The 127,404-nt window shown below is 34.2% G+C and overlaps 6 protein-coding genes, 1 long non-coding RNA gene and 1 pseudogene across 20 annotated transcripts; 3 read left to right on the top strand and 5 right to left on the bottom strand.

The window, feature by feature from the left end:
• The first annotated feature begins 30,253 nt into the window (after positions 1-30,253).
• Positions 30,254-33,106, top strand: LOC110655643 (uncharacterized). Its single transcript, XM_021812044.2, has 4 exons — positions 30,254-30,727; positions 30,821-30,976; positions 31,442-31,846; positions 31,950-33,106. Exons 1-4 carry the CDS (start codon positions 30,383-30,385, stop codon positions 32,874-32,876), a joined length of 1,833 nt encoding a protein of 610 aa, XP_021667736.2. The 5' UTR covers positions 30,254-30,382; the 3' UTR covers positions 32,877-33,106.
• Positions 33,107-34,233: 1,127 nt separating this feature from the next.
• On the bottom strand, positions 34,234-37,450 carry LOC110655644 (uncharacterized). Its single transcript, XM_021812046.2, has 4 exons — positions 36,888-37,450; positions 36,649-36,763; positions 35,714-35,828; positions 34,234-35,442 (listed from the first exon to the last, which is right to left on the bottom strand). Exons 1-4 carry the CDS (start codon positions 36,986-36,988, stop codon positions 34,544-34,546), a joined length of 1,230 nt encoding a protein of 409 aa, XP_021667738.2. The 5' UTR covers positions 36,989-37,450; the 3' UTR covers positions 34,234-34,543.
• Positions 37,451-51,009: 13,559 nt separating this feature from the next.
• Positions 51,010-53,754, bottom strand: LOC110648325 (probable clathrin assembly protein At4g32285). The gene is made up of 2 exons (XM_021802514.2): positions 53,395-53,754; positions 51,010-53,292 (listed from the first exon to the last, which is right to left on the bottom strand). The coding sequence occupies exon 2, from the start codon at positions 53,233-53,235 to the stop codon at positions 51,259-51,261; it is 1,977 nt and encodes a 658-aa protein (XP_021658206.2). The 5' UTR covers positions 53,236-53,292; positions 53,395-53,754; the 3' UTR covers positions 51,010-51,258.
• A 1,516-nt stretch (positions 53,755-55,270) lies between these two features.
• On the bottom strand, positions 55,271-68,963 carry LOC110648323 (probable LRR receptor-like serine/threonine-protein kinase At1g56140; annotated as a pseudogene).
• A 4,378-nt stretch (positions 68,964-73,341) lies between these two features.
• On the bottom strand, positions 73,342-76,036 carry LOC110648324 (uncharacterized). Of its 10 annotated transcripts, none has more exons than XR_009141246.1 (6): positions 75,761-76,036; positions 74,988-75,097; positions 74,563-74,647; positions 74,363-74,396; positions 73,883-73,982; positions 73,342-73,682 (listed from the first exon to the last, which is right to left on the bottom strand). It is a non-coding gene; the product is annotated as an uncharacterized LOC110648324 (long non-coding RNA). The 10 variants fall into 10 exon arrangements; XR_009141247.1 differs by having other exon boundaries at positions 73,883-73,977; XR_002493570.2 differs by having other exon boundaries at positions 74,363-74,647.
• Positions 76,037-77,304: 1,268 nt separating this feature from the next.
• Positions 77,305-108,152, top strand: LOC110648327 (UDP-N-acetylglucosamine transporter UGNT1). Of its 5 annotated transcripts, XR_009141242.1 has the most exons (11): positions 77,305-77,577; positions 78,437-78,513; positions 79,175-79,336; positions 79,437-79,570; positions 80,464-80,594; positions 80,733-80,777; positions 80,867-80,964; positions 81,465-81,572; positions 81,900-81,956; positions 105,804-106,147; positions 107,731-108,152. XR_009141242.1 is itself a non-coding variant. In XM_058129625.1 (10 exons), the coding sequence occupies exons 1-10, from the start codon at positions 77,409-77,411 to the stop codon at positions 82,125-82,127; spliced, it is 1,032 nt and encodes a 343-aa protein (XP_057985608.1). In that variant the 5' UTR covers positions 77,305-77,408; the 3' UTR covers positions 82,128-82,533. The 5 variants fall into 5 exon arrangements, 4 of the variants coding, with proteins under 4 accessions (XP_057985608.1, XP_057985607.1, XP_057985606.1 ...); XM_058129625.1 differs by lacking the exons at positions 105,804-106,147; positions 107,731-108,152 and adding an exon at positions 82,053-82,533 and having other exon boundaries at positions 79,437-79,546; XM_058129624.1 differs by lacking the exons at positions 105,804-106,147; positions 107,731-108,152 and adding an exon at positions 82,053-82,533 and having other exon boundaries at positions 80,885-80,964.
• A 1,829-nt stretch (positions 108,153-109,981) lies between these two features.
• LOC110648326 (uncharacterized) lies at positions 109,982-114,070 on the top strand. The gene is made up of 5 exons (XM_021802515.2): positions 109,982-110,299; positions 111,285-111,655; positions 111,744-111,835; positions 111,918-112,391; positions 112,898-114,070. The coding sequence occupies exons 2-5, from the start codon at positions 111,290-111,292 to the stop codon at positions 113,850-113,852; spliced, it is 1,887 nt and encodes a 628-aa protein (XP_021658207.2). The 5' UTR covers positions 109,982-110,299; positions 111,285-111,289; the 3' UTR covers positions 113,853-114,070.
• A 1,055-nt stretch (positions 114,071-115,125) lies between these two features.
• On the bottom strand, positions 115,126-123,620 carry LOC110648321 (nodulin homeobox-like). Its single transcript, XM_058129622.1, has 16 exons — positions 123,362-123,620; positions 123,004-123,129; positions 122,765-122,923; positions 122,096-122,179; positions 121,891-122,019; positions 121,450-121,668; positions 120,236-120,367; positions 120,025-120,120; positions 119,490-119,645; positions 118,845-119,136; positions 118,627-118,752; positions 118,478-118,547; positions 117,687-117,750; positions 116,480-117,016; positions 116,337-116,371; positions 115,126-115,809 (listed from the first exon to the last, which is right to left on the bottom strand). Exons 1-16 carry the CDS (start codon positions 123,401-123,403, stop codon positions 115,617-115,619), a joined length of 2,460 nt encoding a protein of 819 aa, XP_057985605.1. The 5' UTR covers positions 123,404-123,620; the 3' UTR covers positions 115,126-115,616.
• Positions 123,621-127,404: the final 3,784 nt, after the last annotated feature.

The raw sequence follows: 127,404 nt of genomic DNA, 5'->3' as shown, positions 1-127,404 counted from the left end.
AAAAGGATGAAAGAGATTCATCGTTCAGCAAGTGAATAGAGAGAAACCGAAGCTGAGAGTAGTTGCCTTCTGCCCATAAGACAGGAGATGGCTACATAACGTGAAAATTTCTAACCGAAAAACTTGAGAATTCTAGAAGAGAGAAGAACCTCTCACTATCAGGGAGACGAGCTCCCACTTCATTCAATTTCTTCATCAAATCTTTGTAATAAAAAAAAAAAAAAAACAATAAAGGTTCAATCTTTTTTAGGGAAATCAAAGAGAAATTTACGAGAATGCATGCAAGCGAATGTGGCAGAGAGTAGTACTCAGACGAATGGACGACAAAGAGATGGTTCTAGTGTAGCCACCAGTGGCAGAAACCTTGAAAAGCTGTAAGAATTCGTTAATTAATTAATTAACATCTAAGTAAGAACCTTAAAGCTAATGATGATAGTATTGGGCGTAATAACGTAACAATATCAAACATGAGACATAGATAGGTGGAGTAAGTTGGACAAGATCCTCATCTTATGTTATATATTTCAAATTCCAATAAATCCTAAGGACCCATTTGGTTCATAATATCAAGGGTTGATTTCAGTCAGTGATCCTCTCTTCAAAACAAATATTATTTATCTCATCAAAATATTAATTCTCAAGTGTTTCTCAACAAAATTAAATAATAATTAATAAAAACATTTTTATTTGTTAATAAAGAAATTTTGTTTAAACACAATTAATCATAGAACAAGTGAGTTTCACCATACATCATAAAATAAGTTCATAATAGACTGAATTTATAAAAAAAAATTAATTTCATTGAATCAATTACTATATTTTAAATGATCACAATACTATTATAATAAAAAACTTGATTTTGTATAAAAATAAAGTTATATTAAATATTTATATTAAAAGTTATGAATTTATTATTTTAATTATATATATTTTAAATAATTATGTATAAAATTTAATATAAACATTTAATTTAGAAATTATTTAATTCATTTTTATATAAAATCAAATCAAGTTGAGTTTATATATAAATAAAGTCGAATATATTATTTCCCACGATCCCACCTCAATTTAAAAAAAAAAAATCTCTTAACATATTAAATTTTAAAATATCTTATAAAATACTTAAACTCTTATAAAATCATTAAGATAATTTAAGATTTTTAAATCAAAAAATATGAATTCTAATTACATTAACATAATAATTTATTGATAAAAATTTAAATAACATTTTAATTTCACTATGAGATGTATGAGATGTTCATCCCGCCTACAAATAATTGGCGTCACCCTGGCATGAATATTCTGCCAGCCAACCAAAATACAATAAAGCTATTAGCTTAATCGAATTTCGTATCATTTTCAAATATCGATTATATTTTTAATCCACGTGGCAATGGTGGACATCACATCATGGGTTGCTCACAATTCACATGCATTGCCCTGCTCATATTGATATTCTCCATGTTACCTGTCTTTTTCCATTTCCTTTTATAATTATTTTTAATTCAATTTCTTATTTATTTCAATTTAAAATCAAATCAATGCAACAATTATAAATAGGGAATTAATTAATTAATTAATTATAAGATTATATATTAGTGGTTGAAAGTAGAGTAGAAGGTTATTGGATTTAGTATTAATTTACGAGTGTTGCTGCTCTTGCTTTTGACTTGAATAAGGCAGAAATTAAATGATTTAATTTTGCTGTATTTTTTAAATCACAAATGGAATGGATGCATGCATGCGTCATGATTCTGTCAAAACCACCTTAAGCCCATCCTTTACTTACCTTTAAGGGTTTGTCAGTCACGGTAACGATTATTTGTCAACAATTTAAAATGGTAAAACTTTTGAAACTTTATTAATTACTAGTCCCTTTTCAATTTGAAATTTGAGTTTATTTTGCAATTGCATATCTTATTAATTAAGAGTCAAAATTTAAAATTAAATTAAATCATGTAAAAAGTGACAGTGCGTATGAGTTATATGAAAATAATGATTTTATTAAAATTATTATAATTTTAATAATAATTTATTATTATCATTAATTTATACGTGTGTTTTATCTATAAAAAAAAATGATCTATCTCTAATTAAGAATATAAATTTATTTATAATGCATAAAAAAGAGTACATGATTTTTGTTTTACTAAAGTAATTTTTTTAAAAAAATTATTATTTAGTTCATATATTTTAATTAAGTTAATATTTTGATATTATATTTTAAAAAATATATTGTTTAATTCATTTATTTTTTACCATTAAACTATTTAGTTTATTTAATAATTTTTTTATTAATCAATACCAATTAAATTATAATTCAGTCAATTTATTTTAATGAAACTTATTAGTTAGTCTATAAATTTTAAAAAACACATTAGTTAATTATGTAATTCGATTCTGTTAACTCTTTAATTCCTCTAAATATTCTTTATATTGAAACATTTCTAACATTCTTCTCTTATTTCTTTCTCACTCTCTATTATTTTCTCTATCCCTATATTTTTCCTCATTTGCACCATACACTATCCCCTTATTCTCTCTCTATTTTTCATTGTTTGATAAAATATTATACAAGCTGTTTGCACAAAAATGTTATAAATTATTTTTCCTAAATATCTAAATAATCAAGGTGTTAGTCTAGGAAAATTGTTTTTTAGAGTTAAATAAAAGTACTTGAATAATTTTTTAAACAATTTTTTAATCAAAAAATGTATGTTTTAAAATAATTTTTTTTTAAATATAGAGACTAACCAATTCATTTTATTAAAACAGAAGAACTATATAACTAATTAATTTCACTATAATAAATGACTGAAATAGTGAAATTAAATAGTAATTTAACAGCATTAAAATTCATTGGCTAAGAAAATTTTGATGAGGGAATTAAAGAGTTTAATAGAAATAAAATGTGTAGAGTAAGACTATGTTTATTTCACGGGAAAAAATTTTCCTGGAAAACATTTTTCTCATTTTTTGGTATTTAAGACACTTAAAAAAAATTAGTCAATGAAAAATATTTTATTAATCAAAAGAAAAACTTAAAAATGACTTCCATTTTCACTACAAGAAATTAAAAAAATATCTACGAAAATTACCGACCAAATATACTGAAATTTCGTAGGTAATTAGTGATTATCGACGAATTACCGATGAAATTTTTTCGTCCATAAATAATAGCATAGGTAATTTTTACCGACGAAAAAAATGTTGTCGCTAAATTTATCGACAAATTATTTCGTAGGTAAATTTAAATTTTTTTGCAGGTAATTTTATAGGAGATTTTACTCTTATAAATTACCGACTATTTACCGATAAAATTTTTCGTTGGTAATTACTGACGAAAATAAATTTTCGTAGCTAATTTTTATTTAATATTTTTTAATTTAGTCATTACTTTTTAATTTAATTTAATTTTTAATTTTTTTTAATTTAAATTAACTTTTAAATTTAATTTAAAATGTAATTTTTTAAATTTTTAAATTTTAAATTTTTAATTTTTAAATTAAATATTAATTATTTTAATTTATAATGTTTTAATATTTAATTGACTTAAAAAAAATTACTAGTGGGGCCTAACGTAGGCCCCATATATATGACTATGCCACAATTGCTCTATGTTAGAGAGTAGTTCTCCTTTTATAGACAAACTCACTACCCTTCAATCTATTCTCAAACGATGTGGGAATTTCACATTTTTTGTGATTTACCGACGAATTACCGATTAAATATATTTCGTAGGTATTTTTTTAAAATTTTATTTTCAATTTCTCCTTAACATTACCTACGAAAATCGTTTCGTTGGTAATTACCGACGAAAACAATTCGTAGATAAAATTTTTTAAGTTTTTTAAAATTTATTTTCCTATTTTCTTTTTAATATTACCTACGAAAAATATTTCGTTGGTAATTTCCGATGAAATACTTTTCATAGGTAACTTTTTTAAATTTTTTAGAATTTTTTCTCTATTTTCTCCAAAATATTACCTACGAAAAGCTTTCCGTTGGTAATTACCGACGACAAATTTTTCGTAGGTATTTTTTTTTAATTTTATTTTATATTTTCTCCTTAATATTACCTACAAAAATTATTTGTTGGTAATTACCGACGAAAATAATTCGTAACTAAAATTTTTTGAGCTTTTTAAAAATTTTTTTTTCCTATTTTCTTCTTAATATTACCTACGAAAAGTATTTCGTCGATAATCTATGAAAAGTATTTCGTTGGTAATTATCGACGAAATACTTTTCGTAGGTAAAATTTTTTTGGTTTTTTAAAATTTTTTTCTCTATTTTCTCCTAAATATTACTTACGAAAAGCTTTTCGTTGGTAATTACCGACGAAAATTTTTTTGTAGGTAAAATTTTTTTAGTTTTTTAGAATTTTTTTTTCCTATTTTCTCCTTAATATTACCTATGAAAAATTTTTCGTCGGTAATTACCAACGAAAAATATTTCGTAAGTATTTTTTTTAGTTTTTAAAAAATTTTTTTCTCTATTTTGTCTTAATATTACCTACGAAAAATTTTTCATAGGTATTTTTTTAAAAAATTTATTTTCTATTTTCTCCTTAATATTACATACAAAATGCGTTTCGTTGGTAATTACCGACGAAAAAAATTCGTAGCTAAAATTTTTTCAAGTTTTTTAGATTTTTTCTTCTCTATTTTCTCCTTAATATTACCTACGAAAAGTATTTCGTTGGTAATTACCGACGAAAAAAGTACCAACGAAAAAAATTCGTAGGTAAAATTTTTTAGCTTTTTAGAAATTTTCTTCTCTATTTTTTTCTTAATATTACCTACGAAAAACTTTTCGTTAGTAATTACCGAAGAAAAATTTTTCGTAGGTATTTTTTTAAAAATTTTATTTTCTATTTTTTTCTTACTATTACTTATAAAAAGTGTTTCGTTGGCAATTACTGAGAAACATTTGGTCGTTATTTTTATTATTTAGTCGCTAATTTGCTGCTAATGTTAGGCACCACTTTTACCTACGAAATTACATCGTTGATAAAGTTTTGGTCGGTAATTAGTTGGTAATTTCGTCGGTAAAAATTAGTTTAAATTTTATTTATCTTTTCCGTCGGTAAAGCGTCAGTAATTCGCCGGTAAATTACCAATGAAATTGTAACACCCAAAATTTTAAATTTATGAGCATTTTTGGTATTTTAATTTTATTTAAATTTTAGGAATTTTTTTGAGATTTTTCGGATTTTAAAAATCGGGTTCGATTTTCCGAAAATATAAACTTTGATGATTTTTAAAAATTAATTTAAAGACCACGTGGTAAAACTAAAAATATATTTGGAGTCTACGTATTTTTCTGAGTTTTATGGAATTTTTTCGAAATTTTTAGACCTCGTTTTCAGTCACGAGGCAGAGTAAAAATTCAAAATTTTGTATTTCGAATCGAACCGGACCGGATCGGACCGATCGAATCGGACCGGTCTTCTTCTCTTTTTCTTCCTCCCGCGCGCATTCCTTCCTCCTTCTCTCTTCCTCGCGTTTTTTCCTGCTGTTTTCAAAAGATGAAGTTATTTTTTATTTTTTTAATTTTGATAATTTTATTAAAATGTGAATATATTTATATATACATGAAATAAATACATATCATTAATTTAATATTACAATTAAATAACGAAAAATATTTTCATGAAAAATATTTTTCATATACAAATTATTTTGTGTGAAATAAATGGTGCATAAATAATAATTATTTTTATTTATTTAGATTGAAAAAAGGGTGTTGGCAAGTTTCTTATTGAAATTGATTAAAATTAGCTATATATTAGATAAAAACTGGTCTAATTGATTGGACTGAAAATATTTTTTTTATTTAAAAGCTCAAAAAAAAAAGATAGTTGAATTTGATCAAATTGACATCAAACCTAAATTAAATTAAAATTAAAATTGAGAAAGATTTTGATTTTCAAATTTCAATATTCTAAATCTCAAATCAAAACCACCGATTTCATTCCAAGTTGGCCAATCATAGGTGGAGATGACTTTTTCAAAAGGTGGAAAAATAAAAATAAAATATAAGTTAGGTAATCCTAAAAGCTTCCAAGTTTCAACTAAAAGGTGGAAAATTGATTTTGATTTGTTTTACGAAAGGGTCATATTACATACATTATCATAAGAATTAAACTTTAATAAATTATTTAATTTCTAATTTTTCTTTCATACTATTATTATTTGACTTCACATTTAAATTCGAATTTAATTAATTAAAAGATAACATTTTTTCTTTTATGAAATGATCCGTGTTGGGATGTGATTTGTTTCCCATGGTTTACTCGTTTAATAAATTGCAGAAGAAGATCATAATAATTAATAAAGCAATATGGGCCTTGTTATTAATGAGTACTATGAAGTATGAACCACATGATCTACACGATATGGAGATATTGACATGTTTACTTTTTTTCCAAAGTAGAATTTCAATGAAATGATAGAAAGTTACACGATATATAACAAATAAATATTAACCATAATTTAAATTTAAAATTATAAAGAAAATAAGAAAAAAAAATTCACCAAATCACAATACAACCAAACTTAGAAAGTGGGTATATTTAATCAATAATAATGTGAAAATAACACTTAATGTAAACATATAATTCTATTATGAACACACATGTGTGAGGGAGAGTACCATCAAATATTAATTAGCGTCTCGAAATACTTATAAGCTGTTACTCGAATCCTCAATCAGAAGGATATATCTAATATAAATTCGAACTTATATGAGAGTAAACTTAGTAACCGTTAGATTAAATATTTATATTGAGATCTGTACAGAATCAATAAAAATATATATAAAGAGTGCACAAATCTAAATATAAAATTTTAATCTAACGACTGATAAAAACATTCTTACATGAGCTCGAGCTCTCTATAGATACACTCATGTTAGAAATGTTTTTTCCTACTTCGTAAGCTCTATATCTACTACTTGAATAAAAGACAAATGTGATATATATATATATATATATATATATATATATATATATATATATATATATATATATATATATATAATTTAAATTGTAATGTATATACTGATGTTTCGATTAGACAAGTAGAGCACATTAGGTTAGAGGATAGAAAGAAAAAAAGAGGTAGACCTAAACTGACTTCGATGAGAGTAGTACAATATAACTTATAAGTATTATATTTTTCCAAAGATTTAATCCAAAATCGTTTATAGTGGAAAAAGAGAATTCATATAGTCCATCTCAAATTTTTGAGATAAAAATTTAATTAAATTGAGTCGAGTCTAGTCGAGTATATATCATGTATTTAAAATTTTAAACTAATACTATTATATAAATTAATTGGTGAAGCTTTAAAATTATACTTTTAAAAGAAATAATAATGATCTGCATAATTGTAAAAGAAAGGAAAATAATTTGTCTTAATTGCAGGGGCGAAGGGAAGCAGCGGTTAGTGGGGCCATTCGCCCCTCCAATAATTTTTACCATTTTAACATGACATAAATAATGTGAAATATTTACTTATTTATTTTTATTTTTTATCATACGTCAAATAAATTTTTATAATATTGATATTTTTAAAATTTTTTTAATTTAATTAATATTTTATTTTAAATTATAACATTGATTTCTTTTAAATATATAAATAATAAGTATACTTAATTATTTTCAAATTAATTTTATATTCAACATTATCTTAATGTAAGCTAAAATTTTTATTCAATATAGTTATTAATTTATTTAATTTGTCAATTTTAAACATAAGTAAATAATGGTTTGTCATAAAAGTACTTGAATAAATTTTTTTAAAACAATTTTTTTAATCCAAAAATGTATGTTTTAAAATAATTTATTTTTCAAAATATAGAGACTAACTAATTTATTTTATTAAAACAGAAGAACTATATAACTAATTAGTTTCATTAAAATAGATGACTGAAATAATGAAATTAAACAGCATTAAAATTCATTGGCTAAGAAAATTTTGATAAGGGAATTAAAGAGTTTAATAGAAATAAAATGTGTAGATTAAGATTATGTTTATTTCACGGAAAAAAATTTTCCTGGAAAATATTTTTCTCATTTTTTGGTATGTAAGGCACTTGAAAAATTAGTCAATAAAAAATATTTTCTTAATCAAAGGAAAACCTTCAAAATGACTTCCATTTTTTAAAAGATGAAGTTATTTTTTATTTTTTTAACTTTAATAATTTTATTAAAATGTGAACATACTTCTATGTACATGAAATAAATACATATCATTAATTTAATATTACAACTAAATAACGAAAAATATTCTCATAAAAAATATTTTCTATATACAAGTTATTTTCTATGAAATAAATGTGTAACACCCCTAATTTTTAAATTTATTATTTTATGGGTAATTATTTATATTTTGTTTTATTTAAATTTTGAGAAATTATTTAAAATTTTTCGGATTTGAGAAATCGGGTTCGATTCTCCGAAAATATAAAACTTTGATGATTTTTAAAAATTAATTTAAAGACTATGTGGCAAAATTAAAAATATATTTGGATTTTAAGAATTTTTCTGAGTTTTCTAGAATTTTTTCGGAATTTTTGGGCCTTGTTTTAGGTCCCAATGCAGAGTAAAAATTCAAATTTTTGTATCCTGAATCGGATCGGCCAAATCGAATCGGATCGACCCTCTTCCTCTTTTTCTTTCCTCTTCTCTCTCTCTCTCTCTCTCTCGTTTTCTCTCTCCTCCCTTTGCCCCTCTCTGGCCAGCATCCACCCAGCCCTCCCCCTAACTCTGGCGCACCTCCACGCTTCCTCCAGGCTGCCGGACGTCGTGAGAAACCCACCCAACAAGCCTACGCCGTTTGGCCTATCGGGCCAAAATCTGGCCGATCCAGCCACCGATTGGACCAGGTCTTATGTCAAAACACATCTATACCTCGAGAGCTTTCCATAGACATCAAGAACACCAAAATCCATCGAACGGTTTGTCCAATTTTTATTCGGAAAGTTTTAGCCCATTTTGACTTTCGGGTTAGAATTCTCGAAAATCGTAAACCTCACCAAAAATCCGAGAGTACTGGAGTGCTCCACTCGTCGAGAGCTTTGCGGCAATACCCATTTCAAATTTTTCCGACACCTTTTTCAGTAGATCCCACGAGATTTCACAGTGTTTTTCCGAGCATTAAATGAGCTTAGAAAATTCCGTAAAAATTATATACTAACCCCCGTGTTGTGGGCTTCGCGTATGTACCTTCAATTCGTAGAAATTCAACAGTTGCTCAGGTCTGTCATTTTAGGCTAGGCAGACAAGTTAACAAAAAAGTCTTGAAATTGAGTCGAGATTTTGGCTACCCCACCATTGTCAGACGTTCGAACGCATTCCAGGGGTCGGAATCGGCATAGGTAAACCTGAACTTTACTTTTCTTAATTATCTAGTGCTTGAATTTGATTAAAAATCTATAAGATATTCATGGTAGCTTAGAAAATTATAATTCCTTTTTCATTAGCTTAGTAATATTACTAAAGACCGCGGGGCAAAGTTTTAGAATTTTTAGAGCTCATATGGGTAGTTTTTGCAAAAGGGATTAATTATAAGGACTAAACTGTAATTTTTTACATTGTGATTGTTGATTGTTTGGATAGGCCCAGGAGGGGCCATGTGATGTGATAGAGATATGGATGTATGATTTGTGAATATAGAAGTGTATTTTGAACCCTTTTACAGGTTGGGTAAGTCCTAGATATAGGAGAGACTCTGCCGGATTTTCGACACGATCTAGGGTGTTTTTGGTCTTTTTCAAGCTTTTATCGAGTCAAATATATTAAATAATTGCTATGAAATTATCAGGTGAGTCGGGACAGCATTCCTCCTTTGCTCAGCACCGCAGTGACTTCGGTTAAGTCTGTGAGTAAAATATTAATTTTAATTATAATTTCAATATTATTATATGTTTAAGCATGCCTATGCATCACTTATAATTATATATCTATGTAGCTAAATATTAGGCATGATTTTTGTTGCATTTTAAACTGATGAAGTATTATGGATGTTGTTTGTGGTAATTTGGAGCAGTGTGTGCGTTGGCGTGCGTGTGATATGGTATTGGATATGGACAGGACGGGTAGACACGGCTTGAGAGACACTCGCTGGGACCTGGTCCTTTATGGATAAGTCGAGATAGACACGGCTTAAGAGACACTCGCTGGGACCCCGCACTTGGTTTATTAAGCGAAAGTCCGGCTTGAGGGACACTCGCTAGCAAAGGTTGGATTAAGAGGACTGTATAGGGGATCAGCTCCAATATATGTATTGCTTGATAGTGTTGGGTGTGTGAGTGCTCCAAATTGCCTTTTTACTGTTATGATATAAATTGTATGAAAATTATGAGGATGTTGCATATCACTCCACATGGTGCATTAGCTTTAGATAGCTATAAAAATTATGATTAAAATTGGTATTTTGCTCTTTGAGTCGAACGCTTAATCCTGTTCATCTATTTTTCCAGGCTACAAGAGGATTATTTGTTGTGGCTAACCTGCTCTTCTTCTTCGTAGGTCCATTAATAGTATTTAATGTATTTTGTACAATTGAGTTAAATTTTAGACACCGCATGTGTTAGAAGCACTTATTTTTATTTTGGGTCTGTATTATAAAAGTTCTATTGGACATGTAAAATTATTAACTGTATGTATGGCTGGATTGGATGAGGGAGCTGAACTCCCATTGGACTTTATGATATTATCAGTATGTGGAGGGTGAGCTGAGCTCCCAATTTATTTTACATTGTGTTTACAGGTCGACGAGTAAAAAACTCCCCATTGAATAGTTCATTTTATGGCCGGACTCTGTCCGGTTGAATTCTTGAAATTGGGCCCAAATGGGCCTTAGGATTGGGTTGAGGAATAGTTAGGCTTACTACGGGCCTCGGGGGCTTTAGGCTGGCCCAGGTCCTAGTGCTGGTCCGGCCTATAGGTTGGGTTGTGACAAATGTGGTATCAGAGCTTAGGCTCCAGATTCATAGAGAATATATGTCTAAAGTTTTGGGATGAGTCTAATAGGAGTCACATGTTGAAAATAGGGTCCACATTCGTCTTGCATTGTCATCTTTGCTTCTAGTTTCTGCTTTGTATAATTGTGTGTAACTATGAGTCTATAGAGCTGTGTAACATGCTGCTTTAAATTTTTGTGGGCTAATGCTGTGAATTTTAGGAAAATGCATAGAAGCAGAAGAGCTGCCACTGCACCAGAACCGGATGTGCCTGACGAGGTGTCGGCACAGGATGAGGCGCCTGCCCCTAAGAGATGGGGTAGGAGACCTAGAGCTGCTCAAGTAGAAGAGCAGCTGCCACCAGTTCCGAAATAGTCTTTTATGGCCCAGGGTCCCATGGACCCAATGGCAGCTACCTTAGCCGGATTGCAGAGAATCATCGATATGATAGCACAGTATATGGTCCACCCTCCCCAACAACAGAAGCCCACCGCACCAAGAAGGGAACCTTACAAATAAATAATTAATTTTAAGAAGTTGGTGCCTAGTACTTATGATATGTCAGACGATGCCTATCGGTTTTTGGATTCCGACAAACAGGCAGGGATAGAGTTGCAGTTGACTGATAGGAGGCTTATAGATTGTGTGCAGTATGTATTGGGGCCAGTGCCAAGGTAGAGGATGACAGATTACGTACTACCTTGTATTGAGAGATTATCTTGGACACAGTTTTTGAAACTGTTCATCAATAGGTTTGTGCCAGAAAGCTTCAGATATCAAAAGCACTGGGCCTTTGAGGCATTAAGGCAGAATGGCAGATCCATAGATGAATATGCTACAGAATTTCTAAAACTGAGCAGGTATGCCCCTACAGCAGTGGCTACAGAAAATATGAAGGTAAAGAGGTTCCTAAAGGGGCTGGACAGGAGGTATGCAAACCTGACCATAATGTCTAATTAGTCTTTTGATATGGTAGTTGATCGAGCCCAACAGATTGAGATTAGCTATACAGGAGATGACAGTGGAAGGGTAAAGAAGAATAAAGCTTCTTTAGGTGTTCCCTACACGGGTACAACGGATAGTGGCGGCCAAAGTCATTACAGAAGAAGAGGTAAAAGCAACAAGAAGGGTGGTTTTAAACACAAATCTCAAGGATTCAGACCAGGGTACGGATCCAGCAGTGGTCACAGTTCGAGTTACAGCAGTTCTAGGTCTGAATCAAGATCCTCCTTGGCACCTTGCACGCAGTGTGGAAGAGGACATTCAGGACCTTGTATGATGGGTTCAAGAGTATGTTTCTAGTGTGGCCAGCAGGGTCACTTTGCTAGAGAATGTCTAGTGTTTAGTGAGCCACAGATGGGATCACAGGGTTCTGTTGCAAATGTTCTTCGTCAATTGTATCCTGGTGCTTCCAGCATGGCAGGCAATCAGTTCAGTGGCCAATAGGGCCAAGGACAAGGAGGACGTGGATTTGAAGGCAGGTCAGGAGGTAGAAGTCAATTTCAGGGTTCTGCAATGCAGGGTAGGGGTCAAGCTTGGGTTTTCATTTTGACCCACTAGGATGCTCAGGCTTCCAATGCAGTTGTGGCAGGTATTCTTCTAGTCTGTTCCTATGAGGCTCGTGTTTTGATAGATCCGGGTGCTATGCACTCATTTGTCTCCCCTGTTTTTGCCATGAGATTGGGTAGGAACACTACAACTTTAGAATGCCCTTTGTCTGTAGCTACCCCGCTCAGTGACAACATATATGTGGATATGATTTTTCCCGGTAGCTCAGTAGTAGTGGATGGAAGGATCCTCCCAGCAAACTTGGTTACTCTACCAGTAATGGATTTCGATGTAATTTTGGGAATGAATTGGTTGGCAACTCATTATGCCACTTTAGATTGCAGGAACAAAAATGTGTATTTTCACATACCTGGTGTGGAAAAGTTTAGCTTTGATGGTGATAGGAGCATGGCTCCATATAATTTGGTGTCAGTAATTAGTGCTAGAAAAATATTGAGGCATGGATGTCAAGGGTATTTGACATTGGTGAGAAATACATCTGTAGAAGGTGTTAACATGGAAAATATTCCTGTTGTCAGAGAATTCATTGATGTCTTCCCTAAGGAGCTTCTAGGGTTGCCACCAGGAAGAGAAATAGAGTTCTACATTGATGTTGTATCAGGTACAAACCCCATATCAATGCCGCCTTATAGGATGGCACCAGCCGAATTGAAAGAACTAAAAGAGCAACTACAGGAGCTTTTGGACAAGGGTTTTATACGTCCGAGCACTTCACCATAGGGCTCTCCTGTTTTATTTGTGAGAAAGAAAGATGGGTCCTTAAGATTGTGTATTGATTATAAACAGCTGAACAAGGTGACTGTGAAGAACAAGTATCCACTCCCTCGGATCGATGATCTGTTTGATCAACTTCAAGGGGCTAGATTCTTTTCCAAGATAGACCTACGATCAGGCTACTATCAGTTGAGAATCAGAAATGAGGATGTGTCCAAGACAGCATTCAGGATAAGATATGGTCATTATGAATTCTTGGTCATGTTTTTTGGACTCACTAATGCACCAGCGGCCTTCATGGACTTGATGAACAAGGTGTTTAGGCCATTCCTAGACCGTTTTGTCATCATATTCATAGATGACATTTTGGTATACTCTTAGACCGAGGAAGAACATGTGTGGCATTTGAAGATGGTGTTGCAGACTTTGAGGGAGCACTAGCTATATGCCAAATTTTCAAAATGTGAATTTTGGCTAGAACGCATCTCATTCTTGGGACACTTGATTTCTAAAGAAGGCATTCAAGTGGATCCCAAGAAAATCGAGGCTGTAATTGACTGGCTTAGGCCTACAACAGTCAATGAGGTGCAAAGTTTTCTTGGCCTAGCTGGCTACTATAGACGCTTTGTACAGGATTTCTCTAGGATAGCAGCTCCCCTAACTAAGTTAACTCAGAAGAATGTTCCGTTCATTTGAATAGATAATTGTGAGAAGAGCTTCCAGAAGCTTAAGGAATGTCTAACTACCACCCCTGTGTTGACATTACCAATGAGTGGTGAAGGATATACCGTGTACTGTGATGCCTCCAGAGTTGGCTTAGGGTGTGTTTTGATGCAGAATGGACAAGTAGTGACTTATGCTTCAAGGTAGCTAAAGAGGCATGAGCAGAACTACCCCACCCATGATTTAGAAATGGCAGCTGTAGTCTTTGCACTAAAGATCTGGAGACACTACCTGTATGGTGAAGTGTGAGAGATATACACCGACCATAAAAGTTTGAAGTACATCTTTCAACAGAGGAATTTAAATTTGAGACAGAGAAGATGGATGAAGCTTCTAAAGGACTATGATTGTACCATCCAGTACCACCCTAGGAAGGCCAATGTAGTAGCAAATGCTTTGAGCAAAAAATCTTCTGGCAGCTTGGCGCACATATCAGCGGATAAGAGACCGTTGATTCAGAAAGTACATGAATTGACGGATCAAGGTCTGATCTTAGATCTTTCAGATGAGGGGGTGTTGTTGGCTCATTTTTCAGTGAGACCAGACCTGCGAGACAGAGTCAGAGTTTCCCAGCACAGAGACCAGCAATTGATGAAGATCATAGAAAGAGTACAGCAGGGTGAAGGTGGTGAGTTTGGATTTGCCAATGATGGCGCCTTATGCAAGGTTCCAGTATATGTGTGCCGGACGTGGACAATCTCAGAAATGAAATCATGCGAGAAGCACACTATACACTATACAATGTCCACCCAGGCTCCACCAAGATGTACCATGGTGTGAAAGATAGCTACTAGTGGAATGACATGAAGAGAGACATAGCAGACTTTATGTCCAAGTGCTTGACTTGTCACAAGGTGAAGTTTGAACACCAGAGGCCGTCAGGGAAGCTGCAAGAGCTCCCTATCCCAAAATAAAAGTGGAAAATGATCACTATAGATTTTGTAACTGGGTTGCCTCGTATCACGCAAGGATATGATTCGATATGGGTAATTGTAGATCGTCTGACTAAATCAGCTCATTTCTTGCATGTGAAAACCACATATTCTGTTGCACAGTACGTCTGGCTCTATATTCGAGAAATAGTCAAATTGCACGAAGTTCCTACTTCCATAATTTCTAACAGAGGGCCCCGGTTCACTTCTAGGTTTTGGAGAAAACTGCAAGAGGCACTTGGCATGCAATTAAACTTTAGGACTGCCTTCCACCCTCAGACAGACAGGCAGTCTGAAAGGACAATCCAAACACTGGAAGACATGCTTCACATGTGTGTTTTGGATTTTAGAGGTCAATGGGATGACCAGCTACCATTGGTGGAGTTTGCCTACAATAACAGTTATCATTCCAGCATAGAGATGACACCCTATGAGGCGTTATATGGCAGAAAGTGTAGGTCTCCTCTGTGTTGGACGGAAATGGGAGAAGCAAAGGTGCATGATGTAGACTTAGTGCAATACACTTCAGAGATGGTTCCTTTAATCAGGGAACGATTGAAAACAACTTTCAGTAGGTAGAAAAGTTATGCAGATCCCAGACAAAGGGATGTAGAGTTTGCAGTAGGCGATTACGTATTCCTAAAGGTTTCTTCGATGAAGAGAGTCATGAGATTTGGAAAGAAGGGCAAGTTGGCACCTCGGTATATTGGACCTTTTGAGGTTACTGATAGAGTTGGAGCAATTGCCTATTGGTTGGAGTTACTACCCAACCTTCTCATGTTCATCTTGTATTTCACATCTCCATGCTCAGGAAATACATACCTGATCCTTCTCATGTGCTATAGCCGAATATAATAGAGCTGAAGGAAGACTTGACGTTTGAGGAGCAACCTGTAGCCATAGTGGACTACCAAGTGAGGCAGCTAAGATCAAAACAGATCCCTATGGTTAAGGTTTTGTGGAGGAGCCAGTCAGTGGAAGAGTGCACCTGGGAGTCAGAGCAGGACATGTGTAGCAAGTACCCTTATTTATTTAATGTGTAATTCTGATCTTTTATTCTGCCTTGTGTAAAATTCGAGAATGAATTTTCTGTAAGGGGAGAATAATGTAATACCCCTAATTTTTAAATTTATTATTTTATGGGTAATTATTTATATTTTGTTTTATTTAAATTTTGAAAAATTATTTGAAAATTTTCGAATTTTAGAAATCGGGTTTGATTCTCTGAAAATATAAAACTTTGATGATTTTTAAAAATTAATTTAAAGACCATGTGACAATATTAAAAATATATTTGGACTTTACGAATTTTTGTGAGTTTTTTAAAATTCTTTCAGAATTTTTAGGCCTCGTTTTAGGTCTCAAAGTAGAGTAAAAATTCAAATTTTTGTATCCTGAATCGAACTGACCGAATCGAACCGGACCACATCAGACCGGTCGAATCGGACCTGCCCTCTTCCTCTTTTTCTTTCCTCTTAGCGCGTCCCCGACGCCTTCTCTCTCTCTCTCTCTCCCATTTTCTCTCTCTCCTCCCTCCGCCCCTCGCCGGCCAGCCGCCACCCAGCTCTCCCCCACACTCCGGCGCACCTCCCTCGCCCCTCCCCTGCCGCCAGCAAGCCTCCAAGCTGACGGAAACGTCACTTGAAACCCACCCAGTGTGCGTGCGCCGTTTCGCCTTCCCAGTCAAAATCCGGCCGATCCGGCCACCGATTAGACCGGGTCTTGTGTCAAAACCCATCTACACCTCGAGAGCTTTCCACAAACACCAAGAACACCAAAATCTATGTAACGGTTTGTCCAATTTTTATCCGGGAAGTTTTTGCCCTTTTATTTCTCGAAAATTGTAAACCCCACCAAAAATCCGAGAGTACCAGAGTTCTCCACTCGTCGAGAGCTTCGCGGTAATACCCATTTCAAATTTTTCTGACACCGTTTTTCGGTGGATCCCATGAGACTTCACAGTATTTTCCCGAGCATTAAATGAGCTTAGAAAATTCCATAAAAATTATATACTAACCTCGTGCTGTGAGCTTTGCGTAGATACCTTCAATTCGCGGAAATTCAACAGTTGCTCAGTTCTGCAATTTCGGGCCAGGCAGACAGGCTACTGAAAAGTCTCAGAATTGGGTCGAGATTTTGGCTACCCCACCATTGTCAAACTTCTCATACGCGTTCCAGGGGTCAGAATCGGCATAGGTAAACTCGAACTTTACTTTTCTTAATTATCTAGTGCTTGAATTCGATTAAAAATCTATAAAATATTCGTGGTAGTTTAGAAAATTATAATTCATTTTCCATTAGCTTAGTAATATTGTTAAGGACTGTGGGGCAAAGTTTTAGAATTTGTAGACCTCATATTGGTAGTTTTTGCAAAAAGGGTTAATTATAAGGACTAAATTATAATTTTTTACATTGTGATTGTTGATTGTTTGGATGGGTCCAGGAGGGGCCATGTGATGTGATTGAGTTGTAGATGTGTGATTTGTGGATATAGAAGTATATTTTGAATCCTTTTGCAAATTGGGTAGGTTCTAAATATAGGGGAGACTCTGCCGGATTTTCAGCACGATCTAGGGTGTCTTTGGTATTTTGCAAGCTTGTATCGAGTCAAATATATTAAATAATTGCTATAAAATTGTCAGGTGAGCCGGGACAACTTTCTTCCTCAGCTCAATCGCCGCAGTGACTTCGGTTAAGTCTGTGAGTAAAATATTAATTTTAATTGTAATTTCAATATTATTATATGTTTAAGCATTCCTATGCATCACTTATAAATATATATCTATGTAGTTAAATATTAGGCATGATTTCTATTGCATTTTAAACTGATGAAGTGTTATGGATGTTTTTTGTGGTAATTTAGTGCAGTGTGTGCGTTGGCGTGCGTGTGGTATGGTATTGGATATGGACAGAACGGGTAGACACGGCTTGAGAGACATTCGCTGGCAGAGGTTGGATTAAGAGGGCTGTATAGGGGATAAGCTCCCATATATGTATTGCTTGACAGTGTTGGGTATGTGAGTACTCCAAATTGCCTTTTTGTTGTTATGATATGAATTGTATGAAAATTATAAGGATGTTGCATATCACTCCACAAGGTGCATTAGCTTTAGATAGCTATGGAGATTATGATTAAAATTGATATTTTACTCTCTGAGTCGAACGCTCACTTCTGTTCATCTATTTTTCTAGGCTACAAGAGGATTATTTGTTGTGGCTAACCTGCTCTTCTTCTTCGCAAGTTCATTAATAGTATTTAATGTATTTTGTACAATTGAGTTAAATTTTAGATTCCGCAAATGTTAGAAGCACTTATTTTTATTTTGGGCCTATATTATAAAAGTTATGTTGGTCCTGTAAAATTATTAACTGTATGTGTGGCTGGATTGGATGAGGGAGCTGAGCTCCCATTGGATTTTATGATATTATCAGTATGTGGAGGGTGAGCTGAGCTCCCCAATTTATTTTACATTGTGTTTACAGGTCCGGCGAGTCAAAAACTCTTCGTTGAATGATCCATTTTATGGCTGGACTCTATCCGGTTGAATTCTTGAAATTGGGTCCAAATGGGCCTTAGGATTGGGTTGAGAAATAGTTAAGCTTACTACGGGCCTCGGGGGCTTTAGGCTGACCCAAGTCCTAGTGCCGGTCCGGCCCATAGGTTGAGTCGTGACAAATGTGGTATCAGAGTTTAGGCTCCAGATTCATAGGGAATATATATTTAAAGTTTTGGGAAGAGTCTAATAGGAGTCACATGCGGAGAATAGGGTCCACATTCGTCTTGCATTGTCATCTTTACTTCTAGTTTCTGCTTTGTATAATTGCGTGTAACTATGAGTCTATAGAGTTGTATAACATGCCGTTTTAATAATTGTGTGTAACAAAATGATGCATAAATAATAATTATTCTTATTTATTTAGATTGAAAAAAGGGTGTTGGCAAGTGTCTTATTGAAATTGATTAAAATTAGTTGTATATTAGATATAAACAGGTCTAATTGAATTGGACTGAATTATATTTTTTTATTTAAAGAATAAAAAAAAATTAAGATAGTTGATTTTGATCAAATTTAAATCAAACCTAAATTAAATTAAAATTAAATTCGACAAAGATTTTGATTTTCAAATTTTAATATTCTAAATCTCAAATCAAAGCCACCGATTTCATTACATGTTGGCCAATCATAGGTGGAGATGACTTTTTCAAAAGGTGGAAAAATAAAAATAAAATATGAGTTAGGTAATTCTAAAAGCTTCCAAGTTTCAACTAAAAGGTGGAAATTTGATTTTGATTTGTTTTACGAAAGGGTCATATTACATACATTATCATAAGAATTAAACTTTAATAAATTATTTAATTTCTAATTTTTCTTTCATACTATTATTATTTGACTTCACATTTAAATACGAATTTAATTAATTAAAAGATAACATTTTTTCTTTTATGAATTGATCCGTGTTGGGATGTGATTTGGTTCCCATAGTTTACTTGTTTAATAAATTGCAGAAGAAGATCATAATAATTAACAAAGCAATACGGGCCGTGATATTAATGAGTACCATGAAGTATGAACCACAAGATCTACGGGATATGGAGATATTGACATGTTTATTTTTTTTTTTCCAGAGTAGAATTTCAATGAAATGATAGAAAGTTACACGAGGTATAACAGATAAATATTAAACATAATTTAAATTTAAAATTACAAAGAAAATAAGAAAAAAAAAATTCACCAAATCACAATACAACCAAAGTTAGAAAGTGTGAAAATCTAATATTTTATCTATTTATTTTAAGTAGCTAACAATAATTTAATATATTTATCTAAAAAAATATTTTATTGGATGGCCTACTTATATATATATATTATTTTTGAAATTAAATATATATCTGTAATCTGAACAACCCAATTCAATAATAACTCTTATCCCACTCTATACCTAATAGAACTCTTGAAATATATATACTCTAATCATCTCTTTCTGTTAAATATTCAGTCCAGTTTTTGGAGAGGGACAATCTTTAATTTGTTCTCATGGTATGCCCGAATTCATATTTCCTCGAGCTAATAATTAGTTTAGTTTATTGAACAGTTTAAATTTTTATTTGAAATCCGTAAAGACTTCGCAGTTTACTTAAAGGATATTTATGATGTTTATTCAGTATTTTATTTATTTAGATTTTATTTATTTATTTATATTTTGGATTAGTAAGTGACAATATATTTATTTAAGATATTCTGATAAGACTTGCATGATTTAATAATACTTCAATTATGCGCCGATCGTGACACAGAATTTTGGGTCGTGACAAAGTTGGTATCAGATCCCGATTTAGGTCTAATAAACTTACAGAGCATGGGATCTCTAATGTCTTTTCAGTTTATCATTGCTTTAGATATCTACGTCCTTCGTACTTTTTCACCTATCTTAATTTAGCTCACATTTTTAGATTTAATGATTGTTTATTAAAATGAATAGGTGCCTGAGTCTGTTAAACGTAAGAGGAGAGCTAAGGCCAAGGGTCTTAATGGTGCAAACCTGGATCCAACAGGGGAGGTACCACCTCAAACTATTAATCAGACATCTGAACAGATGCCTATGGCTAAGACTAGGGTACAACCATTCCAATTAGCTACTGCAGCTCAAGCACCTAGAGCTGATAAGGTTACTGTGGCAGATCTGGCAGCGGGATTGCATGCAGTGAATCATGTTGTTAATAGTATAACTGAGTATCTTACAACTCAACAACAGCAACCTGTGGTTTGCCCTATTTCAGCACCTGCTTTAGATATTATCGTCCTTCGTACTTTTTCACCTATCTTAATTTAGCTCACATTTTTAGATTTAATGCTTGTTTATTAAAATGAATAGGTGCCTAGGTCTGTTAAACGTAAGAGGAGAGCTAAGGCCAAGGGTCTTAATGGTGCAAACCTGGATCCAACAGGGGAGGTACCATCTCAAACTATTAATCAGATATCTGAACAGATGCCTATGGCTATGACTGGGGCACAACCATTCCAATTAGCTACTGTAGCTCAAGCACCTAGAGCTGATCAGGTTACTGTGGCAAATCTGGCAGCGGGATTGCATGCAGTGAATCGTGCTGTTAATACTATAACTGAGTACCTTACAACTCAACAACAGCAACTTGCGGTTGGCTCTATTTCAGCACTAGCTCAGGATAGGGCTCAATTTCTTGACTTTACAGACTTTCTCAAGCTAAAACCAAAGGAGTTCACTAGAGAGGATGCATTAGCTGATCCCTTAGATTTTATAGATGACATGGAGAGGTGTTATGACACTATGGGTTGCAGTAGTGCTAGTATGGTGATGTTGGCAGGAAATCAGCTTAAGGGAGTTACTCGTGAGTGGTATATCTCTAAGAAGAATAGGAGACTCGAAGGGTCTATCCTCTGGCCTGAGTTTCACTCTCTCTTCTTAAAGCAATTTCTCCCTCCTAGTGTTCAAGAGGCTAAGGCTTTAGAGTTTGAAACCTTGAAGCAAGGCAACATGACAGTTACAGAGTATGAGATGAAGTTTGCCAAATTATCTCGCTTTGGTAAACACTTGATTACAAATGAGGAGAATAAGGCTTGCAGGTTTGAAAGGGGCTTACGAGACAAGCTAATTGATCGTGTAGCTCTTTTATGACTACTTAAATATAAGGAGGTGGTTGATCGGGCTAGACAGATGGAGATGTATAATGATGAACATTGGGCTCTTGAGTAGCATAAGCGGTTTAAGAAAGATGGTCAGGGTAATCAGTTTAACAGAGGACAGAGTCATTAGGGCTCTTATCAGGGCAATAAACAGGATTCTCAGTCTACAGTTGGTAATAGGGCACATCAATCTGGAGTTGGTCAGGGACGTGAACAGAGGACTCATGCAGGGAATGCTCGGTATAGTCAGATTAGCACTAGGCTTGTTTCCACTCCTTATCAGCATTGTGGTAAGCCACATAAGGGCACTTATCATTGGGTCACTGGAGCATGCTTTGGTTGTGGACAGCTGGGACACCATAGACAGGACTGTCCTACTAGTGGGACAACTCAGGGTGCTGATCAGGCATCACATTCTACTCCCTCTCAGGTTCAGCCAATTTCACAGTATAGTGGTAGAAGTTAGGGTTCTAGTGGTCATGGTCAGGGTGGTAGAGGTTATAGTGGTAGAGGATCTGCTCAAACTCAGGGACTAATGCAGAATGCTCAGGCATCTAATGCAGTAGTGATAGGTACACTTCCTATTTGCTCATTTGATGCTAGAGTACTGTTTGATCCTGGTTCTAGTAATTCTTTTATTTCTTCATACTTTTCCATGAGATTTAGTACACCACCTACTTTGTTAGAGTATCCTTTATCTATATCAACACCTATGGGGAATGCAATAGACACTGATATGGTGTATAGGGGATGTATAATTCACATTGGAGATAGGGAATTAGCTGCAGATCTTGTTTCTTTGGATATGTTTGAGTTTGATGTGATTTTAGGCATGGATTTGTTAGCCACTTATCACATTTCATTGGATTATCATAATAAAGTTGTACTCTTTAAAATTCCTGGAGAGGCAGAATTTCAATTTCAGGGAGATCGCAGTATAGCCTCTAGTAATCTTATCTCAGTAGTGAGTGCTAGCCGATTATTGCGAAAGAGGTGTAAGGGGTATCTAGCTTATATTAGAGACGTTCAGGTAGAACGTGCAAGTTTGGAGAATGTTGCAGTGGTTAAGGAGTTTCCTGATGTGTTTCCAGAAGATTTATCAGGTTTACCCCAGAAGCGAGAGGTAGAGCTTGGTATAGACTTAGTTCCTGGAACTGAGCCCATATCTATGCCACCTTGTCGTATGGCACCCGCATAACTTAAGGAGTTGAAGAAGCAGCTACAGGACCTACTAGATAAGGGGTTTATTCACCCTAGTGTTTCTCCATGGGATGCTCCTGTGTTATTTGTGCGAAAGAATGATGGGTCTTTGAGAATGTGCATTGATTATAGGCAATTGAATAAGGTGACTATGCATAATAAGTATCCTCTTCCATGCATGATGACCTGTTTGACCAACTTCAAGGTGCAAAGTATTTTTCCAATATTGATATTCGATCTGGGTATCATCAATTGAGGGTCAAGAAAGAAGACATACTCAAGATGGCTTTTAGGACTAGGTATGGACATTATGAATTTCTTGTAATGTCTTTTGGTCTTACCAATGCTCCAGCCGCTTTTATGGATCTCATGAATAGAGTTTTCAAGCCTTTCTTAGATCAATTTGTTATAGTGTTCATCGATGACATACTAGTGCACTCAAAGAGTAAAGAGGAGCATGAGCAGCATTTGAGAATTATCCTTCAGACCTTACGGGAACACAAGCTATATGCCAAGTCCTCAAAATGTGAGTTCTGGTTAGATAATGTGGCTTTCCTAGGCCATACAGTGTCTAAGGATGGGGTGTGTGTTGATAAGAAAAAAGTTAAGGTAGTGCTTCATTGGCCTAGACCCACAACTATGTCAGAGATTCATAGTTTCTTGGGTTTAACAAGGTATTATAGACGGTTTGTTTAAGACTTCTCTCGTATTGCAGCACCTTTAACTAAGTTGACACAGAAGAATGTGAAATTTCAGTAGTTTGAGGCTTGTGAAAAAAGTTTTCAGAAGCTTAAGACTCGTTTAACTACAGCACTAGTATTAGCCCTTCCGTCTGGATCAGGGGATTATGCAGTGTATTGTGATGCTTTTAGGATTGGTTTAGGATGTGTTTTGATGCAACATGGATGGGTTATTGCATATGCTTCTCGTCAGTTGAAAAGGCACGAGCAGAATTATCCAACTCATGATTTGGAAATGGCTGCAATAATTTTTGCTTTGATAATCTGGAGGCACTATCTGTATGTTGAGACTTATAAAATCTTCACTAATCACAAAAGTCTCATACATCTTTGACCAACGTGATCTTAATCTTAGGCAAAGGAGATGGGTAGAATTGCTGAAGGATTATGATTTCACCATACAGTATCACCCAGAAAAAAGCTAATGTGGTAGATGATGCTCTAAGTAGGAAGTCTTCTGATAGTTTAGCCAATATATCTACCAAGAGGAGGCCTCTGATTGGTGAATTACATGAGTTGTTAGATCAGGAAGTAGAATTTGAAATCATATTTGAATCATTCTTAGCATATTTTCGAGTTAGGCCTATCTTGATTGATCGAATTAAGGCTGCTCAGAAGAGGGATTCTCAGTTGTGTGAGATTATAGATAGTATTCATCAAGGTCAAGCTCAGGGGTTCATGTTAAATGATGATGGAGTTCTTTGTTATGGCACTAGACTTTGTGTCCCTAGCGTTGATGAGTTGAGAAGAGAAATCATAGAGGAGGCACACCATTCTGCTTACACAGTACACGCAAGTTCAACTAAGATGTACCGTAATTTAAGGGAGCATTATTGGTGGGATGGCATGAAGAGGGATGTTGCAGACTTTGTTGCTAAATATTTGACTTGTCAGCAGGTTAAGGCAGAACATCAGAGACCATCTTAGTTACTTCACCCATTACCTATTCCCGAGTGGAAGTGGAAGTACATTGCCATGGACTTTGTTGTAGGTTTACCTGGCACACGAGGTGGTTACAATGCAATTTGGATCATAGTAGAGAGATTGACAAAATCTACTCATTTTCTTCCTATGAAGACTACATATGACTTTGCTAAACTTGCACAGTTGTATATAAACAAGATTGTTAGTCTTCATGATGTTCCAGTTTCCATTGTCTCTGATCGTGGTACTCAGTTTACTTCTCGATTTTGGAAGAAATTCCAAGAAGCTTTGGAAACATGAGTAGACTTTGGTACGGCTTTTCACCATCAGACAGATGAATAGTCAGAAAGGACCATACAAACGTTGGAGGACATGCTTCGTGCATGTGTTATGGATTTTGGTGGCTGTTGGGATCATCATTTTCCTTTAGTGGAGTTTGCTTATAATAACAGTTATCAGGCAAGTATAGAGATGGCTCCATACGAAGCATTATATGGTCGAACGTGTAGGTCACCAATTTGTTGGGATGAAGTTAGAGAAAGAAGGCTTACTAGACCAGAGTTGATACAGTTAACTTCAGAGAAGGTACGGTTGATTCGTAATAGACTTTTGACTGCTCAGAGTTGACAGAGAAGTTATGCTAACCCTAAGCGTAAAGATGTAGAGTTTATGATTGATGATCATGTATTTCTGAGAGTTTCTCCTATGAAAGGAATCATGAGGTTTGGGAAGAAAGGGAAGCTTAGCCCTCATTTTGTTGGTCCATTTGAAATTTTGGAGAGAATTGGAGCAGTTGCTTACCGTTTAGCCCTTCCACCTAGTTTTGCACATGTACATCCAGTTTTTCATATTTCTATGCTTAGGAAGTATGTACCAGATCTATCTCATGTTTTACAACCTCAGACCATATAATTTAAGGATGATATGTCATATGAGAAGCAACCAGTAAAGATTTTAGATCGACAAATTAGAAAACTCCGGTCTAAGGAAGTGGCTTTGGTCAAAGTCTTGTAGCATAATCACTCAAGTAGTGAGGCCACATGGGAGGCAGAATCTGAAATGCGAGCCAAATATCCTCATTTATTTGATTCTTCAGGTTAGAATTTTATCTGTTTAAGTTCGGGGATCGAATTTCTTTTAAGGGGGGAAGTATGTGGAAATCCAATATTTTATCTATTTATTTTAAGTAGTTAACAATAATTTAATATATTTATCTAAAAAAAAATATATTTTATTAGATAGCCTGCTTATTTATTTATTTATATATATATTATTTTTGAAATTAAATATATATTTGTATTATTAACAACCCAGTTCAATAATAACTTTTATCACATTCTATACCTAATAGAACTCTTGAAATATATATACCATAATCATCTGTTTCTGTTAAACTTTGCTCTCAAAGTCTATTTATCACTTCCTTTTTCTACCAAATACTCTCAACAGGTATTTTCATCATCTTTCATTATTGTTATATGTGTGTGTGTGTGTGTGTATATATATATACGATTTATAATCTGAGGTGTACAGAGAATCCATAAATTCTTACTTCTCTATTCATCACGTTGGATTCTATTTTCAAGGAGATTCGAATATTCAATCTGTCAGCTGAAATTGTCTCTCTTTCATTTAATATAACTATTGTCTTGGAGGTTTTAGGTGAGTGATAATTATAGTACATGATACTGTTTTAATCACTTTTAAAATTTCTTAACATTAAATTTGTTATTAAATGAAATTTTAAATCAGTATTTTAACAATTATTTTATATGTAAGTCTCTAGAGCTTTATTTATTATTGAATTTTATTTCGATTTTGATTAAATAATTGATTTTATCAATTATCTCTGCATTAGAGCCATTAGGATTCCGGGAATAGGTCTTTAATGTCTTTATATTAATTGATATCTGACAATAAAATTTACCGATATGTTACACTAAATTGATTTAAGATTGATTTGATCTTATTGACTCTCTGAAATTATTGAAATAAACTGTTAGAATTGCACTATCAGTTATTATTTGCTATCTGAAATTTTTTTATTGATTTTGATTGATTTGTACAAATTGAATTTCTGTTTTGAGTTGGTACCTGTGCCCAGTATCTGTATCTGTTATCTGGCCCCAACGTGTGGACTATCACGGTATTAGGTTGCATTGTTGAGTCATGCATCATTGCAATTTATGGTTTGCATTAGTATCATATGCATTGATATCTGTGAATGAGGATGAAGATATCTAATATCTGGTAGCGCGCTTACTATCTGGTCTTTGGTGATGTGAGGTATTATCACCCTAGTGTACTGTACCATAAAATTTTATTGAATGAATTCCTTTTATATATATGTTTTATGAAATTATTTTATTAATGATTTTGATAGCATGAGTATGATTTTATTGAATATAAAATTTATTATGAAATTAATCAAGCATCTGCCTGTTCCCATTCCGTTATGTGCTATAATTATTATTCACTGAGCATTAGCTCAAACCACATTTTCTCTGTCTATTATCTGTTTCAGATTAGTAGAATTCTGTAGCTGATCCAAATATTCAGTTCAATTTTTGGAGAGGGACAATCTTTAATTTGTTCTCATGTTATGCCCGAATTCATATTTTCTCGGGCTAATAATTAGTTTTTGGGCTAATAATTAGTTTAGTTTATTGAATAGTTTAAGTTTTTATTTGAAATCCATAAATACTCCGCAGTTTACTTATGGGACATTTATGATGTTTATTCAGTATTTTGTTTATTTGGATTTTATTTTATTTTTTATTAGTAAGTGACGATATATTTATTTAAGATACTTTGATAAGGCTTGCATGATTTAAAAATACTTAAATTATGTGCTAGTCATGACACAGAATTTTGGGTCATGACAAAAAGTGGGTATATCTAATCAACAATAATGTGAAAACAACACTTAGTATAAACATATAATTCTATTATGAACACAGATATGAGGGAGAGTACCATCAAATATTAATTAGCATCTCGAAATACTAATAAGTTGTGACTCGAATCCTCAATCAGAAGGATATATCTAATATAAATTTGCTTACTCGGGCTAATAATTAGTTTAGTTTATTGAACAGTTTAAGTTTTTATTTGAAATCTGTAGAGACTCCGCAGTTTACTTATGGGATATTTATGATGTTTATTCAGTATTTTGTCTATTTGGATTTTTTTTATTAATAAGTGACAATATATTTATTTAAAATATTTTGATAAGACTTGTATGATTTAAAAATACTTAAATTATGTGCCAGTCACGATACGAAATTTTGAATCGTGACAGAAAGTAGGTATATTTAATCAACGTGAAAACAACACTTAGTGTAAACATATAATTCTATTATGAACACACATATGAGGGAGAGTACCATCAAATATTAATTAACATCTCGAAATACTAATAAGTTATCACTTGAATCCTCAATCAGAAGGATATATCTAATATAAATTTGAACTTATATGAGAACGAACTTAATAATCGTTAGATTAAATATTTATATTGAGATATGTACAGAACTAATAAAACTATATATAGAGTGTACAAATCTAAATATAAAATTTTAATTTAACAATTGATAAAAACATTCTCACATGAGTTCGAGCTCTCTAAAGATACACTCATGTCAGAAATGTTTTTTCCTACTTTGTAAGCTCTATATCTACTACTTGAATAAAAGACAAAGCTAACCTATAAAGAAAATAAGAGTATTCAGTAAAAATCTCATAAAAGAGAGAGAAAAAAAAAAGCTCTGTAAAAATTTGATTTGTGTAAAAAAAATGCTTATTTAGGAAGATTGAAAAGAAGGAAGATGATGTGGTTATTGGCTAAAAATGGCAAAAAAAAAAAAAAAAAAAAAAGAAAAACCACCCCTCAAGCTAAGGAAACAGTGAAAAGAAGCTGCTGGTGAGGAGAAAAAAGAAAGGGAGAGAAAAAAAAATGTAAAGAGGTTTTTTTTTAATGTGATATATATATATATTATAGTTTAAATTGTAATATATATATAGAGGCTCCAGTTAGGCAAATAGAGCACATTAAATTAGATGATAGAAAGAAAAGAAGGGGTAGACCTAAACTGACCTGGATGAGAGTAGCACAACATGACTTAGAAACATTATACATTTTCGAGGATTTAACCCAAAATCGTTTAGAGAGAAAAAGAGAATACATATAGTCAATCTCAAATTTTTAAGATAAAAATTTACTTGAGTTGAGTCGAGTATATATCATATATTTAAAAGTTTAAACTAAGTCTATTATATAAATTAATTGGTGAAGCTTTAAAATTATACTTTTAAAAGAAGTAATAATGATCTATATAATTGTAAAATAAAGGAAAATAATTTGTCTTAATTGCAGGGGCGAAGGGAAGGAGCGGTCAGTGGGGCCATTCGCCCCTCCAATAATTTTTATTACTTTAATATGACATAAATAATGTGAAATATTTACTTATTTATTTATTTATTTTTACTTTTCATCATACATCAAATAAATTTTTATAATATTGATATTTTTATTTTTTTTAATTTAATTAATATTTTATTTTAAATTATGACATTGATTTCTTTTAAATATATAAATAATAAATATACTTAATTATTTTTAAATTAATTTTAGATTCAATATTATCTTAATGTAAGCTAAAATTTTTATTCCATATAGTTATTAATTTATTTAGTTTGTCAATTTTAAACATAAGTAAATAATTATATACATATATATGTAAAATTTTAGTAATTAAAATATAAAAAAATTATAAATAAAAAATAAATTTTAATAATCAAGATATTTTACAATTATTTTAATATATTAAAATGATGATTATAAATTAAGAGTATTTTTTTTATTATTTATACTACCTAATAGAATTTAAACATTATATATATATATATATATATATATATATATATATATATATATATCAAACTTTAATATATCATTTAAAATATTAAAAAATTATAAATAAATTTTATAATTTTTTTAGAAAAATAAATTATATAGCTTATATAAATTTGAGTAACTTAATTGACCACATAACTCCGTTATTATATTCGCACCTCAAGAAAAATTTTCTATCTTAATTGTGTTTTAATCATATCGTTACCATACTCTAATTATTTTATATTTAAATTTAATCATATTGGAAATAAAAAAAATATTAAATAATATTAAAAAAATTAAATTCATAAATTATAAGAAAATAAGTACTTTCATTTAATTGATAATTTTTTTTCTTTTTAATTTTATTGGATTTCTGATTATCTTTAATTAGGGTTAATTAACTAAATTTAAAACCATTGTGTAGGTAGTTAAAAGAAAATTTTCCTAAAACTAAAATGACGTAAAAGGACACACCAAGGCCGTATAAGCACAGTAATGGCATTGGTTGGCTAAAGTAGTTTCCGCACGTGCGGAAAAAGACCGTTGGAGACACGTGGCAACGCAAACACCAGGTGGTTTCTTTTCTTCGAAGTGAGGACGAAAGCCAGTTAAATTCACGCTGTCTGCAAAGAAAAACCCATTACCCCTCCCGCCAATTCCTGAACCTGTCAAATCGTTATCTGTTACACTTGACGTGTCACATCCCCACTAGGCGCTGCTGTCTCAACATCCCACGGAGGACGAATCTGGTGTAGAGCGTTTCTCAGGTAAATCACTAATTCCACCAGTAACAAACTGCCACATAAGCATATAAATCACGTGAAATTCACGTGAGTGAAGACTCTCACACGGAAATGAAAACACGGAGCTGACGAATTCCTTGTTTGGGCGCGGAATGTTCAGGGAAAAAACTAATAAGCAAAACCACCAAACGAAGATAGAGTCTGCTGTTTTTTTCTCTGTTAAGCAAACCTCTTTATATATCCAATCCCAAATCTCTGTTAACCAATCATTTGGAAAAGGAAAGAAAGAAAGAAAGCAATAGAGAAGATGAAGAAGTTGTCGTCATGGCTTCCTGGACCAACAAAGAAGCTCCATGTGAAGATGAAACCATTGAAGCTTGAAGGAGTCTGCGTGGGAGATGTAGAAGATGGAAAGGAAAGAATAGTTGTTGTCGTGATGAAATGGAAAGGACCCAGAGCTAGATTTGTTCCATTTTACCATAGAGTTATTAAATGCCCAAAAAATTACAGCAGCCATAAATTCTTGAAGAAAGGAGAGGCGATTGAATGGGACGAGGAGTTTGAGAATATATGTAGTTTCTCGATGGCTTCCAGAGACAGTAATAATAATAATTCTTTTAGTTCATGGGATGTATCCTTCAAGGTTTTATACGTAAGTTGCTTAATTTTGTTATAATTTTGATGATGTTTATTAATGTTGTTGTAATGAAATTAATGTTTTGTTTCTTTTGGTTCATGCGTGCAGGGTAAGGATGCGAAATCCAAGACTAAATTAGAAGTGCTGGGAAAGGTTTCGTTGAATATAGCAGAATTGGCTTCCAAGATGGATTCTCAGATGGAGGAAAAGCTGCCTGTTTCTGTACGTATTGATGGCGGAGTAGAAAATCAAGCTACCCTTTCTGTAAGTTTTCTTTTTCTTCAATCCACAAGAATTTTATTTCTATCTCGGCTGTTCTTGAAACAAGTTTTAGTTTTTATTATCCCACAAAACTCTTAATTTGCTTTAAATTTTCTTCTTAATCTGCACTGAATTAATGCAATATTCAATAAAAAAAAACCATATAGTTATTTTCTTGATACCCTTTTAATTCCTCTCCTTAATCATTAACAAAAAATTTCACTGGCTTTTCCTTATTTAGTACTACGAAGTACAAACCAGTCAAGGATAATTGATCCATTTTTGGCACTGAAATTTCAATAGGCATTAGCTATGGTGCTCTTCTTTCAAACAAAAATGATGTCAACTTCAATGACCAATTCATATCAAGTAATCCATATCTTAAAAAAGTATAATTATAATTATAATAAAATAAATTCTTTAAAAATTTTCAGTTTTTACTTTGTTTTAATTGTCGGTTCCTTACAGATATGCGTGAGCTTTGCTGAGGTAAGGAATTCTATTGACCACCCAGAAATCATTCAAAACTCGGCAGAGTCAGATGATAAAGAAGGATTGCCTAAAATAGCTTCTAGCCTAACACCGTCTAAGAACAAAATCGATGAAGAAGGCCCACTGAGTTTTTCTTACTCGAATGACTTATTCGGAAATGAGTCGATTGGCAATACAGGGAAAGAGTTGGGATCATCCTCCCCGGATTCACAGACTCGGCGCAACTCTCGCCTGAGAGTGAACTTGTGTTTAGGGGAGAAGAAAAGGTGGAGCTTTCCATTGTTTAGGAGGAAAAGAGAACCATTGATTGAGAAGATTAATGCAGAAAATGATGTAGTCGAAAATAAAGTTGCCAACTTCGATAATTCCAATGCCCGACAGGTATGTTCTTGTAATCCTATGATATTTTCTTAGAAGCAGACGTGAATCTTGACAATGTACGAGGCCTGAATGCCTAATGCGTTTCTGGGAAATCCATTTGCAGGAAGACGAGAGCAGCATCTCAGGAGACTTCTGGGAGGTGAAAGAATTAGTCAGCAGAGATGGGCAAGCAAAACTCAATGCCAATGTGTTCTTCGCTTCCTTTGATCAAAGAAGTGAGAAGGCTGATGGACAAAGCGCCTGTGCAACATTAGCCACAGTCATTGTCCACTGGCTTCAATCAAACCAAGACTTTGTCCTGATGCCATCGGCATCACAATTTGATAGCCTTATAGCAGAAGGATCCTCCAAGTGGCGCAAACTCTGCAACGATCAGTCCTATATGAACTCCTTCCCAGATAACCACTTTGATCTTGAGACAGTTTTGAAGGCTGATCTCAGGCCTTTAACCATCTTGGGCAATAAATCTTTTACTGGGATTTTTAGCCCGGAAAAGTTTGAAAACTTAAAGGGAGCCAAGTCTTTTGATGATATATGGAAAGAAATAAGTAGCAGTACTGAAGATTATGATCAGAGGATCTATATTGTGAGTTGGAATGATCATTTCTTTGTGTTGAAAGCAAATGCTGATGCTTTCTACATCATTGATTCCTTAGGAGAGAGGCTCTTTGAGGGCTGCAACCAGGCATACATCTTAAAGTTTGATGAGTCGTCTGTGATGCACGGGAAGGTGGTGAAAGAAGAGGACGATTCCAATGAAATGACAGCAACAGAGAAGCCCAAAGATGATGAGGAAGAAAGGGCAGAGATAATTTGCAAAGGGAAAGAGTGCTGTAGAGAGTTCATTAAAAGATTCCTGGCTGCCATACCACTAAAGGAACTTGAGGAGGAAGAGAAAAAGGGAAAAGTTTCTACATTCTCTCTCCTCCAAAGACTGCAGATTGATTTCCACTACTGCTCTTCTTCGACCTCCTCTTCACTTGCATCACCTACTTCCTCTCACTTCTCCAGTGATGGGTGCATTACCTAGTGTAGCTCAATTGTGTACAGCATCTGATTTTGTTTTACTTAAGAGACTACAGATATAAATGTTCTATTGCTCTCAAGAAAAAGCTCAACTCTCAAAAAATGAGCCTAAAAGTACTTTAGTATGCTAAAATCAGTGTTCTTCATAACACGATTAATTGTTTATGGGAAAATTAGCTCAAGCCTAGTTTTTCCAAGAATAAATTATCGTAAATCAATTGCTGATTTTACTCATGTACAGCAGTATGCCTTTTATTCAAATATCTTTAACTAGCTTTTTCCCACTTCTCAGATAAACTCAGTTCTGCAAACAATAGAAATGGCCTTTCGCAGAAGCTTCTGATTATATCAAACAACTTGAATGACGTTTTAATCAGAGGGAATTATGGCCTCTCTACAATCAAAATGATGAAATACATGGAAGTTCTTCCATTTTCTACGACATTCTTCAAGCAAATTTGATGATCTCTCTCCCATCCAGTAACTTTTCCTGTTTGTTTTAGGAATTTTAAGAATTCCATTAGCTTTTCATCCCAACTTGAAGATGCTGATGGTTCCCCAAGCAACATCATGTAGTTGAAGCAATTATAGTTGCTAAAAATACTGGAGAACAAGCCTCCTCCATCCATTTTCCTTGGCCTACCTAATTATTAAAAGAAAAACTTGCAAAGACCAAATAGCCCACATACAGACCTATGACCTAGGTTAAAGGTAAGAATGACTCCGAATCTGACCCTACAAATGGCTGATAAGCATCTAACGCCCACAAATATTAGTCACCACCCGCACAAACAAAGTTTCACCCCATTCTTAATTAGACCAAATAGCAAGGGGTCCACAACACAGCCCCAAAGCACATATCCAAGATTAATTACAAGATTTGGTATGAAACACTTTCTTGTCCCCCACTAACACAAACCAAAAACCTTATCCAGTTATTCATTAATCATTTCTTGTCCATTTCTTAACCAGACCATTCAGAATGGGGGCCAATAACCCCAAATCTAATGACACAGAATTATTTCTCATAATGGTTAAGTTTAAGGTTTACTGAAGTGACACTACTTTGCCCCGTACTTTCTACATAGATATATCTTACTCTAGCAATACATCCCAAGCGCAACAAGGAGCTGGATTCTGGCTGTGTACATGAAAAAGTTAAGCTAATTGAATATACAGTGCATAGCCTGTCCAACTAGCTTCTTTATGTGAAGATAATATAGAATAAACCATGATAAGAACCTAGGTTTAATTTGCTTCCATACTCTTATCTTCCTCTCCTATTGTTCTTCATTTTCCATCAAACAGAAATAACCCAATAAGGGAAGATGATAAATATGTTTATGATTTGCTGTTCTAAGTTCCAAAATAGAATTGTGTTGCATAAAACATTTCTCTGCATGTTAAAACCACAAGCTTCTTCTGTTAGTTCCTCCAGGATCATTCCTTCTAATTTACATTTGGTTATTTACTTCTCACATTCTTATAACATTGTAGCAAGCAACTTAGCACTACCCAGGCAAACTACCAAGTACAGCTGGATTACCCAAAATGCTTTAGCAAGACATATCCTAGCTAAGGCATGCCAAGAATTGAAGAAGCAAACAGAAGCAAGAGCCTATCAGTCTACAAACCTACATTTTTCATTCTGCTAGTCAAGACTCCGTCAGTCTATGAACCTGCAGTATTCATTCTACCAGTAAAATCATTGCATGAAAGCCTTGGTTGCCAACAATATGCCTGATCATCCACAGGGTGAACATAAACTGCCTTGCGTTTTTTCATTATCACATCTACATTTACATGTTCACTCATTTTGCTTGGACATGAATCTAATGAGTTATCCATATTAACCATAGTGAACAAAGCGAAATCCTTATCAGTTTGTGGCATCTGACTGTTGAATTCACTTCCCTCTCGTGAATGACCAGAACCAACAACTTCAATGTCCTGGAGCTGCCTCTTTTGAACATTTGGCAAAGGAGCTGAAAGAGAGCCCAATCGTAATGACAAATCACATTCAATTTCAAGCTGCTCCATTGGACTATCCTTGGGATCTGATTGGTTGATTGTAACTGCAGGATCCTCATTACAGGCAAGGATGTTTTGCTCAATACCCACCCTGACAGGTTCCAAGGTGCTAGGAACAGATTTAGAAAGAATTCCTAAACCTTGCTGGGGTTGTAGGCAACTTCCATAGTACAAAGGGTAGACTGAGCACAAGCTTGACACAGGTTGATTCTCCACAGGTAAACACTGGTCATAGTTGGGTAGACAACCATTGTCAGTTGCAAAGAGAAATTTGTTAGAAGTGACAGTAACATTCTGGCAAACAAGTTTTCGTAATTTAGAGCCCAAGTGGGTTGAATTCATGGTTGTGGGTTTTATGAAGCTTGAATAATTAGGTATGCATTGTGGGTTGACAGTGTGATTTACTTGAATCGTGTTATTTACTATGCCAGGAGAGAAATTGTTGGGATCTTGAGGGCCAGGAGTAAGGTAACATCTTGGATTACAATTTCGTTGGCTCCTGGAGGCTCTTCTTGGAATGCATCCCAAATTAAGAGCAGCTGAGCAGAATTGAAATAAAAAGAGGAGGATTACACACAAAGTGAGTTACTTTAGAGTGTCATTCTTAGAGAAATAACTGCTATGATTTAATCAAATATATAAAATAAAATCTCTCCCCTATCTTTCTTTAGGCAAAGACAGTTGCATACGTCTAATCTTCATTTTAAAGCACTATATGTTGAAATGAATATCAAGCACTGAAAATCTGAGCCAAGATTATTTCAAAGCAGCAAAAGTATACATTCCAGAGAGTAAAAATGGGGTGAGTACCTTCAATGCAAGGTTGAAGAAGCTCTCCAGTTTCAGTACTCTCATCTCGTCGAATGATTGTATTAATGGCATCATTTGTTCGGTCCCAAAGTGTTTTAAGGTCCATATATTCAGCCTATGCAAGAATCAGAAGCTAATGCATAAGATTCATACAAAAACATTAACTAAATTCACTAAACTATCAAAAGCTTATTTTGGAACAAAAAGATGACTAGTGATCCTTGTCCCTTTTATAACTAAAAGGATTATCCATGTAGATATCAATATATCACTCCTGTTTCTATTACAATGCGACAATTCCAATTTCAAATCTAAATAGTAAAGGGTGGGCCTTGCAGTCCTTTGAACTCGAGGGCTAATCTCTGTCCGGCCCAAGGAAAACTTTTGCACGCCTCCATTACCTTTTGAGATCTGAGACTGGTCTCAGTAAAAGGAATGAGGGAAGCTCCAATAGAAAAATATTGGAAGGGAAAAATACTTCGAAGATGCACCTGTTCCATGCAATAGTCAAGAATTCTTGATGACATCAAGCCAGAGCAACCTGTTCTTCCTGATACGGATCTTCTGCTCAGAAATGAAATGTTCTAAATGTTCCTAAAAATTCTTACCCCCATTGGACCATTCATGTCCATATGCATTAGGATCACAGTTCATGGATCTCTCCGGTTCGAGAATGCATGAAGTTTGATATTTAACCTTAATTCATAAATTGTTCGAACCCATAGCATAGAACTCCAAACTAAGCCTCAAAGACAAACAATTGACTTGATTGGTTTTTAAAATTTTATTTCTTTTATCATAAGCAATAGACAATAACAAGATAGGAGGCAAACAAATTTCAATTTAGAGAAACTGACTGACTAACTGAGAGGATCATATATATATATATATGTATGTAGAGAGAGAGAGAGAGAGAGAGAGAGAAAGAGATTTACCTCAGAATTGGCTTTGGAATACATAATTTCTTCTGCTCTCAAGACAACAACAGGTAGCTTCTCTTGCCATTCTTTGTTCTTCTTGGTTGCAGAGCCATGAACCTCATTGACAACTCTAATCAAAATACAGTGCAAAAAAATTGGTGACAGGAGAGATACTAACACACATGTATACACTTACAAACGTCGCGCACTCACATACACATGCGCGCGGAGACAAAGATAGAGATGGGGGGAACCTGAAAATTTCTTGAATGAGAGAACCTCTAATGGGCTGGTGTCTATCACTGTGCCAAGCTCTTCTAACACATTCAAAAGGTCTGGGTCCTGATCTAGGCATCTTCACCAACTCTTGGGGAGAAAGATGAAAACAGAGACCCCTGCTTCTTCAAAAAAGAGAAACCAGGTCCAAGCACTGTGGAAGTGGAGGTAACTTCTGCTTTTGGCTTTGTTTTACCCTTTGCTTGGCTTGTGACTCTCACCCAAGTCCCACACTACTTAGCAGAAGCCAATAGCACCAAAAATATAATAAGTGGGAAGTGGAGAGAGAGAGAGAGAGAGAGATGGGGTTTTTTGGTTTTGATTTCTTTTTTCTTTCTTTTCTGTAACGAACTCAATTATTCCGAAGGGTTTTAATTGATGAGTTTGGTGTGTCCCCCACTCATCCACATGCCTGCTTCCCCTAGCCCCAAGAGTCCCTCTCTCTCTCTTTTCATTTTTATTATTATGGTTTTGGCCTTTTTGCCTTTCGTTTCCTTTTTACTCTCTCTCTTTCCCCTTCAACATAATTTTTTTTGCTGCCATTTCCATGTGAACGTTACAGTGAGTAGAGGCCGGGGTTTGCTTAGATACCACCAACAGCGACAATATTTTCAGCTCTCTTCCTCTGCCACGCCAACACATTTACATGAATTGTCAATGTTAGATAACAGGGGATGCAGTGATTGTGGTGGGCTCATCTATGTAACCACATGGAAATTGGAATTTTGATTTTTTCTTAATCTACCAACTTTGGCTTACACTAATCAAATTCTTTCTTTGTAGTTTAAACCTAAAAAATGTCCTCAAGTTTCCAGCTTTGATGGGTTTTGGTGGTGGAAATGAATTGTCACCAGAAACAGAATGTTAAAATGAACTTTTGGGTTTGGTGTTCTCACCTTCACCCAAAAGCAAGCAATAATGATATCAACTTCCCAATTGAGTAGTAGATGACTTGTACCAAAATGACTTCAATTTTGGTAATCAAACATTTAAACTACTGCCTCTAAACAAAAGAAAAAGGGAAAGAATCCTTTTTTCTTTGCATTGTCACAGTCACCACTTTTTGAGGCATACTGAGCTTGCATACATGTGGGGTAAATGACATATCTCTGTTCAGATCCCATACAAAGCTAAAGCTCTGGCAATACTGGATCATAAAACAATTTCATGGAAGAAAAGAAACACCAATCCTCCCAAGAAAGCAGCTTTTGTTAAGCCCTGAGAATCTTCTTGGACATTTATCCCATTGATGACGTTTCTTCTTTACCAGCAATCTTTTTCAGAGATGGCCTCACACATCTATCAATGAGAGATATGCAATAAGTACTTTCTTCTCATCCGTGAAAGGAATTTCTGCAACCATTGACTCTGTACCAACACATCTTTTTTCAAGTATTGCCAGCAAGTGAAATCCCAAAATTAAAACAAGACCCTCGAATTTTAATCTTTAACCAGTGAAATCTTGATTTACCAATGTAAAGATAGAAAAAGACAAAGGAGGAAGAAAAGGACAGAGGAGGAAATGGGTCATCTTGAAAAGAAAAGGAAAAATAGTACACTAGCAATAACTCATAGCCATTTGTAAAGGACACTACTGGCATGGTTGATTTTGGCTCTCTCATTGAAGAGTTTGGTGGCTAGTGAGTACTAGTAAGAGTGGCAGCATCAAGCATGCTTGCTGGTACAATTTGATTCTTCTCATTTGTGTGAGCCTGAATAATTGATTTTCTGTAAAAAGTTGCAAAGGAAAACCACAAGGACACTAAATCCAATTTGTTTTCGTGCCCTAGATTTAGATAGATTAGTAAATATTTAAATGGCATTTTTCAAGGAGGCAACAAGTTATGGCGTGCTAATAAATAGCTCAAATTTATGTAAAGATGGATTTATATTAGATATACTCGTAATTTATTGTCTTATTTGATTGGGATAAATAAATTAAAAAATTTTAAATTCTTGTATAAAAAATTTATTTATTTAATTAAAGACAATTGTCACTTCTTATAAGTGAAAGGTCTTTTTTTTCATTTTACTTACCTAAATCCAATAATTTACTTCTCAAAAAGTAAAATTATTAAAATGTGGTTAATTTAAACCAAAGGAGGCCTACAAATTTATTTATTGAAAGTGAAATAATAAATATTATATCTGAACATTTTAATTTTAGATTATATATCCAATTTTTAAGATGAAAAATAATTGTAATCAAAATTTAGAAATTAATTTAAAAGATTTTAATTTTTGTGCGTTAATTAATAATAAAAAGAAGTTCAAAAATAATTTATAGTCAAATTCGTTTAATTATAAATAATAAAATAAACTCTAAAATATTGATAAATTTGATCTAAAATTTGAACGATTGTATGCTAAATATAAATTGCAATTATTAAACAAAATTTAAAGAAAAATTATAATATAATGTTGAGTAAAACACTTATAGGGAAACAATAATAATAATAAAAAAAGAAATTAAAAGATAAAATGTAAAACTTTTGTGATTGGAAGGTGAAGAATAGAGCATTATAAGGGGTGCAAAACAATTGAAATGGCATGGCCAAATTAATGAGCTTTATAAAAGAATTTTTTTTTTTTTTTAAAGGAAAGCTTTATAAAAGAACTTTATAAAGTGGTGTAAATTAAATTAAAATGAATTAGGTCATTAATAATGAGTTTTAATTTAATAGTATTGAGGTTGGTATCTAAATTTATTAAGTTTTAAATTTGAATTTCAATAAAAATCAATTGTGTTAAAAAAGTTTAGATTATTATACATATATTAATTTGTTTATTAATTTACAATATAAATAATAATGAGTAGGGTACTCATAAAAATTATTATATCTAATTTTAAACTTAATTAATATTTTTAATATTTAATTTCATTTTTATTTGAACTCATCTCATACCTAATAATTATCTATTTATATAATATATAAATGTATGAAAGGAGAATAATGACTTTGACAAAATTACTTTTCATATTTAAATTAAAATTTTTATTAATTATTTATATAAAAATTATATTTTATATTTAATTAATTATTTATATAAATAAACTCAGATAATAGATTTATAATATGTTTATAGAGTTTTATTTGGTATTATTATTGAATTTGTTATTATAAAAAATATTTTTTTTTAAATATATTTATTAAAATGTTTGGAAATTAATTATAAATTAAATTTAATATGTTTAAATTATAATAAATTTAAAATATTAAAATAATTTTTTAATTATTTTTTAACAAGAATTGGAAAGATGCTTTAAAAAAAACTTTTTTAATTTAAAACTCTATTTGTTTTGTGAAAAATAATTTATATATGAAAAAATATAAAAAAATATTTTTCATAAAAATATTTTCTGTTATTTGATTGTAATATTAAATTTATTATATGGGTTTATTTTATGTATGTGTAAGTATATTTATATTTTAATAAAATTATTAAATTTTAAAAAATAGAAAATAATTAAAAAAAAAATAGAAGTTGTTTTCTTTAGAAATGATTTAGAAAATGAAAAATAATTTTTATCAAGAAAATATTTTTTATTAATTAATTTTCTTGAGTGATCTATCATTAAAAAATATAAAAAATATTTTTTATTAATCAATTCTGTTGAGTGTCTCAAACGCCAGAAAACAAGGAGAGTCTAATATATATATATATATATATATATATATATATATATATATATATAAAGCAGACACGTTTTCCCTTTGTGCTGCCACATAGAATTTCAAAACTTTCATATTTATGCCACGTAATAACATTTAAAATAGTTAAGTTTTCTCCTGGGCTGCCACATAAAATTCTAAAATTAATACATTTATGCGAAATGACAGTATTAAATTGAATTTATTACATTGCTACAAGTACCAATTATATTATTATATATTTATATCTCTATATATATAAAGCAAAAAGATTTTCTCTTATTATTGTTAAGTGGCACTTTAAGTTTTAGTGCTGCCATGTGACATTTACTATATAAAAATTATTATATTTTATAATTATAATAATTAATATAAGTGATTATTATTTTTTATATTAAGTATTAAATTCTATTTTTTATTTAATTATAATTTCATTTTAAATATTTTTACTATTGTCATTATTACTATAATTTTTATGACTAACTAATTAAAAGTAATAGATATATTTCAAAAATTTATAAATTTTTCATTTAAGGATTCTTAAATTTTTTATTATTTCATTTAATTGCACAAATTTAAGAATTATACATCTTAAAATTAATAAAATAATTTAGAATTATACTATAAAAATTATCACATGGAGTTAAATATTTTATCCCTTATTACATTAAGTTAAATAATTTGTCCTCTCTCTCTTTCTTATATATTTAATAAATTTTACTTTAACTTTATTTTATTTTATTTTAACACATATTTAATAAAAATATATTTATATATATATATATATATATATATGCACACCTGCCCCACTTGAAGTTTTATTTTGTATTAATTAGCTATAACATTTCTTTAAATTATGATTAAGTTATTAATTTGTTAATTATGCATATATAAGTTACAAATTATTTAAAAACTATACTTTAATACTATAATGAATAGCTATTATTATTATTATTATTATTATTATTATTATTATTATTATTATTATTATTATTATTATTATTATTATTATTACATGTAAAGTTTAATTTAATTAGAGAAAGGAAAAATCAAGAACTAATTGAATTAATTTATTAATTTTATCATATAAAAACATATATTAATTTTATATATGTTGTATTTTCACTTTTTGATAAAAAAATTGTTCATATTTTTATAAAACAAATTTAAGAGAATGTAAGATTTTAAATCTATCATATTTATACAAATTGGTAATTTTTAATTACATTTATTGATGACTATTTTTCTTTATTTCTGAAAGTTATAATATGCCAAATGACATTATTAAATTGAATTTATTGCCTTGCCACATATACTAATTATATATATATATATATATATATATATATAAAGCAAAGAGATTTTTCCTTACTATTGCCACGTGGCACTCTAAATTTTAGTGCTACCACGTGGCGCTTACTATATAAAAAATATTATATTTAACAATTATAATAATTAATGTAAGTAATTATTGTCTTTTATATTAAATATTTAATTTCATTTTTATTTAATTCTAATTTTCTTTTAAATATCTTTACTATTACCATAATTTTTATAACTAACTAATTAAAAATAGCAGATATATTTCAAAAATTTATAAATTTCTCATTTAAGGATTCTTAAATTTTTTATTATTTTATTTAAGTATAAAAATTTAAGAATTATACATATTAAAATTAATAAAATAATCTAAAATTATACTATAAAAATTATCACGCGGAGTTAAATAATTTATCATCTCTCTTTTTTTTATATATTTAATAGATTTTAATTTACCTTGATTTTATTTTATTTTATTTTAACATGTATTTAATAAAAATATATTTTTAATTATATAGTGAATGTTATATATATAAAATGAATTATGAAAAAAATGAAATAAAATTTTATTTTCATAGTAATGAAAAATAAGAAATTTATGTTAACATTCAATTTTCATTATTTTTTTATATTATTTATAGTATAATTAATAAATAACTAATATTATTATTAATCATATTATATTATTTTATTATTATTTCGAAAAATTATATACATATATATATATATATATATATGTATGCACACTTGGCCCCACTTGAAGTTATATTTTTTTATTAATTAATTGTATAATTTTTTTTAAAATTATGATTAAGTTATTAATTTTTTAATTATGCATATATAAGTCATAAATTATTTAATTATTATACTTTAATACTATAATAAATAACTATTATTATTGTTGTTATTGTTATTATTATTATAAATATCTAAAAAGTTTAATTTAATTAGAGAAATGAAAAATTAATAATTAATTGAACTAATTTATTAATTTTACCTAATAAAAATATATACTAATTTTATATGTGTTATATTTTCACTTTCTGATGAAAATTTAGCCAATATTTTTATAAAACAAATTCAAGAAGAGGTAGGATTTTAAATCTATCATATTTATACCAATTGGTAATTTTTAATTAAATTTATTGATGACTATTTTACTGTGTTTGTTGAAAGTTGTAATATACAATTATTATATAATTTAATTTTTCAAATACAATTCTCTTATATATATATATATCTATTATTTTTAATTAGTTAGCCATAAAAATTATGGTAATAACGGTAATAGTAAAAATATTTAAAAGGAAAGTGCTACATGTCATTTCTCTGTAAATACATTACTACTATATATATAGTAGTAATGTATATATATATATATATAGTAGTAATGTATTTACAGATAAATGACATGTAGCACTTTCCTTTTAAATATTTTTACTATTACCGTTATTACCATAATTTTTATGGCTAACTAATTAAAAATAATAGATATATTTAAAAAAGTTATAAATTTCTCGTTTAAGGTTTCTTAAATATTTTATTATTTAATTTAATTATAAAAATTTAAAAATTATACATCTTAAAATTAATAAAATAATTTAGAATTATACTGTAAAAATTATCATATGAAGTTAAATATTTTGTTCTTCTATTATATAAAATTAAATAATTTATCCCCTCTCTCTTTTTTATATATTTAATAAATTTTAATTTACATTGATTTTGTTTTACTTTAACACATATTTAATAAAAATATATTTTTAATTATATATTAAATGTTATATATATAAAATGAATTATGAAAAAATAAAATAAAATTTTATTTTCAGAGTAATGAAAAATAAGAAATTTATGTTAACATTCAATTTTTTGTTTTTTTTTTTTGATATTCTTTATAGAATAATTAATAAATAACTAATATTAGTATTAATCATATTATATTATTTTATTATTATTTATAAAAATTATATATATATATATATTGAAGTTTTATTTTTATTAATTAATTATATAATTTCTTTTAATTATGATTAAATTATTAATTTTCTAATTATATATATAAGTTACAAATTATTTAATTATTATACTTTAATACTATAATAAATAGCTATTATTATTGTTGTTATTATTATTATTATTATAAATACTTGAAATGTTGAATTTAATTAGAGAAATGAAAATTTAAAAATTAATTGAATTAATTTATTAATTTTACATAATAAAAATATATACTAATTTTATATATATTGTATTTTCACTTTCTAATAAAGAAGTAATCCATATTTTTATAAAACAAATTTAAGAGAAGGTAAGATTTTAAATCTATCATATTTATACCAATTGATAATTTTTAATTAAATTTATTGATAACTATTTTTTTATATTTCCTTAAAGTTGTAATATGCAATTATTATATAATTTAATTTTCTAAATACAATCCTTATATATATATATAAAGTAGGAATATAATCACAGAAAAATGATATTTAACACTTTCTTTAAAATATTTATCACGTATTATTTTCTATAAATATTATTTTTTATACTAATTACTATTTAATTCATTTATCTCTTAATTATAATTATTATTTAAAATACTATATTAAATTTATGATTTAAATTATTATTTATTTAAAATTTAATTTTTTAAAAATTAAGACATTTTGTAACTAAATATAATATTTATAAATTATTTATATTATTCTGTAAATATTAATTATTTTTTATTTTTTAATTAATCTTTTAATTATTATTATTATTATTATTATTATTATTATTATTATTATTATTATTATTATTATTATTATACTTCAATATTTATTAGTTAAAATATTGTTTTCTTTAAAATCTGATTTTTAAAAAAATTAAGACATTTTATGATTAAATATAATATTTAAAAATTATTTATACTATTTTTTTTATAAATTTATTTATATAAAATATTATTTATCACATGTTACACTTAGTAGAACTAATAATAATAATAATAATAATAATAATAATAATAATAATAATAATAAGGTAATTGATGACCATTAATTTAAGAAATATTAACTATTAATTTATGATTTCATAATTAATCATAAATACTCTCTTTTATATTAATTATTATTTAAATTTTTTATTTTTCTTTTAATTATCATTATTATTTATAATACTACCTTAGTATTTATTATTCAAGTTACTATTTTTTAAAAAATTAAAATATTTAGTAATTAAATGTAATATTTACAAATTATTTATATTATTTTATAAATACTAATTATTTTTATTTTTATTTCTCTTATAATTATTATTATTATTTTATTTAACTCAAAATCATTCAGAGTGGAAAAAGCGAATCCATATAGTTGACCCCAAATTTTTAGGATAAAGGCTTAGTTGAGTTGAGTTGAGTTTATAATTATTATTATTATTTAAATATTACTTTAATATTTATGATTTAAATTATTATTTTTTATTTTGATTTTTTAAAATTAAGATATTTTATTATTAAATATAATATTTAAAAATTATTTTATATATTTTTTTTATAAATTCATTTTTGCAAAAACATTATTTACCAAATGTTACTCTCCATAATAATAATAATAATAATAATAATAAATCATTGATGGCCATTAGTTTAAAAAAAATTAATAATTAATTTATGATATAATAATCAACTATCATATAATTTAATTTTAAATTATTTCATATATTTAACAAATATTTTTATTGCATTGTTATATATTTTATTATAAAATCTTTGTTAAAAAACTTGAGAGACAAAAGTGTAGTCTACATAAAAAGTTATAAAAATAAAATATAGAAATTTGACTTATTTATAATTAGTATATATTATTTTTTATGTTATTAATTTAATATTTTTTTTTATTTTGCTTTTCTAAAATTAATTAATATTTATTATTATTATTATTATTATTATTATTATTATTATTATTATTATTATCTTATGGCAATTGAAATGGTAAAGTAAATAAGAAATATTTTACTTTTAAAAAATTAAATTTAAATATTTTTGTTACAATTTTTTAATTCAATAATATTTAGTTATAAATTATTTTTTATTTAAATGATTTTCATTTGTTTATCAATATATAGTATCATTTGAGATTTTTAATACACATTAAGCACTCTTCTTTCCCCAATTATTTTTATTTAACCTAAATGTGCTCAAATATTTTTTATATTTTATTATTTCTTTTAAAGTTATTAGTTATCATTCTCAAAATTTATTTATTTAAATATATTTAATTAATATTTATTTAATTATTAATTTTTAAAATTTAATTATTTAATATTTCTTAAACTTTGAATATCTTATTACATTATAATTATATATCGAATAAAATTATAATTAATATTTGGATTATCTATATTTTATTTTAATTAATTTTCATTAAAAATATTTTTAAATTTTAATTAAATATTTATATTTTAGTGCATAAATGATCTCTTAACTATATTTTTTATATAGAATTAGAATTTTAAAGATAAATTATAATATAATAACATTGAAAATTTAGCTACAAATAAAGATAATTAAGAACAATTAAAGTTATAATATTATAATTATAAAATCTGTCTTTTAAAAAATAATATGTATTTATAGTATTTATTTTAATAATAGAAAATTATGACATTTTAAAATTATAACTTTTATGAAATGTATTTATTTTATATTACAAATTTATATAAAGTGATAACTATTTTTGTCAAATAATTTTTTTATAAAAAAATTTGACATTAATAAAAAAAAATTACATTTAGATGTAGTAATTTTAATAATAATATAATAAAATGTTATTTTTAATTAATAAATATTATTATATATTTTCATTATTATTAAAATTAAATAATTTAATTCATCATTAACAATTTGATAATTTTTTATTATATTAATAACAAAAAATATTATATTTATATATTTTTAAAATAATATTATTTTCTCATTAATTTAATATATTTTTCATAATTTATAAAAAATAAATATCGATTCACATAAATTATGAGATAAAATATAAAAATTTTATGAAATTTAAATTATTTTTTAAATAAAGTAATTTAATTATATTTTAAATAAAATAATCATAAAAATTACTCTTAATATATGTATAAAAAGAATTAAATAGGTATTTTAATTAACTATGACATAAATTAATTAAAAATTTATTATTATGATAGTTAAAAATTTATTCAAATTAAATTAAATAAAAAAATTTTAATTTAAAATTAATTTAATAATAATTTATTTTTTTTAAATATAATTAAAAATTAAATTAGAAAATAAAAATTATAAATTACCGTAACATTGGGTATTATGCTAATAAAAAGTAAAGAAAGGGCCAGGAAACGCGTGTGCACGTCTAATTGGCTAAACAAATGAACAATAAAAGTTCTAATTGATAAAAGGGAACAAGGTTGAATTTGCAAAAGGTTTAATTTAATTTATTTTTAATTTTTGATCTAATTTAATTCATAAATTTTAATTTATGCTTAAATTAACCTAATTAATAAAAATATTATTTTTTAATATTAAAATATAATATAAAAATAATTTATTTAATATTTTAATTATACAAATTATACAATATAAAAATAATATTTTAATATCATTTTTAAAATATTTAATTATATTGTTTAAGTAATATTAAAAAATACTTTTGTTAATATTAAAATATTATTTTTATATTGTATAATTAATTAATTTGTTTATATATCAAATAATTTATTTAAATAAATTATTTAATATTTAATTATTTGTTAATATTAAAATATTTTTTTTATATTACATAATTAATTAAATAAAAATATTATTTTTATTATTCAATATTATTAATTGGAATAGTAATAATTTTTAATTTTAATTAATTATATGAAAATATACTTTTATATTTTCAGTTTGATTAATAATATTGAATAATAAAAATAATATTTTTATTTTTATTAATTAATTATATAATATAAAAATAATATTTTAATATTTTCAAAAATAATTAAATAATTATATATTTTTATTAATTAGATTAATTTGAATATAAATTAAAATTTATAAATTAAATTAAATTAAAAATTAAAAATATACTAAATTAAATATTTTCAATAAGTACAGAAAATAAATTCAACCTTATTCCATTGACAAAAGCGAATGTAAATGGACGATAGCCTAAATACAATAAGAAACTGGCTCAACACCCAAGCCCATGAAAGAAGGTCCAACACCATTATAACAGAACCCTAAGATTAGCGGTGTTTGATCTGAAGTCAATGACCCAACACAAGATTGCAAAGTAAATCATCGCCACCACCACCATGGAACCACCCGGCCGACGGCGACTACCCACAATACTCATGAAGCACAACAAGAGAAAACTCAGAGAACCAAACCATACAAGGCTAGAAATAGTCAATCCATACTCAAATAGAGTTCTCCTGAAACAATCACGTCCACCCTCGTAGATGGGTCATTTAGAAATCAAGCAGCTATATTAGAAACAGGGCTAAGAACCATGAATTTGTCAGAGAACACCAAGGAAATGCAAGCCAAGAAAGCATAGTATTTCCATTCGATTTGATTTTTATTAATAATTAAAATAGAAATCGAACTTTTTAATCTTTCAAATTGATTTCAATTCATTTTTTTTTTAAATTTTCAGAGATTTTATATTTTTATAGTAAAAATATATAAATTAGAAGTGAAATAAAAATATACGTTTATTTATTTTTTATAATATAATTTTTTTTCTATTTCAATTTAATTTAATTTAAGAAACCAGGGTCATATACAGCTCTAAGTATCTCCTAATATTATTTAAAATTAGAGAATTGTCCGTGGTTTTACATGTGATTAATAATAATTTTAATATATAAAATAATTTTAATTTATATATTTTAATTTTAATAAATGAAAAATAAAATAATTTTAAATTATTTCATATTTTAATTTTATTATTTTTATGCAAACTAAAATTTTTATATCTCAAAATTTTTAATGAAGATATCCTAACAATAATAATAAAAAAATATAACAATTTAACAGAAATATTAATTAAAAATATAAAATAATCTGAGGTTGATTTAATAATATGATTATTTTTATCACTTAAAAATATTATTTCTTTATATTTTTTTAATAATATTGGAGAACTTTGGGCCAATTTAATGCTTCAATTGGACAAAAGGTGATGAAATTGTCTTAATCAAGTTTAAGCCCAATCACCTATATCCTAGGCCCAATATATCGTTGCCATTGCCTGTTGAAAGAAAAGTAACACAGTAGCATTGAAAACGAGACCTAACAACAACAGGTGAAGAGCTGGGACAGTTCACCAATCACCAACCTCGGTCCCACACATCTAGTAGTCTTTCTTTCATACTGTTATTATTATTATTATTATTAATTTTTTGCTTATCTTGTATTGCACACACAGCTAGAGTTAGCAGTTTGACATCTCAATTATGAGTTTGCTGGGCGTAGTAGGTGATCTATGATGTGTTCATCATTTTGACTAATTACCGGTCCTTCAGCTAATTTGTCCTTCACGACGCTGCACAACAAACAGAAAAAGGTGGGTTTGCGCTCAGCATTGAACCCACATAAACCATTCAGTACTCTGTAGGTATAGGACAATTATGACCCAGATTAGGCTTCCAGTATTCATAATTTGCATTTGCTAGTCCTATCACACACACATTCTGAAAGGTTCACGTTTGTGACTAGTAATATTGTAACAAGAAAAAAAGAAAGAGAAAGGAAAAGGGAAAAAGTTGCCATAACCAATGGTGCAGAATTCTCCACAGGAATGAAAAACACAAAGGAATAGGGTGTGGGTCACTGGTGCTACAACTCCTAATGGGTTGTGTAGAATCTGTGGACAAAGTTCCATGATTAGTTGTTTTCAACAACACAGCAGACACCCACAAAAGATGACAATGGAATTCTTTTCACTGGGATCCATGCCTAATTAATTCCAGTGGTCCATGTTGCCACCTACAATTTTGGTAACCCACCACCGACGACCCAATTCCAGGGTGCTTAATGATAATAAAGAAATAAGATATTACAGGTTAAGGAATTAACAAAGAGACATAATGAAGCTTTAAAAATACATGGAATCCAATGCCATTCTTTTGCATAAAAAAGAGCAGTCACTTCGTGAGCATGTATTGATTCTTTGGTTACTACGCCCTATGCAGATAAAGCTTGCCGTTTGAGTTGGCTTTACTGTTTTCCCACTAGAAAAAAGAACGCTAAAAATTGCAAATACAAGACATATATGCTATGATGTCGTATCATTACAGACATGAGGTCGTTTTCAGTTGGTCCTCTCTCTTGCGTACTCTACAGTACACACATCAATCTTCATTGTTCTATACTTCATCGTTATCACGCCAAGCCATCTACTTAAAAGTATACTCTTAAATTCAATCCCAATTGTTTTTAAGTGAAATCAGGTACTTCTGAATGTGTCCTTTTCCTAAACCTTGTCTTCTTTAGTTGTTTCTAAATAAGAAATTCAGATGTCAATTTATAGGTTGTTTCTAAATAAGAAATTCAGATGTCAATTTATAGCAACATATCATCTTTCGCAAACATCCCCCATTTATGTTCTGGCTGAAGACTAGTGACTGTACATGTCCAAATTGGGTTTCAAATAAATCAAGACACAAAGCATTCTCAAATATTTAATTAGAGACGTGCCTGTTAAAGCTCGTCACATACATGGTTAAAACATCCAATGCACAGCTGGAATTAAGAGAGTTGCAGCTAAAGCCACAGATATATCAGACTGTATTCTAATACAAATGTATGATAATAACAATGTACTTCTAATAGGAACTTAGCTCCTTATCATGAGGGAAAGCAATTCCACCAAATTTGGAGTAACCAAGTTTTAACGGCCCATATCAAACCAACACCAACGCTTATGATGGGGAATATGAATATCTCTGCTTCACAAATTTGGAGGATTATTTTCCTCTTTCCCTAACAGCTTCCAAGCCAAGAAAGGGACATTAATTAGCATTCTGGGAAGCTTACCACCTAACTTTTCTATTCTAATCAAAATTCATTAAGGCACAACTAATTCTTAAACAGAGAATAATTCAGAACATCAAGAGATGTCAAAGAAATGCTAATATTACAAAGTACAAAGAGATGCCAAGATTTCTATTACAGGTCTCCCAAACATCAAAACTCCCACAATCACTAGCGTATTGAATTCATTCTTTCCTCCCTCCCAATCCCATCTTGTGCACAAATTGTAGGAATAGCATCAAAAGCTTTAAAAGGATTTAAAAAAAAAAAAACTAGAAAGATAAACATAACATGAACAAAGAGAAGTCATTTACAGATACACAGAATAAAAAATCAGTAAGGAGTGTAGTAATACCCAGCCGGTGGCCCCATTCCGTTCACTGGTGGCATTCCATAAGGCATCATTGGCATAGGCCCTGGTGCTGCAGTGTAGTATCCAGTGCCGCTGATCTTGGCCAAACTTGATTGGCCTTGCATTCCATCCTTCGCATATTGCTGCCACACTAGCTGCTCCTGGACAAGCAAATGTTGTTTCTTCTCCATATCAGCCATTTGCACATAAGAAGGAGGTGGAATGCTCAAAGAAGCAGCAAAAGGATCCTGATTAACCGTCTGAACTGTTCCATCTGGAGCTGGAAGAGCCAAAACAGGTGTAGCACTCTTCCCTGGCCCTGGCAATGCCACACTGCTAGCACTACCTCCGCTCAATTGCGCAGTGTTTGTATGTTGTCTCACCATTCCTTGATCATACATGCCATTTAACAACAATGGATCAAACCCACCACCCAAAGTTGCCTTTTGCTTCGATAAATTGCTAGCCGATTCAACCAATGCCAATTCCCAATCTGCCTTGTCAGGTTCAGCAGCTGGGTTCTGCCAAGCTGAGGTCACCTGAGGCTCACCATTAGATGGGAATGCTTCCCATGATCCATTTCCATTATTAGCAGGTGGTCCAGCAAACAAGGCCAAAGCCAATCTATTCCCCTGATCATCTGCAGTGACAGCATCATCCCTTAGATTCACCAAATCTTCAGTAACCTGTGGTTGCTGAGGCTTAGGCTCAGGCTCAGTAGGGGGAGGAGGAGTATAATTCTCCGGCGGAGGCAGTGCCTTAATTTCATTCATATTGGGTACAGGCTCTTCCTCCTTAGGCTCAGGAGGAGCCTCCTCTTTTCTCTCAGGACTCTTGGGCCGTTTCGCCCTATCCCTTACAAACTCCTCCAAAGTTTCCAACAACTTACTTGTAATCTTCTGCACATCTGGATACTCTGTGGATCGAGCCACGCCAGTATCCTTGCACCAATTGTACAACGCAATCAGTTCATCAATCTGCTTGGCTGCGCTAGCATAAGCCTCAAAAGCCTTAACACAATCCGGATACTCCATGTCAAAGAATTTGTCCAGCAAGACGGCCAAAACCTCACATATATCTGCATACAACTGGAAACTCTCTCTCACAATTGGGTAAAGCGCAATCAGTATCATCCTGCTGTTCTTGGCTAATCCCGTGGGCCGACACGACAAGAATCTGTCCAGCAACCTCTGCAAATGAGCCATCTTGCCAAAAATCCTCTCAGGCTTCATTTCCCTCAATGGAGTCACAGTCCTTCTGTCTTCTCGCCCATCTCTCCCCATGGCCTCACTCATATCTCCAAAAGACCTCGTCCTCCTAGTCATTCCATAACCTCCACGTCCACTCTCACCCCTATAGTCCCCATAATCATTATACTCGTATGGTCTCGGTGGCGGTGATCTGAAATCACCTCTGGCTCCATATCTCTCGATTTCACCATGGGCACTGCCGCCGCCGCCGCCGCCGCCGGCGGCACTGCCGCCTTTCCGGTCAAATAGCATCAATTCAAGTCTTTGATCTAAATACATAGCATAAGTCCTAACAAACGCAGAATGATCCCAAGAACTGGAGTGCGCTTCATCTCTAAAATCGGACATGTTCAAAAGTCTCGTTCCTCTCCTCGTAGCATACAAAATCCCTTCTTGAAACAGCGGATCTCCCTCGTTTAACAGCCTATGAATCAGCATCAAAGCCTTGAGCGCCACAATCCAGTCCCTTGTCTTCCCCAGCCGCTTCGACACTGCCGCCACGCAAGCGTGCACGTAACCACGAGAATACGACGTCAAATTCAAGATCTCCCTTATGTACTTATCGTTCGCCGGGTCATCGTCGTGGCTCGTCGCCTTAACTATCGCCACCTCCAGCTCCGGTGCCATGTTACTCGCTACCTTGGCTATTCCAATGCTGGTTTGATCCTTAACGGTCCCAATCGCTTTTCGGATCGTGCTCGGCGCCATCTCGACCGTTCGATTGAACCAAAACCTCTTGCTATACACCGATGTAACGCCTCACCACTGCATTATTGAGCGTCAGTATACGAATCAATGCAATTCAGTTGTAATCAAGTTAGTTATAAGTATGATTAGTGAAGTAATTTAGTGCAGATTAAACCTTACCGCTGTCGGTTTTAAGGTTGTTATGGATCTGGTGAAAACGTCGTCGGAATCTGCTAACTCCGACGACAGAAATGGACTGAGAACAAATAAGTCAAAATAGACGCAAAAAGAAAACGGCTTGCCGTTTTATTCTCTCTCTAGATTCTCTGTATGTGAAGAAATGAGAGAGGAAGAGAAAAAGGTAGATTTAAGTAGGGGGTTGAGATCCGAAAGACAACTGGAGAAATCAGAACCGTTGATTAGAAAAGAGATCTGAAGTAAGTAAAGAGACAGCTATATCACCGGAACTGTCGGGGGGCGTGTGGCTGTCTGAAAGGAAAGCATTTCTCTCTTCGTGTGCAAAGTGAAAGGGCGCACCGAAGATGTAAAATTGAATGAATAGGGTTTCGATAGTATGCGTGTGGGATTATTTTACTTACCATACTACGCGCACGGTTTACGTTGACAGTGATTTTGTGATTTCCAGTTAGAATTACGGGTGCGGAAGGTTGGACCGGTCGCTTGGTCCCACAGAGTTTGAAAAGAAAAAAAAAAAAATTCCAGAAGTGGAAGCTTCTAATTGAGATTGAAATTTATCCATTTTTTAGAAGTCAAATACGCCATTACTTGATAATTACATCCCCAGAAATCAATACATTATGGCTACTATTTAAAAAAAAAAAATAATTAAATATTATTTTTTCATAAACTTAATAATTAAATATTAAATGTTTAAACTTGTAAAAAATAAGTCAACGAAAGCATTAAACTCTTGATGCCTTTTCTCAAATGAAGTTCACTAGTGCATTCACGATTCAACTATAAATAATAGTATAATCCACCTTGAAATAAATAATACTACTAGTTAAATTTTTAAGCATGAAGGAGTTACAAAAAGAATATAAGATTCAAAATCCAAAGCTAAATGCAAGTCTAACTCTTCTATTTTTTTTATTTTTTAATAAAAATTTGAGAAAATGGGATTAAATTGAATCTATGGTGAGTTCATAATTGTCAAATTGATATTTGAATCGAGAATTAAAATTTTTATTTTTTGAATTAAGAATCAAATTGAATATATCATTAGATTTATAAAAATTTTTAAAATTAATTAAAAATAATATGTATTCTAAAAAATAAGTAAAATAATATATCAAAATAATATATTTTAATAAATATAAAATTATCATTTAGCTAACACTTTATAATAGAATAAAATATTTTTGTTATATTATGTGATTTTATGTTATAAATTATGAACTCTTGAATTGTAAATAATGATTATCATTTTGCATGTATTGAGCAAATAATTAAATAATTAAACAGCATAATGGATTAAACTAAAATGTCATAATATATTAATATAAAATATCATAATTCGATAACTATAATTAGAGAAGTATATTTAAAAAAAAAAGAGAAAATAATAATTAATGAAAAAAAAAAAGCTAAGGTTGCATTTTATATGGTAAAAAATAAAGGGAAATGTTAAAATTCGAAGTTATAGAATCTAACAAACCTCTATACAAAATCGATTAAACATACTAAATTGTAAAATTCGATTAAAGATTTAAGTACATTTGAGATTCATCTTATAAATTCAAATTGCTAGGATGAAAAATAGAATTAAATTGTAAGATTTGAACAATAATGAGTGAATTATATAGCTTAAGCCATTCAATAAAACTAGATAATGAAACATACCCTTTATCTAAACAATCATGATTTCACATACCCTTTTTCTTTTCATTGGCCAGGAAGAAAAATCATATCTTATCAGTGAACTATGATAAAGAAGCTGCATTCAATCTTCAAATCAAGTTTCCCTTCAAGGCCTATCACCCATCCATGCCATGCTTTTCTTATCACTAGTGACAAAATTTTACCCAACAAGCAATTAAAACAATCAAGCAAAGGGCCACTATGAGACCCACTTTTATTTGTCTATACAAATCTAGCATGTCTTCTTTATACTTGACACAATACCAATGATCCCAACCTTCACATTACGCTAGGATACATTAGATTCCCACAGCAAACAAACCATAATTGAGAGTGAAAAATGAATCTTGAAAGCCAAAACCCACAATTATATACATTACAATCTGATGACAGTTCATTGGCTACTCATTGGGTGTATCTTGCTTCTGGTATCATCATTTCCCAGGTGGTCCTCTTTGAATTTTGATGTGTTTGGGTGAATCCCTTTTCCACCATAGATAGAATACAGAAGAGATTATCACTAGCCCAGCTGCACATCCTACAGCTACCCCAACCAGTTTTGCTACTTGCTTCATGTCACGCTTGGAAGATTCTGTATCATCAGATACTGAAAAAAGTGGAGCTAGCTAGTTAGGAATGAAAGGAAAACACTTGTATTTGTAAAGCAGAAAATATGAGCAAAATTGGATGACTGAGAGAGGAACCTTGAGAAACATGAATTGCTGATACTAAAGGTCCATATGTGCTTTGAAATGGTATGCAGCAAGTGCCTTTCCCAGCCCAAAAGAAGTGAATGTCCATGATGGTGTTTGTCACGTTTGCCTCAAATTTTTTAATCATGGCTCTTTTGGATCCTCCGGCTTCTTTTTGAATGTTGAAGTCCTGTAGAACTCTGTTACCCTGTAACCAATCATGACTTGTTATTATTAGTAGATAAAGAGAGGCAAATAAGAAAAGATGTGTACAATAATTTCCCTTACATTAACAAGGAGGTTTCAAGCTATCAAAATACCTGAATGTAAACATCAAATAAACGCCTCCCAAGGCCTTTCCAAGACTGAGTGACATCATCCATTACTATCTCTGCAAAGTGAAGCTCAATGTTGTATCTCCCATTCTTTAAGCCAAGACCATAGTACCTTAGCGAACTTGGTGAAATTCTTGCTTTCTTATACAGCTCAGAGTCTAAAGTTTCAGTAATTTGAGAATCTGTCTGTGCTATATACCCGGGTGAAGGGTTTGAGATGAAATTCCCAACATTGCTTACAGCCCAAAAATTGTCAGAACTTGTTTGCAGTGAGGCAGCTCCCAGTATTTCTGAATCATCATCATATTCAATACCAGAAGCAGATGTTTGGCCTGTGCCTCCACATTTGATAGAGAATGAAGCTGAAATAATAGTACCAGTGCTTTTGGAATTTGAATATGACCAATAAGAATCTCAAAACTGTGTTGAACCCCAGTGTTATAGATGTGCTGAAGTTCCAAAGTTTTTACTTACAGGATGGAACTTCGTTGCTGCATTTCAAATCAGCTTGTAGGCATCGCAACATCCCAGAAACCTTGCTGTTTCCATTATTATTCATTTGATTAAATTAAAACAAAAAAAATGAGAGGTATCCTAAGAAATAAAGAAAAGAACTAACCACATCAGGTTAAGAAACTGTTGTTAGACATAAGTGGACTCACAAAAATCCAAAAGCAAACAAACAAATTTTATTGAAAGAACCCACAAAAATGGTAACCAGTCTAAAACAAATACAGAAATCATTTAAGATTCTCATTTCTAAAAAGGAACCTTTACAATTAGACAAAATAATTGAATCATGAAGCTTCATTGAGATATTTAGATTGCAATTAAGCGTTTGGTTTTTTAGGATGTCGCTGACAATTGCAAAATCATAATCTTCACATTATAAGTATTATGCTATCAAACCATTAAAAGTGCAATCTTTTTCCGTTTTTTTTTTGGTAAAGATTAAAAGTGCAATCTTTGAATCCTACTATTTCATGCCAAAGAAACAAAGAAAAAAGAAAATCTCAGCAGGACATAGGAATCACATCTCTCGAGTCTTCAGAATAATCTAACCTGTCCTGTAAACCATTTGCATTAATCGAAGTTCCAACAACAATCCTGAAAAATAAACAGTCATTTCTTGCTCAATGAGTTGCAACTTGAGCACTTCGATAAAAATATTTCCCGAGTATATAACTACCACCACTGGAGTGGGGACACAAGATAGAAAGCATTAGAAGAGGAGATGATGAAGGGTTAACTTACATGGATGATCCAACTTTGACAAAATTTTGTGGCAGATTTCCAGAAAGAGGATTGAATGAGACATCTCTGCCATGAAGTAATAAATAAATATTTGGCCAGAATTGGAAAACATGGTTAACTTATTTCATTCACATTAACAAAACAATGCAATGATCATATTAATTTCCATTGCCAACTTTCATTTAATTTCCAGTGGCTTTGCCAAAGGACAATTATATATTTGATCAGTGGATGAAATTACCTTGATCAAACATAAATCAAAGTTGGCTACAACATTGTTACATAGTATAGAAGGAGGTATAGGAATAAGGATAGGAAGTGATGTAGAAGATTATAGTTGTTTCCAGATATTCTACAAGAGGTTATGAGCAGGAAAAAAACAGTAGCGGTTACTAAATCTGTTGTAACTGAGATTGTTATAGTGACAGCTAAGGAGTTAGGCAGTTACACCAGCTAGAGCTATAAAATCTCAGCAGTTACCTTGTAATTTTCATCGAAAACTGTCAAGAAATACAATTTCTTTCTCTTTCTCTCCCTATTTTTCTATTCTATCATCTTTCTCTCTTCTATTCTTCTTATACCCTATTTCTTCTCTACTAGGGTTTCCAAACCCTAACATTTGGTATCAGAGCCAGATATCTGAGAAACCAGAGAGATAATTGTTCTTGAGGATTGCAATATGAATAGATCTGCTGTGGTCAGTCAATTGATGGTCAGAATTGCAGAATTGGAAGAACAAATGAAGAATTTGCAAGAAGTGTCACAGAGGACTGTCGAGAAAGTGAACACTCTACAAGAATCAAATCAGAAGAATGAAAAAGAGTTAGCGGAGGTGAAAAAAACTGCCATGAGCAATCATGTGATTCTGGAAGAGTTGTGAGCTCACATGATTGGCTACCCTAGGGAAAAGAATAGGGAAAGTAGCAGTTCTGAGGAAGGAGGAAACAAAGGCGAGAACAGAGTTTCGCAATCCACACCTGTCCAATCAGTTCCTATGCAAATGCAGTCCATTCCGGCACAATTTGTGTCTGTGAATCAACCTACTCTCGGCGATAACAGAGGGTTGTTGCCAATACCTAATATTCCAGGTATGACTCAATTTCTTCCTAAAATTGAGTTGCCTACTTTTGAGGGAAAGGACCCTAGGGTTTGGTTAAGAAAATGTGTAAAGTCTTTTGAAGTGTATAGGGTGCCTTGTGATTGAAAGGTGGAAATGGCAAGTCTTTTCCTTGTGGGTAGAGCAGATGCTTGGTACCACAATTAGTGTAAAGGGGAAAAACATTCTTGGGAGGAATTCAAGAAAGCTATTTGTATTAGGTTTGGGGATGAGAGATTGGAGGATATAGTGGAGGAATTCATGAAAAAAAGGCAAGAAGGAACTGTGGGTGAATATCAAGATGAGTTTGAAGATCTTAGAATTAGAATGGAGAGATTGATGCCTGAATTAGGGGAATCATATTTCCTCTCTGGTTTTGTGGGTGGTTTAAAAGATGAGATTAGATTCATGGTAAGGATGATGAAACCTGTTTCTTTTTCTCAGGCTATAGATATTGCTAGGTTACAAGAGCAACTATTGGAAAGTAGTAAGAAACATAAAGCCAGTACCAAATTTTCCAAACCCTTCAAGAACTTCAGCAGTAACTCTATCACTCCTAACTCATCAAATTCTCCAACCCAGTACTCTAAACCATATCAATCTTATCAATACCCTCCAAGTCCACCCAATTATGATCAAAATTTCAAACCTAATCCAAGCACTACTATTAAAACACAACCTACAGGCAGTAGTATCTATTCTAATCAAACAACAGCCTCATCTTCAGCACCCAAAACTGGAAATAATGGTACTGCAGCTCCTAGAAATTTACCCAAATCTTCTTTTAGGTGTGGGGAGAAGTATTTCCCTGGACACCAATGTAAACCTAAGTCCTTAAATGCAATATATGTGGAAGGTAAGGAAGAGGAGTTAGGGGATGAAGAGTGGCATGATGTGAAGGCTGATTGGGATGAAATGGTGACAATGGACAACACAACTTTGTCTGTGCATGCTTTGGAAGGGAGTCATGGTGTGGATACAATAAGGATGTTGGGGATCCATAAGAATAGGCAGCTAGTGGTATTAATTGATAGTGGTAGCACCACCAGTTTCCTTGATAAAAGAGTGGCTTTGGACTTGAAATTAAATTTAGTGCAGATTCCTTCTACAGCTGTTACAGTTGCTGATGGTAGAAAATTGAGATGTGAACACATGAGCTAAAATTTTAAATAGAAAATGCAGGAATTGGAGTTTGCATTTGATTTTAGAATTTTGGAGCTAGGGGGATTTGATATGATTCTAGAGGTGGATTGGCTGAGAAATCATAATCCTGTTTTGTTTGATTTTGAGACTTCTGAAATTGCTATTACAAGGAATGGAGGTACAGTGTCACTGAAAGGAATTGGTGAAGGATCCTTACAGTCTGGATTATGGCAATATGGGAATATTTTTTTGCAGAAAAGGAGTGGATTTCAAACTCCTCTATTTTGCATTGTGAGTTCCACCTTGTCTGACACTTGTTTAAATGTTGTGTCTTCTAGTATTGTGAATGACAAAGGGTTACAACAATTGTTATAACAGTATCACAATATTTTTGAGGAACCTCACGAATTGCCTCCATTCAGAACTCACAACCATGCCATTCCCCTTCAACCTACTACCCAACCAGTCAATATAAGGCCTTACAAGTATCAATATTACCAAAAGGTTGAGATTGAAAAGTTAGTAGATGATATGCTTCAATCTTCAATAATTCAGCCAAGCACTAGTCCATACTCTTCTTCTATTCTTTTGGTAAAAAAGAAGGATGGGACATGGAGGTTTTGTATAGATTACAGGAAACTTAATGAGCAAACTGTGAAAGACAAATTTCCTATCCCCATTATTGAAGACTTGTTGGATGAATTGAATGGGGCTAGCATTTTTTCCAAGATAGATTTGCGGGCTGGTTATCACCAAATCAGGATGTTGCCACAGGAGATTCCAAAGACTGCATTTAGAACTCACCATGGGCACTTTGAGTTTAAGGTAATGCCATTTGGGCTCACCAATGCTCCTGCCACATTTCAGGCACTGATGAATCATATCTTTCAAACCTTCTTAAGAAAGTTTGTTTTGGTTTTCTTTGATGATATATTGGTGTATAGCAAGGATATGCAGTCTCATTTACAACATTTAGAAGAAGTTTTTAAAGTTTTACAATAGCGGCAACTTTATACTAAAAGATCTAAATGTTTCTTTGGGGAGATTGAAGTAGAGTATCTTAGGCATATTGTTTCAGCACAGGGTGTAGCTACTGATCCCAAAAAGGTTGCTGCCATGGTTAATTGGCCAGTTCCAAATTCAGTAAAAGACCTTAGGAGTTTCCTTGGCTTGACAGGATACTATAGGAAGTTTGTCAAACACTATGGTATAATATGCAAGCCTTTAACTGACCTTTTGAAGAAAGATAATTTCCAGTGGGGTGAGGTAGCCCAACAGGCTTTTGATACACTGAGGAAGCTCATGTCTGAGGCACCAGTCCTTGCCATACCAAACTTTACTAAGCCATTTATCATTGAGACAGATGCCAGCAATTGGGGCATGGGAGTTGTTCTCCAACAGCAAGGGCATCCAGTAGCTTATATATTGAAGGCATTTGGCCCTAGAAGTCAAGCCTTATCAGTTTATGAGAAGGAACTTTTGGCCATTACTTTTGCTGTTGGGAAGTGGAGACATTACCTTGAGCAATGTCAATTTTTCATTAAAACTGACCACGAAAGCATTAAGTACTTTTTGGAGCAAAGGTTGCATACTAATTTATAGCAAAGGGGTATTTCTAAGTTGTTAGGTTTGGACTATAAAATTTTGTATTGGAAGGGCATTGAAAATAAGGTTGCAGATGCATTATCAAGGAGGCTCGAGGATGAGTATTCAAGCCATTATTGTACTATTATGCATTCAGTGGCAGTACCTATTTGAATGCAAAATCTGGTGCAGAGTAATGATGGAGATGAGAAGGTTAGTGGATTGATTCAGCAGCTTTCTTTGGATAGTAACGCTATTTCTGGTTATCAATTGAAAAGTGAAATTCTATATTACAAAGACAAAACTTATGTGGGTTCTTCTACTACTTTAAAAGTTGTTTTACTGCAGTCATATTATAACTCTCCTATGGGAGGTCATTCAGGTGTTCATGCCACCAATATGAAGCTCAAAAGATATTTTTTCTAGCCTGGAATTTTGCAAGATGTGATGAAGTGGGTGAGGGAATGTGAGACTTGTGCAAGGTGTAAAGTAGAACACTATGCTTACCCAGGGTTGTTGCAGCCATTAGTCATCCCTTCTCAGGCATGGTAGCAAATTTCAATAGATTTTATTGAGGGACTTCCCAAGTCAAAGGGCAAGGACGTCATTTTAGTTGTGGTGTGTAGATTTACCAAATTTGCACACCTCTTGCCTTTAGCTCATCCTTATTCTGCTGCAACAGTAGCTCAACTTTTCTTGGGTAATATTTTCAAGTTATTAGGAGTTCCTCAAATTATTGTTTCAGATAGGGACAAAGTTTTTACTAGTAATTTTTGGCAAGAATTATTCAAGAAAATGGGTGTGAAGCTTGCTTTTAGTTCTGCTTATCATCCTCAGTCCGATGGTCAAACTGAGAGGGTGAATCAATGCTTAGAAGGATATTTGAGGTGCATGGTTCATTTACAGCCATCTACTTGGACTAATTGGTTATCATTAGCAGAATGGTGGCACAATACCTCATTCCATAGTGCATTTAAGATGTTCCTATTTGAGGCACCTTATGGTTATGTTCCACCACTTTTTCCTTCTGGAATTGCTGAAGAATCATCTGTGGAAGCCATAAACCAATTTCTTCAAAACAGACAGCACCTCAACCATCTTCTTAAGGAGAATTTGCAAAAAGCTCAGAATAGAATGAGACAACAGGCTGACAAGAATCGAACAGAAAGAGAATTTGCAGTAGGGGATTGGGTTTATTTGAAGCTTCAACCTTATAGGCAAGCTTCAGTGGCTGTGAGACAATCTCTTAAGCTATCTGCTCGGTATTATAGTCCTTTTGAAATATTAGCAAAGGTGGGACAGGTAGCTTATAAGTTGGCCTTACCTGCATCTTCATCTATCCATCCCATCTTCCATGTTTCCATGCTCAAAAAGAAATTGGGAGATGGTGTTACGCCTATTAGAGAACTGCCTCAGTACCATGAAGATCAGCCAGTTGTTGCTCTTGAGGAGGTGTTGCAAACTAGAGTTATTTTGAGAGGTGATCAACAGGTTGAGCAAGGCCTCATTAAATGGGTTAATCTTCCACTTGAGGATGCTACTTGGGAAGATAAAAGTTTCGTCACTGCTCAATTTCCAGATTGTTCACTTTCTTGGGGATAAGAAAGTGCTCAAGAAAGGGTTATTGTTACATACTATAGGAGGTATAGGAATAAGGATAGGAAGTGATGTAGAAGAGTATAGTTGTTTCTAGATATTCTACAAGAGGTTATGAGCGGGAAAAAGACAGTAGCAGTTACTAAATCTGTTGTAACTGAGATTGTTATAGCGATAGCTAAGGAGTTAGGCAGTTACACCAGCTAGAGCTATAAAATCTCAGCAGTTACCTTGTAATTTTCATCGAAGAACTATCAAAAAATACAATTTCTTTCTCTTTCTCTCCCTATTTCTCTATTCTATTATCTTTCTCTCTTCCATTCTTCTTCTACCCTATTTCTTCTTTGTTAGGGTTTTCAAACCCTAACAAACATCTGTCCATGGTGCAATTTATTTGATTAATTTTAACTTCAACTAAAATGGATTTACAATTGTCTGTTTATATGTTTATGCATTCACTCATAAAACTGGATAAACATAAACCAAAAAGGAGAAACTGAAGCAAAGTGGCACTCACATTGCGGTGAGTTGTGGACCTATGATATTTGCAGGTAGCTCCCCGCTCAAGTTGTTATTCCCAAGATACCTAAGATATGTTGCCAAATAAGTTAATAGAATACTAGTTTTCCAACAAGAACAATAAGGCATTATCAGTGGAAATAGGACACTACTTTTTCCTTCTCACAATTCATGTTGATTCACCAAGAAGTATTATTTCCGAATAGTGCAATTAATTAATGGCTAAGAGTTAGCTTCAGTGAAATCATGACAATACAAGTAACAGTGGAGCAGCAAAAGTAAAAATTACATATATTGTAAAGAAACCAAATCTTGGAATGAGGCTGGAATATGGCCACTCAACTTGTTGAAACTCAAGTCCCTGCCATAACAATTTTGCCCAAGTTAGGCTGTAGGAGGATGAAATTGAGAAAATTCACAGAGGAATGAAATGAAATGCTAAAAATTGTTTACTATCAAGAAATTAAGATAGTGATTGGAACTTTAAATTGACAAAAAAAAAAAAAAATCAAGCATATCAACGTTTCACTTTGATGTGAAAGTGACCTACAGCAGTTTGAACTTAGAAAATGTGCCAAGCTGTTCTGGAATTTCTCCTGAAATTAGGCAGTTTCTCAAGACCCTGCAACCAAAATGGATAATAGCACGCAGCAGGTACAGTACAAGAAAACTGTTAAGGAAAAAAAAATGCTCTTAGGGATTTAAGATGTACAAGAATCTTACAATATGGATAAATTTTTTTGGGTTTTTAAGAACTCAAGGGAAGAATCTTCACCACTAAGATCGCCAATTCTCCTATAAAGCACAAACTGATGTCAAAATTTCTTACTTTTGTACATAATGTCCAATAAAAAATGCACAGATGGTGGGAAAGAAAAAGCCAGTGAATATCTAGCAATATAGCACAACAGTCACGGTACAACGAATCGCTTGTTATTTCAGGGAAAAAATGACAACAGAACATGGTATGATGCAAAAGATTTAATTCAAAGGTCTTACAAGTCCTCCAGGTTGTTCAGAGCACTAAAACTGCTTGGAATTGGACCTTCAAGCAATGTACCTTGAAGTCGCCTGTGGGTAACAAAATGCAACAGTGCACATATGCAGCACAATTAGCAAACCTAAATGATCTGTTTCTTAAGATACAGTAGTAGAGTTCAAGGGAACTCATGCATACAGGACCCTAAGTTTTGCAAGAGTTCCAAAAAAGTCTGGAAGCTTTCCGTTAAAGAGATTATCAGATGCCCAGCTGAAATGAACAACAGGTACAAAATAAGCTTACGACCTCATTAATAAAATCCACTTGGCAAAAACAGGGTTCAATGATCTACAGAGAAGTACAGAATCTGAAGAGATTTCAAGTTTGCAAATTCTTGGGGAATCTGTCCACTTACTCCACTGCTATCAATATACCTAAAAGGAAAATACAGTCAATATTAATCAGATTGCATCATTTCCCAGCCAAAAAGAAGGAATAGTGCCTTAAACTTGTAGCCAGGATAGCAAAAGATATATCTCTGCCTTGTGCCTACTGTAGTTGAAGGTGCAGTAAAGAAAATATAGACCTGTCAAAAGATCTATAATTTTTTACTTCATGCCATAAAACTTACAATTGCTGTAAGGAGGTCAAATTTCCAAGGGCAATGGGCAATGGTCCAAAGAAATTGTTTGAGCTAAAACTTCTGTCACAAGAAAGAAAATTGTAGAATTAGTATTAATTCCAATAAATGAATTAGAAGATTATACACTTAACCAGAAAAATATCTGAAAAACTGTGGGATGTTGATAGAACTTAACAGAGAAAGCAACTTGGTTAGATTTCCAAGCTCTGGAGGTACAGGACCCGTGAGATTGTTGATGCCTAGGCTACTGTTTCATTATCAAACATGTAGAAGACAGTTGTGAATGCCAAAACGTTGAGAGAAGATTCTATGCACTTAGTGAAAAACTCATAAGCTCTAAAAATTACAATCATGTGAAGCATATTTACAGGTATTGCATATTTGATAACTGTCCAATCTCAGGAGGGATGGACCCATTTAATACATTTTGACCAAGATTCCTGCATCATAATCCAGTAATTATGAATCAACAATAGAATTAAAAGTGGAAGTTAAGGATTTTAAGAAAATTTAGTGTCTTACAAATCCATTAGCTCCTTAAGCACAAACAGGTCACTCGGTATCTCACCAGCAATGTCCAAAGCATAAATCTTCCTGAATCATGTGCAAGTGGAAACAATATTCTGAGCTTAAATATACCATTCTAGCTAAGAAACAACACAGAAAGGAATGGTGATTATATTATAAACTGACAGATGAGTGATGTGGCAGGTGTTGCCAAGGCAGTCACAAGCAATTCGAGGATTAGCATCTTCATTAGACCATATTGCATTCTGAGCACAAGGATCAGTAGTAATATTTAATTTGCCTCTCAAGTTCCAGTAATCTATCATCTTACTGAGGGCAGCCACTGAACAGCAAGGCAAATACAATAATAATTAAGAAATCCCATCAAAATAAGGGTATGTGAATTATTCAGAAATAGAAATGAAGCAAGACCTTCATTAGGATCAGTGCGCTGTGCAGAAACAACCTGAAACACCCAAACGACAAAGAAAGAGAAGCTCAAGATCCTCATTACTGAGCAGCAGAAGATCACACACATACACAGAGGGACAAGGCCGGCAACAAATTTATAGATGAAAAGACAAACCCAAGTGGAGAATTTTAGATTGTGATTTATTGAAGATTCGTATCCAGTGCAATAACAGACAACAAAAATAGAGCCATTGAGGTCAAAATTTCCAGTTTTATATATTCAATTTCACGAGCAGTATTATCTTGACAAAAGTGGTGTGTCGTGCGCGCATGAAAGTGAAGTCTGAACAAAAAACTAGCAAAATGGCATGGACTTCTGCTCTTAAGCCTTTGACGGTTTCACAGTAGGCACCAAAAGGTTCAAGTATAGCACTCTACTTCTTGAATAGCTCATCTATTATATTAGCAGAAAAAGATGTGTTTTGTCCCTTCTCTCTGGCTCTTCCTATCAAACACTTCATCTCCCTCAAATAAAATAACCCTTTTGGACTGGTCTAATTGTAGTGTCAGCATGACAAGAAAATTGAGCAAATTTCATAGATCTAACCAATTAGGCAATGGCAAATCTGACGTGTCCTGCACCAGTTAGAATGGGGCTTCTCGTCCTGTGGAAAAGAAACTTTAAAAAGAAAAAAAGAAATCTTGCAGAGACCTCCTCTCAACCGGCAAATGAATCTTCTGCCGGCAAATGAATCTTTCAAGACTGAAGTCTGCAATTGTGATGATTTTTTTTAGGTAAAACAACCCCTTTTATAAATTAGGAAAACTGTAATGTACAATGGTTTACTTGATTCTATCTTCAACTTTTGTTTCACATAGGAATTGAAATGGATCAGAAGAGGAAGTGAGGAACGTAAACCAATACCAATATCTTTTTCAAAAGCAGGAAACACTAGCAACTTCAATTTCTCCTTTTTCTTTTCCTATTTCTTTCTTCAAAAGTTTAACAGAGGGAAAAGTGCAGTTTATCCAGACAAGTGTTCGTTCTGTCATACCATCAACCATGTATTAAAACACAGGAATGATATCCCATTTTCTTGGAGCTAAACTATGCCGTTTCTATTCATGGAACAACAGCGTTTAAGCCTAACAAGTACGTGTTAAACTTACTGATTGATAATAGATTTAAGATATGAAAATGAGAATTTCACTTATTTTATATATATATATATTATTTTTAATTCATAATAAATGAAGCGTATAATTTTTCTCATTATTATTATTTTTCAATTAATATAAATCGAATTTAAAATTCAGTCGAAGCAGTCCAATTGTGCTATTATATTTTTACTCGGTTAAGTTCTACCATGTGGCTGCCTGGTGCATTCTTCTGGTGAAGAGTAATATAGCTTGATTAATAACCATAACTGGCACAAGAAAGACTACAAGTTACTCAAATTACATTCCATAGGACTAGTTTAAGCACTGCTTCACTCATTTTCTATAATTATTTAATTTATTCATCAAGCAAATTCCATAGCAGTTCTGTTGCACTACAAAAGAAGGCATATAATGTAATTGATGATTGCAACTCTCAATCACTTCAACCTCCATTTTTTAGCAACTCCAGACGCTGAACAGATACTATGAAAGTCCTGCAAAACCAACATTTCCAATTCACTTTATTAAATAATGTTTTCCAACAAATAACTATTTCAAGGATATTTTACAATTTAGTCCTTGAGGTATGAGAAACAAGCCGGTTAACAGAATACTCTTTCTGTTAAAATTCACCATTACTGGACCATATGCCAATTAAACATTATAATTATAAGCAATGACTTGGTAAGGTACACTATGTTTGTTATTTATTTCACTTCTTCTTGGTTCACTGTCTCTCTATCTAGTAAAATCTGACTGATTTGGGTAGAGATTTTATTTTATTTTATTTTGCATTCAGTAGAGGAAAATGAGTGAAAATTAACAATACTTACTGCCATGGAACATCTCCTGCAAGTAGCCAATCACCATCTTTGTCTTGGTATGCCAACGTGTAATTTGCATTATCTTTCTCAAGTTGCAGGCCTGTGTATGGGGATGAAAACCCAGAAATGAAAACGAACCAATGAATTAGACCTGCAGAATATTCATGACTGTACATGAATTTTTAGGTACAATCACTCACTTTTGTCAAACATGCAGATCAAGGAGCTTGTAAGTGTCTGATATGAGTGGAAAAGCCTAAGATCAACCTTCCTTGCTATTGCCACTCCTTCCATCTTCACCTTCACATACATGGAATTTGAACCACCATTATTTTCTTTCCCATCAGCAGCAGCAGCCACCCGATTCTTGACAATCCGGTCGCCACCTTGTCGCTGGCGAAGCATTTTCTTTCTCCATGATTTAATGGGTGGCCAACCTACCACAAGATCATCTTCCTCCAGTACCTCTTCATGAATTCTATTTGAATTTAATCAAATTGTCAAATTCTATATACAAAAAAAAAGCAAAAAATAATTATACAGTTCTTCAACTAATAATGATGATCATTATTCATTACTTACTTGCTAAGGCGGCAAGAGAGCCTCTTCTTTTCTCTCTTGTCATCATCTTCGTCATTAGGATGGCCACTCCATAAAAGCAAAGGCAAAGTTTGTGATGCATCTTTCAACTTTCCAAAGGCGTCTTCAAAGCTACGTTTCTTGTCCAATAAACAACCATAATCATGGCTCCATGGTTTCAAGCTCAGAATCTCTTTTGGGTCGAACTCTTTGTTGTTTATGTCCGATCCATCAATAGGATTGTGGGTGGTTGAGAGGGAAAGACCTAGTTGAAGCTCCATAAACTAAGCATACAAAAACACAAACTCAGAGCTGAAAGCAATAAAAATATGAACAAAAGCAGTAGAAATGGTGGCTTGAAAGGTAAAGCCAATGGAGTTGTTGTTTGAAACTGTGAAGCACACATATATGCAAGTGGAAGGAGGAGAAGGAGACAGAAGAAATTGGGGCTTGTCTTGAGGAAGAGTGGAAGTTAGGGACAAGATGGAAGTTGGGTCGGGAAAAAGCCTGGCAATGATTCGGACAGGTGAGAAAAGGGTGCACCAACGTACTAGGACCGCTGAGCCCGAGCTCTCAGTTCTCTGCTAGCTCCTCCCAGTCTTTAATCCCTTTGTCTCTGCGACTGCGTCCCCACTTCAACAACCACAGCCTCCCTTTTTTTATTAAAGAGTAATTCGCTTTTACATCTCCATCTGTCTTTAGTCAATGTTAATTAATTTCAGTACAGTTCCATACGTCAAGGTAAATGTTGTTTCCATGTTCTGCTTTCATACCAAATTAATTAGATAGTTTTCAACGTTGGAAAAGCATCATATGTTTCTTCACGAGACCTTAAGCTTCATTGATAATGTGATAAAATTCATAAATAGCATATATATATATATATATAACCTTATTTACCAAGAGTTATGCTGCTAAATCAAGTACAACTGAGGTTGCTCATAGATATTTATTGAATCGAGCTGATCGAGTGAGACAGTGTGTAAATCAAGATTAGATCCGAATACTTTTAATTTTAGATAAATTCTATATAAGTTTATTTATATTTTCTAGTTTATTTAGGATTTTAAAATATTATTTTTATTTAATTTAGGTCTTTAAATATAATTTCTATTTATATTAAGATTCTTTAATTAATTACTGCGATTTCAAACTCCATAAATACCCATGATATCTTTATTATGTATAAGTTTTCAGATTTATTCAATGAAGTTTTCTTTTTCAAATCTGTATTTACTTTATTTTATTCTTAGATTTTGAATTAAATTTTATTTTATTTAAGATTTTGATTTAGATTTTGTTTAGTTTTAAGGTTTGATCATGTGTTCGGCATAATAGTATAGCTTCATTGAAAGATTTTTAGCTGAAAGAATAGAAACGAACCAGTCAACCAAAGGAGGAAAGTGAAAGGCATTCATAAGAACGGCAACGTGACTTGCTTAGCGTATTTTGGATTTGATGGTGGCGAGTTCTAAGATATAAATCCTTCATCCTCCAGATTGGGTAGATTAAAGTACCCAACATTATGAGTTGGGTTGAAGAATTGCAAGTGATATCACAGCCGGCTTTCTCAATACAACGGTGATTTGAGGACAAATAAAACAAAAACTAGTGAGCTCATAACATCCAAAGGATAGGGATGGCAATAGGTTGGGTTTTTTGGGTATCCGATCCGACAGAATTTAATAGGACATGTTTGGGTAACATGTAATCTAGTTTGAGATGTGTTCAAATTTAAAAAATAATACTGTAATGAGTTAACGTCGAATTCGTGTTTTACATATTGGATATTCATTACCTGAACTCGTTTATAATTAAATATAAAATATATGTTTTTTTATATAATATTTATAAATTTTTATATATTTTATTTTATACAAAATAAAATTTAAATATTTTATGAAATTTTTAAATTTTAAAATATAAATTATTAATCAAAATAATTTTTGATATAGATTATTAGTTATAATATATAAAATTAAATAGGATCAGATTTTTTTTATAATAATAATTAAATTTAGGAGGAGTTCAGATAATTAATAAAAATCAAATTTAATCAAGACAGATTTAAATTTAAAAATATTAATTATGTTTAAATTTGGATATAATGATTTCTGCGGGTGAACTGTTGCTATTCCTATCAAAGATTAACGAGGGTTGGATAAAAGCAAGACTTCGCAGGCAGGCTCACGGGGGAAGGGATAGCTATTTATATAACGCGCTTTTGACACGATAACACCGAGGCCCAAGGTATAAATGCATGAGTCCGGGCGTTGCATATTCTTTTCTCTAGTAAATGAGCAACGACAGTCACAATGGTGTAACTTAATGAAGAGAGAGTTGGACGACATGGGCATTGGTTTTATATATGGAGATAAAGATTGCCCACATGATTCAGTTCGTCAACAAGTCCAAGATGTCGGCAGACGTCCGTCAAACATATCATAATGCATGAACTCTATGATTCAATGAAGGTCCAAAATAATGGTTGCCAAGACATTCTCTTCATCTTCTCCATCATAATCATATTTCTTAACTGATCCTGAAACTTCAGCTTGTATCATAATAACGATTCTCCCTGTCGGGTTTTAGTTCTACAAATCGTAAGACTCTTAGCTCAATAATTTCAGAGAGAGGGAAATGAACTTAGACAACAGAACCCAAAAATAATATATTTCTCTGGTCACATACAATTGTCTGTGTGTGTGAGTGTGTGTGTGTGTGTGTGGTAGGGATCCATTATTGAAGCAGCTCACATTTGAAGCCATGGAGTGTACCCTTGTGAAGTTCACGTGACGGCCAGCGTGGGCACGGGGTGCTAGCTCCGGAGCCCTGCACGGCCCGGTGCGGGTGGAGACAGGTTTAAACCAGATATGGCAATTCTTTTTGATAAGTCAATCAATCTGGTTCATGTGTGTGGTGGAACCCAGCAAGGAGGAGATTGATCTGTGACCAAAGTTTGTTTCTGCATAAATAGTTTACTGTTGCCTATAGCTGGCACTCATAAATTCAAACCTCTCATTTTGTACAGGCCCTGGGACTTGGCTGTCTGGTTGGATTTCGTGTCTGTGGGAATTCAATAGTTCATCAAGATAGAAAACTGTATTGAATTGAGGATAGAGTTTTAGCAAGTGGGATTGGAAGACATTATAATGAGGAAGCTTCAGTGGTTCACTAATTAGGTATCCACATGGTTTAAGTTGAATGGTTATTTTCACTAATACAGTAAAATTAGTCATGAAAGATTTTTTTTTTTTTTTTAACTTCAAAGACACGATATTATTTTTATAAGCTTCAAAGAAACATTATAACTGTGTGATTTTGTGTAGTCAAGTGCAAGCTATCGCCAAGCATTTGCCTAATAAAGAGAAGCAAGTGGAATTAGGGTGGCAAGTGGGTCGATTCCAAGTCAAAATCAATCATTTTAATTTAAGATTCAAGGGGATTAAAATAGGATCCTTCTCAGTTTAATCTAAAATCAAATTAAATCGATCATTTTCAATTTGATTTAAAATTAATTTAATTTTAATCAATTTTAATTTTAGATTAAATCGGTTCAATTTCAATTAAATTGCGAATTGAATCATGGAAGAGTCTATATAGAGCCTAATAGCGTGACTTTCTGAAAGTTCAATTGTGGTTAATATTTTGATTGATGTGGGATCAAAACAAAACCAATTGCATTTAGCCAAGTTTTTGTAGTCCACAATACAAGCAAAACACTAATTATAAGATCACTTGAATAATGTGATTTAATAATAATATTTGTTTATCTTAGAGATAATCATCTAAAGAAAAACAAGACCAACTTGACAAAACCCATGATTGGATAATTTAGATTTTGAAGAAGTATGGATTAAAAAAAAAAAAACCCACATTTTACCTTGGTCCATTCACAAATGCAAGGACCCACATGCTTTGAAATGCAAGTGGGATTGCTCTGTGTACTCCAAAAGCATTCAATGTTCTCATCTCCTCAGGATAAGGTTTCCTTGAAAGGAATCAAAAGCATGCTAAAGCAACAGAAGCTCTTCAAGGAAAAGGCCTCCCTTTCCCTGGCTTCGAGGATAAGAAACTCTTGATTGATTGAGACTACCATATTTCTATTCAAAGTACTTGTCGTTTCACGTCACATTCAATCACAGTTCACACTAACTCTCACGAATGGAGCCAACTCTTTCATCTGGAAGATTGATGGAAGATGTCCTCAAATTTCCCTACCAAAGTTTATATACCTCTCAGTCACACGTGGTGGAGGTGGGGATCACCACAAGGACAGTTTCTTTGATGATAGGTTCAGTACTGCCTGATCAGTGGGTCTATTTAATGTTAACCTTATTAGGACAAGTTCATCATCTTTGTCCATATGAATGCTAATACAAAGAGTACCCATATGCATCCTAATTCCTAAACAAAAACATCAATAAACGTTATAGTGCAAGAAGTGAGAACCCACCATTTTCATGTGTAATTAGAAGTTTAAGACTTAAGTTGCTGCATCATTGCTCCAAATGTATAGTCTCAATTCCATCATTAGCTTGTTTAATTCTTTACGACTGGCCTCAAAAGGTCTTTTCAATGAGGAGGGTGTTAGGACACCATAGTAAAACATAATGATTTTGCTTTGTTTTTTTCATATGATTCGGCTAAGTAGCAGTCAAACTGGGTAATTTTTTTCTGTTCCTCTAAAGAATATGCATAATTGTATGTTAATCATTGTTAATTTGATAATTCTTTCTACTTTTTGTGCAAATCCTTATCTTCATTGTCTCTATCTACTTCCTGGTTCTTGAAAAATTCCAATTTACTATCTGAAGGGAAGTGTAACATTAGTTCACAAACTGATGATGTGCGTACATGTTTTGGACTCCAAGCTTTAAAAATTCTAACTGTTCATCAAACTTTCAAACTGACCCCTTAGGATGCCTCAACTAAAATTCAATAAGCACTTAATGCAGTTGCTCAATCAAGCCAAGTACTAATCTACCGCTTTTGGAGCTCTGGCTAAGAGAAGTCCAATGAAAAAATGGCTACCATGAACTATGGCGAATGAAATATGTCAATAATTGATTAATGGGATCGACATGGAAAGATTAAACTGTGTTGTGTAGAGAATCAGATAAACATCATCACTTCCTTTCATCTTGAATCCTTTAATGCTGTTAGCCCTCTTTTGTAGAGGTGTCTGAGCTTTCTTCACTGCCACAGGCAATGCACAAAGCCTTCCAGAGAGGGAATTACACCTTCATAGGTGGACGTAATTCCTGGATATGAAATTTATGTTTTAATTAAGGGAAAAAGTAGATGAAAACCCTTGACCATCAATAAATCCCTACATCATTCTTAAAATCTATAAATTATCTTGTTTTAAAAATGTACCTGTTTTGTAACTTGGCCCCAAAATATGCACTTTCATCTTTTCAAACGGGCAACATTAGCTTATTTTTATGCAAAACTTGCATACCTTGAAAACCAATATTATATCTGCTTCCCCATGCTAAATAAGAGACAAGCTCCAGTGATAGTCAAGAGCGGATGGAGGAAATGGGCATAAACTGCCTGGCCTAAGTGAAATACCATTGATTAAAGGAGAAAGAAATGATTGAGATATTTAAAAATGAAGAACCCTTGAGCTTGATTCCTTAGATTTTCTCCAACTTGAAATCCATTATAATGCCAAATTAAAGACTTGTACTCCTCTCCATAATCTCTTATCCATTCCAGATTAATCATCAATCTTAAGCTTCTGAAATTAGGTCTATTATTTAAGAGCCATATATGTCATACAACCAAACCTCTCATGTAAGTTGCTGAATGATACCATAAATACAATTAATAATATATAAATTACTTAATAAAGTTGTACATACATAGATACAATTCATATGCATGTACATTCTTTGGTCGAACGTGTAATGGGGAATAGAGGAGAAAAAAACGATACCTTATATAGTGCGTTTCAAGTTGGATTGCAAAAGCTGGCATTAACACAACAGATTCTGAGTCATTCTAATAAAAATAAGGGTGAAAACACGATTTCCCAAATTGAAAGGACACATTCAACGCACTATTGATTTGTACCTTCTAATGTTAAGATAAAGTAATGCCTCCTATTATTAAGAACTCAATTTCACTAATTCTCACCTTTTAAAAGAGGCTTCCAAAACACTAATTTGACAAGAATTGCACTTAAAAGAAAGCTCCAAAAAAGAATTTTGATTGATATATCCTGTTAATTGATGGCTTTATGTCAGTTAACGACACAAATGACTCAAGATCCGGAACAAACTCATGAAATTTGTCAATGCATAAAACCAAATGAAACTTTTGTTTTGGAAGTCAAAAGATATTGAGAACAGAATTAATTTGAAAATAAATAAACAAAAGCCAGTCATTGGCTCCTTCAATGTAGAAAGAACTATGCAGCATAGAAGTAAGGCATGAGTAAAGGCTTTCCACAGAAGGCAGCACACTGAAGCTCAGTTTCACATAACTCTAAAAGAACCTAGCAAAAGCATGAATGCTAAACCAACTTGAAAAACTTAAAGAAAACTGAAAAAATTAAATACCTTGACAAGGAGGAGACAAAGGCAATTTTCTAATAGAACACAATCTGAGAGGCATACAGAGAAACCCTGTGCACTGCTCTTCTGAACTATAATATGGTCCACGCCAATTTCTTCAGAAGGCCATTTGTAATCATGTACGCAAGTATATCTTCGATTAGTAATAGTGAACTCAACCATTATATATTCAAGAACTTATATCATGAATGGCAATACAATTACACCAGCATTAAGAACAAAGCAAGCTGTTTTGTTGAGAAGTTCTAAACATTCACATAAAAGAATCTTACTAGAGTTCCAATATTCTTAACTAGAGAAGTAAACAGTTCTAACTTCTGTAATTCCAACCAACCTTAGTTACATATTGACAAAAACAAATCAATATTTTTCAAAGAAACAATCGATTCAGGAAAGAGACCCGATTATGATCACAAATGACACCAATTAGCCAACATCTGAGGCCAGCCTGGCAAACAGTTAATTATGAACTACTAGAGAGCGAAATGAACCAGAAATTACAAAAGCCAGCGAGCTCATTCATTGGAAATGTTGGCTTATCATTACTCAATTCCACAAATTCACCATTTCTAAAGGGATTTATTTACCAAATGAAAAGCTTCTGAATTCTAATTATAATCCAAGTAATTCAATTCCATTCCAATACCTGGTGATAAGACTTCACTCAGAATTAACATAAAAGAACAAATCAATTCAAAGCCAAATCTTATTTGCCGATAAATTTGGTGAAATTTATAAGAACTTATGATCGAAATCACCTCAAACTCAAATTGTCGTTCCTTAAAAATCAATATGGTTGCAGCCGGCGCTGAGGGTTGCTGGAGATTGAAGGATGTCGACAGTCGATTGTCTTGTGAGCGAGCTTAAGTGTCCGTCGAAGATTGGTTGCACGGCTTGCTGCTGGAAGGTTGAAGCCTTCAAGCTTGAATCGGAAAGATATTCGCACTGATGCGAGTCGCATGACCAGCAACCAGGTGCAAATCAACCGAGTAATAACCAATACTCTCTCAGGAAAATCTCATTTTCATAAAAAAAAAAAAAAAAAAAAAAAAATATATATATATATATATATATATATATATATATAATATTAAAATATCCTTTAAAAATAATAATAAATATTAATAAAATTGAAAAAAAAAAAAATAACGCCGTCTTAACTATCTAAATAGACAAAAAATATGAAAATTTTACATTATGCTCTATTATGATAATAAATATTAATAAAATTGAAAAAAATAATTAAGGCTCTCTTAACTCTCTAAATAGACGAAAAAATGTCGAAATTTTACATTACTTAATAGTTAAATTTTATCGTTTGCTTTAACAATAAATTAAACTCCAATTAAATCAAAATTAGATTAATTTAATTTAAAACTAAAATTAATTTTAAATTTTAATTTTAATTGATTCAATCAAAATGTAAATTACAATTGAGTTTTTTCTTTTATAAAAAAAGAAAAATTAATTATTAGATTTAATTAAAAATTGATTAAATTAATAAAAATAATATTCAAATTACATTTAGATTGAATTTGTATTTTGTATGTTGACTATACATTCATATCATATTTTAAATAAATAAAATTTAAATATTTTTATTTTTGCGTGTAAATTGAATTGTCAAAAACAAATATAACTTTTGTGACATGTGAGTTAAATTGCTGGTATGTCAGAGTGTATATGTTTCATTTACAAGTGTATTTACCCTAATCCCATTTCTATGACGATTGACGAAAAACAAAAGACATCAAATTTTATTTCAGAAAAATCATCTCTATTTACTCAATTTTTTCTCACCACTTGTCGCTCTTCATAACCACTTATTACCATCCACTAACACTGTTACACTACGTACCTTAATAAAAAAATTCATTTATATTTAATTATTATTTAATATTTAATGACCACTAATATTTTATCAACTTGAGTTATGAGTCAAGTCTCAATTTAATTTAATATTTTAAATTTATTAATTAATTGAGATTAAAAATATTAAAATTAAAATATAGTGTAAATAATTTTATAAAATATTAAATTTTTATAATATAGATTATTATTAAAAATAATATTTTATTATATTATTAATTAAAATATATAAAATTAAAGATAATATTTTTAAAATTAATTTAAAATAAATTTTAATTGACTGTTTTAAATAATAAAAATAATAATTCAGTTCGAGTGGCAATCCGATTACATATTTCCTAAATTACTTAAATACTATAAATTAATAATTTTTTTTTCAAAATTAATTAATTAACTAATTAAGAGGGTTGCGCTCGTTTCCAATCAGAGTTCCGAGTCGCGCGACTCACATTGTGGAGTTGAACAAAGCACCTTTACTTGATTTCACTGTTTTAAAATATAGAACCTCAAAGCGAGCTGGGAGATATCTCCACTCCAATGGCGTCTAATTCGTCCAACAATTCGATACTTCCAGTATCAGTTTCTCCAAGCGCCGAAGAGAAGCATAGGGAGAGGCTTATCAGAGGAGGCGATGAGAAGCTTTTTAGAGGATCTGCAATGACCAAAAGAGGAGCCTATGCTGCTATCTCTTACATGTCTTGTGCTGGTACCTCATTTATTTCCACAAGTTCATGGCAATTTCACTATCTATTTTCACAGTTCTTTGCTTAGACTGGACAAGATTATTTACCTGCACGTTTTTTCAAAATCAAATTTTCTTCTATGAATTTTTGTATTAATTGATTGATTTGTGTTGTAGAACAGGCATATTGTTATTAGATTTTGCAAATTTTGGATTTGAGTTTGGTTTATTGTTATTAGATTTTGCAAATTTTGGATTTGAGTTTGGTTGACATGTGATTGGACGATACACCAGTCTAATTTTGAAAATTATCTGTGGTGATCGTATTGATTAATGGTGCCATCTATCGGGTCTTGGTGAAGCTTATACATGCGAGTTCCCAAATTTTGTTGATTCGCGCTTTCTTATTTTGTTTGGGTTATTTTGAAGAATTACATAATTTGCATTCAACTAATGGCCACAGTCACACAAAATCCTGATGGGTAATCTGACACCTATAAGTATCAGGTCTTCTTTTTTCTTGCATTCCACTTGGAAAGTCTAAGTTTATTTTAATTTAGTTCGTTTGAACTTTCTAGTGAAAGAATGAATTAGGAAAAGAAAATCATTGCAATGCTAGTGCAGCAGAACCATTTTCCTGTGTCCTAAAACATCGGTCTTAGATGTTCATGAAGTAAATGTTGGCACTCTTGAAATTAATGTGTCTATCAGTGGATTATGCTATAATAATTTTGCTCCTCTATCTATTTCCCATCTAGGTAATGATAGTTGTGCAACTGTGAGTTGGTTTCCTGTTAGCTCATTTACTAGAATGGTGTTACTCTTTTGGTTTTTGTTGTGGCATTTGGTTTAGCCACTTACAAGTTCTCCATCTGTTTGACAGTGCTTTTGGTAATGTTCAATAAAGCAGCTCTTTCTTCTTATAACTTCCCTAGTGTGAATGTTATAACACTATTTCAGGTAGATCTTTATTCTTTAGTATTTTCTAAGTGAATATGGTGCAATTAGTACTATTTATCATGTACCAGTTCTGTTATTTTCTATATTTTGCTTCTGCCACCTATTTTGGAGGACAATTAATGTCTTGAAAGTACTATTTCATGTTTGTATCCTCCTTGATCATTTTTTCCAATTGCATATGTTTGCTTTCCCTTTTCAATTAGATGAAGCTAATTTTATTTGAAAGAGAAAAGTACAGAGCAAGATGGGGATTAGAGTTCTAGATCATAAATTGGTAAGAAAATCCCATTACAAAGGGTGGAATTGTTAGTTTGCCCGAATGGCTCAAAGCAATGCTAAAGGTTGAGCTTAGGAAAATTCTAGCTTGATGAGCTTACTGTTTATAACAGTTTGTTTTAATATTATGAGCTTAGAATGACTGTTACTGTGGTTTATACTAACTGAGGCTCTTAACTTGGATATATGGTTTGAGCTTTTGACTTTATCCCTTAAATCCTCCAATTCTGCAAAATTTAGCATCCACTCTGATGTGTAATGAAGATAAAATTCATTATTTTAATATCATTTATATGTTTTCATGTCTTTTTTTTTTTTTTGAGATGGATGAAAGATCTATGGCCTTTTCTGGAAATATTATATTTACACCCTTTGGTTCTTGTAGATGATAAGTTCATGCTCTTTTCTATATGCATTGAGACGCTGGAAGATCATCTCTTTCACTGCTAGTGAATCTTTACCTATTTCTCATGGCAACACTACTTTTGTACCATTTGAGACGTTGATGCACACCCTTCCTCTTTCAGTTGCCTATTTGCTGTACATGGTATACATCTCACTGTATAATGTTGAATAGTTTTCTTTGGAACTCTATTTTTTTTGCTTGTAACTAATGTCTACCTTTTCTTCCATTTTCTCCTTGAAAGCTAGTTACAATGAAGTCTGTTCGTGGAGTAAATGTTCCCATGTACACCACTCTAAGGCGAACTACAGTGGCATTTACAATGATTATGGAGTACTTTCTTGCAGGGCAGAGGTATACGCCTCCTATTGTTGGGAGGTAAATGCTTCTTCAATGCTTCTGCTTTTCGCAGTGTATATATATAGACACAATAATATCATGCATGAATTATAATAAGCTTAGACAAAAATTTGGGCTATCTCTACTGATGTTGATTGGCACTGTAAAATCTGCCTGGAGAAGCAACAGCTTGCTTGGTGTGAGTGTTTCCTGGGAAAAGAATAGTAATGGAGTGGGAAGGGATAGCACAACCTTTACGCAACTTGAATTCTTGGATTTTTAAGAATATTGCACTTGGTAGAACTTATTAGATATCTGAATGACTGCTATCTACTATTGACTTAAATATCTCATTTCATTGCAAAAGTGCCCTTTGGATTACTAAGCATATTCTGCTTCTTTGGTGTAATAAATTGCTTTCATCAATTATTCAGTCAAACAGCTTAAATGAATGATATAAACTGATATTGCAGAAAGTGCATTCCAGTGTAACAAGTGATTATTGTAAGTAGCTAAAAATGTTGGATATTTCTGTGCTCTGTTTCACCAGATAGTGTACTCACTGTATTTGCCTTCTCATGACGCAATCCAATTTTCCTGGTTTGCTCTAATAGGGTAATTGCTTTTTCAAAACAAGGTCTCAAGGTCTTGTACTGAATGTACATGTTCAACTTTAAATTCAGATGAGAACCCTCTGATGATTGTCTGATAGAAGAAATTTTGCACTTAGGATATTGATTTTGGACTTTCAAAAGGCTATCAAAAACACAATCTTTGCTCCTTATTCCTAACTTTTAGGCATATCTCTACATCAAAAATTTCTATTTGACAGTTCCCCAGAAACTGAACAGCTTCTGTTATTGGAAATAGTTGTGATTGTAATGTAATTTCTGATTGTTTCATTCAACTGAAAAAATTAAGGACATTATCAGTGTTGGAGTGATTATTCTCGGTGCATTCATTGCGGGAGCTCGTGACTTGTCATTTGACTTCTATGGGTATGCTGTTGTCTTCTTGGCCAACATTACAACAGCAATATATCTTGCAACTATAAGCCGTATTAGTAGCACTCATAGTTTTCTTTTGCTATATATATATATATATATATATATATATATATATATATATATATATATATATATATATATATTGCAATCTCAAAAATTATTTTGTTCTGTGGCTAATATATTCTTTTTCTCAGGGAAATCCAGTGGCCTTAATAGCTTTGGTCTTATGTGGTGCAATGGTAAGTTAACATATCTAAACTGAATCATGCACTGTGAACTATTCTAATGTTTGCCTGTATACCTCTTCTTGTTGCTTTTCTTATAATAGGAATTTTATGTGGACCAGTTTTGCTGTTTTGGGCATTTATTCATGGTGAATTGGTGATGACAATGAATTTCCCTTATCTGTTTTCCCCTGGTTTCTTGGTAAGGTCTTCTAGCTTTCAGAAGTGCCTCTTTTCTTCTACATGTCCCCCTTCTATTAATTGTTAATGCTTATAAAGTCAGTCTATAGTAGTTTAGTTCACTGGCATTTGCTTGAATGAAGTTTTTCAGTTACAACTCCTGCTCTTTGTACATTTTTGCAATTTGGTTTATATCTAGATCTAATCCAGAAGAAATACGTCTTTGACTCGTGAATTAATTAGCAGTGAACAGTTTGAAAACTTAAGATCTATTGACATTTGTAGCAGCTATGTAGGGAAGGATGAAGATTGTTTTGTACAACTGACTGCAATTTAATTCTAGCATTTATCCAATATTTTATATCGCAAGTTTTATCAGTATATAGAGTTTGGTTGTCTCTGAAACCTTGTATTTCTAAGCATAAATCATCTTCGTTCTGTTGTTTTGTTGTTTCTGTGTTTCAATAGACATTGTACACATAATACAGGGAATTTTGACCAAATTCCTTTTTCCTTTGGCAGGCTGTGCTTCTTCTTTCCTGTATACTGGCTTTCTTCTTGAATTACAGTATATTTCTGAACACTACTCTGAACTCAGCACTCACACAGACAATTTGTGGTAACCTGAAGGTTTGTATACCAATTATTTGTTCTACCGCTTTGATGCAAAACCATTCTTTCTTTTTGAAGCCATTTGATGCAATTCAAAACTTTGCAAAAGGACCATAAATCTGATATGTATCAAAGCCATAACATTAGTGAATCCATGAATTTTTTTCATACTTTGTTGCATGTGGACTGCAAGATAATAAACTAAATTATCTTGGTTGATAGTACCACTTTGTGCAATTGTATGGTTTCCATGTCTATTGATCTATGCTTCTCAACGATGTTCTATTCTTGCCTAGTCATTTCCATATTTGGTTTTACGATTTCTTGGTTATTGTGTTCTTGTAGGATCTCTTTACCATTGGATTAGGCTGGATAATTTTTGGTGGGCTGCCTTTTGATGTTGTGAGTAAATCCTTGCTATTCTCTATGTACCCTGCTAATATACTTATCCATTTATAGATTGACTTTCTGATATAATATTTATTTACTTGCTTACAGTTGAATGTTATTGGACAATTTCTTGGTTTTCTTGGCTCTGGTTTGTATGCCTATTATAAGCTCATAGGGAGGTAATTCTTCAGACCATATGGGAATATTACATAACTGGAGGTTGACACTTGACAGTAGCTGCTCTAATTCCTACACTCGCTTCCTTTGTCTGTTGTAATGGTAATGGCTTCTTGGAAGAGATTAACTTGCATCGAGGAGATTTTTGCTCGGTAGCAAGTTGCTGATCCTACTTTTTCCAAGCCTGCTTTTGGCTGTACGCCCATCGCTCAACCACTAATTCTTTTCACCATCAAAAATGGGGATGTAGAATATTTTACTGAGGCATATATTGTTAGAACTTGCCACAGATTGCAGAGTTCCGAGTATTAGATCCCCCCTCCCCCTCGTCTGATGGGTCTCAATGCAAGCAATCTAGTGTATCATCAAGGAAACTTGACGAAATTGCAATGATAATATCCTTACTAGCTTTTATTCTTTTAGCCCAATAGCACTTTCCCACTGAACCCATTCTATAATTTCCTAATACTATATCACATAAATTGCATAATTATTTAGTACCCTTCGTGTATATGTACTTCTCTCACATCAACACTGAATTCATTATTTTTATTTTGAGGATTTTGATTATAATGAATAAATAATGCTTTGTTTTTTCGAAGATCAATGGATTGAAAGCCTAAGAAGGCATCAACGAGGTTGCAAAATAAAGTTGCTCTAAAGGATTACATACAAAAGAGAAATCCTTCAAAGCTTTAGAAGCCAAGCCAAGCTATGTTAAGCTTGGTTACTCTGTCTTCTAACAAAGGAATAGGATACCATATCAAAATCATTAGCAAACAGCTAACTATCATGGATAATTCCTGCAATTTCATTATAGCTTTGGCGTCTTTGGAGAGCTTTGCACACAACCTGAGAGTCCCCTTCTAGAATGATATTGCGAAAACCTTTTGATTTTTCCATTAGAATTCCTTCCCGCCAGGCTAGAGCTTTGAGAATAAGAGGATGTGTTATGGCTTTAAACTTCTTAGTTACCCATCCATACGGCTGTCCTAGGTAATCTTTGGCAATAGTTGCAGTCCATCCTTCATTCTTTTTAGCGTTGACAGCTGCATCGAAGTTGACTTTAATAACATCTCTCGGTGGAGGAAGAAAAACAGTAGGAATATTTGACAGTTGCACTGGGTCCGTTGTAGGTTCTTGAGCTGATAAAAACTGTAATGGTAATTAACAGCTGCTGTAATTGCCTCCTGTATAGAAAAAGTTTTTCCATGGAAAACCAACTCATTTCGGACCTTCCATATCCGCCAAAGAACAAAAACCAGTAGGGTGGTAAGATTATCCGCGTTCACCATCTGATTAATATGATTAACCATCCTTGACCAATAGTCAATCATTGAATCACCCGATAAAGAGATGATCTAGTACCCAAAAGCGAGGAGAGCCAAATTTGCATAGCTGTAGGACATGTGAAGGACAAGTGTCTATGTGATTCCACCTCCCCACAGAAGTCACAAAGGTGAGGAATATGATGTACTCATCCATGGAGAAGTTCTTTGACTGGTAGGCGTTCTTTAAGAAAACTCCGTAAGAAAATGGAGAGCTTTCTTGGTCGATTGAGCTTCCATACTGATTTCCAGAATTTTGATAAATTAATCTGCGCTGAAGGACCTAGCCCTGCCCCCTGATTTTCTCGGCTACACTTCAAGAGATCAATTGCCATCTGATATCCAGATTTTGGGGAATATACACCATTCTGAGCAAAGTGCCAAATAAGCTTATCTTCTTGGCGGTGTATAGGCAGTGATATGGCTAAGATATTATGAACCTCTTCTTCCTCAAAGTTTTCCCGAAGCCTCATGATGTTCCATTCAGTAACATTAACATGACACAGCAGAGCAACTCATATTATGCTCTCATCATGCGTCTCTTTAACCCTCGGAACATTAGGAAAATACTTGGGAATCCAGCATTCTGTTTTGCAAAATATGGAATTTCCATTATTAGCTTGCCATTGAAGACCTTTGTGCAGAACAAGCCTACCCCATAGAATACTTCTCCAACCCTAAGAAGGATTGCTTCCCGTTTGGGCATTAAGGAAGGAGTTGTTAGGGAAGTACCTCCCTTTTAGAACTTTAGACATAAGAGAGTTTGGTTGAGAGATGATCGGCCATCCTTGCTTGGCTAACAAGGCCATATTAAAAGCCTTTAAATCTCTAAAACTCATTCCACCTTTTAATTTCAGCTCACACATGGTCTTCCATGCCACCCAATTAATTTTTCGCTCATCTTGTTGGTGACCCCACCAAAATTGAGACATCATTCTACTGACTTCTCTGCAAAAGCTAAACAGGAGTTTAAAACACGCCATAGCATAAACTAGTATGGTGGTAGTGATTGCTTTCAATAATATCTCCGTACCCCTTTTAGATAGCAACCTTTCTTTCCATCCTGCTAGCTTGTGATGAATCTTCTCTCGAATATGGGTAAAAGCTTGTGATTTGGACCGATGAAAGGCTGAAGGAAGTCCCAGAAATTTATCTTGATCATCCATTTTCCTAATCTGGAGGATGGAGGAGATGCTTGAGTGAATAGTTCATGGGATGTTACCATGAAAGCTAAGGAGGACTTGGCTAAATTGATAATTTGTCTGCTAGCTTGAGAGTAATGATGAAGAATTCACTTAATCATCTCCGCCTCATTGGCATTTGCTTTGGAAAATAAGATGGAATCGTCTGTAAAAAGTAAGTGAGAAATTGAAGGGCCTCTTCTTGATATTGAAATCTCTGCAATACCATAAGTCCGAATAGCATAAGATAATCCTTCGACACATAATAAATATAAGTATGGGGATAAAGGATCCCCCTGGCAAATGCCTGTGCAGAGAGAAACAAGTCCCACTTTATGACCATTAACATGCATGGAGAAAGTAACCATAGTTACACATTCCATAATCTAGTGGATATAGCGGTCATTAAAGCCAAAGCAATGGAGCATGTACTTGAGAAAATTCCACTCTACACATTCGTACGCTTTACTTATGTCCAGCTTCACTGCCATGCCATAGTTCTTATGTCTTTTCCTCTATTTTAGATGATGCATGATATAATAACAAATCAGAATATTATCAAAAATGAGTCTTCCCTTTTTAAAGGCACTTTACTCCGGTCCAATCAGTTCATCCATAAATAGTTGAAGGCAATGCATTAAGATCTTTGAGATGATTTTGTAGAGTACATTGCACAAGCCTATTAGTCTTAAATCCTTCATTGTTTGAACATTTTAAACTTTGTGAATAAGAGTAATGACTATGTGATTTAGGCTTCTCAGCATGCGCCCTTTCTCAAAGAATTCCTGAATTGTAGTACTGATTTTTGACCCAAGAATCTCCCAGTAACATTGGAAGAATAGTCCTATAAGACCATCTTCTCCAGGAGCCTTAGAGGGATTGATTGAAAAGGTAGTTCTCTTGATTTCTTCTAATGTAGGGAGTCGAGAGAGTTGATCATTCATCATTTGCATTACTCTTGGCATGAAACCAACTATAAAACTATCCATGTGTACAGGATGATTAAAGGAATAAATATTGGAAAAATAATTTAGAGCTACATGTACAATGTCTGACAAGGAATGTTTCCAGTTGCCATGATCATCCCGGATACCCATTATAAGATTTCTATGACTGCGCTAGGTCACCTTAGAGTGAAAAAAAGCAAAGTTTTTGTCTCAAACTTGGAGCTAAGATTGTTTGGCTTTTTGGTCCCAAAACTGCTCCTCTCGACCATATTCCAATGACAGCAGTTTTCTCTAGTAGGCAAATATCATCTCTGTTAATAGCTAAGATTTTTTTGTGATACTCCTTAGTTTTTGGAGAAAATTATGGGATATTTTTTGTTACTGTTGTAAAGGAATGGCTCCCCTTATTCTCATGTACTTTTTGTTTATTTTTACAATGTATTAGTTTGGGAGTAAGTATAACTTTTCCTAAAATTATGTAATTGTATTTTGTAAACTCTTATATATATTCACCAATGAAAAGAACTAAATGAGTTACAGAAAATTTCCAAGTAAAACAAAAACGTGTGCAAAACTAACAAATGGTATCAGAACTGTAAGTCTTGAGGGACCTGTGAGTTGAAAATTTTTTTCCTTGAGTGTTTGTAAGGTGAGAGATCAAACACTGTGAGAAGAAGAGATGGCTTTTAGCAGTGCAATGGGGACAGGACCTCCGTTTTTCAATGGTGAGAATTATCATATCTGGGCAATCAAGATGAAGGCATACTCGAAAACTCAAAGTCTATGGGATTTGGTGGAAAACGACACAGAACCACCAGCATTGGGAGCTAATCCAACATTAGCTCAGATGAAGAAACATGAAGAGGATGTGACTAAAAAACCAAAGGCACTTACTTGCTTACATTTAGCCTTGTCAGATGTGATTTTCACCAGAATAATGGCATGTGAGACTCCTAAGGAAGCTTGGGATAAGTTAAAGGCTGAATTTGAAGGAAGCGAAAGAGTAAAGACTGTAAAACTCTTAACACTCAAAAGACAGTTTGAGATGTTGAGAATGAAGGATGGGGAAACAGTAAAGGAGTATTCCTCTAAACTCCTTGATACTGTGAACAAAATAAGGTTGTTAGGGGAAGATTTTGGATATCAAAAGGTTGTAGAGAAGATGTTGATAAGCTTACCTGCCAAATTTGAAGCAAAGGTGTCTGCAATAGAGGAATCATGTGATTTAAAGTCACTTTCTGTTGCAGAACTGATCAGTAAACTCTAGACACACGAGCAGAGGTCCAATATGAGAGATGAAGAGGTAACAGAAGGTGCATTCCAAGCAAGGCAGAAAGGGAAGCAATCTGCAAAGGAAGGGAAGAAGCCTGGTTATGACAAAGCTGGGAATGGGAGAAATTTTAAGAGTAAAGGAAAGAAGGGAAAATTTCCTCCTTGTAATATCTGTCAAAGAGATAATCACCTAGAGAAATACTGTTGGCACAAAGACAAAGGTCCAATCCAGTGCAGATTTTGTAAGAAAATGGGCCATATAGAGAAAAACTGCAGACAAAAGCAAAGCCAGCTACAACAACAATCTCAATAGCATGCTAACTTCACAGAAGATCAGGAGGAAGCTAATGATAGATTGTTTATGGTTTTACAAGGCAAAAACAATGACATGGGAGGCTCCTAGTTCATAGATAGTGGTTATACAAGTCACATGTCCAAGGATAAATCATTGTTCAGGAATCTAGACAAATCAGTCAAGACAAGGGTTAGGTTTGGCAATGGAAAGGTGGTGCAGGCTCAACGAAAGGGTTCAGTAGTTGTGCACACCAAGCAAGGTACTAAGTTTATCAATGATGTTCTGTATATACCTTGCTTAGTTCAAAATCTACTAAGTATTGCTCAAATGCTTACAAATGGTTATTCTCTAGATTTCAAGGGAAAACATTATTCTATTTATGATCCTGATAATTGTTTATTAGCTAAAGTAGTTATGGTTGATAAGAGTTTCCCTTTGAATTGGAATGATTGTTATGATAGTGTGAACTATATGGCAAAGGATGACTCAGTTTTATGGCATAGAAGATATGGCTATTTTAATTTTGCTGCTTTGAAACATATGCAGTCAAAGGATATGATAAGAGATTTACCAGAAATCTCTTTGAGTGATGAAGTATGTAGTTCTTGTCAGTTTGGGAAACTTCATAGGAAGTCATTTCCTTCTAATTCTTCATGGAAGGCCAAGGAGAAGCTGGAGTTGGTTCACACTGATTTATATGGACCAATGAGCACAGAATCATTAAGCAACAATAGGTATTTTGTGCTGTTTATTGATGACCTAATAAGGATGGCTTGGGTTTATTTCCTGATTAACAAAGCTCAAGTTTTCTCTGTGTTTAAGAATTTTAAAACTATGGTAGAGGTTTAAAGTGGCTATAAGTTGAGGTCCTTGAGATCTGACAATGGTAAAGAATATACTTCAAGTGAATTTGAAAAGTTTTGTGCTGACATGGGAATTGGATATTAGTTGACTGTTAGCTACTCACCACAGCAAAATGGAGTATGTGAGAGAAGGAATAGAACTGTGGTTGAAATGGCTAGAAGCATGATGTCAGACAAGAAATTGGCACTGAAGTTCTGGCCAGAAGCTGTTTATACAACTGCATATTTGCTAAACAAGCTACCAACAAAGTCAGTTGAGAAAAAGACACCAATTGAAGCATGGAATGAGGCCAAACCATCTGCAAAACACCTTAAGATTTTTGGCTCAGTCTATTATGTTCATATTCCTTCAGTCAAGAGAAGCAAACTTAATCAAAAGGCACAACTAGCAATTTTCTTGGGGTATACAACAATGTCAAAAAGGTTATAGGGTATATAATTTGGTTACTAAGAAGATTATTGTTAGTAGGGATGTAGTTGTTGATGAGAATACATACTGGAATTGGGATAAAGAGCAGATTGAGAAGGAAGAAGTAGGGAAGGGACTATCATTGAACCCAACTTAGAAGACAGAAAAATCAACAGAAGGTGAGAAATTGATTGAACATGAAGAATTAATAGAAGCAGAAGATTCTCCACCAGACTCCCCAGTTCTCAAGACTAAATCCCTAGCTGAAATTAATGAGAATTACAGATATGTTGTGTTAGAACCTTAATCATTTGAAGAAGCAGCAGAATATGAAGAATGGAGAAATGCAATGAAGGAGGAGATTGCTATGATTGATAAAAATCACACTTGGGAATTGGTAAACAGACCTGATCACAAAAATGTAATAGGAGTCAGGTGGGTGTTCAGGACAAAATTGAATCCAAATGGGTCAATTTATAAGCATAAAGCTAGACTTGTAGTGAAGGGTTACTCACAGCAACCTGATGTAGATTATGGTGACACATTTGCACCAGTTGCAAGGCATGAAACTATTAGATTAATTCTTGCTCTAGCTGCTCAGTTGAAATGGATTGTGTTTCATTTGGATGTCAAGTCAGCATTCTTAAATGGAGAACTAAAGGAGGAGATATATGTTGAGCAACCAGATAGCTTTAAGAAAAAGGGCAAGGAAGACTGTGTTTTCAAATTGCATAAGGCTTTGTATGGCCTTAAACAGGCCCCTAGAGCCTGGTATAGCAAAGTAGATTCACATCTTATGAAGTGTGGCTTTTTTAAATGTGAAAGTGAGGCCACTTTGTATGTGAAGAAAAGTGATGATGGGGAACTAATGATAGTCTCCATTTATGTTGATGACATGCTAGTGACAGGTAATAATACCTCAGTAATGAAGAAGTTCAAAAGGGAGATGGAAGTGATGTTTGAGATGTCTGATTTGGGGCAAATGACTTATTTCTTGGGAATGGAAATTCACCAATGCAACTCTGGAATTTTTATTTCTCAACGAAAATATGCGCTGGATATACTAAAAAAATTCAAAATGGAAAGGAGTAAATCAGTTTCTACTCCTTTGGTTTACAATGAAAAACTTTCAAAGGAAAATAAAGGGAGTGAGGTGGATGCAAGTTTGTATAGAAGTTTGATAGGAAGTTTGCTGTACTTGACAGCTACAAGACCAGACCTCATATTTGCTGCAAGTGTTCTGTCTAGATTTATGTAATCACCTGGTCAAATGCATTTGGGAGCTGCTAAACATGTATTGAGATATATCAGAGGGACAACTGATTGTGGTATATGGTATACTAGTGTTGAAGATGAAAAATTAATTGGTTATTCTGATAGTGATTGGGCTAGATGCCCAGATGACATGAAGAGCATTGCAAGATATGTTTTTTCAATGGGATCTGGAGATTTTTCATGGATGTCAAGAAAGCAAGATCTAGTGGCACAGTTAACAGCAGATGCAGAATATGTAGCCTTAGCTGCAGCAGCAAATCAGGCAATATGGCTTAGAAAAATTCTATCAGATCTTCATCAAATTCAAAAAGATGCTATTATTGTGTATGTTGATAATCAATCAGCTATTTCCATGGCCAAGAATCCAGTGTATCATGGTCGAACCAAACACATAAATGTGAAGTTCCATGCTATAAGGCATGCAGAAAAAGAAGGTGATGTACAGCTGGTCCATTGCAGATCAGAAGAGCAGATTGCAGACATAATGACCAAAACTCTGTCAAGAGGAAAGTTCATGTTCCTAAGGGCAGCACTGGGAGTCTTGGAGAAAAATCTTAAGGAGGAGAATGTTAACTGCTAAGATTTTTCTGTGATACTCCTTAGTTTTTAGAGAAAATTATGGGATATTTTTTGTTACTGTTGTAAAGGAATGGCTCCCCTTATTCTCATGTATTTTTTGTTTATTTTTACAATGTATTAGTTTGGGAGTAGGTATAACTTTCCCTAAAATTATGTAATTGTATTTTGTAAACTCTTATATATATTCACCAATGAAAAGAACTAAATGAGTTATAGAAAATTTCCAAGTAAAACAAAAACGTGTGCAAAACTAACAATCTCTAGGACAAGAACCAACATTAGTATTTAATTGTTGGAGTTGATCATTCAGATGGTGTATTTGAATTCGAGAAGTTTGGTGTCTTTCCCTGTTCCAATTGATAAGTGCATGCTGCAGCTTTTCAATTTAGAGAAAATTTGGTATTGCTTATGCCCATTAACTCTCTTGTTCCATATCTGATCAATTAAATTGTGCACTTCCACATTGTTGATCCACCAAGCGTCAAACCTAAACAATTATTTGGCCTTTTGAATTAAAGGATCGACACATAAGAGTAAGGGTCTGTGATCAGAGCCACATCCTCCAGGTGAAGAACTATAGCATTCCCAAAATTATTGGACCAACTAGTAGAAGCTAACGCCCTTTCTAGGCGTTCTTTAATATGAAACCTGCCTTCTCTTCGATTTGACCATGTCATCGAATGACCTCTATACCCCAAATCAATAGTTCCCAACTCATTTGTCAATTGACGGAAGGGAATGATTTTGAGCTACAATTATAATTTCTCCCTTACTTTTCATTCAAACTGAGCAAAGAATTGAAATACCCAATCAAAATAAAATCAGCCTTAAGTTTTGTTTTATAATTAGATAGCTATTGGAATTGTTTAATACAATATTCATCAATACAGCTAGCATAGACAAAAATAACATCCCATTTCTCATTAACTGAGGGGCTAGTTGTCACGACCCAACCTATGGGCCGGACCGGCACTAGGACCTGGGCCAGCCTAAAGCCCCCGAGGCCCGTAGTAAGCCTAACTGTTCATTAACCCAACTCTAAGGCCCATTTGGGCCCAATATCAAGAAAACAAACGGACAGAGTCCGGCCATAAAATGGACTTACCAACGGGGAGTTTTCGACTCACCCGACCTGTAAACACAATATATAGCCAATTGGGGAGCTCAGCTCACCCTCCACATACTCATCAACATAATAATAAATGGGAGCTCAGCTCCCTCATCCAATCCATCAAACATGCATAGCATATTAAGTTTACAGGTCCCAAAATAATAATTTAGTTTACAGACCCAAATCAAATAACATTTCTAACACATGCGGAAATTCTAAGATTTAACAAGTTTATACAAACAGTAATAATTGACCTGCGAGGGAGAAAAGCGAGTTAACCAAAATAAAATCCTCCTGCTTTGAAAAAATATTAAACGAGGTGGCGTTCAACTCAGAGAGTAAAATATCAATTTTAACCATAATCTCTATAACTATTTAGAACTAATGCACCCTGTAGAGTGAAATGCAACATCAACAACATTTTCACATCATAACATCAAAAAGGTAATTTGGAGCACTCACACACCCTGTAGTATCAATCATAACATATGGGGTGATCCCTATCTGACTCTCTTAAATCCAACCCGTGCAATTACTCAAGCTCGGACTTCCACTTAATAACCAAATCGAGGTCCCAGAATTACTCAAGCCGTGACTACCCCTCGAAGGATCGGGTCCAATGAATTACTCAAGCCGTGATCGCCTGTCCTATCCATAGTCCACACCACATCACATGCACGCCAACGCACGCACACTGCTCCAAATTACCACAACAACAACCATGGCACATCAACAGTTATGAATGCAACATAAATCGTGCCTAGAGTTTAACTACATAAATATATGCATATAAGTGATGCATGGGCATGCTTGAACATATAATAATATCGAAATTACAATTAAAATTAATATTCTATTCACAGACTTGACGACAATCACTGTGGCGGCTGGGCAGAGGAAGAAGGCTGTTCCGGCTCACCTGACAATCATATTACATTTATTTAATACAATCTGACTCAATACAAACAAAGAAAAGACCAATTACGTCCTAAGTCGTGCCGAAAATCGTGAGTCCCCTATACCTAGAACCTACCCAACCTGCAAAAGGGCTAAAAATGCACTTCTATATTCACAATCCATATATCAACAGTTCAATCATATCACACAGCCCCTCCTGGGCCCATCAAATCAGTCATCCATCACAATATGTAAAATTTCAATTTAGTCCTTATTATTGATCATTTTTGCAAAAACTGCCCAAACAAGCTCTAAAAATTATAAAACTTTGCCCCGCGGTCCTTAGCAATATTACTAAGCTATTGCAAAAAGAATCGTAATTTTCTAAGCTACCACGGATATTTTATGGATTTTTAATCCTATTTAAGCACTAGAAAATTATGAAAAAGCAAGGTTCGGGTTTACCTTTGCCGATTCCGACTTCGGGAACGTGCTCGGGACATCTGACAATGGGGGGCTAGCCAAAACCTCGATCCAATTCGGGGACTTTTAAGCAGTGCATGCGGCGAAATTTGCGATCGGTCAATCGCCGAATTTCCGCGAATCGAGAATACCTACGAAGCCCATAACACGGGGTTAGTACATAAATTTTCAGAATTTTCTAAGCTCATTAAATGCTCGGAAAAACAACTGCGAAGTTCGTGGGACCCACCAAAAAGCGATGTCGGAAAAATTTGAAATTTATGTCGTTAAGCTCTCGACGAATGGAGCGTCTGGTGGCCTCGGTTTTCTCGTGGGATTCACGGTTTTAGAAATCTAGCCCAAAAGTCGAAATGGGCTAAAATCTTCCCGAGCAAAAATCGGACAATCCGCTCGATGGATTTCGGCGTTCTTGGTGTCTATGGAAAGCTCTCGCCGGGTAGATGATTTTGGACACAAGACCGGTCCAATTGGTGGCGGATCGGCCGGTTGGCCGGGAAGGCTGGAGCGGCAGCTAAGGGGCATTTTCGCGCGTTTCCGTAGTTCGGGCGTGGCCATTGGTGGCGTCGGTCTGGTGGTGGCGGCTGGGGTGGAGAGGAGAAAGCGAGAGAGAAAAGGGAGAGGGACGACGAGGAAGGGAAGAAGAAAAAGGAAAAGTAGGTCCGATCGGCCGGTCCGATCTGAATACAAAATTTTGAATTTTTACTCTGCCTCGGGACCGAAAACGAGGTCCAAAAATTCCGAAAAAATTTCAGAAAACTCAGAAAAATACGTAGACTCCAAATATATTTTTAGTTTTGCCACGTGGTCTTTAAATTAATTTTTAAAAATCATCAAAGTTTATATTTTCGAAAAATCGAACCCGATTTTTAAAATCCGAAAAATCTCAAAAAAATTCCTAAAATTTAAATAAAATTAAAATATCAAAATACTCATAAAAATTAAAATTTCGGGGTGTTACATTCTTCCCCCCTTACAGAAAATTCGTCCTCGAATTTTTACACAAGGCAGAATAAAGCACATGATTATACATTGAACAGATAAGGGTACTTGCTACGCATATCCCGTTCTGACTCCCAGGTGCATTCTTCCACTGACTGACTCCTCCACAAAACCTTAACCATAGGGATCTGTTTGGATCTTAGCTGTCTTACTTGGTAGTCCACTATGGCTACAGGTTGCTCCTCAAATGTCAAGTTCTCTTTTATCTCTATCACATCCGGCTGCAGTACATGAGAAGGATCGGGAATGTATTTCCTGAGCATGGAGATGTGAAACACGGGATGAACGTGAAAAAGGTTGGGTGGTAGCTCCAACCGGTAGGCAACTGCCCCAACTCTATTAGTAACCTCAAAAGGTCCAATATACCGAGGTGCTAACTTGCCCTTCTTTCCAAATCTCATGACTCCCTTCATTGGAGAAACCTTCAGAAATACATAGTCACCCACTGCAAACTCCACATCCCTTCGCCGTGCAGGGTGCATAACTCTTCTGCCTACTGAAAGCTATTTTCAGTCGTTCCCTGATTAAGGGAACCATCTCTGAAGTGTACTGCACCAGGTCTACATCATGCACCTTCGCTTCCCCCATTTCTGTCCAACACAGAGGAGACCTACACTTTCTTCCATATAATGCCTCATAGGGTGCCATCCCTATGCTGGAGTGGTAACTGTTGTTGTAGGCAAACTCTACCAAAGCTAGCTACTCATCCCATTGACCTCCAAAATCCAAGACACTCATGCGAAGCATGTCTTCCAGTGTTTGGATTGTCCTTCAATTTGTCCGATGCATGCGAAGGTGGAAAGCCGTCTTGAAGTTCAATCGTGTGCCAAGTGCCTCCTGCAACTTTCTCCAAAACCGAGAAGTGAATCGGGGCCCTCATCGGATATTATAGAAGCGGAACTCCATGCAATCGACTATTTCTCGAATGTAGAGCCGGGCATCTTGTGCCACGAGTATGTAGTCTTCTGAGGTAAGAAGTGAGCTGATTTGGTCAAGCGGTCTACAATTACCCATATTGAATCATATCCTCGCGTGGTACGAGGTAACTTGATCACAAAATCCATAGTGATCATTTCCCACTTCCATTACGGGATAGGAGCTCTTGCAGCTTCCCGACGGTCTCAGTGTTCAAACTTCACCTTACGACAAGTCAAGCACTTGGACACAAAGTCCGCTATGTCTCTCTTCATGCCATTCCACCAATAGCTATCTTTCACATCATAGTACATCTTGGTGGAAACTGGGTGGACACTGTACAGTGTGTAGTGTGCCTCTCGCATGATTTCATTCCTGAGGTTGTCTACATCGGGCACACATATCCTAGAACCTTATACTAGGGCACCATCATTGGCAAATCCAAACTCACCACCTTCACCTTGCTGTACTCTTTCTATGATCTTCATCAATTGTTGGTCTCTGTCTTTGGGAAACTCTAACTCTGTCCCTCAAGTGGCCTCACTAAAAGTGAGCCAACAATACCCTCATCTGAAAGATCTAGGATTAAACCTTGATCCATCAACTCATGTACCTCTGAATCAATGGTCTCTTCTCTCTTGAAATGTGCGCCAAAGCGCGGAAGATTTTCTGCTCAAGGCATGCCACAACATTGGCCTTTCGAGGTGGTGCTGGATGGTGCAATCATAGTCTTTGAGCTCCATCCATCTCCTCTGTCTCAAGTTTAAATCCCTCTGCTGAAAGATGTACTTCAAACTTTTGTGGTCGGTGTATATCTCGCACACTTCACCATACAGGTAGTGTCTCCAGATTTTAAGTGCAAAGACTACAGCCACCATTTCCAAATCATGGGTGGGGTAGTTACGCTCATGCCTCTTCACTGTCTTGAAGCATAAGCCACTACTTTTCCATTACGCATCAAAACACACCTAGGCCAACTCTGGAGGCGTCACAATACACGGTGTATCCTTCACCACTCACAGGTAGTGTCAACACAGGGGCAGTGGTTAAACACTCCTTAAGCTTCTGGAAACTCACCTCACAGTCATCTGTCCAAATGAATGGAACATTCTTCCTGGTCAACTTAGTTAGGGGAGCCGCTATCGTGGAGAAATCTTGTACAAAACACCTATGGTAGCCAGCTAAACCCAGAAAACTTCGCACCTCAGTGACTGTTGTAGGCCTAAGCCAATCGATTCTGACTTCAATTTTCTTGGGATCCACTTGAATGCCGTCACTAGAAACCACGTGTCCCAAGAATGAGATGCTTTCTAGCCAAAATTCACATTTTGAAAATTTGGCATATAGCTGGTGCTCCCTCAACGTTTTCAACACCATCCTCAAGTGCCACACGTGTTCTTCCTCGGTCCGAGAGTATACCAGAATGTCATCTATGAATACGATGACAAAGCGGTCCAAAATGGCTTGAACACCTGTTCATCAAGTCCATGAAGGCTTTGGTGCATTAGTGAGTCCAAAAGACATCACCAAGAACTCATAATGACCATATCTTGTCACGAAAGCCGTTTTGGACACGTCCTCATTCCCGATTCTCAAGCGATGGTAGCCCGATCGCAGTCTATCTTGGAAAAGAATCTAGCTCCTTGGGTGATCAAACAGATCATCGATCAGGAAGTGGATACTTGTTCTTCACTTTGTCACCTTGTTTAGGTATGCGTAGTCAATGCACAACCTCAATGACCCATCCTTCTTTCTCACAAATAAAGCAGAGCACCCGGTGAAGTGCTCGGACGTATGAAACCCTTGTCCAAAAGCTCCTGTAGTTGCTCCTTGACTCTTTCAATTCTGTGGTGCCATCTCGTAAGGTGGCATGGATATGGGGTTTGTACGGCACAACATCAATACAAAACTCTATTTCCCTTCTGGTGGCAACCACCGAAGCTCCTGCAGGAAGACATCCATAAATTCTCCGACAACAGGAATATTTTCCATCTTGACACCTTCTACGGATGTATCTCTCACCAATGCCAAATACCCTTGGCATCCACGCCTCAACATTTTTACGGCACTAATTGCGACACCAAATTATATGGAGCTACGCTCTGTCACCATCAAAGCTAAACTCTTCCACACGGTATGTGGAAATACACTTTTGTTCTGCGGTCTAAAGTGGCATAGTGAGTTGCCAACCAATCCATCCCCAAAATTACATGAAGTCCATTCTTGGTAGAGGGACCAAGTCTGTGGGAGGATCTTTCCATCCACTACCTTTGTGCTACCGGAAAAATCATATCTACATCTATGTTGTCGCTAAGTGGGGTAGCTCTTGACAAAGGGCACTCTAAAGTTGTAGGGTTTCTACCCAACCTCATGGCAAACACGGGGAGACAAATGAGTGCGTAGCACCGGATCTATCAAAACACGAGCCTCATAAGAACAGGACGGAAGAATACACCGCCACAACCGCATTTGAAGCTTGAGCATCTGGTGGGTCGGGGTGAAAACTCGAGCTTGACCCCTACCCGAGTGGCGTAACCACGATCACGACTTCTACCTCTCGACCGCCTCCAAATCTACGTCCCCCTTGTCCACGGCCCTGTTGGCCACTGAACTGACTGCCTGCCATGTTGGAAGTACCCAGATACAACTGGCGAGGAACATTTGCAACAGAACCCTGTGACCCCATCTGTGACTCGCTGAACATGGGGCATTCCCTAGCAAAGTGACACAGTTGGCCACACTGAAGCATACTCTGATCCCATCAAACAAGGTCTGAATGTCCTCTTCCACACTGTGCACAAGGTGCCAAGGAGGATCTGAACTGGACCAGGCTGCTGTACCTGAGCGTGACCACCTGCTGGATCCGTACCACAGTGCGAATCCTCGTGGTGCGTATGCGAAACCACTTCTCTTGCTCCTACCCTTTCCTCTGTAATTACCACAGCCTGCCAGGAGTACCCATGGAAGGGACACCTGAGGAACCCTCTGCTCTGTTTTTCTTTGCTCTCCCACTGTCATCCGCAGCATAACTAATCTCAATCTGTCTGGCTCGATCAACCACCACATTAAAAGACTGATCAGACATCATGGCCAGGTTTGCATACCTCCTGTCAAGCCCCTTTAGGAACCTCTTCACCTTCATAGTTTCTGTAGCTACTGCTGTAGGGGCATATCTGCTCAATTCTAGAAATTCTGTAGCATATTCATCTACAGACCTGCCATTCTATCTTAAGGCCTCAAAGGCCCACTGTTTCTGATCTCTGAAGCTTTCTGGCACAAACCGATTGATGAAAAGTTCTACAAACTGAGCCCATGTCAAACCCTCCATCCGGGGTAACACGTAGTCATTCATCCATTGTCTAGGCATAGGCCCCATGACATGCTGCATACACTCTATCAGTCTTCTATCAGTCAACTGTAATTACATTCTGCTATGCGAGAATCCAAAAACTGATATGCATCGTCTGACACATCATAAGTTCCAGGCACCAACTTCTTGAAATTAATTATCTGTTTGTAAGGTTCCCCTCTTGGTGCGGTGGACTGCTGCTGCTGTGGAGGGTGGACCATATACTGCGCCATCATGTCGATGGTTCTCTGCAGACCAGCTAGAGTAGCTGCCATGGGGTCCATGGGACCCTGTGCCATGAAAGACATTCTGAGCGTGGGTAGTCGCTCTTCTACTTGAGCGGCTCTAGGCCTCCTACCCGCCTCCTGGCGGCGCCTCATCTGTCGACACCTCGTCAGCACATCCGGTTACAGTGCGATGGCGATTCTCCGCTTCTACGCATTTTCCTGAAATTCAGCAGCATTAGCCCACAAAATTCAAAACTGCACATTGCACAGCTCTATAGACTCATATTTATACACAATATATGAAGCAGAAACTAGAAGCAAAGACGACAATGCAAGACGAACGTGGACCCTATTTTTCCGCATGTGACTCCTAGTAGACTCTTCCCAACACTTTAGACACACATTCCCTAAGAATCTGGAGCCTAAGCTCTGATACCACATTTGTCATGACCCAACCTATGGTAGGACCGGCACTAGGACACAGGCGACCTAAAGCCCCAGGCCGTAGTAAGCCTAACTGTTCATTAACCCAACTCTAAGGCCCATTTGGGCCCAATATCAAGAAAACAAGCGGATGAGTCGGCCATAAAATGGACTTACCAACGGGGAGTTTTCGACTCACCCGACCTGTAAACACAATATATAGTCAATTGGGGAGCTCAGCTCACCCTCCACATACTCATCAACATAATAATAAATGGGAGCTCAGCTCCCTCATCCAATCCATCAAACATGCATAGCATATTAAGTTTCTAGTCCCAAAATAATAATTTAGTTCTGGACCCAAATCAAATAACATCTCTAACACATGCGGAAATTCTAAGATTTAACAAGTTTATACAAGCGGTAATAATTGACTGCGAGGAGAAAAGCGAGTTAACCAAAATAAAATCCTCCTGTAGCTTTGAAAAATATTGAGCAGAGTGAGCGTTCAACTCAGAGTAAAATATCAATTTTAACCATAATCTCTATAACTATCTAGAACTAATGCACCTGTAGAGTGAAATGCAACATCAACAACATTTTCACATCATAACATCAAAAGGTAATTTGGAGCACTCACACACCTGTAGTATCAATCATAACATATGGGAGCCGATCCCTATCTGACTCTCTTAAATCCAACTTGGTGCCGAATTACTCAAGCTCGGACTTCCACTTAATAACCAAATCGAGGGTCTCGTGAATTACTCAAGCCGTGACTACCCCTCGAAGGATCGAGTCGACAAATTACTCAAGCCGTGTCGCCTGTCCTATCCATAGTCCACACCACATCACACGCACGCCAACGCGCACGCTGCTGCTCCAAATTACCACAACAACAACCATGGCACATCATGATTATGAATGCAACATTAATCGTGCCTTGAGTTTAACTACATAAATATATGCATATAAGTGATGCATGGGCATGCTTGAACATGTAATAATATCGAAATTACAATTAAAATTAATATTCTACTCACAGACTTGACGACAATCACTGTGGCGGCTGGGCGGAGGAAGAAGGCTGTTCCGGCTCACCTGACAATCATATTACATTTATTTAATACAATCTGACTCAATACAAACAAAGAAAAAACCAATTACTACCTAAGACGTGTAGAAAATCGTGAGTCCCCTATACCTAGGACCTACCCAACCTGCAAAAGGGCTAAAAATGCACTTCTATATTCACAATCCATATATCAACAGTTCAATCATATCACACAGCCCCTCCTGGGCCCATCAAATCAGTCATCCATCACAATATGTAAAATTTCAATTTAGTCCTTATTATTGATCATTTTTGCAAAAACTGCCCAAACAAGCTCTAAAAATTATAAAACTTTGCCCCGCGGTCCTTAGCAATATTACTAAGCTATTGCAAAAAGAATCGTAATTTTCTAAGCTACCACGAATATTTTATGGATTTTTAATCCTATTTAAGCACTAGAAAATTACGAAAAAGCAAGGTTCGGGTTTACCTTTGCCGATTCCGACTTCGGGAACGCGCTCGGGACGTCTAACAATGGGGGGCTAGCCAAAACCTCGATCCAATTCGGGGACTTTTAGGTGCAGTGCATGCGGCGAAATTTGCGGTCAATCGCCGAATTTCGCGAATCGAGGATACCTACACGAAGCCCATAACACGGGGGTTAGTACATAAATTTTTCAGAATTTTCTAAGCTCATTAAATGCTCGGAAAAACACTGCGAAGTTTCGTGGGACCCACCGAAAAACGGTGTCGGAAAAATTCGAAATTTATGTCGTTGCGAAGCTCTCGACGAATGGAGCGTGCTGGTGGCCTCGGTTTTCTCGTGGGATTCACGGTTTTCGAGAAATCTAGCCCAAAAGTCGAAATGGGCTAAAATCTTCCCGAGCAAAAATCGGACAATCCGCTCGATGGATTTCGGCGTTCTTGGTGTCTATGGAAAGCTCTCGCCGAGTAGATGATTTTGGACACAAGACCCAGTCCAATTGGTGACCGGATCGGCCGGATTTGGCCGGAAGGCTGAGCGCGCGCACGCAGGCGTTTTAGCGCGTTTTCCGGCCGTTCGAGCCGTGGTCAAGTGGCGGCTGGGGGTGGAGAGGAGAGAGAAACGAGAGAGAAAAGGGAGAGGGACGACGCGCGCGGGGAAGGGAAGAAGAAAAAGGAAAAGGCCGGTCCGATTCGACCGGTCCGATCCAGAATACAAAATTTTGAATTTTTACTCTGCCTCGGGACCGAAAACGAGGTCCAAAAATTTCGAAAAAAATTTCAGAAAACTCAGAAAAATACGTAGACTCCAAATATATTTTTAGTTTTGCCACGTGGTCTTTAAATTAATTTTTAAAAATCATCAAAGTTTATATTTTCGGAAAATCGAACCCGATTTTTAAAATCCGAAAAATCTCAAAAAAATTCCTAAAATTTAAATAAAATTAAAATACCAAAATACTCATAAAAATTAAAATTTCGGGGTGTTACACTAGTGATACAAGCATGGATAAAATAATCCTCTACATGAAGTACGAAAATATCAGTATCTATTTTCCAAGCAAGGCATAAGCCTCCCGCTAAACCCTTAGGATCTCTAAATACAAAGTCATGATAACCACATCTAATCAGCTTCTTCTTCACAAAAGTAGATTTATTTTTAGTCTCCATAATGAAGATAATATCGGGGGAATGGGTATTACATAACCCTTTCAAATGGTGGAATGTTAGGGGTTCCCCACACCTTTGCAATTCCAACTCATGAGCTTCATTTATCTAGATGAGGCCATTTTGGGCTAGCTATCTCCACCCTTTCAGCTTGTGAATTCTCCAGGCAAAGCTTCTTGTTTCTTGTGTCAGCACTAATTTCATCTCTAGTTCTCTTTTCACTGCTTGTGCATTGAATTCTTGCTAGTCCCTGCTCAAATGTTTGCTGTTGTTCATTAATAATCTCCTGAATTACTACACCAGTATTTGATGACTGTCCTGCCCTTTCCATCCTTTTCCACTTGAATTTTAACTTTGGATGGTTAGCTTCAATATTATCCTCTTGGTCTGAGTTGTTCTGGGCTTCATCCCCTTCAGCCTGACCCTTATTAGCAAATTGCCTCTGTGAAAGTTCTAGTATGAATAAATCCACTGCAATTTTAATCAGTTCATCCAGTGGCAATAAGTCATGCAAGTCCATGCTTAATGAAGGAGAAGTAGTAGGAGCACAATTATGCTGGAAGTCCTTTATCTTATCTATCCAAATATATTCGGGTTACTAGGGTGTTAAAAAAGGTGTAGATAAGTCTTGGGCTTAATGAGAAGGGTTTTATGGGTTACCAAAGGCTGGACTTAGGAAAGGTTCAGATATTTAGGTTGTGTTGAGGGGAACTTTGAAGATATAAGGAGAGGCCCATAAATAGTAGGCCCATCAAAAGGCGACATAAAGGTTGAAGAGGGAGGATCAGAGTTAGTTGTGTCTATTAATTTACTTCCTATTTGATTAGGGTTGAGGAGCGTCGTTGCTCTATCTCAAAAGTAGCTTAGCAAATAAGGGTAATTTTTGAAAAACTTATCTTTATCAATTCCTTCGGTGCCGGTTGAGGCAAGATATTGAGTAAACAGTTATGGGATTTCTTGTAGAGAGATCAATTCACTGTGGTTGCTCTTTGATGGGCTCAAGGGAGACACTTGATTTGATGTTTCATCCAAAAGGTAGTCTCTTTGATCTCTTATCTGCATCGATTGATTTTTGCTTGAAAAAGAAACCCCAATTGCTCGGTCCAAGGAAGACTCAGAAGCTACTGGGTTTGAGTCATAAGTTAAAGCGTTTGCTAGGAATGATGGTGTTGGTTTGACAGAGGAACTCATAGGGGGAGCTCTGAGACATTTTGGTTGATTTTGGATTATAGTTCTAGGTAAAATTGCTAGATTGGGTGGAAATTTTCTTCCTAGGTAAAGGAGATTGGGTGTTTGGGTAGGTAGAGGTAAGAGACCTCGAGTTGGTGATCTAATGGAGTTTTTAATAGAGGATGGAAATATACCTAGTAACTAGTTCAAAAGGGTTTCCTTATGTTTTCCAGAAGATGAAAAGGGTGAAATTTGGTGAGGCTTTGGAGATGGAGAAGGAAACGCTCTGTGAATTGCATGTGCTCAGAGCCAAGGACCGTAAGGCAGCATAGAAGATGAACTGCCCTCGCCCCACTGAATCCTATTGCTTGGACACGAGTTATTGAAATGGCCTATCTTTCCACAGCTGTAACAAATATCTGGAAGCTTTTCATACCGTAAAGTAACCCATTAAGTGCCATTAGCTTTCTTGTTATGGAAACTAGGGAGGAAGGATCTATCTAGCGAAAAGGCCATTTTGATGCGAAGTAAGTTGGGGTACCCAAGTGCTCCTTCATGGGATAAATCTACTTCAGTAAACTCATTAACCAAGTTTCCAATTTTCCCTGCATTGTCCGGATTAATCTAAGTCAGTGGAAGTCCCGGTACTTGAACCCAAAAAGGTGAATGAGTGAACTCTACTTGCTCAAATGCCTCATCAAGGGGCCACTCCTGGATACATATATATTTGTTATGAACATTCCAAGGCCTGTTTCTCAGTATATTCTGCACATCTACCTCATGTTCAAAGGTAAAAACAAAGGTATTATTCCTCTTTGTTGCGACTTGAAAATTCCTTCTAGGATTCCAAGCCTTAGTTAATGCAGCTTTAATGATGCCCGGGCCAAAGGTTTTGTGTGAGAAGATCATCCCAATAAGAATTCTTTTGTGGACAGTGGAAGTAAATTCTTGGCTATTAGTTTGTTGTAGATGGGTATCATGGCAGTGAAGTTTGGTAGCCTTATTACTGATTTCTGTGATGTTGAGTTCATAGTCAGACATGGTGGGTGAGGAAGAGGAAAGAGTACAAAGGTAAGGGACTGCAAAAAGGATTAGTAGATGAAGAGGATAGATTAAAACCGATTAACTTGAAACAAATCAATGAGAAACCAAAAAACTTTCAAGAGGGAGATGGTTCCCGAAACAGAGCAACAAGTGCAGAAATAGTTTTTAGCTTCCGCATTAATTTATTGTATATCAGTAGTTAAGCATGGGCATGGTTTAATTCTATGCTGGTTCTGGACCTGGGATTTCGATCTTAAAGAATTAGAGACTCGAGATCAGACTTAAAGGATTCCTTCAATCTCGGTTCTAATTTTGAAATATTTTGATTTGATTTCAATTTAATTTATTCAGTTCAATTAATATTTAATTAAATTCAATAATAAAATTTGTTTTCCAAAAAGTGAAATCTAGTTTTGATCTAAAATTGGATTGAATTGACGAAAATTGCTTCAATTTAGTTTCAATTTTATTTAAAATAGTTTTAGTCAAATTTAAATTTAATTAATTTTGTTTCGATTTTAATTAAATTGAATCCAATCTGGGTTTGTTTCAAACCTGGACCAGGCCCATGTCTACTATCACGGGACGGGAGTCCTAGCCCCGTGCGGCACCTAGGTCCCCCTTGGCCAGGGCCCCCAGGTCAGCCTCCCCCTATCTGGCAAGCTCGCATAAGCCTGTATATTAAGCACCTTCGAGGTTTCTGGCACGTACCTGTACAGATTCACACTAGTTAGCTCCATAGGACAAGAGACAGCTTGTGACGGCCTTGCCAACTACCAAGAATAGGAGTGGGGAACTTCCGAACCGTTACATTCTCCCCCACCCAATCCCGCAAACGCCCTCGTTTGCGTGCATTCACGTCGGTTCCCTGCGCAACTTAATCACACTCCCTCGCACATAGGAGTCCACACACCATTTGTTGCGCTCGCCCAATGCAAACACTTGTGCAGCATGTTGGCCACCAGTTTGCCAGTGCACTCACCCACTTCCGCACGCAGACATCCTCTAAAATGCTTTGCCAAGATTCATCATGTTGCTCGCCAGACGCATACCAGCTGCATGACAGACCGCACTTGTCTCTAGGATCGACCCCTTTCTTGTCCGATGTGGGATTGAGAAACCCGTGTCTACCTCTGTCCCGTTGAGGCCTGACATTCTCCCCCACCCGATTCTAGCAACACCCTTGTCGCCATCGGCACCCTGCCTACCCCTATCCCATTGGGGTGCTTGGCGTGATTCGGATCGTCTGGGGCCTTGCTCTGATACCACATTGTCACGGGACGGGATTCCTAGCCCCATGCGGCACCTAGATCCCCCTTGACCAGGGCCCCTAGGTCAGCCTCCCCCTATCTGGCAAGCTCGCATAAGCCCATATATTAAGCACCTTCGAGGTTTCTGGCACGTACCTGTACAGATTCACACTAGTTAGTTCCATAAGGCAAGAGACAGCTTGTGACGGCCTTGCCAACCACCAAGAATAGGAGTGGGAAACTTCCGAACCGTTACACTACCGGGAAGTATCTTATAGTTTCCGTTCTCATTTGCTGTTGTAGCCTTCATTTTTAGAAGGAGAAAGAGAAGTCAAATTATAAGGAAAAAAAATCTTTTTTGACAAATAGTTGCGAAGGTAAAATAGGCGCGCTTTCTTTTTCATATATTATATCAGAGAAAAAAAAATAATAAAAAAAAAACCATTGCCCTTCAAAAGTCCGAACCCAACTGCCACCTCCTTCAATCTTTAAGCCCCCCAAAAGAAGAAATTCAAGATTCTTTACCTACCTGTAACCACAACCCTCACATTTCACCCTGTTTGATTATGCGTGTATCTTTCTTCTACGTATATTTTTCACAGAAGATGTACATTTTATAGAGCAGAATCGACTCGTCCATTAACGAGCCAGCCGACGATCGACCGTGAGCCTTGTTGATATGAGAATAGACATCGATGGTTTCTTTCGGCTACCGGCGGTCTAACTCATAGTTATTTCCTCCATTTATGATAATCGATAGGCGTTCTTGCTACAGCAGCTTTCTTATACTAAGCGTCCTGACGAGCCCCTCAAGCTCTCCATTCTCAAATTGAATGGCTCATGTTTCCATAATTGTTGAATTCATTTTAGGGATGTTTTGGTTCTTGAGAAATTGTGGTAAAATGGCACAGATTTTTGGGTTTAATGAGTTAGAGATTGATTGGGGGTTTTGTTTTTACAGACATTCAAGTTATGAAGTCAGCTTCCATTGCAAAACTGAACTGAGACAGGCGGTGGAGGCTTTCTTTAGTGATAGACCACAAAAAGGACCTCCAAAGATTCTATGATGCACGGAAAGTGGCGTTTCTCGTGTCAAAAAAGTTTCGACATGGAAAAGCCATGACACGGCAGTGAGACGTTTCCGAGCCACTTTCGGAATTTTTAAAAGTTGGAAACACGTGTCCTTGCCTTGTCCAGCTATCGTCGCGCCGTGTCAGAAAGACAAAAGAAGAAGAAAAGGAGGAGGAGGACTTATCTAGTGGTTGGCAGTGACGGACAACAGCAATGGCATAACTGATTTTGCAGGTAGATCCATGCTCCCTCTCTTGGCTCTCTCACTCCTACCTTCCCATGATTTTTGAAATGGTTTTTTATTAGTTGTTTGTTTTGGTATTTGAATTTGGGTTTGGGTTTGTTTGAATTTAGGTGGGATTTGTTTTATGGGTTTGATTTGTTTGAATTTGGGTTTGGGTTTGTTTTAAAATTGAGATTTGCATTGGGTTTGGTTTATAATTTAGATTTGTATTTAGAATTTAAAATTATAATTAATCAACAAACTTTTTTTTTTTGAAATTTTAGCTGTGTGAGTTCTTAAAAAAATAATATTTATTTTTATTTAAAAAATATGTAATCTATAATTATATATTTAATATTTTTGTAATAATTTATTTATAAGTTATTTAATTCAATTTATTTTGCATAGAGTTATATATTAAAAAAATTTTGCAATAATTTTTATAGTTAATGTATTCAATTCTATTGTTTAGTTCTGTAATCTTTAGTACATATATTGCTTAATATTTTTATAAATTTGTATTGTGTTTTAATCTTTCATTATTTGGAGAATATATATAAACATAAATAAATAAATATATAAATATAACTTATACTTTTATATTTATGTGTTTCTCTACGTTTTATTTTCTTTATTTTTGAAAATATCATTTTCTCATATGATTTCCGTGTTTCTCCGTATTCGCATTTTATTTTCATGCTATATAAAAAAAATCTCACCGTATGATCATTTATTTTTTTTTCCTCTCTAATTTTCGTTATTGAAGAAATGTGGGAAGAGGAAAGGAACTTGTATCGTGTTTGGATCCACTGATGAGATTCTCTTGTCACAAAATATAGAAAAAAAAAAAGGGATTTTGAAGTCGCATTTTCCTTTTTGAGTTCCTGGGTTTCTTAGACACGAAACAGAATCTATATGATTTTGTTTCCATTTTAAAAAAAAAAAAAAAAAAAAAAAACATTGGTAATGTTTGTTGCATGTGGTTCATGAAGGCCACATATTCGGAGCCATTTCTGCTTAACTTATGATGGTCAGAAGCTATTTAGAGAAACTGACTACATAAGAAACTATGGCATCAAGGATGGTGATCAGGTCTGTGGCCTTATTCCTCCTGCATTACTGAAAATATTTTTGACCATTCATACTCGGGAATAATACTCGATTACTCGTTAAATTTTTAATTGGATTCTCAAATTTCTGTTGTATAGTTGCAGGTTAACATGGCTGTATTTACTCAGTGTGTTCATGCAAATATACAAATAGAGTTAGATAAACTTTTGTGCTTGTGTTTTCTTAAAATTGATAATTCCATGTTCAAGTTTTGCATTGCTCAATCAAGATGTTGCTTTCGAAAGCATGTTTTGGCATTTAAGAAACTTTGCACTCCTATGAGGTTGCTTGAAGTCCTTGTGCTTCATTCGGTTTTTTCAAACTCAACTAGGCTGAAACCATACTTTTAGGAGATCAAAATTATTTAATAAACAAAGGAGGTCATCATTCTACATTGTATCCCATTATGGGGTTTTGCCTGAGAAGGCCTATTTGGATTTTGCTTGGCCAATAGACTTCGCTCTGATCAACAATCTCCCCTCAGGTACCAGTTAACAACTTCCTTATGGTACCTCAACAGAAGCACGTTTAACTTGGGAGCTCCTCCCAAAAGCAATTGCTGATAGTAAATGCGCACCCTATTTCTTTTAAGGTATTGTAGAGCCTTGCATCTTACGTGTTGCGAGCAGGCATAGGGATTTTGCAATGCGCCTTTTTGACACATCGTTCGACCGGGCAATAAATTCTCAAAGCACCATGTCCATGCATGGTATTGGAGTCAAGGTTGATTGTTGCCTCCATATGACCAACAGTCTCATTGACAAAAGATAATAGTTTTGGTTTTGGTAATAATGTAAGGAATTGCAGAAAATGGTTATTGTATAAATTTCTGTTATTAGTGGATGTATTTGTCCTTTGTTTTTGTTCACTTGAAAAATGTTCAACATAAAGATGGCTGCTTCACCCTCCAGCTTCTTATTTAATGCTTTTTTTTTTTTTTTAATTTCTACTAAATGTGCAGCTTCAATTTATCCGACACGTCTCAAACAGTGACTTTTTTGTTTGGGAAATTACATTTTTTTTTTTTTTTTTTTTTTGCAGTATCTCTCTCTGATCCTTGTGGTGAAGGTAAAGGAATATGTTCCAACAATAAACATGTAAAATTATGGCATGACTGACCACTTTCATGCATCACTTCACTATAAAGATCCATATCAGAAGAACTTCAGAGGAGTTTTTGAGCATAAGCTACCACTTGTGCAATGAAGAGAACCTACACTCTCAAAGGCTAATGAGCATTACCCTTTATTAAAGGGCTTTTCAGTAAGGATGCACGCAAGTAAAATAGCAAAGCTTCAATTTCAAATGGATTCAGAAGACATAAAAATAAATGTTGATCAGAAAATCCCTCTGTAATGTCATACAAATGATGATCAGATAGGAAAATCCCTGATCTGTTTGATTCATATTGCTTAATTTTAATAGATTAAATAATTTCTACAATTATATTTTATATAAATTATTGAAAATCCTTTTTTTTCTTTTTTTGCTGATTTTCGTTTGGGAAGGATTTTTCCGCAAATTATTGAAGCTGAGAGAGAAAAAGAGACGCTAAAAGGACATAGTTTTTTTTTCCCCTCTTTTAGAGGCGACAATGAAACCATACAAAGAGTATTTCTTCTACGCTACACTCACTAATTTCGTTGCATTGAATTATTCACACTAACAACGCTCACTGCTATTTCACTTCAATTTCCTTTTCTCAAATCTTTTTTTTTTTTTTGCTATTATTCACCCAATCATAGAGCAATACCACACTATATATATATTCATTTTTTTCCTTTTTATATATAATAGATAATTGTAAAATATGACTAAAAATATTTATAATTGGAGTATTCTTGTATCAACTTTCACTCATTAAAATTAATTTTCATCCTAGACAATTTTAAAAGTGTATTCCTCTATATTAACTTAGTGTATTTAGAATAAATAATCTTACAATACTCCAGTATATTGAAGCATAATTGATAAGGAAGTGAAGCCTATATCGTTATTAAATTAAATTAACTCTCTTAAATTTAAAAAAAAAAGTATAATATTAAATTTAACATATTTAAGCATGTTTATTTGTGAAAAATAATTTTTTATTTTTTATTTTTTTAATTCAATTTTTATTTTTTATAAAAAGAAGAATATAAAAATCATGTTCACCTACAAATAATGAAGAATAATTTTTTATTTCAGAAAAATAAAAAATTATTTTTATCTTTTATAATTAAAAACATTATTATAAAATATATTTAAAATTTTATTTTATTTTTAAATTTTTAATATATATTATTTAGTATGATTTTTTTATTATTGTAAATAAATATTTTTTAAATAAATAATTAATTCTAATTATAAATAAATATAGTATACTTTTAGTTATAAAAAATTATTATTTTCTATTTAAAAAACAATTAAAAAATAAATTTTTTATTATAAAAGAAAATAATAAAAAACAAAGTTTTTTTTTATTTTAATTAAATTTTAAAAAAAATAAAAATTTATTTTTTAATTTTTGATTCAAAAATTGATAAATGTGTTTTTAATTTTCTTAAAAAAAATTTAAAAAATTTACTCTAATTATTTGTAAGTGAACAAACTTATATTTTAAATTTATTAAAAATTGTATTATCATTAATATTATTAAATATATATCTTTAGATAAATAATTATAAGATATTATATAAATAATTAAATTATTTATCAATCAATTAATATTTTTAATTTTTTGCATCAATTAAGGGCCCACCCCGACCCTGGGGAGAAATCCTCCTTCTGATGGTAGTATCTCTCCCTATCTTCTCTCGATTTTACTCTCTGTGTATTCGAGATTCCATCAAATTCCCAACAAACAAACAAACACTTTTCTTCTTCTTCTTCTTTCCTTGCGGTGCTCTCTTTCTCTGTTCTTTCATTTACAAACGTATTGCAATTTCTAATTTTAACTTAACGCTTCTGCTCTCTTTTCCCTTTCATTTATATATTATTCGTCGGTACCTCCAAGGCTTTTCTAAGCCTATAAACTCTCTTCCTCTGTGTTGATCGTCCACTCCACTGTTTCTGTAAGTATTTCTCTTTTCACTTTTCTTCTTATTTTTTTTTTAAATATATAGTTAAGAAGGAAAATCTCTCTCTGTTTCTTACGAAGAAGAAAATTGAATTCTTATACTTCTCTTTTCCCTTCTTCTTTGTTTTTCTGGAACAAAGGAACAGAATTGATTCCAGTTCTTCTATGGCTTATTGGCTTTGTTTATTTATTTACGTTTTTCTGGCTTATGGGTTCTACAAATAATAAATAGTTTGCCTTTTCTATCTCATTTTCTCGATTACCAAACATTTTTCTGTTGATAATTTTAATCGCAATAGGATGAGTGTTGTACTAAGCTACAGTTTAGTGGGTGTTAGCCTTTGCTTCCCAGGAATTTAGGGTTTCCAGCTAACAACCTGAACTTCATGATTCCTATGTAAATTCTGCTTCTTGTTGGGCAATTGAGATTTGGTTGCCTTGATTTTTACTATTCAATGTCTTTCTACGAGTGAATACCATTAATTGAATATATACTTGATACTTGGGTTTTTCGTACGCTCATAGTTTTACTTCTAGTTTAGAGGGTGTTACTTCTAGTTTGATTCAGAATAAATACGTGCATAGCCAGTTTAAAAAAAAAAAAAAAAGGATGCACAGCCAGGCTGCCAGAGTAATTCCCACATTTGAATCTATGCCGTTGATTGTGTCTAATTTTGTCTGCAACGTTTTAAAATTTAACTATTTTGGTTGATATATTAATCAGTTCTAATCTTAAGAGATAGTAATGCAGTTCCTGACTTAGGATATGATTCCTGCTTAACATGTAATTTGGTATGATTTTAGTAGAGGAGATATTGATTTGTCTTTATCTGTATGTATATGACAATCGTTAAGTTTCTTCTTCTCTCCCTAGTTGAAATTAATATATAACCTTGTGAATAGTATCACTTTGTGATGGTAATTGGTCAGGTTGGTATCATTTGTGATTTAACCTAAATTATTTTATTTCGCTTTCCCAGACATAATGGCTGGAAAAGTTGTTCCTGCTCAACCTCCGACTTCTTTTGAGTATGAGCTTTTTGAAGGTGACCCAGAACACCTTAGAACTGTTGTAGCCTCATCAAACCACTCAACTCCCTGGATTGACCCTGCAAAATTGAAACTCAGACACAGAATCGGAAGGGGTCCTTTTGGGGATGTCTGGTTAGCCACTTATCATCAATCAACTGAAGATTATGATGAGTATCATGAAGTGGCTGTCAAGATGTTATATCCAGTAAAGAAGGATCATGTGAAGGTTCTGTTGGATAAGTTTGATGATTTATTTTCGAAGTGTAGAGGGATAGAAGGTGTGTGTTTGCTATATGGAATTTCAATTATAACCAGCAAGGTAAGTGAGGTCACCATATTTGATATGCATTTTTCCATCTGACTGTTAGCTTGGCTGATGAAGAAATTAACATCATATCCCATTGCAGATATGCATTGTTATGAAGTTCTATGAGGGATCAATTGGTGACAAGATGGCTCGCATTAAAGGAGGGAAGCTATCATTAGCTGATGTTTTGAGGTGTTGTGCATCACACCCTTTCTCTTCTTCTTATGGCTTAAGGTTGAAATCCTCAATTTTTACTGATGTTTGCACCTTGCAGGCATGGGATTCGGTTGGCTCAGGGAATTTTAGAATTGCATGCGAAAGAAATCCTAGTTTTTAACCTTAAACCTTCAAATTTCCTTCTTGACGAAAATGATCAAGTGATTCTGGGAGAAGTAGGTATTCCTTACCTACTGCTTGGAATTCCTTTGCCAAGCTCTGATGTGTCTTCTAGGCTTGGAACGCCAAGCTACATGGCTCCAGAACAATGGCAGCCAGAAGTAAGAGGTCCAGTATCATTGGAGACTGATTCGTGGGGATTTGCATGCAGCATTGTGGAGATGTTGACTGGTGTTCAGCCTTGGTATGGGAGGCGAGTTGAAGAAATTTATGACTCAGTGGTTAGGAAACAAGAGAAACCACACATTCCAGAAGGCCTCCCTCCTTCAGTCGAAAATGTCCTTAGTGGTTGCTTTGACTACGACTTCAGGAATCGACCCTTAATGATAGACATATTACGTGTTTTTAAAGGGTAGCGTACTGTGTATCTTTTTTCCTTGGCTCTTTGACATGAACTGGTTGCCTTTTGGTATTTAATATTTTAAGGTCATTTCCATCCTTTCATGTGTTGGCGTGGTACATAGCTATCATTGTTAAACAAGAAACTAGGTCTTCATTTACTTTCTTATAGGTATCAACTATCAATTGCTGTCTGCATTCATTCACCTTATACATGATATGATATCAGTCTGTTAGTTTTCCTGCTTAACCCACATAATCAAATTGTGTTGGTCAAGATTGCACTGCCATGGCCTTGATTACACTCCCTGTTGTTGCTGTGTAGTTCTCAGAAAAACTCAGATGTTTTCCTTTTATTATTTTCTTCTTTTCCTTTCTATTTTTCTGCTTAATATGCGTTTATATAAGTGTGTGGTGCATGCTTGCTGTTTTGGATAGTGGAATAAGGGGGAAGGTTATATTGTTTGTTACTTGTACATATGTGTTGTCAGTTGTCATTTATTGAGCCACAATTTGCAGATCGCATAATGCAATTTATGGTGATGGAGGTTGGACAGGACTTGGAAGCGAAACAACCTCAGACAAACCAAGTGGCAGTGTTTACTCAGAGTGGTTTCTTTTTAAGGATCATCTGCAAGTGGGAGATGTGGTACGGTCTAGAAAGCCACCAAATGCACGCAAGTCTGAAAATATGGATGTTCCAGAAGCAATAGTAGTGGGCTTAGAACGTCATACAGATCGAGATGGTTTTGTTTTGGTTAGAGTCCTTGGTATCCATGACCCATTAAGAGTTCCTATTTCAACCCTGGAGCGGGTCACTTTTGGCTTGGCTGCTGGGGATTGGGTACGCTTGAAGAAGGAAGACAAAAAGCACTCACCAGTGGGTATACTTCATTCCATCGGTCGTGATGGAAGTGTAGCTGTGGGATTTATAGGAGTGGAAGCGTTTTGGAGAGGCAATTCTTCAGAGCTTCAGATGGCAGAATCCTATTGTGTGGGTCAGTTTGTTAGGTTGAAAGCTAGTGTTCTCAGCCCTCGATTTGAATGGCCTCGTAAGAGACGAGGGGCCTGGGCTACAGGGAAGATTTGGCAGATCCTTCCAAATGGATGCCTCATTGTCAAGTTTCCAGGGAGGTTAACCTTTGGAGAGGAATATAGCACTTTTTTGGCTGATCCAGCTGAAGTGGAAGCAGTTTCTTTTAAAACTTGCCCTGGAATGGTTAAAAAATATCAACATCTCGAGGATTTTCATTGGGCTGTGAGACCGCTTCTGGTAGCCTTGGGTCTGTTCACTGCTATGAAAGTAGGATTTTTTGTGGGGAGGAAAATGGGGAGGTCCAGAGGGAAGAAGCTACAGAGTAGTGTGCTGCTAAATGATGGTCAACATATGGATGGCCAGAATAGTGGCAACCAAGCATGGTTTCCACCATCTGTGGCAAATATCCTTGGTGTTAGCACTGGTGCTGCCAGGTAGTTATGCTTCTTAAGCTTGCAAATATCTACAGATAGCTAATTATAGCTAATACAGGGCATTTAACTAACTTTTTCTGCTGATTATAGTGGGAGCTGGTACTACAGCTAAATTAGTCATTTACGTTCTGTATACTTGGGATTGGATGTTGACAAATATAGTGTAGGGTACCTTTATGCATGTGCAGAGCTTTCGCTTTAAGAATCTGTTCAAACTTTTAACATGCATTTTTTTTTTTTTATATTTTTATGTTGAGGAGATGAGGAAAGTCGGGCCCATGTCTTCTCGAGTTTCTGTTTATACCAAGTTTTCTGAAGATGGCTTTCTTTAGTCTTAGCATGGCTTAGTCCATTGGCAGTAAGCATAACTGAGCTAGATTTAAATTCCCGAAGCCCCAATTAATCCAACCTAGTGAAAAAAAATGCATATAACCCCTAGCCCTGTTCGAAACTATTCCAAGCAAGTCACCAGCAAAAAAGGGCTGTGAGACCCCAATCTTTGATTTGGTCAAAAGCTTGTGTAAAAGAAACATAGCTTCGGTTTACATTTTTCGTACAACAACTGGCGTGGGGCTACTCCAATTGACTTAGAATCTCTTTAGCATTACTGATAAAAATGCTAATTAGCATGAGATTTAAAATTGCTGTTTTCTTTAAATATATTAAACTTATTATATTTTAACCATAAGAATTTTTAAATTAAATAACTTTTTTAACTGCATTTAAATGATAATTTATTTATATATATATATATATATAAAAACCTTTCAATCACAATTCCATAATGACAACATTATGCTCGCGTAGGGAAGAAATGAGCTACATCTATATGCCTAAACACAGAATCTTGTGACTAGCTTAACCATCCCATCAGTCTCACCAACACCACCACCAGCTTCTTTCGCCAGCTGCTCCTTCAAAGCTAACAATAAAGGAACTCCAGTTTTAACCTCTTTCAAACATTCATTGTTCTCTAACACGCTTATCTGAGGATCAGAGATGTCTTTTTCTGGTGTTTTTACATAAAATGTATGGAAAATTGTTAGTTGTCATCCTCTGTTATACAAAACATTATAAAATAGAATTATGGCATTCCCATGAATTGTAAAATTCAGAGTGTAATCCATATGTTAGTGAGGAGAAAAGGCAATACCAATAAGCTCTTTCTTTATCAACTATCCAACTCCAAGGCATCAGTTATCATAAATGCTGGGGACTACATAAAATAAGCTTTAATTTAATGCTGCGCAAGGAATTATTACCAACAGATAGCGGCGGTTTAAGTTCTCGGTGTACATGTGTGTCTGTGCTCATGCTCCTAATGAGCAGAAAGTCAGGAAAAACAAGGTAAAACAAAACCTTTGCTTGATTATGATTAGAATCTATTAAGTTAAAAACTATACTGATGGTAACAAAATCCTATAGCCTCTTAACATTCTAGCAAAGACTATCATCGAGGCTGAAACATGAATATTTTGTTTGAATCCCACAACACTCTCATTACCCCAAACTTTGCTTCAGCCTCACTAAATGAGCTGCCCGTGGCCTCAGATGGGTGTGGAAGCCTCACCCATCTCTCAGTCTTAAGCTCAGTAATATCCACAACACACATCTCTGATTCCTCCAACATCTTTCCATACCATTTATCTAGCACCTGATATAAATTTCCTTTACCGATCTCTTCCCCTTTCTTATCCACAAGCACAATACGTTGATCTCGCTTGCAATGAACAAATTCTGTGCCACCAATGCCAACAAATCGGCATTTTCACCAGTTTCTTGATGTGTTTTGAACAAGCCTTGCACCTGATGGAACATTATCTTCACCGTGACTCTCAGAAGAGTCATGTGAATGCCGTACTGCTGGTCCACCTAGCCTTTCTGAATGAGCATTGTCAAGCTCCATGGGTGCACGGACATCCTTACCTGCACGTGCTAGTCTGGCTTTTCTATTGTTGATCCTGTAATAACACAAAGCATACGCATTAGTTTACTAGTAGAGTACCCGATTAAGACATGACAAAATGCTAGGATGCTTCTGCTTCCTCATCTAATATGTCCTTACAACTCTAGATCATGCATGCAGATCCTTTTGCAAATGTACATAATCCTGACAGACCAAAGCATCAATCTGCAGTGCCATAATGACACTTAATAATGACACTTAATATGCAGCACTTACCAATTTCCATACTTCCTTCTTCATATGGTCAGACCAAGCAATAGTCATCACAAGGCAAACTCATGAATAAGCAACAAACAGAAAGGACAAAAGAAACATTTCACTCACAGTTTTCCATGCAATAGTCATCATGAATAAGCATATTTCACTGATTATATTTGATTGTGAACAATGCATACAGCAAAACCTGGAACAGGCCACTATTTCTTGATATCATCTTGTTTATCAAAAGTTATGTTAATCTTGAGAGAAAAGCATTCTTAAACTATAAAATGCAAAATTACTTGAAGAAGATGAAGCTCTCACCAATTCTTTAGCTGTGAAAATGTAACTTCTGAACCCTGGAAAGCAATGTGGAAACCTATTAGGCCAGACAATGCATCTTATTGTCTAGGATAACAAAAGAATTAATATACGCTATGAATACTATAGAGGTGCATATTACGTACATGAAGACTTAATATATCAGCCCATGACTGTATAGAAGCTGCATTCCGCTGCATATCAGGTTCATCAACCAGGGCATTCTCAATGATTGTCATCTGATAGTCATTCATTATAGTTCGTTTCCGTTTTCTTGGCTGCTTTCCTTCAGTCTGAATGGTTTCAAGTTTTTCATCTTCTTGAACTCCTAGACAGCCATTTTCTTTTATATGCTCATTTGATTCGGGGAAGTCTCCATTCCCCATTTGACCAACAAAATTCCTTCCTTGTGTAGAACTTGTATCTGAACCACTTGTTTCAACATTCTGAAAATCTGTGTCAATCTCTTTAAAAACAGCAGATGCAATGGCACCAGATTTACCCTTATCTTCCTCAGTTATATCATCACCATGATTCATATGCTCATTTCTGAAATTATGCTGCCCCTCTTGGAAAGCAGAATTCTCAGAAATTTCCTCTTTCTGATTACTGTTTATGTTGTTAGGATTTGAAGGTTCCTTCTTCAGTAAAGGTGATAAGTACCCAGCTGTACTTTGAGCCTTCTAAGAGGAATACAGGCCATTGGTATTTAGCAAAGAAAGGCAACATAACCAATAAACTCAGAAAAAACTTCAGAATTAATTTAACATATATCATTATTAAAAATTTTGAGAGCTAATACCTTAACAAATATATGTTCCTGTTAGTTCTAAACTGGAATTGCTAACCTCTAAAACCAGCCAATGTATATTATCAGTGTATGCAAATTATATGTCACTTGTTGCCACTGGGATCATATCTCAAGGGACGAGTGATTGACACTATAAAAAAATAGCATTTGGATCATTGTTAAATTTGTTAAACTGCCACCTTAATGAACTTCCTATATCTATATACTAGAGGAAGTAGAATCTTGCATCATATTTTTCCCTTAATTGGTTCTAACTGCCTAAATAATGTAATAAGCAATCATGAGGAAACTAAAATTTCAGAACTTGCCTGATGATACTCGTTGATATCGAGTTTAGAGAACTTAGCCAAAGATATTGACCTTTCAAATTTGATTTCCTGAATTTGTTCCAACAGCATAATTTGAAAAAGGTTTTTTATGAATAAGAAAAAGAAAGAGAAAATTGCCATAGTAAGAAAAAGAAAGAGAAAATTGCCATAGTTCAGATGGAATTGAACTAATAACAATATTAATAAAACTACTAAAGGGAAAAAAGGCCTTACTTGAACTTGGTGTTCTTCAAAATCAGCAGGATTAATCAGTGATTGTAATTGGTCAATGAACACCCTGCAGCAAATTATTAACAAGAGAGCTATCATACAATTATCATCTACAACTAGCTACCGAGTCCTCAGCTTCAATATCTTGACATAATGTGAGAGATGTACTTATCAGTACTCATATCTCATTGCACGTGCTATGAGTTTTCCCCGTATCAATTCATTTCTAGCATAATTTTTTATTTGAGGATGTAACACAGCCCAAAATAATTTAAGAACATGCTACCATGTAACTAGGCTCGCCAGTTTATTGGAAGAGATAAACAATTCTATTACAGTGAGAAAGGAATATATGAAACTTCAATCTACAAGTCAGTCACTTGGCAATTAAGATTTATCAACCACAAATTAAAAGAGATCAACAAGGCTCATTGCAAGGGCACTCAACATAACCTTTATCGATTCTGCATTAAATTCCAAGCACATCAAATGCCTTCAGAAGTTTCAAACTGTGTTATTATGCCAATGAGAAACTATGTGCAAAAGTGTTAAACAGGTATGAGAGAAAAAAAACATAATTATCCTAATTGTCAACTAATCTTCGTCTGCTTAGGTAAAGCCTGTCTAATATCTAAAAACCTCAACCAAGAGCAAGCATGGTCTAATTATACAAGACCAATCATTGCAATGGTTGTTCAAAAGTAGTTATAGGTCCTGATATTCACAATAAAATAAAAATATTATGATTGAAATAAATTGTAGGAAGAAAGAAATTGTAACTGAGCTTGACTCACCTTAAGAGCTGTACGTCCTCCTCATTCAAAAAGTTAGGAATAAGAGATTTTGCATGGCTTAGCAATGAACCTAGACACGCAAATTGCTTGTAAGTAACACAACTTATAGAATATGTCTGTTGAGAAAATGATGGAAGAGTTATGCTTACGCAGATTCCTGCAAACAGTGATGGCTCTGTTAGCACCAGAAGTAAAAGAAAATCCAGGCAAAGATTCAGATGGATCCATTCGCATGCACTCAAGGAACTTGTGAAGGAAAAGATTCCTTTCCTGCTCTATGGACCATGAAAGGTTGAAATATGTCATTAAGAAAAAGGGGGAACATCAAGCTTGTTATGAAAATTTCAGATCATGTCTAGTAAGTGACCTTCACAAATGCTGGGGACAAAACAATGAAGGTTGGCAATTACTTTGACAAATAATGAAGTTCTCTGACGAGCATATGTAACTTGGGGCATGTTTCTGGGAGTTAAAATAATATCTACATCTATAGCATTTGACAGGTTCAATGATGAAAAAGCGTCCAAGATCCTTCCAGCTGCTGTAAATAAATCATACTCCAGAGTAGCATCTTCCTCCCTTGGTGGAAGTTCAGAAGAACACCAAATGGATAAAAATTCCCCATGTCGTAGCGAAAATACGGCAGTCAGAACGCTGGTCTGGAGGATTATTATGCATTTGAAAGAGAAGAGAGAGAGAAAGGGGGAGGGGGGAGAGAGGGAGGGAGAGCATGATTATCTTCATGTCGAGTGCTTTGAAGCATAAATGCATAATGCATCACATATACACAGTAAACATATCAAAATGGGCTAGCTGCAGTGACTTCATACTTTTACAAAAAGAATACATCAATTTGGTTTTCTGTGAGATATAATTCTCATGAAATAACAAAATTACTTTAGACAATCTCTCTGAATCTGAGACTGTCTCAGGAAGTCACTGCAGCAATTTACCAATAGCAGCATAATGGAACTAAGCATTATCCAGCCTATGAAATAAAATGCTCACTTACAAAGTATGTCGTAATGTATGATCGAAAATTTGAATCATCTGAGAAAATATCAGCTAGACGCATTGCATTGAGTCGCAGAAGTCCCATGGGAAGAGTTCTCTCAGAACAAGCACTAAGATGCTTGGGATCAAGCGCTGCCTTTAATAACTCAAGAAACTGCATCACGAAAGCTGTATTAAATCTAGAACCTTGAAGGTAAAAGCACTTCAATAAGAAAGAGTTGATATGTGAAAGAAGTATGACAGGACAAATATAGTTTGTAGACCTCCAAAAAGTAGCCCTTACTGAAAAGACAATCTCAAGTGAGTTTATTCTGAAAAAGTATATGGAAAAAACTGGCAAGAGAAGCCTCTCAAAAGGATCAAGTAAATAGGAGTCAGAAATCCATTTTCTCGAAACGATTTCAATGTAGTAGATATGACAGCTTAAAAAATTCAAAATGTGGGTAATACCAGTCCATCTCTGCAGAACAAGTCAACAAGCTATAGCAGATCATATGAATGCCACAGGATCTTCATAACTATCAGAAACTAACCTGTAATGCAACAGACTTGGCCAAATCAAGGCTTCCTGGAGAGCTTGCAACTTCATCAAGGTAAGAAATGCTTTCTGCTTCACACAGATGCAATAGCTGAGCAAATAATTGTAAGAACAGATTGGTAAATGATAGGTATAAATAAGTCAGCAAAATAGAGGCCTGTATGAGATTATAATGTAATGCAAGGCTTGCTATTACTGCAACTTACAATCGATAGTACTTTTGCTTTCAGTCTGGATACAGCAGCAACAACTGTAGAAGACTCTACAAAAGGAGGGGTAACATTTAACTTCAAGATAGCCTGGGCCAGAAAGAGAACTCCACCCTTTCCACATAATTCCTGGCATGGTATGAGCTGAACATTTTACTAAAATAATAAAAAACCAAGAATTTCATCATGAGAACATCAAATGTGATGCATGCCCATAGTTCTCAAGGAAATCAAGCTAAAAAGTTAGAACTTATATAGAATCAATCAGGAAGATCATCCATGCAAATACATTTTAAACAAATTATGATGATCTCATGTAATAATTTTGTACTTTTCCAGCCAAACTAAAATGTAAGCCATAAAACTCCATGTTTCTCCAACTGACTTTCTAATGCAGGACCTTCCACTAGAGATTTTAAGTCTACATATTTTAGGAAAAAATTTAAGAAATTTAATTTAGTAGTATTTTATTTATTTAGGAGTTAAGAGTTACTTTAGTATTCCTAATTATTATTGGTTTAGTAATTCTTATTTTGGGATTCCTAATCTTAATAGTAGTAGGATTGGTTATTAGTTTATAAATACCTATGAATATAGGTATTTAAGGAGAACTTATTATGATTATTATTGAAAAATAAAATTAAATAAAATTTCGAAAGTTTTATTCTTTTCCGTTCAATTGTTCTATCGGTTCTACATCAATGTAGCATCGGAGCACTTTTGGATTTGTTTTGCCTGTGCAATTTAACCAGAGAATACAATCTGATTTCTTTGGCTTTCTTTGAGAAGTTTTCTTCCTTTGCCTGTTGTCTTTCTCGCACTTTCCTTAACCCTTGCTACTGTAAGGACTAGTTATTTGGCTGTTTCAATTCCAATGCTACTTGGATTACTAAAGAGGAAATTTAAACTTTGGATCCTTCTCTCTTGGATTCTTATTTACAATTTCTGAAGTCAAATTCTTTTCAACCAAGGGGAAATGATGCCGGACTCTCTGCCAGAGATTTTAAGACTACATATTTCAGGAACAAATTTAGGAAATTTAATTAACTATGACTTTATTCATTTAAAAGTTTGTGTTGCTTTAGTATCCTAATTAGTCACACAACAGTTTTAGTCCCATTTTATTTCAGACTAGAAACAATATGGCTGACATCTCTAGATCCATGCCTTTAATCCAAACACAAAGAATCAGAGAGTTTCATTTCAGAAACCTTGTTTCTTATTAGGCGCTCTCTGAACAATTTTTGCTGGCACAATGACTGGAGAAACTGTATAGAAGCCTCGCATTGTTGGCATAGATAGTTAACTATTTGTTCAGCCGTCAAACTTGATCTCATGTTAAAATCAGCACATTGAGCTGAAAGCTTGACCTGAAGAAAACTGATAGCTATATGTACTGCTCTGAAAGCTGAATCCATAAATATGTCCACCTATAACAGAAATCTCAAGATCAGTAACTGCATAAATGACTCAACCTGTATGAACTTCAGACTCCAGATTCCAATATGATCTTATATTATTAAGAAAGATGGACTTAACTGATGGAAGAACTAAAAATTAACAAGCAACACCTTGTGCAATGATCCCATAACATGACCAACCCATTGTTTCCCAAGCAGCAGGTAAAACAAATCATGTTGCAGAAATTGTACCTTGGGGTGCGCAAGCAGCACCTGAACAAGATCTTGCCAGTGTGAAGATATACATCCTGGTAACAGATATAGAGTGCATGCTACCAGTGCTGAATGCAAAAGGAGCACAGCATTTGTATTATGGCTTTCCTATATCATGAAAACAAGTCCAGGTAAAAGAAACAGAAGGGGAAGTAAAACCTTGAAGGAAAGAATTAAGGACTACCTGTCTACTACTGCTAAGGACAATTAGCATATAAAACACCAGATCTAACAGTTGTTCTGAAATTTTTACATCATCAAGCAAAATCTGTTAATCAACAAAAACAAAAATTGTGAGACCTATGTTTATTTATGGATTTTTCACTCCTAAATCTTTCAAAACATAGATGGCCAAAGGAGAAAAGTAGATATCACAATTCTTTATAAGAAATGATAAATCCAAAACCATTTAGAAAACAAGCAATGGATTGGCACCCATCTAAGTCCCACTTCACCTCAAGAAGTTGGGGTTGGCTATAATAAATCAATCAAAAACAAGTTTAACACACTTGTCAAAAGTGTGCAACAGGCATGTAGTAAGAATACCAATTTGGTTTTAAAATTGGAACTTATGGCAAAAGCAAACCATGGACACACAAGAAATGCAGCAAGATTCAAAGAAAGGAACCAAAAACCTAAGAACAAAAACAAATAGTCTAAGTAAAATAATGACCATCCCTTCGCTTCTACTTGTCAGGGTAATGATTAGATTCTAAATCAGCACAATCAGATGATCACACATACAAGATTTTCAAGCAGTTTGTCAAGTCCTTGGGGCTAAAGGAAACAACACAAAAATAATACTACACAAAAAGCCAAAAAGAAACCTTATGCAAGGATTGTTAAATGCAACCTGCTCAAGTTTAGTATGTCGAGATGCTAGGTCGCACAGGGAATGCAAAAGCCGAATACCACATAATAAATATCTCAACAGTGGTTCATCTTTGTCAGATGCCAGAAGCACTGCAATAAGATGCAAAGGAAGAAAGCCTGCCAGTTTTTCCACGTCAATCTGAAAAATAACATAATTTAAGATACAAGACAGTGGTAAATAGAAAATCATAAAGGTTGTGATGGCAATTTTGTTTTGACCTTTAACTGTGATCCTTTTTCAGTTTGGAAGTGAATTGTAAAACTTTCAGAGTCCTTTATTAATTTATTAAGCTTCTGCGAAGTAAGCCCATGTAACTCTTTCACTGCTGAAATTAAGTCAATGACCTGTCCACATAATTAGAAACTTACCCATATTAGAGAGAAGGGAGGGGGGGGGGGGGGGGGGGTGGGGGGCCACATAAAGAGAGGGGAAAAAAGGCAAGACCGAATATGAAACACAATGCAATTATTAAAGAAAGAAAAGTAAAAAATATGACAGTTGAATTATTCAAAAATGAAACTACCAAGTGAATAATTAGAAAAATAAACAGAATATACAACCAAATTTGGCACTTACTTGTTCAGCAATACATGTTGATTCATCCTTGTTGACCCTCATCCTAGAGCCAGGGCCAGAAAGTTCATGAGAAAATATAGGAGTAAAGCAACTGTAGCACAGAGCATAAAATATTTATGTTCTACTTGAAGTTGTTGCTGAAGCTAATTTTGGCCAAAACATCCCCAAGAAAAAAAATATATTCTCTTCAAAAGTAGCTAAAACAGCAGCCCCAAAAGTGTTTTTGCAAATATGCAGTTCATGGAGGTTAAACCAATGATATGGATTCAAATGATATAAACGTTAGGGCGTCCTCTACTAACGACGCGCTACATCGGAGCCCGGGTGTAGTGATAAATATGCAAGGGTGTAGGGCGTTCACCGAAAGCGACGCGCCATGCCGGCGCCCGGGTGTGGTGTTAAGTGAGCAAGGGTTCCTACATCATGGACGGATGTGGGTAAAGAAGTTAGTCCATAGGACAGATAGTAGAACAAATAGTGGAACAAAACACAAGATAGACATAGAAAACAATAGAAGATATCATAGAAGGAGACCAATTAGGAAGGAGCAGGATAGGAGGAGGATCAGGGTTGGTACTTGGAATGTTGGATCACTTACAGGAAAATTAATGGAGCTTGTGGATACCTTGGAAAGGAGAAGGGTGAATATTGCTTGCATTCAGGAGACTAAATGGGTAGGAGAAAAAAGTAAGGAAGTGGGTAATTCAGGGTACAAACTGTGGTTTACCGGAAAGGAGAGAAACAAGAACGGAGTGGGTATAATCATAGACAGAACATTGAAAGACGCAGTAGTAGCTGTGAAAAGAGTAGGAGATAGAATTATACTAGTAAAGCTAGTACTAGAAGGAGAAACAATAAATATAGTTAGTGCTTATGCTCCACAAATAGGATTAGACAGTGAGAGTAAACAAAGGTTTTGGGAAGATATGGATGATTTAATGCAAAGCATACCGAATGAAGAGAATGTTTTTATTGGTGGAGATTTGAATGGACATGTAGGAAGTGATAGACAAGGTTATGAAAATGTTCATGGAGGTTTTGGTTTTGGCAGTCGAAATGAGGAGGGAAAAAGCATTCTGGATTTTGCTATGGCATACGACCTAATACTAGCAAATACCTATTTTATAAAAAAAGAGTCACATTTAGTGACTTTCAAAAGTGGGCAACATAGAAGCCAAATCGACTTCCTCTTAACCAGAAAGACAAATAGAGCTCTATGCAAGGATTGCAAGGTCATTCCAGGAGAGGCTTTAAAAAGTCAACATAGGTTGGTGGTCTTGGATGTCAAGTTTAGGAACAATTCAAGTAAGGTCAGAAGAAATAGTGTAGCTCGAACAAAGTGGTGGGAGTTCAAAGGAGTCAAGCAAGTGAAGTTCAAAAATGAGCTTCTCGAGTCCGAAGTATGGAAGCTAGATATGGAGGCCAATGATATGTGGATACAGATGGCATCAAAGATTAGAGAAGTAGCTAGAAAAGTACTTAGAGAGTCTAAAGGACATGGACCACCCTCAAAAGAGAGATGGTGGTGGAATGAGGAAGTACAAAAGGCAATGAAGAGAAAAAGAGAATGGTATAAGAAATTACCTAAATGTGATAATAATGAGGCATATGAACAGTACAAGATAGCAAAGAAAGAGGCAAAAAAGGCAGTTAGTCAAGCAAGAGCACATGCCTTTGAAAAGTTATATGAGAAACTTGGAACTAAAGATGGGGAGAAAGATATTTATAGATTAGCAAGGAGCAGAGAAAGGAAATGTCAAGATCTCAATCAAGTTAGGTGCATAAGGATAAAGAAGGAAAAGTGTTGGTGAAAGATGAGGACATTAAAGAAAGATGGAGAAATTATTTTAATGATCTCTTTAATAATAGTCAAAATGGTAATAGCGTGAATATAGATTATAGAACAATAGAAAAGAATGTAAATTATACTAGAAGGATTCGATCTTTAGAAGTAAAGGAAGCACTTAAGAGAATGAAAGTGGGTAAAGCCTGTGGACCCGATGAAATACCAATTGAAGTGTGGAAGTATTTGGGAGATATGGGAGTGGCATGGTTAACTAAATTATTTAATAAGATTCTAAACTCAAAGAAAATGCCTGATGAATGGAGGAAGAGTATTTTAGTACCTATTTTTAAAAATAAGGGAGACATACAAAGTTGCTCAAACTATAGGGGAATTAAACTCATGAGCCATACTATGAAGTTGTGGGAGAGAGTGGTGGAGCATCGACTACGTCATGATACTTCTATCTCTCTCAATCAATTTGGTTTCATGCCCGGTCGTTCAACTATGGAAGCGATCTTTCTCATTAGAAGCTTGATGGAGAAATATAGAGATGTGAAGAAAGATCTACACATGTTTTTTATTGATTTGGAGAAGGCTTATGATAGTGTTCCAAGAGAGGTCTTATGGAATGTGTTAGAACAAAAGAGGGTATCTATTAGGTACATACAAGTATTGAACGATATGTATGAAGGAGCAACTACTATTGTGCGCACAGTGGGAGGGGACACAAGAGATTTTTCTATCTCAATTGGATTACACCAAGGATCAGCCATAAGCCCTTACCTTTTTACATTAGTTTTAGATGAACTGACGAAACATATACAAGAGAGTATTCCTTGGTGCATGATGTTTGCGGATGATATTGTTCTGATAGATGAGACACGAGAAGGAGTCAATAGAAAGCTAGAACTTTGGAGAAGTACTCTAGAATCAAAGGGTTTTAAGTTAAGTAGAACGAAGACAGAATACATGCATTGCAAGTTCAGTGAAGGCCAAATTGGTGATAGGGAATGAGTTAGTTTGAATGGAGTGGTACTGCTACAAAATAATCACTTTAAATATCTAGGCTCAGTCCTTCAAGTAGATAGGGGATGTGAGGAGGATGTTAATCATAGGATTAAAGCCGGATGGTTGAAGTGGAGACGTGCCACGGGAGTTTTATGTGATCGTAAGATTCCCAATAAATTGAAAGAAAAATTTTACCGTACAGCCATACGACCGACTATGTTATATGGTAGTGAGTGTTGGGCACTGAAAGAGTCGTATGCATCTAAGATAAGAGTTGCAGAGATGAGAATGTTAAGGTGGATGAGTGGCCATACTAGACTAGATAAAGTCCGTAATGAGAGTATTAGAGAAAAGGTAGGAGTGGTGCCAATTGAAGATAAGTTGAGAGAAGAGAGATTGAGGTGGTTTGGTCATGTAAAGCGTAGACATACCGAGGCTCCAGTTAGACAAGTAAAGCACATTAAGTTAGATGATAGAAAGAAAAAAAGGGATAGACCTAAATTGACTTGGAGGAGAGTAGTATAATATGACTTAGAAGCATTACACATTTCTGAGGATTTAACCCAAAATCGTTCAGAGTGGAAAAAGCGAATCCATATAGCCGACCCCAAATTTTTGGGATAAAGGCTTAGTTGAGTTGAGTTTATTAACATGTTAAAAGACCTTTTCCAAGAGCAAAAGTGTAAGAGTGGATAAATGGGCCAAGCATAGGCTAATAAATATGAATAATTTCAAGAAAAGAAAACAACAGGTAGGAGAAGCATGTCCCAAATTTCCAACAAATGATGTAACAGCAACCATGTTGAAATTGTTGACTCATCATAGCAGCTAAAATGATCATCCAATCCTGCTTCTCAACATTTCAGTGATGGAAAGCAGGATAAAGCAATATCATTTGAAGAAAATTTGCCAACTTGCACTTCAATTTTCAAAATAAATTATTATTTTTAGTATGAAGACCAAAAATCAAACCATTCCCTGCACTTCCAACACACACATGGGTATGTCCAATACTAGTCGAACTGCAATATAGAGCTCATGCTTGTAACTCTGCTGTCATCGTCAACCCTGAAAAATGCCTATGGACAATTACATGCAACCTTACATTACAAAGATGATTTTTTTTTCCCTTGAAATGTAAATATTTTTGGCAAAACCCAAAAACCATATATCCCAAATCACTCACCGAGCTCAATTAATAGAAACCAGCCACAGTCGAAATAAGAATTCATTAAAGTTGAATTTTCCG

Source organism: Hevea brasiliensis, chromosome 11, assembly GCF_030052815.1.
Source record: "Hevea brasiliensis isolate MT/VB/25A 57/8 chromosome 11, ASM3005281v1, whole genome shotgun sequence".
Lineage (NCBI taxonomy): Eukaryota > Viridiplantae > Streptophyta > Magnoliopsida > Malpighiales > Euphorbiaceae > Hevea > Hevea brasiliensis.
The sequence above is the reverse complement of the archived record's forward strand: the minus strand, read 5'-3'. Positions and strand labels throughout refer to the sequence as shown.

What these genes read in the sequence shown, in the direction of transcription:
- LOC110648326 (XM_021802515.2), top strand. Translation starts at nt 111,290, where the DNA reads ATGGCTGGAAAAGTTGTTCCTGCTCAACCTCCGACTTCTTTTGAGTAT. An exon ending in TCATTAGCTGATGTTTTGAG is followed by an intron (nt 111,836 to 111,917) that starts GTGTTGTGCATC and finishes TGCACCTTGCAG; the next exon opens with GCATGGGATTCGGTTGGCTC. An exon ending in ATATTACGTGTTTTTAAAGG is followed by an intron (nt 112,392 to 112,897) that starts GTAGCGTACTGT and finishes CACAATTTGCAG; the next exon opens with ATCGCATAATGCAATTTATG.
- LOC110648321 (XM_058129622.1), bottom strand. Translation starts at nt 123,403, where the DNA reads ATGAGGGTCAACAAGGATGAATCAACATGTATTGCTGAACAA. An exon ending in AAAAAGGATCACAGTTAAAG is followed by an intron (nt 122,924 to 123,003) that starts GTCAAAACAAAA and finishes GTTATTTTTCAG; the next exon opens with ATTGACGTGGAAAAACTGGC. An exon ending in AAGCAAAAGTACTATCGATT is followed by an intron (nt 120,121 to 120,235) that starts GTAAGTTGCAGT and finishes TTATTTGCTCAG; the next exon opens with CTATTGCATCTGTGTGAAGC.
- LOC110648325 (XM_021802514.2), bottom strand. Translation starts at nt 53,235, where the DNA reads ATGGCGCCGAGCACGATCCGAAAAGCGATTGGGACCGTTAAGGATCAA.
- LOC110655644 (XM_021812046.2), bottom strand. Translation starts at nt 36,988, where the DNA reads ATGCCTAGATCAGGACCCAGACCTTTTGAATGTGTTAGAAGAGCTTGG. An exon ending in CTCATTCAAGAAATTTTCAG is followed by an intron (nt 36,764 to 36,887) that starts GTTCCCCCCATC and finishes TATTTTGATTAG; the next exon opens with AGTTGTCAATGAGGTTCATG. An exon ending in ATTCCAAAGCCAATTCTGAG is followed by an intron (nt 35,829 to 36,648) that starts GTAAATCTCTTT and finishes ATTCTTGCATAG; the next exon opens with GCTGAATATATGGACCTTAA.
- LOC110648327 (XM_058129623.1), top strand. Translation starts at nt 77,409, where the DNA reads ATGGCGTCTAATTCGTCCAACAATTCGATACTTCCAGTATCAGTTTCT. An exon ending in ATGTTATAACACTATTTCAG is followed by an intron (nt 78,514 to 79,174) that starts GTAGATCTTTAT and finishes TGGTTCTTGTAG; the next exon opens with ATGATAAGTTCATGCTCTTT. An exon ending in TGCAACTATAAGCCGTATTA is followed by an intron (nt 80,595 to 80,732) that starts GTAGCACTCATA and finishes TCTTTTTCTCAG; the next exon opens with GGAAATCCAGTGGCCTTAAT.
- LOC110655643 (XM_021812044.2), top strand. Translation starts at nt 30,383, where the DNA reads ATGAAGAAGTTGTCGTCATGGCTTCCTGGACCAACAAAGAAGCTCCAT. An exon ending in AAAATCAAGCTACCCTTTCT is followed by an intron (nt 30,977 to 31,441) that starts GTAAGTTTTCTT and finishes GGTTCCTTACAG; the next exon opens with ATATGCGTGAGCTTTGCTGA. An exon ending in ATAATTCCAATGCCCGACAG is followed by an intron (nt 31,847 to 31,949) that starts GTATGTTCTTGT and finishes ATCCATTTGCAG; the next exon opens with GAAGACGAGAGCAGCATCTC.